Source organism: Mesocricetus auratus, unplaced genomic scaffold, assembly GCF_017639785.1.
Source record: "Mesocricetus auratus isolate SY011 unplaced genomic scaffold, BCM_Maur_2.0 Super-Scaffold_100001, whole genome shotgun sequence".
NCBI classification, from domain to species: domain Eukaryota; kingdom Metazoa; phylum Chordata; class Mammalia; order Rodentia; family Cricetidae; genus Mesocricetus; species Mesocricetus auratus.
Window position 1 is genome coordinate 13,666,212 of NW_024429187.1, and position 144,179 is coordinate 13,810,390.

The following is a 144,179-nucleotide window of genomic DNA, read 5'->3' on the forward strand; positions in this document are numbered from 1 at the left end:
CTGTGAGCTTATGTCTCTTAGGAATGTCAGAGCCTAAAACCATGAAGTCTCACCCGCATGGTTGCCTGAACAGGGCCTGAACGGGGGTGACACCAGCAGGAGGCTGATGGGGAAGCTCAAGAGCCTCATCCCTAAACAAAGAACGATTGGCATTGAGGAGTGTTGAGGGGGAGAAGGTCTTCCCCATGGAAGAGCGCATCCCTGGTTACCCAGCACCACCACCCCTGAGAACACACACGCAGTAACGTTACACAGACGGAGTGAGCAGGCTGTCCTCACGGTGTATGTAACAGCCATTTAAACAAAGCAGCCATGCATCTGAGAGAGAGACAGGGTACATGGGAGAGTTTGGACAGAGGAAAGGGAAGGGGAAATGAGGGAATGATACAAGCTCAAAAAATAAAAGAGCTTAAGGGTCTGAGAGGGGAGGGAAGGGCAGGGAGGAGGCTTTGACCTAGCACAGTGGCTCTTGCCTGAATCCCAGACAGAGCAGGCAGAGGCAGGAGGATGTCAAGGGTGAGGCCAGACTGAGCTACTTGGCAGGTGTCAGACCAGTCTGTCCTGGGCTACACAGGGAGACCTGGGCGGGGAGGGGAGGGAGGAGGGGAAGAGGATGAGGAGGAGGGCAGTAGTGATGTCGGGAGTGTAGACTTGGTTCTTCTAAGAGGTAAGGGTAAAACTCAGGAATCAAACCCAGTTCCTTGACGATGACAGAGAGCCTCAGCTCCTCACATGAGGACAGCAGTGTGTGTGTGAGTGTGTGTGAGTGTCTGTGTGTGTGTGTGTATGTGAGTGTGTCTGGTGAGTGAGTGTGTCTGTGTGTATGTGAGTGTGTGTGAATGTATATCTGTGTGAGTGTGTGTGAGAGTGTGTGAGTATGTGTTAGTGTATGAGTATGTGTGAGTGTGTACGTGAGTGTGTAAGTATGTGTATATGAGTGTGTGAGTATGTGTATGTGAGTGTGTGAGTATGTGTGTGAGTGTGTATGTATGTGAGTGTGTGTGTGAGAGTGTGTATGTGAGTATGTGTGAATGTGTATGAGTATGTGTGAGTGTGTCTGTGTGAGTATGAGTGTGTATGTGCATGCGTGAGTGTGTGAATGTGTGAGTGTGTGAATGTGTGTGAGTGTGTGAGTGTTATGAGTGTATGTGAGTGTGTGTGTGCACACGCGCTTGTGTGCATGCGTGCATACTACAGGCAGGTTCACTCGGGCTGTATCTCCCTTCCTTCTTACCCTGATAAGCTTGGGTCTGTAAACCTAGTTCACCTCCCTCCCTCCCTCCCTCCTTCCGTCCCTCCCTCCGTCCCTCCCTCCCTCTTTCTTCACACACACACACACACACACACACACACACACACACACACTGAACAAAGCAATGTCAGGAGTGTCAATGTAGCACTGTTTCCTGTGGGAAGGGCCATATTTAGGGTTATGAAACATAAATCCCGCTAAAATCTAAACAATAAGCATATAGTTAAAATTTAAAAGAAATTTACAGCAGTTTTAAGTCTGTAGTTCATTTCCTCAGAAAATTCCTGGTTTTAGGCACATCTACTTAATTTCAGTTGAAAGAGTTTGAGATGAATCTGCCGCAGTGGAGGGCACCTGGGAGACGCTGGGCCCAGCCTACTCTTTTCAAGGCCAGTGTGTCTTTGGAGAGATAACTCAGTGGATTTGCACACTTGCTGCTCTCTCAGAGACCCAGGTGCAGCTCCTCAGGCCCACACCAAGCAGCTGGTGACAGTCTAACTCCCGGTCCAGAGGAAGCTAAAGTCATCCGTCAGTCTCCAAGGGCAGGCACATGGCGCACATACACCAGGCTCGCAGGCAGGGCTCCTCCCTGACCTCAACAAGAAGCCAAGGCCACCTGAAGACAGGCCAGCCAGGCCGTTGCCAGAGGGGATCCCGGGGGTATGCATCCAGGACTTGGGGGGAACCGGTGTCAGCAACTGGTGGAACCGGCTTTGGCTTTTCTCAGCCCAGAGCTGGAGAGCTGATGGCTGGCTTTCTGCCAGAAAGCACCGGCCTGTCCCCCACCCTCAAGCCCCTCTGCTGCTAGAGTGTCCAAAGGGGAGGGAGGGCGGTGTGTCCTCAGATGACAAGGTAACCCTGCAAGTGCAGTGATGGCCTTATGTATGCTCACTGAAGGCAGGGGTGGGGCGGGGTGAGAGAGGAGGGCTAGCTGGGGGCTGGGGGCCCACAGACAGTCTCACTGTCTCCAATGTCTCTGAGGAGGCACATTTCGGGGGAAAAAGCTGCCCGGCAATCCCTGCATGGCTCCTCAGCATGTGACGTACAATGCTGACCCTGCGGGGCGGGGAGCGGGGCTGGGGGCTCTGTGCTCTCTGGAAACGCGGCTTTCCAAGTGGCAACCGCCCTGCTGCAGTTTAAGCGGCCATCAGCCAACCAGAGCTGTGGCTTCTTATACAAACACGGAGGTCTGAGTCTGCGAGGGCCTCTGAAGAGCCCGTGCCTAGACGATTCTCCGTGTTTTCTTGTGGCTCCAACATGTGCAAACGGACATGCGCAGAGACGGAGGTTTCCCTGCTGCGGATCAGCCCACAGCCAGGGAGCCAGCACGAAGGCAGGCAAGCGCTGAGAACTGCTGGACCAGGCCCCGAGGGACGCCGTGATGGCTATACAGATTTCACTGCCAGTCGTGGTCATCCGTAAGAGGTGCTCTATTGCTCATAAGAATTCCCAAAGGTTGCAGGTAATAAAGTGAAGGAAACAGACACTCCTGTGGTCACTATGGAAGGGTGGCTTCCATGAATAACTTCTATTCAGCAAATCTGTTGTATTTGTATCTTTGTCCCTTTATTGATGCACCTATTGGCCTACGGCCACACAATACTACTTTGAGGTAGTGGTAGCCACCGCCACGGTAAACTCTAGTAGACAAGCAGAGTGCGCGGATAATGAGTGTGGATAGTGAGTGTACTCCATGGACTTTAAAAAAGAGGATGGATATTGTAGTGTGCGGGTGTTTTGCCTGCATGTATGTATGTGTACCCGTACAGGTAGTGCCCGTAGAGACAGAAGGTGTCAGAAGCCTTGGAACTGGGGGCACAGACAGCTGTGAGCTGCCATGTGGGTGCTGGGAACCACACCCAGGTCCTCTGCAAGAGCAGCGAGTGCTCTAACCACTGAGCGATCCATCCAGCCCTCCCCCATTAACTTTATAAGCTGAGTACACCCCCGTGTCCAGCACACAGACAAGACCAACTGTCTGTTTCCTGTGCTGTTCCCTGGACGATAAGGGTATTTGCCTTAAGAATCAATCCAGTGTTCATTGGCTGGGTGGTGGCAGCCCAGGCCTCCCAGCACTTGGGAGGCAGAGGCAGGCGGATCCCTATGAGTTTGAGGTCAGCCTGGTCTACAGAGCGAGTCCCAGGACAGCCAGGGCAACACAGAGAAACCCTGTCTCAAAAAACCAAAGACCAAACCAAACAACAACAGAATGGTGTTGGCTGGGGTGACAGCCTCGCTGGGGAAGCTGACAGCGGAAGGTGGACACCGCAGCTCATGAAGCCATTCTTCTGCCCTTTCGCCAACGACACAGCGCTTTCCACCCCCGCCACGTGAACGAAGGCTCTGAAGGTCAAAAGCTTGCAAAGACACCTTCTGTCCCATCGGCCATCGTCAGACACCCCCTCTGCTCTGTCGTCCATCAGCAGGGACGCTGACCTGGGAGGGCCCGAGGTTTGGCAGCTCCCCTCATGTCCCACCCATGCAATCACGTCACTGATGCTGGGCTGCTCTCCCCGGAAGAGTCCACGTGTCTCCAGAGGCGCCTGAGAGATGCTGCCACGGGTCTGATGACACCCCTTTGATTACGGGTCCCCTGGGCCTGGAGATGGAGGCTTTCAGAGCTCGGTTCTCAATTATTTAAAAGCCTAGCAAGTGTGCAGAGAAATTTACAATACCGGGGAGGGAGGCCTTTAAAAGCTGCAGCTGTATCCCACTGTTTCTTTGTAACCCCTGCAGATGAGCTAAGCTACAATATGAGCTCCCAGTGTGATAGCCCATCCGAATGATGGATATGCCATTTGCTAGTCACATTTAGAACGTGGGCTGATAAAGCGAGCAACTGCGGCCACTAAGCTTGAGTAGGGCTTGTTCTGGGTGACCGCTGGGCTGGGATCAAAGTATAGGTGAAGGTCAGTCCAACGTCTGCCGAAAGAAACAAATGAGGACACAAGAGTGCTGGGATTGGACCCCTCCCAGACCCACAGTTTTCTAAATGTGTTGTGGAGACATTAGAGAGGGCAGAAGGAGCTGGGCTTCAAATAAATCATGGAACTACCCAGGAAAAACAAAACAAACAAATGGGCAGCTATCACTCTGTCATCAAGACCCCAGGTCTGGCACGTCAGTAAGAGCAAGGGTTGGGTGACGGTAGATGGGTTTTCCTGAGCAGGCCCATAAGCCAGACTAGCGGAACCTGTGAGCTCTGGATTTGACTGCAAGATCTTGTTGCTAAAGCAATAAGGTGGAGGTCAGCTGAGGAAGGTTCCCTACCTTGGGGACACACACGCACGCACACACTCACTCACACACACACACATATGCACACACACCTCCACGTCACAGATATTTGAATAGAAACCATCTCCATACCCATCTGTAGCTGGGTTTATCGTGAGGCTTCTACTGTGGGAACATGCCACACAGACCTTCTACTGTGGGAACATGCCACACAGACCTTCTACTGTGGGAACATGCCACACAGACCTTCTACTGTGGGAACATGCCACACAGACCTTCTACTGTGGGAACATGCCACACAGACCTTCTACTGTGGGAACATGCCACACAGACCTTCTACTGTGGGAACATGCCACACAGACCTTCTACTGTGGGAACATGCCACACAGACCTTCTACTGTGGGAACATGCCACACAGACCTTCTACTGTGGGAACATGCCACACAGACCTTCTACTGTGGGAACATGCCACACAGACCTTCTACTGTGGGAACATGCCACACAGACCTTCTACTGTGGGAACATGCCACACAGACCTTCTACTGTGGGAACATGCCACACAGACCTTCTACTGTGGGAACATGCCACACAGACCTTCTACTGTGGGAACATGCCACACAGACCTTCTACTGTGGGAACATGCCACACAGACCTTCTACTGTGGGAACATGCCACACAGACCTTCTACTGTGGGAACATGCCACACAGACCTTCTACTGTGGGAACATGCCACACAGACCTTCTACTGTGGGAACATGCCACACAGACCTTCTACTGTGGGAACATGCCACACAGACCTTCTACTGTGGGAACATGCCACACAGACCTTCTACTGTGGGAACATGCCACACAGACCTTCTACTGTGGGAACATGCCACACAGACCTTCTACTGTGGGAACATGCCACACAGACCTTCTACTGTGGGAACATGCCACACAGACCTTCTACTGTGGGAACATGCCACACAGACCTTCTACTGTGGGAACATGCCACACAGACCTTCTACTGTGGGAACATGCCACACAGACCTTCTACTGTGGGAACATGCCACACAGACCTTCTACTGTGGGAACATGCCACACAGACCTTCTACTGTGGGAACATGCCACACAGACCTTCTACTGTGGGAACATGCCACACAGACCTTCTACTGTGGGAACATGCCACACAGACCTTCTACTGTGGGAACATGCCACACAGACCTTCTACTGTGGGAACATGCCACACAGACCTTCTACTGTGGGAACATGCCACACAGACCTTCTACTGTGGGAACATGCCACACAGACCTTCTACTGTGGGAACATGCCACACAGACCTTCTACTGTGGGAACATGCCACACAGACCTTCTACTGTGGGAACATGCCACACAGACCTTCTACTGTGGGAACATGCCACACAGACCTTCTACTGTGGGAACATGCCACACAGACCTTCTACTGTGGGAACATGCCACACAGACCTTCTACTGTGGGAACATGCCACACAGACCTTCTACTGTGGGAACATGCCACACAGACCTTCTACTGTGGGAACATGCCACACAGACCTTCTACTGTGGGAACATGCCACACAGACCTTCTACTGTGGGAACATGCCACACAGACCTTCTACTGTGGGAACATGCCACACAGACCTTCTACTGTGGGAACATGCCACACAGACCTTCTACTGTGGGAACATGCCACACAGACCTTCTACTGTGGGAACATGCCACACAGACCTTCTACTGTGGGAACATGCCACACAGACCTTCTACTGTGGGAACATGCCACACAGACCTTCTACTGTGGGAACATGCCACACAGACCTTCTACTGTGGGAACATGCCACACAGACCTTCTACTGTGGGAACATGCCACACAGACCTTCTACTGTGGGAACATGCCACACAGACCTTCTACTGTGGGAACATGCCACACAGACCTTCTACTGTGGGAACATGCCACACAGACCTTCTACTGTGGGAACATGCCACACAGACCTTCTACTGTGGGAACATGCCACACAGACCTTCTACTGTGGGAACATGCCACACAGACCTTCTACTGTGGGAACATGCCACACAGACCTTCTACTGTGGGAACATGCCACACAGACCTTCTACTGTGGGAACATGCCACACAGACCTTCTACTGTGGGAACATGCCACACAGACCTTCTACTGTGGGAACATGCCACACAGACCTTCTACTGTGGGAACATGCCACACAGACCTTCTACTGTGGGAACATGCCACACAGACCTTCTACTGTGGGAACATGCCACACAGACCTTCTACTGTGGGAACATGCCACACAGACCTTCTACTGTGGGAACATGCCACACAGACCTTCTACTGTGGGAACATGCCACACAGACCTTCTACTGTGGAACATGCCACAGACCTTCTATGTGGAACATGCACACAGACCTTCTACTGTGGGAACATGCCACACAGACCTTCTACTGTGGGAACATGCCACACAGACCTTCTACTGTGGGAACATGCCACACAGACCTTCTACTGTGGGAACATGCCACACAGACCTTCTACTGTGGGAACATGCCACACAGACCTTCTACTGTGGGAACATGCCACACAGACCTTCTACTGTGGGAACATGCCACACAGACCTTCTACTGTGGGAACATGCCACACAGACCTTCTACTGTGGGAACATGCCACACAGACCTTCTACTGTGGGAACATGCCACACAGACCTTCTACTGTGGGAACATGCCACACAGACCTTCTACTGTGGGAACATGCCACACAGACCTTCTACTGTGGGAACATGCCACACAGACCTTCTACTGTGGGAACATGCCACACAGACCTTCTACTGTGGGAACATGCCACACAGACCTTCTACTGTGGGAACATGCCACACAGACCTTCTACTGTGGGAACATGCCACACAGACCTTCTACTGTGGGAACATGCCACACAGACCTTCTACTGTGGGAACATGCCACACAGACCTTCTACTGTGGGAACATGCCACACAGACCTTCTACTGTGGGAACATGCCACACAGACCTTCTACTGTGGGAACATGCCACACAGACCTTCTACTGTGGGAACATGCCACACAGACCTTCTACTGTGGGAACATGCCACACAGACCTTCTACTGTGGGAACATGCCACACAGACCTTCTACTGTGGGAACATGCCACACAGACCTTCTACTGTGGGAACATGCCACACAGACCTTCTACTGTGGGAACATGCCACACAGACCTTCTACTGTGGGAACATGCCACACAGACCTTCTACTGTGGGAACATGCCACACAGACCTTCTACTGTGGGAACATGCCACACAGACCTTCTACTGTGGGAACATGCCACACAGACCTTCTACTGTGGGAACATGCCACACAGACCTTCTACTGTGGGAACATGCCACACAGACCTTCTACTGTGGGAACATGCCACACAGACCTTCTACTGTGGGAACATGCCACACAGACCTTCTACTGTGGGAACATGCCACACAGACCTTCTACTGTGGGAACATGCCACACAGACCTTCTACTGTGGGAACATGCCACACAGACCTTCTACTGTGGGAACATGCCACACAGACCTTCTACTGTGGGAACATGCCACACAGACCTTCTACTGTGGGAACATGCCACACAGACCTTCTACTGTGGGAACATGCCACACAGACCTTCTACTGTGGGAACATGCCACACAGACCTTCTACTGTGGGAACATGCCACACAGACCTTCTACTGTGGGAACATGCCACACAGACCTTCTACTGTGGGAACATGCCACACAGACCTTCTACTGTGGGAACATGCCACACAGACCTTCTACTGTGGGAACATGCCACACAGACCTTCTACTGTGGGAACATGCCACACAGACCTTCTACTGTGGGAACATGCCACACAGACCTTCTACTGTGGGAACATGCCACACAGACCTTCTACTGTGGGAACATGCCACACAGACCTTCTACTGTGGGAACATGCCACACAGACCTTCTACTGTGGGAACATGCCACACAGACCTTCTACTGTGGGAACATGCCACACAGACCTTCTACTGTGGGAACATGCCACACAGACCTTCTACTGTGGGAACATGCCACACAGACCTTCTACTGTGGGAACATGCCACACAGACCTTCTACTGTGGGAACATGCCACACAGACCTTCTACTGTGGGAACATGCCACACAGACCTTCTACTGTGGGAACATGCCACACAGACCTTCTACTGTGGGAACATGCCACACAGACCTTCTACTGTGGGAACATGCCACACAGACCTTCTACTGTGGGAACATGCCACACAGACCTTCTACTGTGGGAACATGCCACACAGACCTTCTACTGTGGGAACATGCCACACAGACCTTCTACTGTGGGAACATGCCACACAGACCTTCTACTGTGGGAACATGCCACACAGACCTTCTACTGTGGGAACATGCCACACAGACCTTCTACTGTGGGAACATGCCACACAGACCTTCTACTGTGGGAACATGCCACACAGACCTTCTACTGTGGGAACATGCCACACAGACCTTCTACTGTGGGAACATGCCACACAGACCTTCTACTGTGGGAACATGCCACACAGACCTTCTACTGTGGGAACATGCCACACAGACCTTCTACTGTGGGAACATGCCACACAGACCTTCTACTGTGGGAACATGCCACACAGACCTTCTACTGTGGGAACATGCCACACAGACCTTCTACTGTGGGAACATGCCACACAGACCTTCTACTGTGGGAACATGCCACACAGACCTTCTACTGTGGGAACATGCCACACAGACCTTCTACTGTGGGAACATGCCACACAGACCTTCTACTGTGGGAACATGCCACACAGACCTTCTACTGTGGGAACATGCCACACAGACCTTCTACTGTGGGAACATGCCACACAGACCTTCTACTGTGGGAACATGCCACACAGACCTTCTACTGTGGGAACATGCCACACAGACCTTCTACTGTGGGAACATGCCACACAGACCTTCTACTGTGGGAACATGCCACACAGACCTTCTACTGTGGGAACATGCCACACAGACCTTCTACTGTGGGAACATGCCACACAGACCTTCTACTGTGGGAACATGCCACACAGACCTTCTACTGTGGGAACATGCCACACAGACCTTCTACTGTGGAACATGCCACACAGACCTTCTACTGTGGGAACATGCCACACAGACCTTCTACTGTGGGAACATGCCACACAGACCTTCTACTGTGGGAACATGCCACACAGACCTTCTACTGTGGGAACATGCCACACAGACCTTCTACTGTGGGAACATGCCACACAGACCTTCTACTGTGGGAACATGCCACACAGACCTTCTACTGTGGGAACATGCCACACAGACCTTCTACTGTGGGAACATGCCACACAGACCTTCTACTGTGGGAACATGCCACACAGACCTTCTACTGTGGGAACATGCCACACAGACCTTCTACTGTGGGAACATGCCACACAGACCTTCTACTGTGGGAACATGCCACACAGACCTTCTACTGTGGGAACATGCCACACAGACCTTCTACTGTGGGAACATGCCACACAGACCTTCTACTGTGGGAACATGCCACACAGACCTTCTACTGTGGGAACATGCCACACAGACCTTCTACTGTGGGAACATGCCACACAGACCTTCTACTGTGGGAACATGCCACACAGACCTTCTACTGTGGGAACATGCACACAGACCTTCTACTGTGGGAACATGCCACACAGACCTTCTACTGTGGGAACATGCCACACAGACCTTCTACTGTGGGAACATGCCACACAGACCTTCTACTGTGGGAACATGCCACACAGACCTTCTACTGTGGGAACATGCCACACAGACCTTCTACTGTGGGAACATGCCACACAGACCTTCTACTGTGGGAACATGCCACACAGACCTTCTACTGTGGGAACATGCCACACAGACCTTCTACTGTGGGAACATGCCACACAGACCTTCTACTGTGGGAACATGCCACACAGACCTTCTACTGTGGGAACATGCCACACAGACCTTCTACTGTGGGAACATGCCACACAGACCTTCTACTGTGGGAACATGCCACACAGACCTTCTACTGTGGGAACATGCCACACAGACCTTCTACTGTGGGAACATGCCACACAGACCTTCTACTGTGGGAACATGCCACACAGACCTTCTACTGTGGGAACATGCCACACAGACCTTCTACTGTGGGAACATGCCACACAGACCTTCTACTGTGGGAACATGCCACACAGACCTTCTACTGTGGGAACATGCCACACAGACCTTCTACTGTGGGAACATGCCACACAGACCTTCTACTGTGGGAACATGCCACACAGACCTTCTACTGTGGGAACATGCCACACAGACCTTCTACTGTGGGAACATGCCACACAGACCTTCTACTGTGGGAACATGCCACACAGACCTTCTACTGTGGGAACATGCCACACAGACCTTCTACTGTGGGAACATGCCACACAGACCTTCTACTGTGGGAACATGCCACACAGACCTTCTACTGTGGGAACATGCCACACAGACCTTCTACTGTGGGAACATGCCACACAGACCTTCTACTGTGGGAACATGCCACACAGACCTTCTACTGTGGGAACATGCCACACAGACCTTCTACTGTGGGAACATGCCACACAGACCTTCTACTGTGGGAACATGCCACACAGACCTTCTACTGTGGGAACATGCCACACAGACCTTCTACTGTGGGAACATGCCACACAGACCTTCTACTGTGGGAACATGCCACACAGACCTTCTACTGTGGGAACATGCCACACAGACCTTCTACTGTGGGAACATGCCACACAGACCTTCTACTGTGGGAACATGCCACACAGACCTTCTACTGTGGGAACATGCCACACAGACCTTCTACTGTGGGAACATGCCACACAGACCTTCTACTGTGGGAACATGCCACACAGACCTTCTACTGTGGGAACATGCCACACAGACCTTCTACTGTGGGAACATGCCACACAGACCTTCTACTGTGGGAACATGCCACACAGACCTTCTACTGTGGGAACATGCCACACAGACCTTCTACTGTGGGAACATGCCACACAGACCTTCTACTGTGGGAACATGCCACACAGACCTTCTACTGTGGGAACATGCCACACAGACCTTCTACTGTGGGAACATGCCACACAGACCTTCTACTGTGGGAACATGCCACACAGACCTTCTACTGTGGGAACATGCCACACAGACCTTCTACTGTGGGAACATGCCACACAGACCTTCTACTGTGGGAACATGCCACACAGACCTTCTACTGTGGGAACATGCCACACAGACCCTTCTACTGTGGGAACATGCCACACAGACCTTCTACTGTGGGAACATGCCACACAGACCTTCTACTGTGGGAACATGCCACACAGACCTTCTACTGTGGGAACATGCCACACAGACCTTCTACTGTGGGAACATGCCACACAGACCTTCTACTGTGGGAACATGCCACACAGACCTTCTACTGTGGGAACATGCCACACAGACCTTCTACTGTGGGAACATGCCACACAGACCTTCTACTGTGGGAACATGCCACACAGACCTTCTACTGTGGGAACATGCCACACAGACCTTCTACTGTGGGAACATGCCACACAGACCTTCTACTGTGGGAACATGCCACACAGACCTTCTACTGTGGGAACATGCCACACAGACCTTCTACTGTGGGAACATGCCACACAGACCTTCTACTGTGGGAACATGCCACACAGACCTTCTACTGTGGGAACATGCCACACAGACCTTCTACTGTGGGAACATGCCACACAGACCTTCTACTGTGGGAACATGCCACACAGACCTTCTACTGTGGGAACATGCCACACAGACCTTCTACTGTGGGAACATGCCACACAGACCTTCTACTGTGGGAACATGCCACACAGACCTTCTACTGTGGGAACATGCCACACAGACCTTCTACTGTGGGAACATGCCACACAGACCTTCTACTGTGGGAACATGCCACACAGACCTTCTACTGTGGGAACATGCCACACAGACCTTCTACTGTGGGAACATGCCACACAGACCTTCTACTGTGGGAACATGCCACACAGACCTTCTACTGTGGGAACATGCCACACAGACCTTCTACTGTGGGAACATGCCACACAGACCTTCTACTGTGGGAACATGCCACACAGACCTTCTACTGTGGGAACATGCCACACAGACCTTCTACTGTGGGAACATGCCACACAGACCTTCTACTGTGGGAACATGCCACACAGACCTTCTACTGTGGGAACATGCCACACAGACCTTCTACTGTGGGAACATGCCACACAGACCTTCTACTGTGGGAACATGCCACACAGACCTTCTACTGTGGGAACATGCCACACAGACCTTCTACTGTGGGAACATGCCACACAGACCTTCTACTGTGGGAACATGCCACACAGACCTTCTACTGTGGGAACATGCCACACAGACCTTCTACTGTGGGAACATGCCACACAGACCTTCTACTGTGGGAACATGCCACACAGACCTTCTACTGTGGGAACATGCCACACAGACCTTCTACTGTGGGAACATGCCACACAGACCTTCTACTGTGGGAACATGCCACACAGACCTTCTACTGTGGGAACATGCCACACAGACCTTCTACTGTGGGAACATGCCACACAGACCTTCTACTGTGGGAACATGCCACACAGACCTTCTACTGTGGGAACATGCCACACAGACCTTCTACTGTGGGAACATGCCACACAGACCTTCTACTGTGGGAACATGCCACACAGACCTTCTACTGTGGGAACATGCCACACAGACCTTCTACTGTGGGAACATGCCACACAGACCTTCTACTGTGGGAACATGCCACACAGACCTTCTACTGTGGGAACATGCCACACAGACCTTCTACTGTGGGAACATGCCACACAGACCTTCTACTGTGGGAACATGCCACACAGACCTTCTACTGTGGGAACATGCCACACAGACCTTCTACTGTGGGAACATGCCACACAGACCTTCTACTGTGGGAACATGCCACACAGACCTTCTACTGTGGGAACATGCCACACAGACCTTCTACTGTGGGAACATGCCACACAGACCTTCTACTGTGGGAACATGCCACACAGACCTTCTACTGTGGGAACATGCCACACAGACCTTCTACTGTGGGAACATGCCACACAGACCTTCTACTGTGGGAACATGCCACACAGACCTTCTACTGTGGGAACATGCCACACAGACCTTCTACTGTGGGAACATGCCACACAGACCTTCTACTGTGGAACATGCCACACAGACCTTCTACTGTGGGAACATGCCACACAGACCTTCTACTGTGGGAACATGCCACACAGACCTTCTACTGTGGGAACATGCCACACAGACCTTCTACTGTGGGAACATGCCACACAGACCTTCTACTGTGGGAACATGCCACACAGACCTTCTACTGTGGGAACATGCCACACAGACCTTCTACTGTGGGAACATGCCACACAGACCTTCTACTGTGGGAACATGCCACACAGACCTTCTACTGTGGGAACATGCCACACAGACCTTCTACTGTGGGAACATGCCACACAGACCTTCTACTGTGGAACATGCCACACAGACCTTCTACTGTGGAACATGCCACACAGACCTTCTACTGTGGGAACATGCCACACAGACCTTCTACTGTGGGAACATGCCACACAGACCTTCTACTGTGGGAACATGCCACACAGACCTTCTACTGTGGGAACATGCCACACAGACCTTCTACTGTGGGAACATGCCACACAGACCTTCTACTGTGGGAACATGCCACACAGACCTTCTACTGTGGGAACATGCCACACAGACCTTCTACTGTGGGAACATGCCACACAGACCTTCTACTGTGGGAACATGCCACACAGACCTTCTACTGTGGGAACATGCCACACAGACCTTCTACTGTGGGAACATGCCACACAGACCTTCTACTGTGGGAACATGCCACACAGACCTTCTACTGTGGGAACATGCCACACAGACCTTCTACTGTGGGAACATGCCACACAGACCTTCTACTGTGGGAACATGCCACACAGACCTTCTACTGTGGGAACATGCCACACAGACCTTCTACTGTGGGAACATGCCACACAGACCTTCTACTGTGGGAACATGCCACACAGACCTTCTACTGTGGGAACATGCCACACAGACCTTCTACTGTGGGAACATGCCACACAGACCTTCTACTGTGGGAACATGCCACACAGACCTTCTACTGTGGGAACATGCCACACAGACCTTCTACTGTGGGAACATGCCACACAGACCTTCTACTGTGGGAACATGCCACACAGACCTTCTACTGTGGGAACATGCCACACAGACCTTCTACTGTGGGAACATGCCACACAGACCTTCTACTGTGGGAACATGCCACACAGACCTTCTACTGTGGGAACATGCCACACAGACCTTCTACTGTGGGAACATGCCACACAGACCTTCTACTGTGGGAACATGCCACACAGACCTTCTACTGTGGGAACATGCCACACAGACCTTCTACTGTGGGAACATGCCACACAGACCTTCTACTGTGGGAACATGCCACACAGACCTTCTACTGTGGGAACATGCCACACAGACCTTCTACTGTGGGAACATGCCACACAGACCTTCTACTGTGGGAACATGCCACACAGACCTTCTACTGTGGGAACATGCCACACAGACCTTCTACTGTGGGAACATGCCACACAGACCTTCTACTGTGGGAACATGCCACACAGACCTTCTACTGTGGGAACATGCCACACAGACCTTCTACTGTGGGAACATGCCACACAGACCTTCTACTGTGGGAACATGCCACACAGACCTTCTACTGTGGGAACATGCCACACAGACCTTCTACTGTGGGAACATGCCACACAGACCTTCTACTGTGGGAACATGCCACACAGACCTTCTACTGTGGGAACATGCCACACAGACCTTCTACTGTGGGAACATGCCACACAGACCTTCTACTGTGGGAACATGCCACACAGACCTTCTACTGTGGGAACATGCCACACAGACCTTCTACTGTGGGAACATGCCACACAGACCTTCTACTGTGGGAACATGCCACACAGACCTTCTACTGTGGGAACATGCCACACAGACCTTCTACTGTGGGAACATGCCACACAGACCTTCTACTGTGGGAACATGCCACACAGACCTTCTACTGTGGGAACATGCCACACAGACCTTCTACTGTGGGAACATGCCACACAGACCTTCTACTGTGGGAACATGCCACACAGACCTTCTACTGTGGGAACATGCCACACAGACCTTCTACTGTGGGAACATGCCACACAGACCTTCTACTGTGGGAACATGCCACACAGACCTTCTACTGTGGGAACATGCCACACAGACCTTCTACTGTGGGAACATGCCACACAGACCTTCTACTGTGGGAACATGCCACACAGACCTTCTACTGTGGGAACATGCCACACAGACCTTCTACTGTGGGAACATGCCACACAGACCTTCTACTGTGGGAACATGCCACACAGACCTTCTACTGTGGGAACATGCCACACAGACCTTCTACTGTGGGAACATGCCACACAGACCTTTGGGTTTGTTTCCAATCTTTTCTATTACAAAAATGCTTATGTTCTGAAATAACATTGAACTGTATATTATTTTAAAAACTATTCAATTATTTTTTATTTAAGAAGAGCAAAGTCTTCCTTGGAACAGCCATGCTTTGGCATGACTGTTTCCTGAGATGCCAACCGGTCTCTGGCATGAGCATCCTCCACGCTCCTCTTTAGCCCTTTCTTTTCCGTTTGAGCAGTGGGAGAAACTCCAAAATGACCAGAGAGGTATGGGAAAGTATTAAGAAAATCACACTTACGGCTATGGCTCTTTTGGTTGAAAAAAGAAATTTATAATGTAGAATTCTTCATCTAATTTTAGTCTATAATTTGGTTAATGTTTCCCTCATGGGGGGTTGCGGAGAAACAAAGCTTGCCACAAATTTAAAGCCAGCCTGGGTGACATACTGTGAGTTTCAGACTGGCCAGAGTTAAATAGCGTGACCTCTATCTTAATAAAGAAAACAAAATCCTCAGACTAATTGATGTTTGCTCACTGGTCTGAAGGTTGGCTGTGCTCCATTTCTGCTTTGTCTTTATAAGGCCTTCCTTGACAGGTGGCTGTTAACGCCTGCGGGTTTCTCCCCAGAGCTTTCAAATGTGTAGGCCATTTCCACGGGAGGGGAAGTCAAGTTCTGCTTTACATTACAAAATGGCAGTATGAAACAAGACCAGAGTATCAGGTAAGCTGGGGAGGCCACCAACATTGTCAGTGTCAGAGAGTCAAGCGTTCTGTACAGGGCTTGATTTGTTTGACAGTGACTGGACTGCCAGTGTGTTCATGTCTCAAGACAGAAGCAGAAGGGGGCGATGAAGAGGGCATGCCAACCCTGTTTGGGAAGGTTTCCCCAGAGCCACATTGCTGTGTGACTTTTCCTGGAGAGTTAAGAACAAACATCTCATCTCTCAAATAGAGAGGAAGTGACAGAACGAAGAAATGATTCTGCAGCTCCAGCTTGGAGGAAGCAATGACTTTTCCGGGGCTACTTACACGGGGGCTGGTAACTGAAGGTGGCTGGCTGGCTGCGGAGCCCACCCCAGCAAATGTCTGCTCAGGAAAGCCGGAAGCCGCTGCTGAGGATAACCTGCAGGTGCTCCACAGAGGCCTCCTCTCCTGGCAATTCCTTACTGCTGTGCATACAATCATGGGGGTGGGCTCATCGAGCTTTTAAGTTGCAAGTCAGTTGCGGATGGGTGTGGAGAGGGATCTGGTTAGACACCCGCAAAGGGCAGGGGCCTGTGGGAGAACTATACCAGAGACACGCGGGCCTTGGCTCACCAGCATGGAACAGGAACACAGCTGTGCCCTACATCACGCTCGTCAAATGATGGACAGAGGGGAGGCAGGTCCTTCATTGTATCAAGCGTGTAAAGAGATGGTTTGTCTTATGTTGGCAGAAAGCCAAAGAAAATGGTAGCATCTCCTCTAGAGGCTCCCTAGGACAAGGTATGTCTGGGTAATTTGATGTTAAATGCAGCCCTTTCTGGTGAATGGAATAGAGACTTGGCAATTTAAAATGAACTCTAAGTTTAAGTGGCTCTTACTGTATTTCAAAACACAATATCTACCAAGTGGCATTATAATATTATTGGATTTTCAAATCATTTTTAAAATTTCAAGACATTTAAATATCCTTGAAAAAAATATTTATATATGTATCTCACTGTATATTCAGGAAATAATCTGTGAATTTTCTCTAATGCAACTTGCTTTTTGTATTGCTATTTCCTCAAAAAATTTACTTGTAGCAAAATGACAAATGATAAATCATGTTAGTTCAATAACTGACAAATAAGATGGACATGTAAGCCAACCACAATTTTTAAAAAATCATGGAATGCAAAATAAATTGAAAAACAAACAAAACAAAAAGCCAGGGAATTGTACCCCTTCTTCTTTGCAGTTGAGCATGGAACCTGTTTTAAAACCAAACTTCCAAACAGTCTGCCATATATTCTAGATCTGGAGCCAAAGTTGGCTGCCCCAACATTGCAGAGAGACTCTAAATGACTGTCCAGGCAGCCAGCTGTTTCTGTCATTTCTTGCACCTTTCAGAAGTCACTTACTTGTACTTCCAGCTTACTCAGGTAATATTTTCCTTCTCAGGTCTTCGATGAGATTGAAGACTAGATAGTCACAGGTGTTATCCTTTCATATCTTAGCTAAAGTATATTAGGTACAAGACTTAGATTCCTAACGATAGGACAGCTATGGAAATGATCTGTACTTTGCCAACTACCTATAGCCTGGACATTTAGTATGTGTTTCTTGCTTGTTGTTGTTGTTGTTGTTTTTTGTTTTTGTTTTTACGAGACAGGGTTTCTCTGTATTGTTTTGGAGGCTGTTGGACCAGCCCGGCCTCAAACTCACAGAGATCTGCCTGCCTCTGCCTCCCAAGTGCTGGGATTAAAGGCGTGCACCACCACCGCCCGGCTTGATGTTGTTTTTGTTGGTTGTGTATGTTATTACCCTTTCTTTCTCCACGACAATACTTGGTAATTGTTCTTATTGTATATAGTTTTGTCTTGGTTTAGAACCTTCTTATTTAGAGAAAATAGGGAAGTGTTGTGGAAATTCATTTGGCCAATAGCTTTGGAGTACTGGCCTTAGGGTGTGGCTTCTTGTCTGCAGATGTGATCTCTTAAAAGGAGAAAGGCAGAGGTCACAGACTGTCTTGGGTTGTGAAGACCAGGTCAGGTGGCATGAAGCAGCGTGTGGCTGGTTCCCAGCTTCCGTGGGCAGAAGAGAAGGACTTTGTAACTGGTTATACCTTGTCCTGTATCCATGAGTGTCTGTTTTTCTCATAGCATCCATCCTGATTCTCTCTCTCTCTCTCTCTCTCTCTCTCTCTCTCTCTCTGTATCTATCATCTATCTATCTATCTATCTATCTATCTATCTATCTATCTAATCTTTGTGGTTCTTACTATACTCCCATTGTATATTTATGGCACAAAGTACAGTTTTGAGGACAGGTATTTGCCAGTCAATATAAAATGGTAGTAATGCATTCCAGTCTAACAAAGTAGTTATGCTTATTTTGTGCCTTATTACTTTTTTAGATTTAAAAGATTCATTTTGAATGTGGCTATGTGTAGGCATTTGCACTTGAGTGCATTGAACTCAGAGGCCAGAAGAGGGCATTAGATCTCTTGGAGTTGGAGTTACAGGTGGTTGTGAGCCACCCAACATGGCTGCTGGTAACTGAACTCAAGTCTTCTTGCAGGACCCCTCCAGTCCCTCTCCAGTCCCAGATCCTTGGGGTTCTTTGTTCAGATAACCTAGCTCTAGATGTAGTGTGAGACCCACTCAAAAAAAAAAAAAAGAGGTGTTACCGAATAAGATGCTAGACTTCTAACTTCATATGTAAGTGAACACCCCTTGACATGCATACACCTGTATTTACATGTACTCACCACACACACACACACATACACACACACACACACACACACACACACACTGTTCTTTTTGTATATAACAATTCTTTATTGATTCTTTGGAAATCTCACATCATACACCCCAATCCTGCTCATACCCTAGTTCCTTCATATCCTCCCCTCACGCCTGCTGCATCCCCCCCAAATCAATTAAAAACAAAAGGACCACATTGCTCCTCTGTCTTTCCAACACCTCTTCATTCATCCTAGTGGCTTTGGGAGCTGTGGTGTGTCACATAGGAGACCCTTTTGTTCAGTCAGCCCCATTCATAAAACGGTCATTGCAATGAGCCACAGGCCGTGTTTCAGGCCTCTGGGGCACCCTCATCACTGGTGCATAACCACAGCCCTCTTAGATATCCCCCGGAGCCCCAGTCACAGGGATCTTGCGTCATCATTCCACAGGACCAGTCCCTTCATGCACTCCAGTGTCATAGATGGGGTAGATGTTAGGGTTGACCAACATAAGGCCCAGGATGCGGGTCTGGGTGGTAGCTGAGCTGGCTGGTCCAGGCCACTGAGACTACACACTCAGGCAAGGGGCAGGGCCAGCTGCTATCCAATGAGGGGCAGGGCTGGCTCAGCATGGCCTGCTCTCGGATTTCAACATGTGTGGTTCCTAAGACCCCCTGTAGTAGCACAGATCATGGATATCATCACAGATCCCAGCTGCAGCAGGATCATGGACTCAGATAAGGCCCTCAGCAGTAGCTGGTACTTGGACATCACCATGGTCTTGGTGGCATAGGCCACCCAGGTCAGTATGGCCTTGGTGGCAGCAACATACTGCCTGGGGACACCAACATGGTCTCAGGTAACTGTCCAGACCTTGGGTATCTACACAGTCCTTGGTAGTAACTGAGCCACAGACATCAGTTTAGCCCATGGCTGATGCTGGACCATGACACACGTTTTGAAGTTTTCCCCATGGTGATGGACAATGGCTGGCTACTGATGGTGAGTCTGTTTGGAAGGCAGCTCAGAAGAAGATCAGGATAAGATGGAGATGACCAAGACTCCATCCTTTGCTTTGAGTTTCAGTCTGTGAAGTTGTCTTCAGCATTTGTGTTGGGCAGTTGTGAGGTGAAGTGATGAATGGGCCGAGTTCAACTATAATTTGTAAGGGAGAGATCTTACACACCTGTAGCACTGACCATGCCCGTTTGGTACATGGGAGAAGGCAGGGGTATAAAGACCTAGGAGGATGGGGACACTCTTCTCTTGGGGTTCTGGTGGGGTCGCGGAGACGAGCGGACTGCTGACCTCAGGTTCTCGGCTTCTCATGTGACTTCTCCATAATAAAGTATCATACGAAATCCCTTCCTGTATCCCTCGTGCAGCTTAATATTTCCATGATAATAGTTCCCAGGACAGAGGGTGCTGTGACCAGATGGCGCTGTGTGTTGATGCCCAAGTTACCAGCTCCACCAGGCTTAATTTTACATTTCCCAGAAATTGTATTTTTGGCTGTTTAGATAATTATTCTTCAAGTTCTAAGACTGTCATGTTACTCTGACATTAATATTAAGAGTTAAAACAACACTGACAGCCAACCAGCGCACTGAAACTTATGTTGGTCCAGTCTGTGCCTTCCGATTTGGGTTGTCTCTCGTTTCTTTTTGGCAGAATGGGATAAATGTCAGATGCCGATGCCCGCAAATGATTCAGTAACAAAAGAGTCAGAGACAAGTCGCCCCTCCTGCTCTTCTTACAATGAAGAGACGAGAAATGGTTTTAGGCACATTTTTCATTTTCCCAAAGAGGCCCCTCCTGTCTCCAGAGCCGCCCCGGAATCTTCTCAGAGCCCCTCAGCCCCCAGGTGCAGAGCTGGTTGACTGTCTGTGTCTTCCTCCTTATTGAGAGGTACAGACCCAGGAACGGCTGCTGATGAATTAATTACCCTTTGTCAACAGTGTTCTGAGGTTGAGGCTGCTCTATGCTGCAGCCCACCTCCCTTGGCACAGTGCCCATGCCTGCTTCAGCCAAAGGCTCTGTGAAATGACCACCACACAACTCACTGGCCCTTTTCCTCTGTGTCTCAGGTGTCTGATCATCATCTCTGTAAGAGTTACGCCCCCTCTTCCCAGGTTTTGGTATGTCACTACAGATGAAGGGAAAATTATTCTGATTAGCAGAGAATGGAATGCCCATCCGGCATATCAGGGTGTCCTGAAGGAAGAATAACGGCTGTGGTGTTAGGGCTAGGGGGCAGTATAAGTTATGCACAAGAATTGCAGGTCTCTAACTCCTTGGTTAAAGCATGTCTTTCCTGACTTGCCTAGGGTGAAGGCTGGGCATGAGTCACAGACCACAGGACAGCTCCAGCCCCAATCCAGTTTTCAAGGTGGGGTCTGTTTGCATGGATCAAAATTAGGGCACAGAGAGACTTTCCCTCAAACTGGCCAGACATGTGGGCTGAGGGAGAGAGGAAGACAGAGAGGGGAGGAAGCGGGGGGGGGTTGGTAGGGGTAGGGAGTGGGATGGGTGGGGGAGTGGAGAGGAGAGCAATAGTGAGGGGGAAGGAGAGAGCACATGTGCAGGCGAGAGCTGTAAAACGCTGACCTCACTCACGCTGGGCAGAACCTCCCAGTCCCTGAGACCGTGGCGGTTTCACAGGTTTTCGCCTATCCTGGGCTTTGAACATGAGGATGAAAGTGGTTCTACGGTAGGTTACCAGCTCGCCAGACGCTTTCACCTCTCATTCCTCTTATATTGGCACCAAATCGTGTAAAGGGAAGCTTTTTCCTTGAGAGAAGCCTTCCCGCCAGCCTGGTTCTAGAGCCGCATGAGTCCCAAATAAACACACAGGAGGCTATATTAATTATGAAGCTGTTTGTCTTTCGTGTTTCTTACTGGCTAGCTCTGACTTAAGTATTTACCCCATAATTGTTAATCTAAGTATTTCTCTTACCGCAGAACTTTCCGGGCTTCCTACCCCATGGACTTACATCTTGACTCTGTGTTTCTCCTTCCCAGAGTTCTCCTGGACTCCTAGTCCCACCTATCTTGGTTCCAACAGTGCTTTATTAACATATACATAGACATCCTTGGGATGTCTAAGGTGTACCCCGGACATATAGGAACCAGGCAACACATTTAAAATGGAATTTTCCCTCCTGGGACAGGCTGAGACTCTATAATGTCCAGGCAGGAGGTCTCAGCCTGGGACTGACTGAGCTCTGGTCTGGTCTGTGGGAAAAAAAAAACAAACGAAAAAACCCTGCAGATAGTCCCTGGCATTCTGCTGTCTGTAAACCATGTAATGCCTTTAACCAGCATGACTAGAACGCAGCCTGCTGGCCTCTTCACTTTCCCCACACAATACACTGATGCCACAGGGAGAAGCTGGGCAGACAGGATCGGCGTAGTCAGCCAGCGGCAACCACTGTGGGAAACAGACAGTGGTGACATGGTGTCCAAAGAACGTTGCAGGCTGACGCATCACCTCAGGGGCTGAAGGACAGTGGTTACGATTGGTGAAGCGATGAGGAGGAATACATCACAAGGACAAGCGGCCACCAGGAAGTGCAACCACCATGGTTTCAAATGTCGGTAACACCGCGTCACAGTAAGGAACACGGGGCGTTTTCTTTTTGAGCTGTTGTGTCCCGACGTCTCACTTAGGAAGACTGAGCCCCGGAGAAACTACTGATGTCGGGGTCTGAAGGAAGACTGAGCCCAGGAGAAACTACTGATGTCGGGGTCTGAGGGAGGGTCTCTCGAGGTCGTAAGGTCACCCTGCATCTAGTGTGGGTTATTTGTACGAATAAGGACCGATGCCCACAGCTTGGTTCACAGAAGGACTTACCGCGAGTACTTCAGTAGGAGCACCTATTCCAGTGTACAAGACTGCCTGTGGAGTACCACAGCTGCTGCGGTTATGAGTTAACCATAGCCAGTGTTAGCGGTATTTGATGGTTATTAGTTAACCACAGCCAGCGTTAGCGGTACTTGGTTGTTTTGAGTTAATAATCTGCATAGTGGTATTTGGTTGGTTATGAGTTAACCATAACCATCACTAGTGGTATTTGGTTGGTTATGAGTTAACCATAACCATCACTAGCGGTATTTGGTCTAATCTACAGATCTAGTGCAGTGTCAATGCTTGACTCCAGAGGGTGATGTGTAACCAGACCCTGTTCTGCTGGGCTGTTTTGTTTGCTGTCCTAGTCTCCCAAGTGTGTCCCATGGGTCAGCAGGTTGATGACAGCTATACTATCAGACAGGAAAAGTCCCCTGGGATTCCCAGCACTCTCTAGCTTGTGACAAGTTCTTTCTGCAGGGCTCTGTGACATGTCCACCTCAGCCCTGTTACCAACACGGGAGTCACAGCCTGGTGCCCCAAGTCAGGCCCGCGACCCACACTCAATAGCCAGTAACAAATTAACAGTGGGGAGCCAAGGATGGAGGGCTGTTCCATGTGACCACACCAGGAAGAGGGACAAAGAAATACAGTGACATCCCTCAGAGTCCTTCAGGGCCGTGAAGTGAGACCAAAGTGTAAACAGAGGGCCAGGCGTGTGTGTGTGTGTGTGTGTGTGTGTGTGTGTGTGTGTGTGTGTGTATGTGTGTGTGAGAGCAGCCCTGGTCAGGGAGTGTCTGAGCTTCCATCTCACCAGAAAGGGGTCTCAAAAGTTGTCAGAACTGTGTGAAATCTCTCTCCCAGAGATAAGACTCCCCCTGGCTGATGCCTTTCCCTTCTCCCCAGTGAGATTCCTGGGAGACTCTCATTTTTCTGGGGTTCATTGTTTCAACAGTCAGATGGTCAGATGGAGAGACAAGACTCTCTTCAGGGTATCTGAATCTCTGCCAGGTGTCCTTCAGAAGAAGAGGTGATGACTGGGAGGGCTGGAGAGAGACTGGACAGCCCAGCAACCGGAGAAACCCCTGGTACACATGAGGGGAGTGAAGGGGACAGCAGCTGTGGGGAACAGAAGACTGTCAGGTCTGACACATAGGCCAGGGCACTCACAGACTGGTGTCAGGACACCGTGTTTCTGTTCTTACGTTGAGGGATGGTCTATAGCCAGAAAACGAGCACCGACACATCACTGGCTGTAGATGTGAACTTTGGAAAGACAGACCGTGCCTTGTCCTTGGCAAAGCAGAAAACTGCCTGGTCTAGATGCTTTTCTGTTGCTGTGATAAGAAACCACGGCCAAGGCAGCTTACAAAAGAAGTGTGTTTATTTGGGCTTACAGTTCCACAGGGTTAGAGTCCATGACCGTCATGGTGGGGAGCATGGCGGCAGGCAGGCAAGTGTGGCGCTGGAGCAGCAGTTGAGAGCCCACATCTTGAGACACAACCATGAGGCAGGAAGAGCTAACTGGGTCTGGTATGGGTTTTTCGCAACTTCAAAAGCTAGTGACACAACACCTACAACAGGGTCACAGCTCCTAATCCTTCCCAAATAGCTCCACCAACTCTAGATCAAGATTCAAACACTGGAGCCTACGGGGGCCATTATCCTTGACACCATCACAATGTCTTTCAATGTCATTAAAAATGTCCCAGTACGGAGCCCCACAGGCTCTTAAGCTTCCGGTATGCAACTAATGACACGTTGCTCACACAGAATGGATCATGTTGGTTTACATGTAGAGTTCTGACTCTAGATTTCAGTGACATATTACTTACCTACCAACAAAGATAAAATGAATATCTGGGGCAAATTACTTCTCATTCCCAGAAAGTATATCATGTAATAAGAAGACAAAACCTGACATATCTGAAAGCAACAGAAATGTGTGTGGGAAAATTAGAGAAGACAGGTAAGTTGCTAGGCATTGGTGGGCACAACTTTAATCTCACTGCTCAGGAGGCAGAGGCAGGTGGATCTTTGTGAGTTGGAGGCCAGCCTGGTCTACACAGCAAGTTACAGGACAGTCAGAGCTCTGTTGCTGGGTTCTGTTTTTCAAAAAAACAAAGAGAGGGAAAAAAGAAAAATCCATTTTCTGAGTATTCCAAATACCTTATTACATCAGGAGACTGAGGCAGGAAGATTGACATAAGTTTAAGGCCAGCTTCAGTCATAAAGTGAGAACCTCAATTTTCTTTTTACAATAATTTGAAATATCATTTTTCTATGGGGAAAGCAAGTTTACAATAGTTACTTACTTTCATTGATTGAATTATTTTCTGCTTTCTTATGACTTTGATTTCTTTTTCTTGGTCCCTAAAAACAAAAAAGGGCAGGAGTTCAGGTCGATGTTCCAAGTGTCCACTTTTCACAGAAAAGCCAATCTTAGCATGAGCTAACAGTATTGGGGTTTCCTTTAATTTGAAGAGATCTGTGGTTTGAAGTCAGTGTTTAATAGAGACCTAGTAACTACTTGAGAAAAGTAGTTTTCAATCACTGTGAAGTCCAAGTTATCAGTGAGCAATGAAAAGGAGACATAGTCAAAATATAATAAAAACAGAAGACTGTAACTGCGGAGCAGGAGTGTGTACAAGCCATTTACTTCCGGTGCAGCAGACTGACTGATGAGCTTATGTGCTCTGCACCGAGTTGCATCTCCAGGCCTCTATTTACTTTTATAACTTCTTGGAGACGGCACCAAGTTGAAGAGGTCACCACCATTTATCTGCACCTTTGTCAAGGGTGGGTGACGTGTGCTCTTCATGCTCAGGCACCTGTGGGCATGGTTCCTGCCCTCACTAATGCTTAAGGCTCTGGTATAAAATAGCAGACTCTGTGCTGGGCCCACACCTTCCCTCTATAGCCCACACTTTTAACCACGTCTGCAGCGCGTTTAAAATCCATATACGGTGTGAATGCCCTGCGTGGCACCGCTGTTGTGCTGTTTCTTTAAGGCACAGTGACAATGCACATGGTTAGTGTTTTCTTTCCAAGTACTTTATTCTGTGGTTGGTCAAGTTTGGTGTCGGATAAATCTGTGGGTGAACCCTCCTGAATCCAGGCGAGGCGACTGTGCCTCGGTGGAACTGAAGGCCCTGCTGTGTAAACATAAATATTCATGTATGAACCGGAGTATCACACTGAAGAGTGGTGACACCAAGCACAGAGTACTTCTGTGCCAGAGATGAGACCACATAGCTGAAAAGTAAAAACTAAGAAAAAGTAAATATTCTAAGTGCAGGCTGGTGTGGTGATTCACGCTTCAATCTCACCACAGGGGCAGAGATGAAGCCACCACAGACCAGAGTTCAAGGTTATGCTGGCCACATAGTAATTCCAGGCCTGCCTGGGTCACAGAGTAAGACTTAGTCTCAAAAAACAAACAAACAAACAAAAACCCAACACCAAACAACCAGGCAGAACGTTCTGTGACAACAGGGAAGCTCCCCAGGCATACCCGACAATTCAGGATTACCAGGTGTTGCCAGTGTTTGATTACAAAGAACAACCCCCAGGTCCTGGCTGTGAGGATGTGATAGGCGGAGCCCACCATGGCGCAGATGCATTGTCATCAGCAGTGATTTTCTCAGCCACAGACTGTAATCGGATGTTTCCTGTCTCAGTTGCCTTGTCCCAAATAACCAACTCAGAGACTTAATATGAATTGTAAATGCTCATCCAATAGCTCAGGCTTATTACTAATTAGCTCTTACATTTTAAGTTAACCCATATTCCTTATTTATGCTCTGCCACACGGCAGCACCTTTGTTAGCATGGCTCTGCATCTGCCAGAGGCTCCTGACTCTGCTCTTCTTCTTCCCAGAATTCTCTCTGTGTCAGGCTGTCTCACCCAATCTCTTCCTGCCCAGCTATTGGCCAGTCAGCTTTTTATTACCAATGAGAGCAATGCACGTTTAGTGTACAAAGATTGTCCCACAATAATGGACAGTTTCCTGAACCCAGTGAATGAGGATTCTATTTGGCACAGTCCGGTGTAAACTTCCTGGATATTCCTGGGACTGGGTTATAACTTCTGTTCTAAAGGGTTTGTCACATAGATCTAGAAGGAAGGGAGTCTTCACGGTCCATCTTCTGGGGTACTCTGTGGGCATGAAACAGGGCTGGAACATATTTCATGTATGCTCTTGCAGTCTGGCTAGCGTGAGGGTGAAGGCTTTGGACCCTGTAAGCCCCTATCTCGAGATACAAAGGGTTGCAGCTTCACAGACACTTACAGGAAACCCCATCATTCTGCTTCAGTCTTGGAGGGTGATGGCAATTTCTTGGGTAATTGAGGCTGAAATGTTTAGCCCCTTCTAAATTTAGTTGGAATGCTCTGAATTCCTGAAATTGTGTTTTTAATTGTGTAATGAAATGGATCATTGATGACATGATTCTGCATAAGTGGGGTTACAGTCTCTCCTCACTAAAGAGCGATTTATAGCACTGTACTGTGCTGAAATTTAGAGGTGAAAGATACAGTTATGTTATTGGGATTATGAAAGAATGCCTGTTTGACTATTAAAGAAACACACAGAAGGAGGGGCACACCATGCTCCCCTCACTCTTAGGTCTTTTGTTTAAAAACAAAGTCACTACAAGATCACAGTCCGAATTCTGTAAACCAGCAGGATGCTGCCATCGTCACACACGGGGGTAGCATACGCTTCTTGGCTTAAGCATTCTTAGTTTGACAAGGGACTTGAGCAGTCACGGGGTATTCTGCATGTCTTCTCAAGTCATTTCCTAACCCTTCTGACAGGAATCAGCCTTTCCATTCCATGGGAAATGCCTGCTTTTCTGTGTGTTGAAGCTTCCTGTATAAAGATTCATGCATTTTTGTCATACTGGGTCTGTCTTCACCTCCCTGGGAACCAGGGCTACCATTGTGTGCCGCCATGCTTGGCTTCACATGGGTGCCAGGGATCCGAATTCAGGTCCTCGTGTTTACACGGCAAGCACTTCACTCTCTAAGCTGTCTCCCCAGACACACACACACACACACACACACACACACACAAGACTAATACTGCAAGCCATAGATATATGAATGGAGACATTCCAAATTCTTAATATAATAAGTTTAGACCATGTAAAAATAGCAAGCAACAATGAACAGATGCTAGCTTGAACACATGAGGGAAATTCACATCACACCTGCTTTGGGAGCAGTTTCTTATGGGAAATACCTTGATCCCAAGACAGATGCCGGATCTAATGACCTGTAGTGAGTAATGACCCAGAGTTCAGCTTAAGTAAAGTCCCCTAGGCGTGATCTTGGGGTATAGACCTTATGCTGATGAGACTTTAAACATCTTACTGTTGCATGAGGCTTTGGTTTTCTTTATTTCTAACAGTGGGCTTTTGTTGTGTGGCTCTGCAACCTTCAGGGATGACAAACCGTTATTACCACAATAACATTGATGCTGAAGACGGCAGCCGCTGTACAGCACACAATTAAAATGAATTCCAACTGCAGAATACAACAGGCATCATGGCTGATGGGTCAAACGCCTTAAGCACTGTGCAACACAGGGCCTGTTCAGCAACAAACTGTGGCAGTGATTGTCATGTTAATGTACCCAATACCTGACAGGAAGCAGTTTGAGGAAGAAGGTTTAGCTATGGCTGCTGTGTGAGGCGGCTGGTCATGGTCACAGTCATGGTCATGGTCATGGTCACGGTCATATTCACAGTCAGCAGGTAGGGAGCACAGAGCACACAGGAAGCTCTCTTAAGACCCACACCGGTGATCTCACTTCTCCTGCTGGGGTCCAAGTGCTCAAAGACAGGAGTCTATGGGGACAGTTCAGTTCAAACCACAATAGCAGCACACTTGCTACCTGTCACTGACTGATGTCAGGACGAGTTCCCATTGTCAAGTCGCAGGAGGAGACTGAGAAAGTTGCCCACAGACTTATGCCATCACTGCCAAGAACACAGCACTTCTGGAAGTGGTTCTCAACCTTCCTGATGCCGCCGCACTTTAATACAGTGCCTCATGCTGTGGTGACTCCCCGCCCATAAAATGATTTCTTTGCTACTTCATAACCGTCATTTCGCTGTTATGAATTGCAAAGTAAACATCTGATATGCAGGATATCTGGTATGCAACCCCAAAGGGTTCTTGACGTACAAGTTAAGAACCACTATGCTAGAGGAACGTGGATGGGTTTGCTCAGCAAACTTTAGGCCCTCACAGTGTTCTACCAAGAATGCCTCAGCTGCTTGCTCCTGCTTCCGTTTTTCACTGCAAACTTGTTGTGAGAGAGCTGGCTCGGTGCTTAAGGGCACTTGTTGCTTTTGCTTAGGGCCTGCATTTGTATCTTAGCAACCATCTCCAGAGGCTCACAACTGCCACGGCACTGGTTAGCACATAAAGATTTCAGCATGATTTTCCCAAGAACAGCCAGGAAATATAGGCATCCATTTCATTCATATGTTGTGTGTGCATGTGTGCACATGTAGTGTGTGCCTGCGTGTGCGTACAGTTTGTATGCACATGTGCTTGTGTGTGTGCATGTGCACACACATATAGTATGTTTGTGTGAGTGTGTGTATGCATGTGTGCGTGTGTGTACATGTTTGTGTGTGCACATGCTTATATATGTGTGTGCAAGTGCTTGTGTGTATGTATGTGTGCACATGCCTTTATGTTTGTGCACGTATCTGTACATGCTTGTTTGTGTGCGCATGCTTGTGTGTATGTGTGCGTGTGTGTATGTGTGTGTGTGTGTGTGTGTGTGAGAGAGAGAGAGAGACTCCTGATGCCCACTGAGGTTAAAAGAGGATGTTAGATCACCTGGAACTAGTGTTACAGATGGTTGTGATCCTTCCATGTAGGTGTTGGGAACTGAACTGTGGTCCTGTATTTGACTGTCTTTTTTCACAGGGAGCCCACTGTCTAAAGCTAAATCTGGAGTGGCCACAGCTTTGTGTAGGTCACCTGTCTCAGGAGCAACAATCCAACCTAACAATGTCTAAGCAAGATCACCTGTGTCTCAGTCGACAGCTCTGAAGACTTGCCGATGCAAGCTGGCTCCTCCACCCTAGCACGCGGTTGTATCTAGGGCATTTCTGCCCACTCTATGACGCTATAGAGGAGTCATAGGCAAACTTGTAATCCAGAGATCTCAGGGAGATGTTGTGTCCAGGATATGTTTATATCCTGCTGTTCAGAATGTAGGTTGCTATGTGGTTCTGCTAGTTGTAGCGGAGGTGAAAACTAGTCTTACTCTCTGAAGCCTTGTGCCTGCATTTCTCTGGGTCTTGCACCGTAAAGGAACAGTGTTTTACAACACTGATTAGTCATCTGTGCCATGAGGGATGCCTGGGAGTCACTGAGCTGCAAGCTCTATTACCATTAGTTCTTGACACATCACAGTGGAATGGTCGGCTCTGCCTTACTCGAGGCCACTTTCTTCTATTCAGTAAGTCTTGCATCATTAATATTCACCGAGGTCACCGACGAGTCCTTGCGGAGTCTTCTCCATCCTTGTCGGAGCACAGCTGTCATTGCTCACTACTGCATCCGTACCTCCCTTTCCTTCTGGTCGTAAAGTTACAGGTGTGTGTGTCTGCGTATACGCGCGCATGGGTGGGCCACAGGTCAGCCTCAGGTGTCATTCCCCAGACATTGTCTATTGTTTTGAAGTCAGATCTCTCACAGCCCTGGTGCTTGCCGGGCTGACTGGGCAGCTGAACCATGAGCCTCAGGGCTCCTCCGGTCTCCACTTCTCCAGAGCTCTAAGAATAAATACCAGGTCTTAAAAAGTGGGCTCTGAGGTGCGGAACTCAGGTCTTTGTGCCTGCAAGAAAGCACTTAACTGACTGAGCTATCTGCCCAGTCCTTGTCATCACATTTAAAAAGGTAAATTTAAATACAGCAAGGTTCACAAATCATGACTGCACAGCCTGAGGGCAGTTAACATATACATATAACCACTATTCAGGCCAAGAAATGGAACCTCTCTCTCCTTACTCCACAAGTAGCTTCTGGGGATGTCCGCATACCTCTTCTGTCAGTCACGCATGACTCTTCCAATTGTTGACACAATGGTTTTGTTTTTGAGCTTTGTATGCATGGCCTCACCCGATAAATGTTCTTCGTCTGAGGCCGTCAACTCGGGAGGATGCTGGCGATATATACTGATGATACTGCCATGCTTCATTCAATGCTATTCCTTATGTCTTAAGTTTGTTCATCTATTTGGTGGATGAGGAACTGGATGCCTCTAGTGTTACGGTATTATAAATCAAGACCCAGCAGCCATTACTGTATGTGTCATAACAACCATATGCCAGCATATGGAGTTGCCAAGAAAAGAATTATGGAGCTGTGGGGTAATAGGATACAAGAATTTTCTCTTTTTCTTGAATTCTTACACTTGGGCTTCTAGTGCAGTACTGAACAAGAGTCACAGAATGAGAATTCTTGCCTTGCTCTAGACTTAGAGAAATTCGCTTTAGGATTGTAGAATACCACTTATCAAGTTGAGAAACATTCTTTAGTTCTAATATTTAATATTTTTACTCTCACGGATAGGTAATGGATTTTATAAGGTGCATATTTTACATTAATCGAGATCACTAGCTATAATTTTCTCTTAAAATTTTTACGTGATAAGTGGTTAAATATTATTATTATTTTCTTTTAAAGGTATGAGTATTTTTCAGTGTGTTTGCACCACATGCATGCCTGGAGTCCCTGGAGGACAGAAGAGTGCAACAGGTACCCAGGGCTGGAGTTACAGATGATTGTGGACAGCCATGTGGGCCCTGGGAGCTGAGCGTGGGCCCTCTGGGAGAGCAGCCAGTGCTCTTAACTGCAGGGCCATCTCCCGCGCTGTGATTGAGTTTTAAAGGTTAAAGCATTTAAGAAATAAACCCAGCTTGCCTGCAGTAGTTATTCTGGATAACCTGCACGCCAGAGAAGGACTCTCTGAGAAATACATGAGGCATGTGTGTTATGGTGTCATAGCTGTGACACTCTGTCCTTTGGTCCAGGCTAAGTTGTACCACACACTGTTAGCTAAGCTGCTACTGCCTCAACGTACTGGAGATACAAGGCACTTGAGCCTGTACTAAAGATTTAAACCCTCAGAGAAGTGTAGACAATTCATCCTGGAATGTGGAACTCATCTGTCTGTTTTGTTATGCAGGACATGCACGCACCTGAACTTTTCAGAGGAATTTCACCATGAAAGAGCGATGAGTCTGTCAACACCAACACACCAGCTTCTGTCCCTGTAGTCACAGGGAATAAGGGAAGCTCTCAAACTCTCTCTAGAGCAGTGTGGGAAATGAAAGCTGAAGCTGTATGTGCTGCACAGCTGAGCACACACACACACACACACACACACACACACACACACACACACACACACACACAAGGCTGCTGTGATAGATACAGAATGCCCATCTACATTGCTGTAGAACAAGACAGTATAAGAATAGGAAGTCATCTTATCAGACCACCATGCTTTAAGGTTACCATTCAACAACAACACAAATTGCAGAAACAAACTCATGGAAATTGAACAACGTGCAGTTGCACCATTTATGGGTCAAGGAAGAAATAAAGAAATTAAAGACTTCCTGGAATTCAATGAGAATGAAGACACAACATACCCAAACTTGTGGGACACTTTGAAAGCAGTGCTAAGAGGAAAGTTCATAGCACTAAGTTCTCACATGAAGAAACTGGAGAATAGTCAAACTAGAGAATTAGCAGCACAACTGAAAGCTCTAGAACAAAAAGAAGCAAACTCACCCTGGAGGAGTAGATGCCAGGAAATAATCAAACTGAGGGCTGAACTCAATAAAGTAGAAACAAAGAAAACAATACAAAGAATTAATAGAACAAAGAATTGGTCCCTGAAGAAAATCAACAAGATAGGCAAACTTTATCCAAACTAAAAGTCAGAGACAGAACATGCGAATTAACAAAATCAGAAATGAAAAGGGAGACATTAACAACGGTGAGGAAATCCAAAGAATCATCAGGTCATACTTTGAAAACCTATACTCCACAAAATTTGAAAATTTAAAGGAAATGGACAATTTTCTGGATATGTATCACTTAAAGCAAGAGCAGATAAGTAATTTAAACAGACCTATAACCCCTAATGAAATAGAAGCAGTCATCAAAAGTCTCCCAACCAAACAAAGCCCAAGGCCAGATGGCTTCAGTGCAGAATTCTACCAGAAATTCAAAGAAGAGCTAATACCATTTCTCCTCAAATTGTTCCACACAATAGAAGCAGAAGGTTCATTGCCAAACTCTTAATGAGGCCACAATTATCTTGGTACACAAACCACACAGACACAACTAAAAAAGAGAACTACAGACCAATATCCCTCATGAACATTGATGCAACAATACTCAATAAAATACTAGCAAATCGAATCCAAGAACACATCAGAAAAATCTCCCACCATGATCAAATAGACTTCATCCCAGAGATGCAGGGATGGTTCAACATACAAAAATCTATCAATGTAATCCACCATATAAACAAACTGCAAAAGAACACCACATGACCATCTCACTAGATACCAAAAAAGCCTTTGAAAAAATCCAGCACTCCTTCATGATAAAGGTCTTGGATAGATCAGGGATAACAGGAACATACTTAAACATAATAAAAACAATACACAGCAAACCAACAGCCAACATCAAACTAAATGGAGAGAAACTCAAAGCAATTCCACTGAAATCAGGATCAAGACAAGGCTGTCCACTCTCTCCATATCTCTTCAATATTGTACTTGAAGTTCTAGCTAGAGCAATAAGACAATAAAAGGAGATCAAAGGGATTCAAACTGGAAAGGAAGAAGTCAAACTTTCACTATTTGCAGATGATATGTTAGTTTATACAAGTGACCTGAAAAATTTTATCTGGGAACTCCTACAGCTGATAAACATCTTCAGCAAAGTGGCAGGATACAAAATTAACCAAAAAAATCAGTAGCCCTACCATATACAGACAATAAATGGGCTGAGAAAGAAATCAGAGAAAAATCATTTTTACAACAGCCACAAACAACATAAAATATCTTGGAGTAATGCTAACCAAACAAGTGAAAGACCTGTATAGCAAGAACTTTGAGTCTTTAAAGAAAGAAATTAAAGAAGACACCTGAAAATGGAAAGATCTACCATGCTCTTGGATAGGTAGGATAAATGTAGTAAAAATGGCAATCTTGCCAAAAGCAATCTACAGATTCAATGAAATCCCCCCAAAAATACCAGAACAATTCTTCACAGACCTTGAAAGAACAATAATCAACTTTATATGGAAAACCAAAAGACCCAGGATAGCCAAAACAACCATATACAATAAAGTAACTTCTGGAGGCATCACCATCCCTGACTTCAACCTCTATTATAAAGCTTTATTCCTGAAAACAGCTTGGTATTGGCACAAAAATAGACAGGTAAACCAATGGAATTAAATTGAAAGCCCTGATATCAACCCACAAACTTACGAACACTTGAATTTTGACAAAGAAGCTAAAATTATACAATGAAAAAAAAGTAACAAATGGTGCTGGCATAACTGGATATTGGCATGTGGAAGACTAGATCCATGTCTATCGCCATGTATAAAACTTAAGTTCAAATGGATCAAAGACCTTAACATAAATCCAGCCACACTGAACCTCTTAGAAGAGAAAGTGAGAAGTACCCTTGAACGAATTGGTACAGGAGACCTCTTCCTGGACATAACACCAGTAGCACAGACATGGAGATCGATAATGGGACCTCCTGAAACTGAGAAGTTTCTGTAAGGCAAAGGACACAGTCAAGAAGACAAAATGGCAGCCCACAGAATGGGAAGAGATATTCACCAACCCCACATCTGATAGAGGGCTGATCTCCAAAATTTACAAAGAACTCAAGAAGCAAGTCTCCAGAACATCAAAGGATTCGATTAAAAAGTGGGCTGCAGAACTAAATAGAGAATTTTCAATAGAGGAGTCTAAAATGGCTGAGAGGCACTTGAGAACATGCTCAACATCCCTAGCCATCAGGGAAATGCAAATCAAAACAACTCTGAGATACCATATTACTCCTGTCAGAATGGCTAAAATCAAAAACACCAAAGACAGTTTGTGCTGGAGAGGATGTGGAGAAAGAGGAACACTCCTCCACTGCTGGTGGGAGTGGCAACTCCTACAGTCACTTTGGAAATCAGTATGGAGATTCCTCAGGAAAGTGGGAATCAGTTTACCAGAAGACCCAACAATTCCACTGTAAGGCATTTACCCAAAAGATGCACATTCATACAACAAGGACATCTGTTCAACTATGTTCATAGCAGCATTATGTGTAATAGCCAGAACCTGAAAACAACCCAGATGCCCCTCAACTGAAGAGTGGATAGAGAAAATGTGGTACATTTACACAATGGAGTACTACTCATCAGAAAAAAACAATGGAATCTTGAAATTCGCAGGCAAATGGATGGAACTAGAAGAAACCATGCTGAGTGAATTAACCCTGTAGGAGGAAGCCTGTATGTTGCCATTAACCATGTGACTTACTAGAGGCGCATACAGATGAGGTAATAAAAGAGCGGTTTACCATACCGCTAACCACACCCACTTTAGGCATGACTAAAGACGTATACGGACAGACGTAAAGACGTATACATACGTAGGTGGTGAACTACATCCCTAACCAGGCCCACTTTTGGGCATGGCTAGGGGGCGTTACGGGGGAAGGCATAAAAGACTGCACAAAGGAAGTCTTGGTCTCTTTTCCCGGATTTCGGCTTCTGGTTCGGCAGAGGAAAACTCCTGGGCTCATCTGGGTTACGTCGTTTATTGTTACAGCATCATAACCCAGTCACAAAAAATACAAACATGGTATGTACTCACTTATGTATGGATTTTAGACATAGAACAAAGGATTACCAGGCTACAATCCACACTGCCAGAGAAGCTAGGAAACAAGGAGGACCCTAAGAGAGACATACATGGTCCCTGGAGAAGGGCAAAGGGACAGGATCTCCTAAGCAAATTGGGAGCATGGGTGGAGGGGAGAGGAAGCTAGGAGAAACAGAAGGGGAGAAGAAGAGGGGAGAGGAGGACATGGAGGAGCAGGAAGGTTGAGTAGGGGAAGAATAGAGGAGAGCAGGATGAGAGATACCATAATAGAGGGAGCCATTATAGGTTTAAAGAGAAATCTGGCACTAGGGAAATGTCCAGAGATCTACAAGGATGACACCAACTAAAAATCTAAGCAATAGTGGAGAGGCCACCTTAAATGTCCTTCCCTGATAATGGGATTGATGATTACCTTATATGCTACCCTAGAGCCTTCCTCCAGCAGCTGATGGAAGCAGAAGCAGACACCACAGCTAAACACTGAGCTTAACTCCTGGAATCCAGTCGTAGAGAGGGAGGAGTAATGAGCAAAGGGGTCAAGACCAATATGGTTTAACCCACAGAAACAGCTGACCTGAACAACAGGGAGCTCAAGGACCCCAAACTGATAGCCGTGAAACCAGCATAGGACTGATCTAGACCCCCTAAACGTGGGTGTCAGTGAGGAGGCCTCAGTAATCTATGGGGCCTGTGGTAATGGATCAGTATTTATCCCTAGTACACGAATGAACTTTGAGAGCCCATTCCACATAGAGGAATATTCTCTCAGTCTAGACACATGGGGCTGGGGGTGGGGGTGGGGGCTAGGCCCCGTTCCAAATGATATGACAGACTTTGAAGGGGGTTAGTGTGGGGCAGGAGAGGAGAGGAGGGAGAGGGAACTGGGATTGACATGTAAAACAAGCTTATTTCTAATTTAAATAAAAAATAGAGGGGAAAAAAGAACAGGAAGTATCTCAAAATGGAGCGATACTGCAATGAGATCAGATCTCCATGTAACACTGGAGTTAATTCCTTTGTGTGGTATGATCATGTCACAGAGAGCGGACACACTTAGTGCAGTGTCCCCTCTGGAAGGTAAAAGCAGAGTGGCCATCATGTACTGGCCTACAAATCCTTTTATGTAGTTAATGTTCGAAAAGTAAGGAGCAGAGTGTGTGGCCCAATATCAGCTCAAGCCCAGAACCATGGATATAGACTTTCAGGCTGTGGGTGTGGCAAAGTTGTCATGATAGATTTTTACACCCTACCACATATTTTCACATCTTTAACAGCTGTGGGTGGTATCATTAGGCATGGGGCCTGCCGGTGTCTCTTTAAAATTATCTTATTCTTTAGTCTCTAAGCTCCTGTACTGTATTTAAGAAACAGCTAAAGGGAAAACCACCACCATTCTCTCTGCTGAGGTGTCTTTCTTCTGCAACCCAGCCACTGCCTATTTGCTACAGCAGGACGAAGGGCAGGGCTGGGGAACCTGCGAATGTAGCTCGTCAGGCTGTTTGCCTTTCTCTTTGCTGGTAATTGTGTGCTCATGGCAGCAAACTGCCCCACAGTACAAAAGACCCCCCCACTAAAGAACTCCCCGAAGATGAACGCACGAGGTCACTTCCCCTTGAAGAATTGGTCATACATTTTTTTCAAGGACATGAGCCTGTGGCTCAGGCATTCCCCTTCCCAGTTATTCGTCAGTCATTTAGAACATGTCTGTTGGTGATTGTCTTTTGCAGTAGAAACCAAAGGAGATTCTGATGATTCTTTAGCTGTGCATATTCATAGTTTCGTGTACAGCGGTATAATGATGAGCAGGAGCGCTGAGGTGCATGGTCTCTTCCAGAATTGTTGTTGGTGCAGAGTGAGCACACACAGGGAAATATTTTCTGAATCGTAACAGAAATATTCTCCAGGAAAAGATGAAACTAAAGTTATTTGGCAAGTTGAGTGACCGAAACCATAGCAGATGTATTTCTTGAGACTCTCAGGGAGAAGCCATGGAGTCCCAAGCACCACACCTGTTCCCCTGACTGGGGATCTGTCGCTTTAAGAAAACATTGACAATTCAGATTCAAATCTTACTTCAGGGTTGAGGAGACACAGGCAGTTAATTATTAGCAATTGTTAGAACCCATTATTCCATTTCTGAAAGGTGCTAGTATGGTGGGTATTATTTCCCAAGAGGTGCCGGCAACTCTCCTTACACTGTGGCTTTTCAGTGTTTTGACGGGGAATTCTGAGGTTTGTGGAGTGGTCTGAAGGGTCACAGACAAGAGGGTTGACTCTCGAGGTTGTGGGCAGTGAGTATCCCCCCTCGTCGTGGACAGAGATGCCTGTGTTCTGTACACTGGGATTCTGCTAAGACCCGTGTTTAAATGCAACACTCAGCAAAACAAGGCTGTAAGATAACAGCTACTGTGTGAAACTGTGTCTCAGCGCTGGGATCTGGTTCCTTCTGGGTATAGTGTTCTTCAAATTCAGTTTTTCTCAAGAATCTGAGGGCATCGGATAAGAATAAAGTACTATCCCCCAGAAGAAACGACACAAACACAGCTTTGCAGCAGATCCAGAAGGCTCGTGGACTTATGAAAATCTAATCAGAGACTGGGTTTAGGATGACAACTCGGCCAGGCACAGCAGGGTATGCCTGTGCTCCTGACACTCAGGACGCCAAGGCAGGAGGCTTAAGAGTTCAAGATCGTTCTGGGACATCCTATCTCAAAATCCAAAATAAAATCAAACAGCAGCAACGATGACGAACACAACCGTCCCCTCTAAGATCCTGTCAGTACCGGACCCCGGTTGAATGAGAATAATAAACCTGGGCTCTGATGTTCGGCTGTGTTTGGAAGTGGTGGTTATCTCTTGTCACATCATAACACATGCATTGTTCACACCTTCAAGAATTATGGCAGGAGGCTGAGGCGGGAACACTGTCCCGCTGGCCACGTGGTTCCTATGGCCGATCAGTTAACTAGCTGGTATTTATGCAGAACCTTCGAAGTCAGTTACTGGGCTGCCGTGTTATGGCTTTGATGAAGGGTCCCCAAAGGCTTCGTGCATTGAAGGCTCAGTCCCCCAATGCAAACAGTGCTTAGGGGTGAGGATTCCAGGGAGTGGATTGGGAGGGAGCCGAAATCTGCATAGACTCGGCAGTTGGAACTGTGGAAGGTGCGGGCTGAGGGGAGGACGGAGCTCCTCTGTGGGTGTGTCTTACACTGGCCATTTGCAGATACTGCTCCTTTTTGTTTCACGGTTGCCACGAGGCGAACAGTGTCCCCCCCCGCCATCTCTTGTATCATGGTGAAAAGCAGGTAAGCCACACAGGCCTACCTAGCTCTCCAAGAACCAAAATAAGTATTTTCTTTGAACCATTTCTCTCAGGTATTACCACAGAGACAAAGAGCGAATGCAGCCTGGCACCCAGGCCTCACTATGTTTAGTGTTTCATGCATCCGCTCTGCCTCCCCTGTGTTTCCTCTCCCCGGCCCCTCATCTCTTCCTCTCTCCTGCAATCTCTGCGCTTTTGCTTACCTGGGGCTGACTTGGGCTTGGCTGGCTGAGACGTCAACTGTGTACCCAAACTGCTTTCAGGAATGTCTAAGTCACATGACTCAATGAGAGAACAGTAGGGATGTGGAGGGGTGTAAGGACTGCGGCACCAAGGACTCCGATTGGGTAAAACGGTTGGCTGGATTTCCTTTTCTCTGTAGCAAGAGAAAGACCAGCTTGAGATCTAAAGGCATTTTATGCAGTAGCATTTGTATTGAAAGTGCAAGTAGCGAGAAAGCTTATTTAATAAACCAAGGAAGGGGAGCTGGAGAGGTGGCTCACGAGTTACCAGCACTGGCCACCCTCCCAGAGGGCCTGGCTTCAGTCCCCAGCGCCCACGTGGTGGCTTTCAGCCGCCTGTAACTCCAGTTCCCAGATGCCCTCTTCTAACATCTGTGGGTACTGAATGCACATGGTACACACACATGCATGCAGGGAAAACACCCGTGCACATAAAATGAAAATAAGAGATAACAATATTAAAAAACAAACAAACAAATGGTATGTCTTTTCTGGATCTTGTAGGCAGACCATTTATTATGTCGCAAACATTTGCTTAAAGAGGAATGAGATTCTGCACCTCTGTCCTCAGCTAGCTTGAGGACACAATGCCTAGGCATGCATCTGCGTCCGCCTTCCCACCTCTCTGCAGTTGCCTTGCCCCAAACAGCAAGCAGTGCAAGGAAACGTGAGGGGGCCCCTGGGTCTCACGACTACCCGCCAACAGTACCACCCTGCGATGTAGGTATCTGCCTACCCGCCAACAGTACCACCCTGTGATACAGATATCTGCCTACCCGCCAACAGTACCGCCCTGTGATATAAGTATCTGCCTACCCGCCAACAGTACCGCCCTGCGATGTAGGTATCTGCCTACCCGCCAACAGTACCGCCCTGTGATGTAGGTATCTGCCTACCCGCCAACAGTACTGCCCTGTGAAAGCCCGTATATAGATATCTGCTCTCTACGCTGCATGCAGTTTGTACTGGAGCGGTGGCCAACTGATTGATGAACCACACTTCTGCTCCCAGTTCTCCCCACATGCTCAGTGACTGATGGGGAAGGATTCGAGAATTAGGCAAAATGAAGTATCGTTTACCTCGTAAGAGCAGGGTGGACCTGTTCTACCTGACATGGGGAGGTCTCTTCCTTGGTTGGCTCTTGGTTTTCCTTACTTAGGGTAGACGTGGATGCTGTTGTCCACCTAAACATATGGCTTTTCTGTGTTGGAATCACTACTGAACATCTCTCAAATTCAATATCGGTCTCTAACTTCTCCCATGCTTGCTTCCAGTGGATTGGAGTGTACCAGGCAATAGCCTAATAGAAATAAAGAGGGTTTTCAATTTAAAATATTATTGAAGTTGTATGTATGCCTTAGGCCTATTATTGCATTGCTATGTAGCTTTGGTTTCAAGATTTTGTCTGAGATGGGCTCTCACTCTGCAGTTTTAGGTTGGGTTGGCACTTGCTATGTTGCCCAAGGTATTCTATAAGTCATGGTAATCCTCCTGCTCCAAGCTTCAGAGTGCTGGGATTAAAGATGTGAGCCTTTAGACCTTATAATTGATTTCTAAAATAAATCTTATTGTTTTTAAGTTTCCAGTATTCACTATAGCATACGCATACACACACACACACACACACACACACACACACACACACACACACACATACAATCTGTGACAAGAGCTAGTGAAATTTATTTTAGAAAATCCCAGATACAAAGCCCCTTAAGTGCTTACAGCCCATGTGCTGGGCATTAGATCTCTAGACTTACGTATGCTATGCGTCATCTTTGGGTATATACCAACAGACACTTCTGGGTCGTGTGCAAATATGCGTCATCTTTGGGTATATACCAACAGAGACACTTCCGGGTCATGTGCAAATATGCGTCATCTTTGGGTATATACCAACAGACACACTTCCGGGTCGTGTGCAAATTCTGTTGTGGTTTCTTTCAAACAGCCCTTCCTGGAGCTCCCACTGTGAAGACAGGATCTTCTCCCTATCTGGATCTTAAATATGAAACAAGGGCCTGGGAAAGTACCAGAAAGTACTGCCCGCAGCTTTGTAGGCAGCTATCGTTCTGTTTGCCCCCTGAACAACATGAGGTCGCATACTGTCATCACTGATGGGTTATGAGTCTATGGATTTCCAAAACAGGGCAGGGTGTCCGTCTGTCATGTTGGAGTTATATAGGACTCATGGCCACTGCTTACGCTCACTCAGTGTCTGGTGGAACCTTAGGCCTGTCTGCTTCATTCAACATGTGGACAGGAATGAGATTTTCCAGGAAAACGAGATTTTCCTGAGATTGCAGAGTGAGGACTAGTTTCACTGAGGTAAGAATGGGAGTGATGTTTTTTAAGAACTGTGTGTTGTTTTAGGGCCTCATGTGGACACAGAATCTCCTTGCCTTCTTGTTAGGGGTGTATTTTTCAGCTGAAGAAGGCTACTGCTTTATCACAGCTGGGTGTTTCTAATGCGATGTAACCCAAGGTCAGGGCAGGAAGTTTGAAAAGAGCCCTAAAGAGGAGGCTATGGCAGACGGTGTGGTTTCACTCTGAAATGTCACCTAGTTTTGTGCTTTGGAATCGGTCCTCACTTGATGGCAAAGGTGAGGCTGTTGACACTTTGCCGAGAGCTACCTAGCTGAGCTCACCGAGGCCAGTTCACGGGCTTGCGCTACCTCAAGCCTCTTCTGGAAGTTCTGCAGGCTCTGTTACCATGGTTTTTGCCCAAGTGCAAGAGCATAAGCAACTTTTGGGCTTGATCCTCTGATACTGCGAGCGGAGATAGCCCTTTCTATCCCCGGGTCTCCGTCAGCTGTTTTGGTCATGGTAGTGCTGTTTTAGTCTGCTTTCTGTTGCTGTGGTAAACACCATGACCGAAAGCAACCTGGGGAGGACCTGGTTTATTTGGTTTAAATGATCTGATGGCAGTCGATCGTGAAGGAAAGTCAGGGCAGGAACCCGGAGGCAGGAACTAAAGTGGGGACCATGGAGGAGCACTCCTTCCTGGCTTGCTCCCCTTGGCTCAGCCTGCTTTCTTGTGTAACCTGAGCTTACCTGCCCAGTGTCAGCTCCCTGACAGGTACCTGGGCACTCCTGAGTCAACCATTAATCGAGGAAACACCCCCACAGACTTGCCTACAGGTCGATCTGAGAGGCTTCTCTACTGAAGATCCCCCCTTCCCCTGTCCCAGATGACTCCAGCTTGCATCAAGCTGGCAAAAACCACCCAGGACAAGTGCAAAATAATACAACTGCAATAGCTGGAGGGAGGAAGAGATTCTCTAGGGGACCAGGATTGTGTCTGAAGGCTGTGATGTGGTGAGATTATCCACCCTGCACACATCTGCTTCATTGACCACGCCAGTTTGGGCATGGTCACAGGTGCGGATGTGATGGGGGAAGGCTAGGTCTGGGGTCCTGGACCCCAGGTTGCTCTCTTGGTTCCTGTTGGGTCATGGAGTGAAGCCTAGGTCCAGATCCTTGGAGCTGGAACTTGCGGGTCATCAGGTTCTTATGTAAGTGACTTCTCCCCAAATGGAGTTAACCTATATTTAGCCAAGTCCTGTGTATCTTAATCTGTATCAATAGTATTTGGCTTGAAGGGACAGTCAAATGATGGTCATTTGTACCTGTAGGTAAACAAGCACTGATTCTGGCTGGTGCTTTCATGGGATTTTAGTTCCTTGTGGTGGACAAGCAATGATGGAGCAGCTCCACGGTGACAGAGGATTTGACAGAGCTCCTCACGCTGTGGGAGACCAAGATGTAGGAGGCACAAAAGGGAGAATCCACCTACAGTTACCCACTTCCTCCAGTGACGACCAAACTTCCTAAAGCTTAAGACCCCTCAAATAGTGCTCCCTGATGTGAGGCAGGTGTCCTGAATGTCATATTTCAAGCATCACTTTTTTTAAAAAAATAATTTTACATCCTGACCAAAGCCTCCCTCTTTCCTTTTCTCCCCTCCCCCAGCCTCCCTCTGACCCCTTCATTCTACTCCTCCTCAGTATTTGCTCAGAAAGGGGCAGGCATCCCATGGGCATGAGTAAAGCAAGGGAAATCAAGCACCTCCCCCTTCACTCAGCCTGGGCACGGCAATCCAGTGTGAGGAATAGGTTCCCTAGAGCCAGACAAAGCACCGCCCCCACTGCCAGGAGTCCCACAGATAGACCAAGCTACACAATTGTCACACAGATGCAGAGGGTGCCCCAATAACTTCGGGGTAGTAAACTCTAGGGCGTGGCCTTGTCTGCGAGGTGATACTGATAAGCTGGAGTGGAAGTGTGCTCTCAATCTGTGGCTCTAGCCTGTGCTTGGCATGTTGGGACATTAAGTGGTGGAGAGGCCATATGGGATCGGTGGCAGCTTCTGCTTTGCTCTGCATTCTTGAGTTTGCCTTTCCACCGTGCCCCTTAATAAGTTGGTTATCATACGTTTTGTAAATTCTTCTATCACCTGGCACCAACGTGGTGGGTTCAAACCCAGGACCCTGAGATTAAGGGTCTCACGCTGAGCTAGCCTTAGTCTTTAAGTTATACAGGTTATTAAGAAGTACAGGTTAATAGTCAGCCACGTTTATCATACTTATATTAGTTAGGTTCTCTATATGCATAGAGATGTACTCCACATAGATAGACAATCTTCAAATACTTCAAAGACCTACAGAACACGGCATTAAAATGTTTTAATACTGGAGAACTCTGTTAACGTGAGACATGACCACTCCTGGCAGCACTGGTCTATTCCTGAGGGGATGTTGGGCATTGAGGGCGCTCCATATAGAGCTTGTGTTCTTCTTGGCAAAACTGGCCTATTGAACAAAGTACTTTCCCTTGCCTCAACTGCTGACAGTAAGCGCGCTGTCCAATCTGGACAACCAGAACTCAAGGAAAAATGACTGCTGACCTTGCCAAGACAAGGTAGGGCAGTCTTTCAAGTTTTCCTGCTTCTGAAAATGGTTGGTCAGATACTCTAGGCCTGCAGTCACAGTTGGCTGCCCCAACATTGCAGAGAGACTCTGGGTGACTGTCCAGGTACCCAGGTACCCAGCTGTTTCTGTCATTTTTTGCATCTCTCGGAAGTTACTTGCTTGTACTTCCAGCTTACTCAGATAATATTATTTTCCTCCTCAGGTCTTTGATGGGGTTGAAGACTAGACAGTCACAGGTGTTATTCTCTCATATTTTAGCTAAAGTATATTAGGTACAAGACTTAGACTCCTAAGGATAGGACAGCTGTAGTGATAATCTCTGTTATTTGCCATTTACCTATAGCCTGGACATTTAGTATGGGTTTCTTGCTTGATGTTCTTGTCGGTTGTAGTTCTGTTTTTGTGTATGTTATTACCCTTTCTTACCCCTGGACAATACTTGATAATTGTTCCTATTGTATATAGTTTTGTATTAGACTTAGAACCTCCTTATTTAGACAAAAAAAGAAAGTGTTGTGGGAACTCATTCCACCAATAGCCTTGGGGCAGCAAGCTTTAGTGCATGGCCTTGTCTGCTACGTGGTCACTGATAAACTGGAGTGGAGACTCACTCTCGCTCTCTCGCTCTGTCGCTCTGGCGAGTGCTTGGCGTGGTGGGACACCAAGCAGTGGCTGGGTCAGCTCTGCTTTCTTGACTTTGTCTTTTCATTGCACCCCTTAATAAACTGGTTATTATACTTTTTATAAATTCTAGAATCAGCCTAGGACAGTCCCAGGTAGGCTCCCTGGTTGTTGGTTCAGACTCTGTGAGTTCCCATGAGCCAGGCTAGCCATTTCTGTGGGGTTTCCTCTGATGTCCCTCATTCCTGTTTCCTAAAATTCTTCCTTACTTTCCTCAGCAGGATTCTCCAATTTCAGTCCAATTTTTAGCCGTGGGTCTCCGAATCTGCTTCCATCAGTCACTGGATGAAGGTTCTCTGATGACAACCAGGGCAGTCACCAATCTGATCACAGGGGTGGCCAGATCAGGCTCTGCATCTACTGCTGCCAGGAGTCATAGCTGGGGCCATTATTGTAGACTCTGCAAGTTTCCCTTGCATCAGGGACTCCATAAATCCCCCCTTTCCAGTCATCTCTTTCAGCATTCTCCCCTTCCACCCACCCCAATCTGATCTCTCAAGTTCCCATGCCCACCCTCCCCCAGTCCACCCACTAGATCTCCTGTTTCCCCTTCCCTGCCCTTGGACTTTCTTTGTTACCTAGGCTCTCTGGGTCTGTGGATTGTAGCATGGTTATCCTTTACTTTATAGCTAATATCTACTTGTGAGTGAGCCTGTGCCACATCTGTCTTCTGGGCCTGAGTCACCTTACTTGATTTTTTTTCCTGCTCCATCCATTTTCCTTCAAATTTCCTGATGTCACTTTTTTTCAAACAGCTGAGTAATTCTTCATCCATTCTTTGGTTGCAGGGCATCCAGGTTGTTTCCAGGTTCTGGCTGTTGCAAATAAAGCTGCTACGAACATAGTTGAGCAAGTGTCCTCATGGTATGATTGGACATCCTTTGGTATGTCCCTAGGAGCTGGGTCTTGAGGTAGATTGATTCCAAATTTTCTGAGAAACTACCATATTGGTTTCCAAAGTGGTTGTACAAGTTTGCATTCCCACCAGTAATAGAGAAGTATTCCCCTTACTCCACATCCTTTCCAGCATAAGCTGTCATTTGTGGTTTTGATCTTAGCCATTCTGACAGAAGTAAGGTGAAATCTCAGAGTTGTTTTGATTTGCATTTCACTGATGGCTAAGAATGATGGACACTTGTTTTCGTGTTTCTCTGCCATTTAATATTCTTTTTATTGAGAATTCTGTTCAGGTTTGCACCCCATTTTTAATTGGATTGTTTGTTTTTTTTAATGTCTGTCTGATGTGGGGTTGATGAAGATCCTTCCCCATTCCATAGGCTGCCGTTTTGTCCTATTGACACTGTCCTTTGCCTTACAGAAGCGTTTCAGTTTCAGAAGGTCCCATTTGTTGATTGTTGTTCTTAGTGTCTATGCTACCGGTGTTCTATTCAGGAAGTGGTCCCCCATGTCAATGTGTTAAATGCTATTGCCCACTTTCTCTTCTGTCAGGTTCAGTGTATCTGGTTTGATGTAGAGGTCTTGATCCACTTGGACTTGAGTTTTCTGCAGGGTGACAGATATGGATCTATTTGCATTCTTCTACATGCCACCATTCTGTAGTGAGGTATACATCCCTACTCATACCTGTAGTACTGACCATGCCCATTTGGGTGTCATCACAGGTGAGGACATGATGGAGGAGAGGACTAGATCTGGGGTTGAGGACGCCAGAGCCATCTCTTGCTGCTGGTTGGGTCATGGGAAACAGCCTGGGAGGATCCTTGGTGCTGGAACCTGTGGTGGTCACCCACCTCTTGTGTAAGTGCATTCTCCCTGAATAAACTTTACTTAGCCTGTACTGAGTCTAGTGAATCTTGATTTCCACATGAGTTAAGCCAGCATCATTTGTTGAAGATATTTTCTTTCCTCCATTGAATAGTTTTGGCTTCTCTGTCCAAAAAAATTGTATCCATAGGCATGTGAATTTATGTCTGGGTCTTTCATTTTATTCAATTGATCAATATGTCTGTTTTCATGCCAATACCATGTTGTTTTTATTACTATAGCTCTGTAGAAGATCTTGAGATCAGGGATGATGATACCTCCACCAGTTCCTTTATTGTACAGGATTGTTTTAGCAATCCTGTTTTTGTTTTGTTTTGTTTTTTGCTTTTCCATAAGAAGCTGAGTATTGTTGCTTCAACTTTTATAAAGAATTGCCCTGGAATTTTGATGGGGATTGCATTGAATCTGTAGATTGATTTTGGTAAGATTGCCTTTTTACTATGTTAATCCTACTGATCCATGAGCATGAGACATCTTTCTATCCCCTATTATATTCTCCAATTTCTTTCTTCAGAGACTTGAAATTCTTGTCAGACAGGTCCTTCACTTACTTGGTTAGAGTTACACCAATATATTTTATATTTTTTGTGGCTATTGTGAAGGGTATTGTTTACCTGATTTATTTCTCAGCCCTTTTATCATTTGTATATGGGAGGGCTACTGATTTTTTGAGTTACTCTTATATTTTTGGTTGTGAGCCTAGCCTTTAACAGCTGAGACATCTCTCTAGCCCTGTCTGAGTTAATCTTATATCCAGTCTCTTCACTAAAGGTGTTTATCAGCTGTAGGAGTTCCCTGGTAGAATTTTTTGGGTCTCTTATGTAAACTATCATGCCGTCTGCAAATAATGAAAGTTTGACTTCTTCTTTTCCAATTTGTATCCCCATGATCTCCTTTTGTTGTCTTATTGCTCAAGCTAGAACTTCAAGTGCTACATTGAATACATATGGAGAGAGTGGACAGTCATGTCTTTTTCCTGATTTCAGTGAAATTGCTTTAAGTTTCTCTCTATTTAATTTGATATTGACTGTTGGCTTGCTGTATATTGCTTTAATTATATTTAGGTATGTTCTTTGTATCCCTGATCTAAGACTTTTATCAGAAAGAGATGTTGGATTTTTTCAAATGCTTTTTCAGAATCTAATGAGATGATCATGTGGGTTTTTTTTCTTTCAGTTTGTTTATATGGTGGATTACATCGACAGATTTTCACATATTGAACCATCCCTGCATCTCTGGGATACAGCTCACTTGATCATGCTGGATGATCTTTTTGATGCATTCTTGAATTTGGTTTGGCAGTATTTTTGCATCAATGCTCATGAAGGAAAATGTTCTGCAGTTCTCTTTCTTTGTTGTGTCTATGCGGTTTGAGTATCAGGGTGACCGGTCTCATAGAAAGAATTTGGCAATGTTTCTTATGTTTTTATATTACGGAATAATTTAGACTTTGAGTGCCCATGCCACAATATGGGAGGCTCTCTCAGCCAGGACTCTAGGGTGAGGGCCTAGGCCCTGCCCTGGATGAAATGACAGTTACTGGAGATCCACAATGTAGGGCCTCACCCTCCCTGGGGATCAGAGTGGAGATTGGGTGTGGGACTGGGGGACCTGGTGGGGAGGGCAGGGGCGGAGGGGAGGGAGAGGGAGCTGGGATTGACATGTGAAACAAGATTGTTTCTAACCTAAATTTTAAAAAAAGTATGGAAAAAATTACCAGTATTAGCTCTTCTTTGCAAGTCTGGTAGAATTTTGTGCTGAAACCATCTGGTTCCGGGAGTTATAGTTCCATTTAAATTGTTTATCTGATCTTGGTTTAATTTTGGTATGTGGTATCTCTCAAGAAATTTGTCCATTTCTTTTAGATTTTCCAATTTTGTGAAGTACAGGTTTTTGAAGTATGGTCTAATGATTCTCTGGATTTCCTCATTGTCTGTTATGTTCCCCTTTTCATTTATGATTTTGTTAATTTGGATATTCTCTCTCTGCTTTTTAGTTAGATTGGATAAGGGTTTGTCTATCTTGTTGATTTTCTCAAAGAAACAACTCTTTGTTTCATTGGTTATTTGTATTGTCCTGTTTCTATTTTATTGATTTCAGCCCTCAATTTGATTATTTCCTGCTGTCTACTCCTCCAGGGTGTGTTTGATTTTTTTGTTGTTGTTGTTGTTCTAGAGCTTTCAGGTATGCTGTCAGTATGAACTGTCTCCAAATTCTTTATGAGGGTACCTAGTGCTATGGATTTTCCTCTCAGCATTGATTTCATTGTGTCCCATAAGTTTGGGTATGCTGCGCATTCATTTTCATTGAATTCTAGGAAGTCTTTAATTTCTTTCTTTCTTGATCCAGTGGTATTTCAGCTGAGAGTTGTTTCATTTCCACAAGTTTGTAGGCTTTCTGTAGTTTGTGCTATTGTTAAATTCCAATGTTAGTCAGTGGTGATCTGATAAGATACAGGGGTGTTCCAATTTTCTGTATCTGTGGAGACTCATTTTGTTATGGAGTCAGTTTTGGAGAAGGTTCCATGAGGTGCCAAGAAGAATGTATATTCTTTTTGTGTGTTTGGGTGAGATGTTCTTAGACAATCTGTTAGTTCTGTTATTTCTCTGTTTACTTTCTGTCTGTATGACCTATCCATTGGTGAAAGTGGATGGTCGAAGTCTCCCACTATTAATATGTGGGGTTTGATATGTAATTTTAGCTTTAGCAATGCTTCTTTTACAGGTGTGGGTGTCCTTGTATTTAGGGTATAGATGTTCAGAATCGAGACATCATCTTGGTGGAGTTTTCCTTTGATGAGTGTGAAATGTACTCCATCCCCTTTGATTAATTGTAGCCTGAAGTCTATTGATAGATATTAGGGTAGCTACACCAGCTTGCTTATTCTGCCTATTTGATTGGTCAACTATCCATCTTAATTTGGGTTTTGCTGCTGATATCTCAGGAGACTGCGTAAGTCACTTGGATTACATATCCTTATTTTTACATCCAGCAAAAATTATTACAAGTATTACAAAATTCAATTTAAATCCATAAAGACATGGAAGTCTGAGTAAAAATGGGTCTAGTTAGTTCCCAATCCTAAGCACATCAATGGGCTGGAGAGATGGCTCAGCAGATTAGACTGCTGCCCCTCAAGAGGACCCAGGTTCAGTTCCCAGCATCCACACCAGGTGGCTCACAGTCACCTGGAACTTTCAACTCTAGAGAATATGACACACTCTTCATTACTCTGTGGGCACACACACACACACACACACACACACACACACAGCACACATAGAGCACATACTCATACACATACAGCTCACATACACTATAGCACTTACTCATACACTCACACAACACACACTCTCACACACAGCACACAGACTCATATACACCACACAGCACACATACACACAGAACACATACATACACATGCATCACACACTCACATACACACACAGAGCACATACATACACACGTATCACACACTTACACACACAGCACACACAGCACATACTGATACACACACAGCACACACATACACACATAGTCACATACATATACCATGCACATAGCACACACTCACATAGCACACATTCACGTACACAGCATACACTCACAAATGAAATAAAATCTTTAAAAACTCACTCCAGTACCCAGTACAGCTGTGTAATAGAGGGAGAAGAAAACGCATATTCTGGCCAGCACAGTGTGGGGTGAATAGTTCTGTGGCATAGTAAATTTGCCAGAGGATAAGAATTAAAGACAAGATCTAAAGAAAAACCTGAAGAGCATTTTGAAAAACAAATAGTGTTTGGCTCTCATAAAGAGGTTAAATCCTACTGGTATATTCTTGGGTATATAATTGTGCTAGTATCATACCAAAGAAAACATAAAAGTGCCAAGCATTGGAAAAGAATGACAGATTTTAACATATCTAGTCTTATCTGCATAAAAGACGGTCATTTCAAATTAAGAGCATAAGCCCTTCCGTTAGCTTGTGGGCCTCCTGAGCGCAGAGATCAAGCCTGTATGCTGAATTCCTGGTGCACAGTTCAGCCAAGAGAATACACAAGAACCCCAAGAAATAATCTGGACAAACAGCTGACCAGAGCGGGCCGTGTCCAGTGCCATCCTTACCCCACACTTCCAGGGTCGTGACACTGACTCTGAATCTGCGGCAGCCTGCAGGACGGCACGGCTCCTGCTGGCCAGCTGTGAGCACGGTGGGGAGGGGCAGCTGTTGTCTGCCCCAGGTGCTGCGGCCTTTCGGGGTGACTCTAGTCACGGTTTTCAGAGTGTGAGGACAGAGCAGAGCTAGATGTACACACGGCAGGCCACTGGCAACAGCCTCTGACCCTGACACTCACCTCACCGTGGGGTTTGCACAGGATGGTCGTGCAGTCCGGACTGGATCGGAACCTGTTCTGTTCCTCCCAAACGAAGTCGGTTGGTGGCTGGGACTGTGCTTCTGATGCTGCTGCCCACACCTTGGAGAAAGCAGTGTGTTGCTGACAAATGCCACTGGGGTTCCACTTAGATCCACAGATGTCACTGTCATTAATCTTTCTGCACGGATAGGGTTTTCAGTGTCATTAAAGGTGGGGAAGTCCTTGCATTTGCCTGGGCTGGGCTGGAGCTCCTTGTGCCGCAGCCTCCCAAGGCCCCGGGCTACAAAGGCTTCTGTGCTTCTAAGTTGTTTTGAAGTATAATGGAACACAGAGATGCAACGCAGGTTAGACTACTGCCCAGTCCATGGTATGGGGGCTTCCAGCAACCCAGGATTCCACAAAATGCAGCCCAACTGCACACGGTAAACTTACCGGCATATCTTTGAGGATTTTTTCCCTGTTTTTTGTATCTTGATTTTACTGTTCTCAAATGTGAATTTATAAATGACAAGGTCTTATCTCAATGTCATGCAAAACAAACATAATCTACTCTACTGTCAAGGACTGAGCACCCCAGGCTCAGAGAGACACAGTCCAAATGGAGAACTGAGTTAGCTCCTGCTCTCTGAGCCAACAGTCTCTTCGCTTGTCTTTTAAGAAAGTGCTTTCTTAGTTTAGGGACTTAGGACGTTCACTGTCATAGCTAGGGGACAAGCCTGAATAAGACTGCATCCTGACCTGAAGAGAGCTGCAGAGACTGATGTGTGGGCATTTGCCCACGTCACCATAAATCACAAAGGTCACATTCAGTAAAAAGGCCAGTGTCTAAAGGCCACTTGTGCTAAGCTATAGGCCGACTGCAGAGGGAGCTTTCCCTATTCGAGCCTGGCCCTGATATTTATTGCCAACTCACAACGTTCCCGGTTTACCGTGTTCCCAGCTCCTGGTGTCCCCAGACTCACCGTATTATCTCATGGTACTCCCTGCTCATGGAGCTCAGATCAAGGCAGCCCTGGCTCACAGTTCCTCCTATACTCCTGGCTGATAGCATCCCAATGCACAACATAGTCTCAGTTCACGGCGTCCCCAGCTCACCATGTTCTCAGACCCTGGACAGGCTGTGGCGTTCCCACCACATGGTGCTCCCGACTTGCTGCGTTTTAGCTCATGGTATTCGTGACTTGCTGCGTCCTTAGATCCTGACACCCCTGGCTCACAGTTTTCCCAGAATGCTGTATTCCCAACTCAGCTGTTCTCAGCTCCCGGCACTCCTACACTCTCAATGCACTGTGACAGTAACACATGGCACTTCTGCTTCAAGGTATCCCCAGCTCAACACATCCTCAGCTCACCGTGTTCCCAGTCTGCACTATTTCCAGCTCAAGGTATTCCCGGGACATTGTATCTTATCATGGTATCCAAATTGCTATTCACACACCATTGTGTTCTCAGCTCCTGGTATTCCCAACTCACAGTGTTCCCAGCTCGAGGTGTTCCCAGCTTGCGGTGTTCCCAGCTGATGGCACTCCTAGTTTATGGTGGTTCCAGACCATACTTACCGTCACTGTGGAGTTGGCCTGCATTGTGATGTTGGGGGGGAATCGGTACAAGGAAATGGCACGTCCATTCACGTTCTGTTGGAGAATGTGGTTCCCAATCTCCATCTCTTTGTCAGTGGAAGAATTAACGAGCCTCACAAACAAGCCCTTGACATTTACATCAACTATTTTAATGTCTTCAAGAAAACTAGAAAACAAGAAATGCAAGGTGGGTTTGGATAGAAATGTCTTTGGTACATAGTAATATGGCGCCTGCCTGTAATCTCAGCACCGAGAACACAGAGGCAGGAGTATCACAAGTACAAGTCAGTCTAGTCTATGCAGCAAGTTACGAGCTAGCTAAGGCCTCATGAGAGCCCCCTCATGAAATAGAGCCCAAATAATGAGTAGGTAAGCTATGAATGGAACCTGTAGGTTTTTGTAATAATTTAGTTTTATTTGTGTGTGTGTGTGTGTGTGTGTGTGTGTGTTTTGCTGGCATGCATGTCTGTGCACTACATATGTGTAGTACTCACAGAGGTCAGAAAAGAGCACTGGATCCCCTGGAACTCAGGTTACAGACAGTACTGAGCTGCCATGTAGGTGAGAGAAACTGAACCCAGGACCTCTGGAAGAGCAGCCGGAGTTCTTAACCACTGAGCCATCTCTCCAGCCCCAAGAACTTCTGCATTTTGCAACCTAAGGAAAATGGCTTGCACTATTGGTTCTGACCATTATCAGAACAGTAGTTAGTATTGACCATTTTACATAAAACAAAGGAAACCTAAAATGTGCTTATGTGCCCGGGCATAAGTGTTACGGGAAAATGTGATCATGGTTTTCTCTATGTCCTACTCTCAATAGAAGCCACTGTGACATCAAACACCCAAAAGGAGATCAAGGGGCTGGGGCTGGCTCACTGGCTAAGAGCATTTGCTGCTCTTTCAGAGAACCAGGCTTTGGTTTCCAGAACACACACAACAACTCACAACCTCCAATGACTCCAGTTCCAGAGGATCTGACGCCCTCTCCTGGCCTCCAAGGATACCACATGCACATGGTACACAGTCATATATGCAGACACCCACGCATGCACATAAAAAATAGTAAATCTTAAACCACAGACATCAAAAGTCAAAGCACATGGTTCTTTCTTGAAAAAGTGACCATGATGATAAATAGCCACAGTGAGCTCAAAATAATTCTGAATGGTGACATTATGTACACATACAATGATGTTTTTGCTTCTCAATGGTATTGTAGTATGCTACAATACGTGCTAGTCAGTTACACATCTGCATGTCATAGAGTGTCACCTGCAACACACCAGAAGGTCATGACTTCCCTGTGTTGGTTAGAAACAGCAGCGATGTGTCTCAGTTGATTGCAATAACTCATCCTGCTTGCATGCGAGCTACTTGACAAAAACACACCTGCAATGCTTAGTCCCTATTTCCCCACAATTTTTTTTTTCGAGACAGGGTTTCTCTGTATTGTTTTGGAGGCTGTCCTGGAACTTGCTCTGTAGACTAGGCTGGCCTCAAACTCACAGAGATCCGCCTACCTTTGCCTCCCGAGTGCTGGGATTAAAGGCATGCGACACCCACGCCCAGCCTCCTCACAATCTCTTATCTATACCAACAAATTGAAAAAGTTATGGGAATCTGAAAAATAATTTCTTTGTGTACACACATGTCTATGGCGTGTGTGTGTATGAGTTTGTGTACACACATGTCTATGGCGTGCGTGTGTATGAGTTTGCATGCTCATGTGTGGGAGGCACGTGTATTTGCATGCAGAGGCCTGAGGTTGATGTTGGCTGTCTCCATTGATCATGCTTCACCTTATCCACTGAGGCAGGAGCTCTTGCTGGATGAAGAACTTGCTGGTTTGGCTGGTCTGGCTGGCCTCACCTGGGAGGCCCCAGACTGCAGGTGGTCACGGAGTAACTCTTACAGACCCTACAGGAACAGCTGCCTGCACGTCCCTGGTGGTAGCTCTGACCAGTTGTGAACTGAACCGTGCCACTGCCGAGAGCTGGCATGGCATTCCTGTCCTCTTCACCTCCAGACTTCCCGCGACCACACTCCGCCAGCCAGCTTCCTCCATCCATGCCCTTCTGCTTGTCTGTGTGACCGCCTCTGTAGCAGGCTCTTATCTCTGTGTGACGCTGTCACAGCACCCTAACTGGTTTCTCCAGTCTCCCCCCCACTCCCTCGCTTTGAATTGCTCTCCCTTTAGCTCCCAGAACAATCTCTGTGCGCACCCAGCCTGACACTGCCACGTTTCCGCCGGAAACTGTGACTTCCTCCCAGAGACTGAACCAACTTCCCAGCATGGCAGCATCCTGCCTAGTCTCTCAGTTTCTTACATTCCGTATCCACGCTTCTTACCTCAGGCTTGAGCTGTTACCAGGCAGAATTCCTTGAGAGAGCACGTGACTGCACACACCTCTCAGGGCCAACACAAATGCTGTCCCTGCTGCCCACATGCTTGCCAACCCTTCCATTTGAGACAAGTCAGCTTTTTTAGCACCAAGAGTACAAAACGTCTCATTATTTCCGTTTGGTCCCCTGATTTGGCCACTTAGTTTTCCTTTTTGGTGAACTGCTATTCCATACCATTTAACTCACTTTTCTACAGGCTGCTTTGCATTCTCATTACTGATTGATGGCATAATGTTTAACATGTGCACATACATCCCAAAAGGAGAGGCTACAACTCCCTTTCTTTTAGTACATGCTATGGTTTGGATATGAACTGTCCCCCACTGGCTTGCGTGTTAGGACATGTGTCCTCCAGCGGGTGGCGCTGTTTGGTGAGGTTGTGGAACCTTTACAGTGTGGGCCTCGCTGGAGGAAGTGGGCCACTGCGGGTGGCCGTGGGGTTTGTAGCCCGGCTACACTATGTCCTCCTTGCTTCTAGTTCCACCTGGCTGTGAGGAGGTGAAGGTCCCAGCAGCACTCCAGCTCTGTGCAGCACCTGCCAACATGCTTTCCTGTCACGACAGTCCGTATCTCCCGAAACTGTCTGAGCACTTCCTGCCCTGAGCTACTGATGTCACTTACTCTGTGACAGCGAGAAATGGCTAATACAGTAGACTTGAATTTTTCTCCCCACAGCTGCTGCTTTTATGTCCTGAATAAGAGCGGATTTTCCTATTCTTTAAATGCTTTATGTGCACGGGTATTTTGTCTGCATGTATAGAATGTGTGTGCACCACTCGGGGGTCTCATGTCATGGAGACCAGAGGGTGAGGGGGATCTACTGGAGTTCCGTACAGTTGTGAGCACTGAGACCTCTGTGGTAGCCTAGATGTACCACCCACCCTTCACCCCTGGGACCCATGAATATGCTAATGAAAACCAGGAAAGGTTTTGCAGCTACAGCTGAAGCAGGTTTTAAGAGAGAGACTAGCCTAGGCTATTCAATAGGCCCTTAGTCCAAGGAGTCCTTAAAGTTAGGGACTGACTCCAGGTGAGCAGAAGGGATGAACTAAGTAAGGCACACTGCTGCTGGTGAGTACAGGGACCCACGCACAAACCCTCAGGAGAGGACGCCACGACGACACCCAGCCAGGAAGTGCTGGCCTCAATCCCAAAGTCAGAGGAACTGCCTTTGGCTAACAACCTCGAAGAGCGTGGCCCTGAGCCTTAGATTGGAGCTCAGGTGTCTGACACTTGTCTATGACTTTGTGAAACTCTAAGAAGAAAAATCAGACAAACCAATCCAGGATTATGACCCACACAACTGTAGCAAGGCCCAGACGCTGAGACTCAGATGCTGAGACTCAGCAGGCAAAGGCGCTGGCTGCCAAGCCTGAGAACCCCAGTCTGATCCTTGGACTCCACATGGTAGAAGGAGAGAGGGGAATCCCACAGCTTGTTCTGCAGTCTCTACATGCGTGCTCTCTCTCCCCCTCTTCTGTCTCCTCCTCTCCCCCTCTCTCTCACAACACAGATGTTTAACAAATAAACTGTATTCTAAGAGAGGTGCTAATTTGCTTATTTTAAGTCACGAAGTTGGTGGCAACTTGCTATGGCAGCAGAATAAAACTAATACGCACAACACTGCCCATCTGGCCTGCAAGTTTGGTTCCAATGTTCTTTTTGAAGACTTATTTCAGTGTCCCTTGTCATCATCTCCCTCCTCCTCCTCCTCCTTCTCCTCATTCTCCTTCTTCCTCTCCTCCTCCTCCTTCTCCTCTTCTTCTACAATCAACTCTGAGGCAATGCTTTTTGTCTGGTCTTTGAAGATATCTTTAAATTTTTAAGCATTCTCTTTTAGAAGCCTTTAGAATATACCTGTGTTGGTTGGCCTGTTTCTTTAATGTCCTGTGAGCTGGCAATGTTCGTTGAATCTTTGGCTTGTTGTCTTCAGTGGTTTGGGAAAGACTATTTCCTGGCAAAATAGTTCACCCACATAGTCATTCTTGGTCACCCTCATTCTTCAGTAGCTACAATTATATTTTTAAGTTTCATTTTTAACTACATTTACTCATGTGTGTGTGCATACGTGTGTGTTTGTGCGCACGCATGTGTTCATACCTGCATATGTGTGGAAGTCAGAGAACAGTTTATGGGAGTTGGTTTCCCCCCCATCACAGGCATACCAGGGATCAAACTCAGGTCTTTCACACTTGGTGGCAAGTGCCATTCCCTCCTGAGCCATCTTGCCGGCCCTTGATTTCTTTCTAGTCTCATCTGTATGTTGTTCTAATCCCCTTAGTCTCTATAATTCAGGCTGGATATTTTCATCAACAATTTCTTCTCCTAACCCAAAGCACTGTTAAACCTGTGGATGGGAATGTCAGGCTCTGCTGCTGGATATTTCTTGTAGAGCCCACCTTTGGTTCTTTGACTTCTAGTGTGGAGATCTAGGCTGACATTTTCATCTTGTCCCAAAGTTCTCAGAACTGTTCAATCACTGCTTGTTTGAATCCTTAGAGGCCTACACCATCTCATTTTCTATGCCTGCTTCTGGAATCTGTTTTGTGATTGACCTTTCCTTCCTGTACATGTTGTTGGTTTCACTTAGTTTCTGGTATCAAATATTTAAACTCTGCAGAGAGATCACTTAAGGCTCTGCATAACGTTTTGTTAAAACATTGCTTCTGGCAGCCATCTAAGTTTTATGACAAACAAGCTCACATTAGTGTTGCTGAATCAGCGCGAAGTGGCTGGGGACTAGGCTTGCTCAACGCAGTTTGTTTAACCTCCGGATGTACCCTCTGACATTCTCATTGGAAACCTGAGGTTTATCCTTGTCCTCGACACCTCCTAAATGCCGATTCTACTTTAAAAATCAATCACGACAGAGTCTCTCACTGCTCAGGCCCTTGCCTGTTACTTTCAAAGGGTAACTGTTGAGTGTCTCCAGACCCTGGGCAGTCCCTCTAGTCCCAGCCCCTGACAGAGGCGGCATGAGCGTGCTCTTCTGTGCACTCTCTTCCAGACAGCTGCCTCTCTTCACGCGGCCGCTGCCGGCGTGTGAGCAGCTGCTTCACAGAGACTCCCCTCTGAACTTCCGTGACCCCATCCCCTCAACTCTTTTGTCCTGTTGGGTTAGGATTTACGGCTCTGACTGATTTGTGGCTGCATCTTTTTTCTCTTCTTTCAAATCCCAGGGTCCTGTGACACCATTCTCATCTTACTGGTACTGAGCTCTCTCGGTGGGATGGCTTTATTTTTCAAGTTTTATTTATTTGCTGTATTTACGTGTGTAAATGGTTGCCTGTGTCCGATGATGTGCGCCACGTGAGTGCAGGAGCCCGCAGAGGCCACAAGAGGGCACCGGATCACCTGGGGCTGGAGCCATGGGCGGTTGTGAAGGGCCACGTGGGTTCTGGGGGAGCCAAACTCGGACCCTCTACAGGAGCAGCCAGGGCTCTTAGCCACGGGGCCCATTTTTAATTTTCTTATAGTACACATGTTTGCTTCTCGGACTACCTTTGCCTCGCCTCACTAAATGGTCTCCATTTGAGATTTGTTTTTAAGTAGGTGAATAAGTTGGCCATAGCATATATAATCAAATATTTGTAGTTGCTTCTTTAAAAAAAATCTTGTATGGCCAGGTGAAGTTTTTTTTTATTATCCTAGCTTTGTCTTTATGCACACCTATAAGACTCTTGGGCTGTCTGGAAGAGGGCTGTTTGCGTTCAGGGAACTTGACTCACCTTCTAATGTGATACCAAATGCTACAGCAGATGCTTCACATGGCACATGGAAATTCCAAGGCTGCTGCTAATCTGATGTCACAGCCTTCAGTCCTTGTCCTTTCTCTTCCCTGAGAGCTTTGCATGCGTCCTAACTAGGATAGGTGCCTTGAGGCTTCTGCTTGCAATCCTGGTTGGCTGAGTGGGGGCTTCTGCTTGTAATCCTGGTGGGCCGAAGGTGGAGGCTGATGTGCCCATCTTCCTGTCTGCAGCTCTGGCATGCATTTAATTTGTAAGGACATGGGGAAGACACAAGGCTGTACCACCAGGAAACGAACGTCACATCCCTTTCCTTTAGCGGGAACCTGTGGAGTGTTGGCTTCCTGACCGTGCCATGCTGCTTTTTGGCTTTCAAGTTTCTGTCACTCTGTGATTTGTGGTCAGTTCCTGACTGTCTGTAACAGTCTCAGTAATGCTACAAGTGACGTTTGAGTGTGTAATTGGGTGTGTATGGGGTGGCAGTGGTGTCTAGTGGGGACAGTCTTCCACCAGGAAGGGTGATGCGCTTAGTCTGAACCAGAGGCCTCTGGGGACAGGAGGAGTTTTGCAGCCTCACCCGTTGTATGGGAGAATAGATGTCCATGCAGGAATCATGGCCGGAGCCCGTCTCAGTCCCAAGCTCACCCCTTCTGACTCTGGACCTAAAGAATCAGGAAGCCTCTTGGGAGCACTACTCAGCTTTGGTTGTCAATTTGATGCAGGGTAGGGTCATCAGAGAGTGGAGCCTTGATGGAGATCAGATTGCCTCCGGGTGTGTCTGGGGGGTGTTTTCTTGATTGTTAATGGGTGTAGGAGGGCTCAGCCCACTGTGGGCAGCACCAATCCTTGGGGAAATGGTCCGGGGCTGTCTAGGAGAGTCAGGTGAGCGTGAGCCAGAGTGAACCATCAAGCAGAGTTCCACCATGGTTCCCGCTTTCCTTCCTGCTCCGAGAGCCGTCGAGGATGGATTCTGACCTGGAGTATAAGTCAGATGAACCCTTTCCTCCCCTGGTCTGCTTGGTCAGAGTGTTTTATCGCAGCAGCAGACAGCAAACTATGCTCAGGTAGAGGTGGAGGGTAGATGGGCAGGCTGCCCTCTTAGAGACGTCTGCTCACGGGAGCTAAGCTCAGCAGGGCTCAGATACAGGCAGTGCTCACATGCGTGACTGGTGGGAGCTCTAACACCCTCTCTACTTCATGTCCCGTTTGCCTACAAACCTTTGTGTTTTTCTTTCCAGTTGGCAAATATTAAAGCGATCCCCAGAGACGGTGGGTGGTGGTGGGAAAGAAACAACAGCTTTGACTGAAAACACCCAACTGTGACAAGAGGAGGGAGTGGAGTTTCTACCCCACGCCAGACAGCCGAGAACACGGTAAACAACAGCTTTGACTGAAAACACCCAACTGTGACAAGAGGAGGGAGTGGAGTTTCTACCCCACGCCAGACAGCCGAGAACACGGTAAACAACAGCTTTGACTGAAAACACCCAACTGTGACAAGAGGAGGGAGTGGAGTTTCTACCCCACGCCAGACAGCCGAGAACACGGTAAACAACAGCTTTGACTGAAAACACCCAACTGTGACAAGAGGAGGGAGTGGAGTTTCTACCCCACGCCAGACAGCCGAGAACACGATAAACACAAATGTTTCTGAAGATATCGATCCATGGCAGGTGGCGATGCCTAACAGATGGGAGCACAATGGGCTGAGCTTATATACACTCTCCCCAAAGAGAGGGAACCACACAGAACCAGCGGGTTCTCTGATGGGGCTAGGGCTAGGATCTAGGGAGGCGATAGTGTACCTGAGTGTGTGTGCACGTGTACGTATGCACACGCACACACTTGTATTTAGAAGTATTAAAAAGTCTTTCTACACCTTTGTCTTAATCACCACTTCTACTATGATAGACACTGATTTTGATAGAGTATCCTCAAATGGTTCCCTCCATTATCAGTACAACGGCGCACAGGGCTTGAGTGACTGGAAATATGGCGGAAGGGGAACTGGCACCCTGCTCTCCTGCTCCCCTCTCCCCTGCTCCCCTCTCCCGTGCTCCCCTGTCTGCATGCCTTTGTGTCATCAACTCTTTTCATAGACTGAGGGCTAAGAAACAGGCCAACCATGCTCCTTTTAGTCCCAATCATGACTTTCTTCTTGGTCACTCCTGTTCATAGAGACTGACAACCGTAAAGAGGGATCACTGGTGTAAAATATCACCTTGTTCTTTTTTTTTTTTTTTTTTTTTTTTGTTTTACGAGACAGGGTTTCTCTGTATTGTTTTGTTTTGGAGGCTGTTGGTCCAGCCTGGCCTCGAACTCACAGAGATCCGCCTGCCTCTGCCTCCCGAGTGCTGGGATTAAAGGCTTCCGTCACCACCGCCCGGCTTCACCTTGTTCTTGTATTGAACTGAAGACTGATAGAAGAAAGAACCCTGGATCTACTGGCCAGCAGTAAACGGCCTCAGTGTGAGCAAGCGGCTGACACGCTATGAACTGGAATCTTTGGGAAATTCATATCCCTTGGTTGGTCCCCTAGAAACTTCTATCGGTTGTTTCTGACAGCTCGGAACACAGGTGGCTGCAGTTCAAGGACTTCTTTAGGGTTTTGGTGACTAAAAGGATCTACTAACAGCTCAGAGCTCTGCTTTTTCCTGATCTATGACCTCGGCCCTCGGCAGGAGATGGGAAGTGATTCAAATGTGTACCTGGATGTGAACTGGCCAACTTCTTCAAGGATCACAGAGAGGTGCTTGGTCACATCCTCAGTCTGGGACGAATGCACAGTGAGTTTCCTCGAGTCTCCAAACAAAGAAAGGAAGTAATCCTCTCCTTCCCCCAACACAAGCGTATCTGAGTCAAGGCTCGGTAGGGGCTGTTTCTTTGGAATCGTGATGCTTGTGCCTTTCAAAGAAATTGGACAAGCAAGTGAGACAGACATATAAGTCGACATCAAGAGAATCCAAGGGCATTATCTTTGCTCCCTTGTTTACAGAAGTACGCTTCTTTATAGGCTTCACTGCCACCGTCAGACTCAGTGAGAAGAATTACAAGCACAGGTTGAGTCTCTACAGCAGTTGGAAGTGGCTATTTTCAAATCTCCTCACTGGCTACAGACTGTCTAGTCATCTTAAATGTCCAGGTGTTGAGTGGCTCTTGCATGGACTGTGCAGCCATCTTGGCTCTGGCCTCCTGTGGAGCTCACCTTCCTTCTTTGTTCCCTGTTGTGAGCACGCTGGGTGCTTAGCTGACTTTCTAGCTGTACTAGGGACCGTCTGTATTCCTGAGTAAATACTGAATCTACCAAATTTGGGTATTACATTTACAAACACAGTCTTACTCTAAATTTAATGCTTGCTCTACTGCCCAGATTAAAACTCCCCCTTGAGTGCAACAATACCTTCTGCAGGGGAAAATGGGGACTAGAGGTAAATCAGGTGTCTGGTCTTTAGCTGGCACTGGGAAAATGAGAGCTACCATACGGTAAGGGTCTTCCTTATGTGATCCTGGGCCCAGAATCATCAAAGCATAAAAGCAAAGAAAGCCAACTTGTGTGAGGGAATAAATATTTTTGTTGTTGTAGTGATAAGGCTGTGCCGAGGGCCTCAGGTACACTGAGAACATCTTGAGTCACCAAACTGTATCAACAGCCCTGATGACTAAAGAGGGGTCCTCAAAGGATTTTGTTCAGAAGGAACACTAGAATTTAGCACCAGCAGCCCAGTGAGCAATAAATCTTTCTGTTCCTTCAGAGAGAGTAACCCACAGTATCTCACTCCACATCACTCTCTCTCCACAGCATCTCTCTCCACAGCGTCTCTCCACAGCATCTCTCTCCACAGCATCTCTCTCCACAGCATCTCTCTCCACAGCGTCTCTCCACAGCATCTCTCTCCACAGCATCTCTCTCCACAGCATCTCTCTCCACAGCGTCTCTCTCCACAGCATCTCTCTCCACAGCATCTCTCCACAGCAACCTCTATCCACAGCATCTCTCCACAGCGTCTCTCTCCACAGCGTCTCTCCACAGTGTCTCTCCACAGCATCTCTCCACAGCATCTCTCTCCACAACGTCTCTCTCCACAGCGTCTCTCTCCACAGCATATCTCTCCACAGCATATCTCTCCACAGCATCTCTCTCCACAGCATCTCTCCACAGCATCTCTCTCCACAGCATCTCTCTCCACAGCGTCTCTCTCCACAGCGTCTCTCTCCACAGCATCTCTCCACAGCATCTCTCTCCACAGCATCTCTCTCCACAGCATCTCTCTCCACAGCGTCTCTCCACAGTGTCTCTCCACAGCGTCTCTCTCCACAGCGTCTCTCTCCACAGCATCTCTCCACAGCGTCTCTCTCCACAGCAACCTCTATCCACAGCATCTCTCTCCACAGCATCTCTCCACAGCGTCTCTCTCCACAGCATCTCTCTCCACAGCGTCTCTCTCCACAGCATCTCTCTCCACAGCATCTCTCCACAGCATCTCTCTCCACAGCATCTCTCCACAGCATCTACGCATCTCTCCACAGCATCTCTCTCCACAGCATCTCTCCACAGCGTCTCTCTCCACAGCATCTCTCCACAGCATCTCTCTCCACAGCATCTCTCCACAGCGTCTCTCTCCACAGCATCTCTCTCCACAGCATCTCTCCACAGCATCTCTCTCCACAGCGTCTCTCCACAGCGTCTCTCTCCACAGCATCTCTCTCCACAGCGTCTCTCTCCACAGCGTCTCTCTCCACAGCATCTCTCCACAGCATCTCTCTCCACAGCATCTCTCTCCACAGCATCTCTCCACAGCGTCTCTCTCCACAGCATCTCTCCACAGCATCTCTCCACAGCATCTCTCTCCACAGCGTCTCTCTCCACAGCGTCTCCCTCCACAGCGTCTCTCTCCACAGCATCTCTCCACAGCATCTCTCCACAGCGTCTCTCTCCACAGCATCTCTCCACAGCGTCTCTCTCCACAGCATCTCTCCACAGCATCTCTCTCCACAGCATCTCTCCACAGCATCTCTCTCCACAGCATCTCTCTCCACAGCATCTCTCCACAGCGTCTCTCTCCACAGCATCTCTCTCCACAGCATCTCTCCACAGCATCTCTCTCCACAGCGTCTCTCTCCACAGCATCTCTCCACAGCGTCTCTCTCCACAGCATCTCTCCACAGCATCTCTCTCCACAGCGTCTCTCTCCACAGCGTCTCTCTCCACAGCATCTCTCTCCACAGCGTCTCTCTCCACAGCATCTCCTCCACAGCGTCTCTCTCCACAGCATCTCTCCACAGCGTCTCTCTCCACAGCATCTCTCCACAGCATCTCTCCACAGCGTCTCTCTCACAGCATCTCTCCACAGCATCTCTCCACAGCAACCTCTATCCACAGCGTCTCTCTCCACAGCGTCTCTCTCCACAGCATCTCCCTCCACAGCGTCTCTCTCCACAGCATCTCTCTCCACAGCATCTCTCTCCACAGCATCTCTCCACAGCATCTCTCCACAGCATCTCTCCACAGCATCTCTCCACAGCATCTCTCCACAGCGTCTCTCTCCACAGCATCTCTCTCCACAGCATCTCTCCACAGCATCTCTCTCCACAGCATCTCTCTCCACAGCATCTCTCCACAGCATCTCTCCACAGCATCTCTCCACAGCGTCTCTCTCCACAGCGTCTCTCCACAGTGTCTCTCCACAGCATCTCTCCACAGCATCTCTCTCCACAGCGTCTCTCTCCACAGCGTCTCTCTCCACAGCATCTCTCTCCACAGCGTCTCTCTCCACAGCGTCTCTCTCCACAGCATCTCTCTCCACAGCGTCTCTCTCCACAGCATCTCTCCACAGCGTCTCTCTCCACAGCATCTCTCCACAGCGTCTCTCTCCACAGCATCTCTCCACAGCATCTCTCTCCACAGCGTCTCTCCACAGCGTCTCTCTCCACAGCATCTCTCTCCACAGCGTCTCTCTCCACAGCGTCTCTCTCCACAGCATCTCTCCACAGCATCTCTCCACAGCAACCTCTATCCACAGCGTCTCTCTCCACAGCGTCTCTCTCCACAGCGTCTCTCTCCACAGCGTCTCTCTCCACAGCATCTCTCCACAGCGTCTCTCTCCACAGCGTCTCTCTCCACAGTGTCTCTCCACAGCGTCTCTCTCCACAGCATCTCTCCACAGCGTCTGTCTCCACAGCGTCTCTCTCCACAGCGTCTCTCCACAGCGTCTCTCTCCACAGCATCTCTCCACAGCGTCTCTCTCCACAGCATCTCTCCACAGCATCTCTCCACAGCAACCTCTATCCACAGCATCTCTCTCCACAGCGTCTCTCTCCACAGCGTCTCTCTCCACAGCGTCTCTCCACAGTGTCTCTCCACAGCGTCTCTCTCCACAGCGTCTCTCCACAGTGTCTCTCCACAGCGTCTCTCTCCACAGCATCTCTCCACAGCGTCTCTCTCCACAGCGTCTCTCCACAGCGTCTCTCTCCACAGCGTCTCTCCACAGCATCTCTCCACAGCATCTCTCCACAGCGTCTCTCTCCACAGCATCTCTCCACAGCATCTCTCTCCACAGCATCTCTCTCCACAGCATCTCTCCACAGTGTCTCTCCACAGCATCTCTCCACAGCATCTCTCTCCACAGCATCTCTCCACAGCGTCTCTCTCCACAGCGTCTCTCTCCACAGCATCTCTCTCCACAGCGTCTCTCTCCACAGCGTCTCTCTCCACAGCGTCTCTCTCCACAGCGTCTCTCTCCACAGCGTCTCTCTCCACAGCGTCTCTCCACAGCGTCTCTCTCCACAGCGTCTCTCTCCACAGCATCTCTCCACAGCGTCTCTCTCCACAGCATCTCTCCACAGCGTCTCTCTCCACAGCATCTCTCCACAGCATCTCTCCACAGCATCTCTCCACAGCATCTCTCCACAGCGTCTCTCTCCACAGCATCTCTCCACAGCGTCTCTCTCCACAGCATCTCTCCACAGCATCTCTCCACAGCATCTCTCTCCACAGCATCTCTCCACAGCATCTCTCCACAGCATCTCTCCACAGCATCTCTCCACAGCATCTCTCCACAGCATCTCTCTCCACAGCATCTCTCCACAGCATCTCTCCACAGCATCTCTCCACAGCATCTCTCCACAGCGTCTCTCTCCACAGCATCTCTCTCCACAGCATCTCTCCACAGCGTCTCTCTCCACAGCATCTCTCTCCACAGCATCTCCCTCCTGAGGAATGAATGCTTGTGTTCTCAAAGGAGAGCAGGCATTAACCAAGCTCTTGCTTTTAGTTCCTTGAGGACCACAGATGGCAGTGAACGGGTGCAGCATGTCCAGTGTATAGGCCTAAATCTGCAGCAGAGGATTCTGTGGCAGTTCTGGGAGAAGACTGCATGCCATCCTAACTCTTGCCCTGCAGAGTGAAGCCACTATGCTTTGTTCCCATTATCAGGGGGTTTCGTGGTTTAATCCCAACACAGAGCAAACACAATGGTCTGCATAGCACCATAGATGCAACTTTTCCTTCTTAGATCTAAAGCTTGTATTTGCGTATGTAACACTCCGCATGTTGGTCAAGGGTTAAGGTCAGCAAGAATTTAACAGGTGTCTTTGGATGATCCATCTTAGTCACGAAAACAATGGCGAATAATGCTGTGACCATCATGAGAGCCACACACAAATGTACAGAACATCATGTTGAAGCCTAGGAAAATACCAGAAATAAATAGAAATAACACAGATGAGAACTGGCCAGACTATAAACGTCCACAGAGCAGAGGGAGTGAAGCATTTGGAAGCCATGGGCCCACAGGTCAAATGTAGATTGTTCTAGAAGGAGCTTACAGGTAGGCTAAGGGTTGCACATGTTGGCTATGCGCTGGGTTCCTACACACGTGTCAAGCTTAGCAGACCCTGTGAAGCTGGCGTTTCAATCTCCGCTCTGCAGGTGTGGAGCATCAGAGACAAGGCTGCCAAGTATCTTCCCTCCTCACTCTGTAGAGGACCAAAAAGAGCTGGCTCTGCCTTTGCCAGGACAGCGCCACCCAGCAGTAAACTCCACAGCCCACCTGGCTCAGTGCCCTGCTGGCGCCAGAGTCGACCACACAGTTTCTGCTCCTTCCTGTTCTCTTTGTGCCCCCTTCTCGCTGCTAGACAGTGCTAAAGCCCACAGCAGTACTTGCTCATCAGAAGGATCCTGGGAACTGTACACTGGGAACTTGAGTTCGCAATCAGTCAGAGAACATGCTAACAACTGACCCGCTGACCATCATGGTAGCTCTAGGCAGCATCTTGATCTTTCTAGCATCCAGGGGAAGGTCCTTAGGAATCTACATGGCAAATGTCAGTCCTCTAACAATTCTAGACCACGCTAACGGTAGACCCATCAGCCATCATCACGGCGGCTGCAGATTAGACCCACAAGCCGCCACGGCAGCTGTGGACTCCTTCCTTGCGGGGACTGAGAAACAGACATCACTAGGAACAAATGGTAGCACAACTCTCAGGCAAGGACGTAAATAAAGAGCCAGTCAGAACATGCCGTGGGGACAGTCTCAGACGCTCGGTACCTACTCTGCTTTGTCAGGCTGGTGTCTCTTCGGGTGATGCTCAGGATGGTAGACTTGGAAGTCAGCAGTCCTGCCGATGAGAAGCTTAGACCGCTATTCTGAACACTAGGGGCATGGTAGAAGCCGAGCGGCATTTCGTGGGAAAATGACTGTGACGACTGTATTGGCACGGTGTCCAAATCTATCATCTTCGGGAAGAAGTGGACCGAAGATGGTTGTTTTGCTGGAATCAGGTTTCCAGGTTTCTCTTCTCCTCTGTGTACCAGACAACGATGAACAAAGTAAGAAAATTAAAATGCCTGCGTACAGAAAGCGCGGGGTATTACTCAGAATTCTGCTTGCTAACTATCACACATCTACCAGGAGAAGCCGGCATTCCCAAACTCTAGTGCTGGCTATGTGAATGGATGTTATTAGCCTTGTCTCGTTGTGTATTCTATCTTACATTAAAGACCAACAGATTCTCTTGTGGATGGTTTTGAAAGTTAAAATTTTATAATAATCAGTATAATGCCTGCAGTCAGGGACTTTAGGGTTTCCTTCTTAGCTTTTTAAATACATTTCTTTCAGGAGTATTTGTCTTTCTGCAAAATACCTTAATGCCTATTCACTGATATGGCCACTTCCTTGAATTCCTGCAGCTGCTAAACTAACTTTCCAATAGTGACAAAATTATGTGTGCAAAAATCCCCCATCTGTGTCTTATGGAAACCATAAATGAGGGAAGGACAATGATTTTCAAGTCCCACTGTGATGAGTGACTTCTAGGAACGTGCATCTCCTTTTGGTTTTTAAAAGAAAAGTGTTCATTAAGTCTCACACAATGATTTGAACAAAGTCCCAAAACTATAGCATAATTGCTCCACAAGCTAAATAGTATTGTCATGATTGATCTCAGGACAAGACTTATGATGGACTCTACATCAGTCCCCTTCTAGTGGTCTCAGAGAAACTGGTGGTTGTATGTGTGCGTGTGCGTGTGCGTGTGTGTGTGTGTGTGTGTGTGTGTGTATGCACACATGTGCGTGGGTTTGCTCATGTGTGCCCGTGCTTGTGAAGATTAAACAGGAACAAAAGTCCATGTGTCCTTTCATCGTTCTATAAAGCAGGGCCTGTTCAGCCATCCCATGCCATGGCTGTGTCTACAGTATTTGCTGGGAATCGGGAACTGACTTCCTTGCTTCCCAGATTACTTCTCTTTGGTCCACTCCTCAGAGCACTTACTTCATGGCTAATCTTGAGTGTAACAGGATTGGCATGGGAGAGGCCGAGGAGATCAGTGGAGCTCACACCTCTGCATGTGTCTATGAGTTTCAAGAGATGGCGAGGCGAGATGGGTCCGTCCCAGTGAATGGGGTCATCAGCTGATGGATTCATAAGGAGGGGAACTTGGGCAGGTGGGGCATGCTGGAGGAAGTGGGTCATGGGACCAGGCCCTGGGGTTTACACCCTGCTCTGACCTCCTCCCATCTCTGCTTTCCTCAGATACACCCTTCCTCCATGCCGTCATCCAGTCATGGACCCTCGAGAGCTGAGACAGCGTCCAGTCATGGACCCTCGAGAGCCGAGGCAGCGTCCAGTCATGGACCCTCGAGAGCCGAAAGGAAACCACTGCCAGTGCTTCTGCTGAGGAAATGGTTTACAGCTGTGGCAGAGCCGTGAAAATTTTATATGCTGTCCCCACAAACATTTCCGAGACTGAATTCTAGGAGTGTTTTAATGCTCATCGCGTACGTTTTGTTGTTGTTGGTGGCTGTGCTACAGTTTCGGTGTTTTGAGAATCTCACACTATAGCCCAGGGTTCCTTCCTCAGCCTCCAGTGTGCTGGGAACACACCAAACCTCCACACCTGCTACAGTCAAGCTGTTAAGATCACGGCCTTGGCCCATTCGATGGGAGCTGTGAAATCTCACCCAGGATTTCATGGCCGAGTTCTGTCCTGGAGACTTTGTACTGCTCAGGGGCCAGGGACTTAGAGAACACAATAGCTAATGCTGTGATCGCCTGCTGTATTTAGGAAACTCATGCAATTTCTAGTTCTAAACACTTCCTAAATTGTTTAATTTACTCATTGGAGGGAGGGAAGGGGAGAGAGGGGGTAGGAAGAGAGAGGGAGTGGAGGGTGGGAAAAGGAGGAAGAGGGAGGGAGGGAGATGGAGGGAGGAGGAGGGAGAGAAAGAGGTGCCGTGCATGTGTGCCTCTTATTTATGCATCTGGAGGTCAGACAGAATTTTTTTTTGTTTTTTTTCCAGACAGGGTTTCTCTGTGGCTTTGGAGGCTGTCTTGGAACTAGCTCTTGTAAACCAGGCTGGCCTCTAACTCACAGAGATCCACCTGCCTCTGCCTCCCCAGTGCTGAGATTAAAGGAATGAGCCACCAACGCCCTGCTTTGTTCCCTGGTTCTGCAGTGTAGGTTCTGGGGTCAAACCCAAGTCCCCAGGCTTGAAAGACAAACACTCTCGCCTTCTGAGCCGTCTCACACCCTCTCCCCGGTAGTTTGTAAACCCTGAGGTCTGCGTTTCGCCAGTATCCCTCTAAAGCAGACCCTGCTTGCCCCATTCATGCCAGCCTTACATCTCTTCCTTCTGCATTTCAGGCTCCTGCTTAATGATTTCGGTGTCGCCGGTCAGGGCCTCCAGAGAGTCCTTCACCTCAGTCAGCAGGGACATCTGTTTTCTTTCCTAGGTAACAGACCATGGTGTCAGGCAGTGACCACAGCTGACCTTCAAGGAAGACTTTCTTTTTAAAGTGACCTCACCTGCTAATCCAACTATCTTCGTTCGGTTCATCAAATTTAATGATTTCTTTGCCACACTGTCATTAAAAAGAAATTTCTTCTGCAAAATGTAAGTGTCAGCATTGCCAATGTTTATATTGGCTAAGAATCTGAGACAAACTCACATTGGGACCATAGAGGGCAGTTCAGAGGGTGGGGTGCCTGTAACCCAGGAAAGCAGCCTTTATGACAACAACCTCACATCTGGACATCACTGCCTCTTAGAACCATGAGCAAATGTCTCCATGGTGGCAGAGCCTCCAGCTCTTCACACCTGCCCTGAAACACCTGCCCTGAAGTTTGTGGACCTTAAATAGTCCACAAACTAAGAGTCATGTCTCCCCGAGACACTGAAATGCGTAATGTCCTGCTGTGGGGTTCTGAGGACCTAGGTCTGTGTATGAATGTTGAAGAGAATCTATTACAACTCTTGTTTCTTCTGCTATCCTCTTCTCTTCTTTCTCCCTCTCTCTGACAAAGACTTTGACCGACAAAAACCATCTGGGACAGGAATAGAAAACACGTACATTTTAATACACAAAGCAGTCTCTTGGTGGGGGATAAGCATGGCCAGGTAACAACCAGCATCCTTCTCGTTACACCAAGATCACGCGTGAAGAAAATCCCACCTAGTTTCATGTCTACTCTGTGTTGGACATCCATACTTTGTGCTCCATGACAGACAATGGTGGCAGGAGAATATGATGACCATATGAAGTTACAAGGCTTCTATACATTAGTATGATATATGAGTGAAGGGATGGGTGAATTCACTCAGAAATAATGGGCATCTACCATGTGACTGTGTCGAGGTGCTACTAAAGAGTAATACTTAGTTCCCTCGGATGATCACACATCCTGCAATTTAGACTTGAATATGCTCCTCATCTGTGATGTGATGAGGCAATATTTAATGCAAAACGTAATTGGTAAAATAATTGTAAGTAAGTTGAAGAAGGAAGCTAGAGGGCAGTAACATTTAGTTACATTTTCTCCATCTCAAAGATGCACAAAAAAATGAAAGACCTAGAGACTGATATTGGGGTTCAAGCTTCAGGTTGAAGATCAGAAAAGCAAAGCAGCCAGGCACTAGCTCTTACTCTACCTCAGACTGAATGCGATCCTGGCTCCACCAAACCTCAGACTGTAACCTCTCCTTGGCATGGCTGGAGAATGCTGAGACTTCAGTGTCTTCCTATCCTCAGTGTGGCTGGAGAATGCTGAGACTTCAGTGTCTTCCTATCCTCAGTGTGGCTGGAGAATGAATGCCCGATACTGACCACTGAAGACCCTGCTCCTGTCTTTTATGCCCCTCTAGTGCTGGGGTTAAAGGCGTGTGATCCCAGGTGCTGAGGTCAACTTTGTGTGAGCTGTTTCTCTTTAGGACTGGATCACTCTGTGTAGATCTGGGTGACCTTGGACTCACAGAGATCTGTCTACCTCTTAATCCTGAGTCCTGGGATTAATGGTGTGTACCACCACTGCCCGATCTCTACAGCTTGAGGCTGACTTTGCCTTCTGAATCCTAAGGCGAGTTTTAATAAGTCACAAGTAATATATCATCACAACACTTCCCCGTAAACACCATGGGCCTATTATGTAGCCATCTTCTTGGGAGGTTCTTGGGAGGAGTTGGAAGCGACCTTGTCATTTCCTTGTTTCTGACCTCCCCCAGTACGTGTGATTTCTCAGCTGTCACATGCCCTCATGGGGTCACTGCAGCTTCATTTATCCTATCAGTGGTTCTGTTCATGTTTCCACAGTTCTAGGGAAGATTTTATCAGCTGAGACGAGCTTCTGAAAGCTTGAAATGGTTCCTCATCTGCTCCAATGCAGTGGACTTGCCTTACCCCCTTGCCTAAGTTACGGCAACAAAAACCCACTTCCTCCTTTGCTGCTGGGTGGGTGAACCCAGTGTTTTAAACCAAGGACAAAGTGGGCCACAAAGAGCATTTTGTATGAGAGATGAGAAAGCACGGGTATAGGGGCTAAGATTCACGTGTGTGTGTGTGTGTGTGTGTGTGTGTGTGTGTGTGTGTGTGTGTGTGTGTGTAGGGGGTGGCTTTTACTGGACAGTAGCCAGAAATACTAGACCCATTTTAACCTGACATAATCTATCTTGGCAAAGGATTTGCCTACACACCACCTGTTATGCCAGATTGTCATACTTGTGGAAAATAAACGATTATTGCTTGAGTTTGGACTCTGGCTCCACACTACATATCTAGTTTTCCATACCTTTCATGCACACCCAATCCCATGGGAAATAACCCTCGGCTATCGAGAGGGTTTCTCACTGCTTTGCAACAGGGAGGACTCATCAGTTGTGGAGACTCCCAAGTCTCGCCATTGCCACCGTCTCTATCTCATGAAGGACAGGACCAAGAAGGATCTGGGAAGACGATACCCTGCCGTGCGCCCAGGTGATCATCTGAGCCTGGGCTTGTCCCCATAGCTCTGCAAGGTGGGAGCATCCCTTCTCCAAGTGAGGACACAGACAGTGACCTAGGTGAACCTTGTGCAAAGGCACTGGCCAGTGGGTGAAATCGGAGTTGGTCTTCCGTTTGCTCTGAAGTTTCGTCACTGCTCTCATTCCCCATCTGGCTCTTGTCTGACGCATCCCTGGATCCTTGGGTGGTGATGGGTGCAAACTCTGCCCACTCCCGAGCCATTCCTACCCTGCCGCTTTCTTCCCTGCTCTGTCATTCTTTCCTCACGGCTTTCGGTTATCTGAGGACAGCCCCATGGTGAAAGATTCCAGAACTTGGTACGGGGAATTGAAGCCCTGTAGAGTATATGCTGAATAAAATAGATGAAAGCTGAGTTTCACTTGTAATACTAGAATTTGGGATGCAGAGGCAGGAGGATCACCATGAGTTCAAGGTCCGCTTGGTCTGTACGGAGAGTACTAGGCAAGGTCTAAACAGAGAGGCCTTGAGTCAAAACCGAAAGAATGTTTCCTGCCTTATGTTTTTTATCCTAATGAAGCAAAAATTAAATGTGGCAAAATTCCATTTCTATTTAAATACTAAGCAAACATTTACATATGCACAATTGTGAAAGCACTGACAAGAACAAGGATCTGGTTTCATATGTTAAAGTCCTCAGTTGCCACATGTGGAGAGTGTTTGCACAGGGTGGGGGCGGGGCTTATTAAACTGTTGATATAAATAAGATGTCTTGTGTGGAGGAGGGCTTTCCCTTCCCTCTCCAGCTGTGGGCAACAGGAAATTGAGGACTGTGACATAAAGTACTATGGCGTGTGCCGTTACCTCAGACTCACTCAGAGTTTGGCGTGTAGTTTACTGTCTGCACATGCACATTATGGACCCCCATTGGGAAGTGTGTTACCGGTCAGGGGTGTACAGGGCCCCTTCATTCCTTCGCTGCCCACATGGGACTCAGCCTCAAGTGCGGGTGCTATTGCGTCTCAGTCAACAGCAAATGAGGTGCTGTCTGAGGTGGTTACGGGGGGCCATGGAGCCATCTGCTGGGAGCGTGAGGTTTCAGGCGGTTTGTGCAAACCTTGTTCACAGACCCTGGACTGGAGGAGTCGGGAGGTTATCAGAAGCCTGTATTCAAGGCTCCGGGTACAGATTTAGGAGTGGATGGAGCCCAGGTAAGCCCCAGTGGAGGCACTGGCAGGCAGTGAGTGAGGCTTAGCGTGCCCTGCAATGGAGAGACTAGGACAAACGATGACGACACTGAAGAGCCCCGCCCTTCACAAGAAAAGCACACTTCTACGCTTCACGGTCACAGGAAGGAGACAGGGCTGGGCGACAGCTGGCAGTGCACTTACGAGGACCTGAGTCGGACCCTCAGAACCTACGCGAACCCCAGCTTCTTGTTTGGTTGCAGCGACGGGGAAGTAACCCAGCAAACCTGTTTTGTTCTCTCCCCTGCGGAGCCCGTGCTGCTCCATCACACCCGTCTGTAACTGCCTTCGACCTTTCCATGCTCCCACCCAACGAACCTGCGCGGTTTCAGCAGACGCCTCTGGCTTCCCCACCTGTGTCTCAACACTGCCGGTTCCCACCGGTGCAAACACCCTTCTCTGCTTATTCCTACCTTAGAAATGGGTAGACAAAACCAAGTCTTCATTAAATCCCAGCCCAGCTTCCACATCACAGAGCCGAGCGACTGCCCACTTTACAGAGGGCTAAATAATGTGAGCAGTGACTTGGCATGGCGGTTCCTGTTTAATTATTAATATCAGTACCAGCATCGCCTGTCTTCCCCACACACTGCTGGTTCTCCCAAAGCAGACAGGACTCACTCCAGTTTCCCACCCCGGGCGGCACCAGCTTCGGTGGTCCACACAACTTGTTTACACGCCCTTCACCCCGTCATGGTGATCCTAAGCTCGCACAACACCTTGGGATGTGTTCCTTCCCATGCCTGGAGCAGACACACTGTATTTGCTGAAGGAAAACCATGCTCTGCCCGGTAGTAATTATAGCTTTATCACAATCCCACTCACAAATTGTATCTTGGCGGAGTTACAAGTTAGGAAATCCTATGATGACAGAGTGAGCCGCTGTCTGGAGTATCACCTGCCCCTTCCCAAGAGCGGCCGGCAGAGGCTTGGAGGGGGCAACAGGTGGCTCAGAAGCAAGGCAGAAGGGCTGGTCTCCTGGCAACGGCATCAGTTCTGTGGAGAATTTCTTGCATAGCTTTGGCCATGTGTTGTGCTAGCGTGTGTGTGTGCGTGTGTGTGTGTGTGTGTGTGTTTAGGGTGCCATACTTGTCCACACAACTGTATATGCCCACATGTGTGTGCATGTGTGTATGTGTGTGTGTGCATGTGTGTGCATGTGTGTATGTGTGTGTGTGTGTGTGCAGGTTCAGGGTGGCATACTTGTCCACAGAACTGCATATGCGCATGTGTGCTTTCCTATGTGGAGGTCCGGGACCAATCTCAAGGGTCATACCTCAGGTACCACACACATCTTTACTTTCGATAACCCAGTGGTCCCTGGCATTACAAGTGTGTGTTAACACACCCAGCTTTTCTCCTTGCGTTCTGGGGATCTGACTTGTGTCTCCTGCTTGCACAACAGGTACTTGACTGAACCATGCCCCCGCTCTGTGAGTACTTCATTGACTGAACCATCCCCATCTACATGGGAAAAGAGGGTCTCAAACGGGAGGTTGGCAGAGGATCGTGACATAAAGCTAGGAACCTCGACTCTCCTCAAGAGACTGCATTTGTCAGTGTAGCTCTAGGAGAGAGAAAAGACATGCCACCTCCCCCACATGAACCCCCTAATCCTTACCCCCCCACCTCGGGCCATTGTTCAGATAGGCATGGACCCTAAACACACCAGGAATGTGATGGATGAGAGGTCCCAGGGAGAGAACTGAGTTGAAAAGCCTTCCTTTACTGCAGCATCCAGCCCAGACCGGCAGTGACATCACGAGATGGCGCTGTCCACCTCAGAGTGGACACAGTATGCCATTCCCATCAAGCAGACAGGCCTTTGAGCAGCCTAGTGGAGAGGACAGGAACTAAAACCAAGCTTCCCCGTCATTGAAACCCAACTAGGACATAACCCAGAGTCTGGGCTGGTGCCACTGTCCTGTCCCATTCGTTCAGGGTGGAGCACTTGGGGACGGAAATGGTGAATGTGGCGACGTGAGAAACAACTTGTCTCCAGTGCCTGGGACTCAGCCCTCGACCTGCTGATGCCCAGGCTTCCTGCCTCGTCCGTCTCCTGGTGTCCATGCTTAGCTGTCCTCCTGTTGCTGTCTCTCAAAGGACAACAGGCAGTGGCTCATTCGTACTCGAAGACATTTTACACTGAGGAACATGCATGTGCACACACACATGTGCACACACACATGTACACATACATGTGCACACACACACAGGAAGACTGACAAAGTGGGTTGAGATGACTGTGAACAAACCTACACGTGTTTTTTTGCCCTAGAATGAAGAGTGACACCAGAGTTGAGGACACGGTGATGCGGGTGTGGTTGGGCAGTCAGCAGGAGAGCCTACAGGACAGGAAAACAGCGACACGGGGAGGTTAGCGCGTGACCCAGCCAGCTGATGGGTGATGCGGTCCTCTCCAGGCTCCAGGGATCCTGGTCAGGAAGAGGCAACCAAGTAAAAACAGAAGGTGTGCTTAGTGCGCCTGCAGACATGGGTCCTGAGCTATCACACACCAATGCAGAACAACGTAAACGTGGATGCCATGGTGTCCGTCTCTGTGTGAAGATCCCATACCGCAGGGTGAGACCGCACTGGTTCACTCTGACAGACTGTTTGGGACAATTGTCTGCCATTGCCGGTATCCGAGTCAGTGTTGGAGTTGTGTACCTGTGTGCACATGAATGCGGACTGTCACATAACCATCGCATGACCACAGACTCCACGACTGCAAGCTAACTCTGCAGAGACATGCCAGGGCCACTCTCATCTTTACCAGTACAATGGAGTCCACACATGACAACTGCAGTCTTTCAATACATTTTATTACCTGTCAGATACGTGTGACCTATAGATTCAGCTGGGCATATAATTCCATTGATACCAAGTGGGAAGATGATGTGGGAAGTCCTGTGTGTATGTCAATAAAGCACTGTTGGCCAATAGGAATCTAGATAGGTGGGACTAGGAGTCCAGGAGGACTCTGGGAAGGAGAAACACAGAGAGTCAAGATGTAATGCCATGGGGTAGGAAGCCTAGAACTATTCTCCAGTAAGAGAAATACTTAGATTAACAATTATGGGGTAAATACTTAAGTCAGAGCTAGCTAGTAAGAAACAAGCAAGGCCAACAGCTTCATAATTAATATAGTCTCCTGTGTGTTTATTTGGGGACTACAACGTGGCAGAGCCCAGGCGAATGGCAGGTGATAAACCAAAGCGGCTACCAAGGAAAAGCTTCCCTTTACAGGAAGATCTGCCTGGCACCCTCCTTCTGTTCTCAGGGCAAATGAGAACCCGATGAGGAAGAGTCTCGGACCCATACAAGCCACCCACCCAGACCCTCATCCTCATCCTCATTGCAGAGATGTTCTCTACTTAGGCTGTGGATTTCCTGTCAAGTGTGCACGCACATGTACACACACACACACACACACACACACACTCCCGCATGTGCGCGATATCCAGAGCTCTCACTACACGGGCCAACTTCTCTTAGTCATCTTAAACATCTCCACTGGCCTGTCTGACTTCTCCATCTGGGTGTTCTGCATGATGCATTGCGCCTCAGCCCAAGCTCATTATCTCACTTCCCAAACATCCCGAGGATGCTGTCTCCATCTGTTAAGACTCTCAGTAAAAACCAACCAGGTTTCAAGCCAAGAGCTCTGGACTCTGATTCTTCTCCTTGATGGCTGCGGCCAGCTGTGTGTGCAGTCCAAACAGTCCTGTGGTGCCCTGTGCAATAGTGCCCTTGCTGACGCTTACCACGCCTTTCCTGGCCCTGCAGTGAAACGCCTCACACGGTTTCCTTCTCCAGGGCGTGTGTCCCAGTACAGCCACACACAGACAGGAGCTCTCTGATGCCCAGAGAGTGGAGGATAACTGCCCGGTGTGTCTTCCATGCTTTCTGACCTGGCGGGAGGGGCTCTGTCATCATGTCAAGCTGTTACTCTGCAGAGCCCCGTGCTCTGACCACAGAAGGTGTGCCGCCTAGTTTTAAGTCAGCTTGACACAGGCAAAAATCATCTGAGGGGATTCAGTCTCAGCTGAGAAAACGCCTCCTTAAGATGGGGCTGTAGGCAAGCCTGTAGGGAATTTTATTAATTAGTGACTGACGGGGAGGTGCCCAGCCCATGGTGGGTGGTGCCATCCCTGCTTTGGTGGTCCTGGGTTCTATAAGAAGGCAGGCTTGCACTCTGGCCATACAAGTGTGTACAGTCAGGGTTCGTTTTGATTGTTTGGTACAGTACTAAATATTTTGAATCCCATTTCTGACTATAACTATTGTTTCAAATCTATTTCTACCTACCATAATATTGTGAAATCAAGGGTATGAACTTTGTGTATCTTCATGGCTCTGGGGCCCAGAAAAATATCTGCATTCATGTGTGGCCCTTATTTGCTAAGATAGACATAATGTAAATAATCAGTTTTGTAAAAAAAGATTATACATACATACATACATTTTGTTTTTTGAAACAGGGCTTCTCTGTGTAACCGTGGCTGTCCTGGAACGGACTCCATAGATCAGGCTGACCTCAGACTTTCAGAGATCCACCTGCCTCTGCCTCCTGAGTGCTGGTATTAAAAAGATTACTTTTGTAACTGAAATATTTACCTTATAAAACTGGCCTGGTCTATGCCAAAGTCATTATTTGATGAATGAAGTTGTACCATAGATTTGGTAAGTGTAACAGGTGACTTAGGAAGGTGATTTGAGTCACTTCCTGACTTTGTTTGAAATTGGGTGGGGCGACTCTAGTCTTGGGTATCAGAAACACCGTGTAATTAAGCAGAGAGCCCTCAAACTCCTGGCTCTGGGAAGCTGTTCCCCTCCCTGAGATCTTTCTTTCTCTCTAAAGGGGGAAATGGAGGTTTAGTTTTCAGAGTTGATGTGACTGTGTGTTTAGGGGACAGCGTACCATATCCCAGAACACCACCTGCTGGCTACTGGAAGCCATCTTAAGCTGTCTGTGGCCTTTCCCATGAGAAAATCTATGGAAAGGAGGACAGGAGCTCATGCCTTGCAGCTTGGTGGAAATGCCACCATGAAGTCACTGCAGAGACTCCGTGCCCGCTAGGGTGAGCTGACCCTGTGCTGCAGACACACCCTGTGTCTAGCAGAGATTCACACGTGAACACAGAAACTCCCGTGTTTGCTCTGACACTGCCCCTGTTAAAATGCCTGGAACCCTCCTTCACCTGAGGCCCCGTCTCTCTTGCTGATGAGCTATAAAAAGCAAATGGAAAATGAATGCTGGAGATCAGGGTGAGCTACGGTCTCACAGCCCTTTCTCTGACTTTGTGAACCAGTTAGGAATAGCAACGCGGGCTTCTGGACACATTAAGGCCCCTAAATTGTAAAAATTACTAGGCCAGAAATAAATGTTCTAAGGTCTAAATATATCATTCAGCTGTATAAAAATGTAGTTTCAAGTTCAAACTCAGAATGCTATTTCAGTGGGAATAAGTTGAATTATAAAGAATTAATTAGGTTAAAACAAGAATTTAGTTTTTAATTTTCACGTGTGTGTGTGTGTGTGTGGTTGGTGTGTGTGGTGTGTGGTTGGTGTGTGTGCATGTGTTATGTGTATGTGTGTGTGCATGTGTATGCGTGTGTGTGTGTGTGTGTGTGTGTGTGTGTGTGTGTGTGTGCATGTGTACCTGGACATGCTTGCCCATAGAGGCACTGTGGAGGCCAACACTGGATGTCTTGCTCATTCACTTTCTGCCTTAGGTTTTGAGACGTCTCTCACTTAGCCTGGACCTTGCCATGTTAACTAGACAGGCTGACCAGGCTGGCCGTTTCTGTTTCTGCTTGCCTCTAAGTTCCAGGGCCTTAGCAAGGAGCCACAGCTCCAACCTTTATGTTTTATGTGGGTGCTGGGTATCCAAACTCAGGTCCTCATGCATCCATGACTGGCACCTTATCCACTGGGCCGACTCCCCTGCCTGAGCCTCCATTAGCCCCAAGTGACTCTGTCTTCTGTCTGGTCAGTTTCCATGTAAAACGACAAATGCCTGGCACAGCGGGTCCACAGACGGATGACACATTTCCTTACTGAGGATCAGGAGGGCTCGCTGCTAACCCCATTGGAACCTAACTAGGATGCCTGCCACATGCAGATCCCAGGCAAGACCTTGCTGTGGTCCCGCCTTTCCTTCCCAAGTCAGTTCGTCTGCTCCGCATTCCCTGCGGACCTGTGCAGCCCACTCTGCTGTGGGCGTCAACAGACCATGGTCAACCCAAGGTGCGAGGTTGACCTCGGGCTCACTCTGAGGTCTAGCGATGAACTCAACTGTACTGTTCAGACCTGTTCACCCACACAAAGAAAATCAACTGGAAGGGAGGATCTTTCTCAGAAGTCATTAAAGAACCAATAAGGCACTTGGACTCTGTAGCAAAGAATACTTTGCCAACTACAAGGAAATAGGTATGAACCAAAGAGATGTGTCCATGGTCCTGACGATCTGGGATCTCCCAGGGTGCACCTTTACTCTTGCCTGCGCTGGTTCTAAGCACACCTCAGGAAGTGTCTCATAAAGTACAGCACCCTACGTGTGGTTTTTCAGTGGTCCCCCTTGTCAGCGTGCTGCGAGCAGTTGTATGGGAAACAGCTGTATTTACATAATTATACCCATAGTACCTGTATTTATATCATTTAGAATGAGATCCAGTATTAAATGCTGACTTTTTAAGGGATTTACTTTACTAATTGTGTGTGCACATTGAGTGTATGTGCCTGTGGTGTTCAGAACCACTGGATCTGTTGGAGCTGGAGTAACAGGCAGCTGTGAACTATCTAAGGCATGTCCTGGGAATTGAACTTGGGACACTGCAAGAGCAGTAATCACTCTTAACAGCCAAGTAATATCTCTAGCCCTAGAATGCTAACTTTAAATGCACACCGATCTAAGACAATTCTTTCACCTAGTAAGTTAATTAAATGGTATAAGAAAATATATTTTAATCTTTAGCTCCTATGGGGACACAGATTTTATTTTTTCCTTCTTAATTTCCTTGCTTCACCAGCACTAAGTCCTACCTCATTGTTGAATATGCTATAGAGTCATCATCTCATTGTGGAATATGCTATAGAGTCATCATCTCATTGTGGAATATGCTATAGAGTCATCATCTTTTTCGTTTCCACTGACTGTCCTTACTAACTCACACCGGGTTGGCACTTTGGCCTCTGCTGGCAGAGAGAACGTCACACTGTCACACTGAGGTTCCAGGCAGGTCTGATGAAGAGGGTGGCGATGCTGGGCCCTGGTGGGGGAGTCAGTGACACTGAGAGATGAGTGGGAGCTGACTCCAGGCCCCATCAGTCCACAGGAGACCTCACCTGCGCTCTGAAGTGAGGCAGATAAGCAGGGGTGTGTCTGGGTGTGTCTGAGGAGTGATGAACCCTGCTTTCTGCTTAAGAGGGCCACTTGGGCATTGTATTGAAAACAGCCTGGAAGAGCTAGGAGCAGCGAAACACAGAGGCGGGGATGTTTGCTGCTGCAGAGAAAGAGCCACCTGGTGGTAAAGAAGGTGCCGAGACGGGGTTGGTGTCCGGGTAGACTCTCGGAGGTGCTGAGATGGGGTTGGTGTCGGGGTAGACTCTTGGAGGTGCTGAGATGGGGTTGGTCTCCGGGTAGACTCTTGGAGGTGCTGAGATGGGGTTGGTCTCCGGGTAGACTCTTGGAGGTGCTGAGATGGGGTTGGTCTCCGGGTAGACTCTTGGAGGTGCTGAGATGGGGTTGGTCTCCGGGTAGACTCCTGGAGGTGCTGAGATGGGGTTGGTCTCCGGGTAGACTCTCGGAGGTGCTGAGATGGGGTTGGTGTCGGGGTAGACTCTTGGAGGTGCTGAGATGGGGTTGGTCTCCGGGTAGACTCTTGGAGGTGCTGAGATGGGGTTGGTCTCCGGGTAGACTCTTGGAGGTGCTGAGATGGGGTTGGTCTCCGGGTAGACTCTTGGAGGTGCTGAGATGGGGTTGGTCTCCGGGTAGACTCCTGGAGGTGCTGAGATGGGGTTGGTCTCCGGGTAGACTCTCGGAGGTGCTGAGATGGGGTTGGTGTCGGGGTAGACTCTTGGAGGTGCTGAGATGGGGTTGGTCTCCGGGTAGACTCTTGGAGGTGCTGAGATGGGGTTGGTCTCCGGGTAGACTCTTGGAGGTGCTGAGATGGGGTTGGTCTCCGGGTAGACTCTTGGAGGTGCTGAGATGGGGTTGGTCTCCGGGTAGACTCCTGGAGGTGCTGAGATGGGGTTGGCCTCCGGGTAGACTCTTGGAGGTGCTGAGATGGGGTTGGTCTCCGGGTAGACTCTTGGAGGTGCTGAGATGGGGTTGGTGTCGGGGTAGACTCTCAGAGGTGCTGAGATGGGGTTGGTCTCCGGGTAGACTCTCGGAGGTGCTGAGACGGGGTTGGTCTCCGGGTAGACTATGCCAAGACGGGGTTGGTGTCCGGGTAGACTCTCGGAGGTGCTGAGACAGGGTTGGTCTCCGGGTAGACTCTCAGAGGACAGCTGCAGAATATGCTGGTAGACAGATCAAAGTGGACTTCGAGAGAAAGAGAAGCAATGATTCCAGGGATTGACTTCTAAGCAGCTGAGGAACAGAACTGCAGTTTACACACACACACACACACACACACACACACACACACACACACAGCCATTATATCTCATTCAGCTCCATTCAACCATGTAAACTGTTTTCTGTGGAACAGCACTTTTGCCTGCTCAGCCATCTTGGACTTTTGGTAAGCAAGAGTATGATATTTTGACTTTTGAGAAGTCACTTCTAATTTATACATTCCATGGACTTGGGAGTATTTTGTAAACTTAATCTGGTTTTCAACATTTGATAGCAGCTGCAATTGAAAATTCCAGGTCCCACACCCTGCCTAAGTGTAACGCTTTGGCAACGAATACAGACATTTGCACTTTGAAATGTGGTCTATCATCTGCCAAGACTGTGGCATTTAAAACCACACCCGACAGGGCTGGGGATCTCTTAGGGGTTTGAGAAACATGTAACTGTGGCTTCAAAGTTAACCTTACCATCATTATTTATGTTTCTGTCTGGACACCTGGAGCATGTATATTTCTACCATAAGCCTGGGATCTAATACTTATTCAACAAGGAGTATTTTCCTTGGCTGAAAAATGAAAATCTTGCGTTAGCTATCGACGCTAAAATATTATATCAGATTCCTAAACTTTCTTTTTAACCCAAGGAGATACTGGCTTGAACCCTTTCCAAGGGAAATGGGCTGTGTCTGTTGAAGACACTGTTGGCTCTCAGTTGAGCTGCTGGGTTTTAAAGAGTTGGACCTCGATGACCACTACAAGTTGGCAGAGACGATGGGACATGGGATGACTTGACCCCAAACACACACTCTGCCAGTTGTCCCTGGATGCTATGACTGTACGAGGCATTTGGTATCTTGGGGTCAAATGGTCTTCCCAAAAGACCGGCCCTCAGCAGACTGCCTGTCTGCTATGGGAGACGCCTTGGCAGGCTCTAAGGCCTGGCAGCACCCTTGGTCCCGCTCTGACTTGTGAGACCCCAGCCTCAGCCTGTGACCTGCAGCTGCATTCAGATGCAGGAGACGAGCCATCCCTTCCTCCCACCAAATTAAACCTTGTAAGGTAATTCTGGAATGCAGCTGGCAAAGCTAGCTCTACTGTGGTAAAGTACTTTGTAAATTTGCCAAAGTTTAATACCACCAGACCACCTAAAGTAGATTTCCAGCAGACGAGGGAGACAGCTGTGGAGCAGTTAGATGGATTGGGTTTACTTGAATGTGAAGATCTTGCCTCGATTGTATTTCTTCCATTGCCAGGGTATGCCAGCCTGGGAAGCACAGGTTGACTGGCGCAAGCCCGGGGTCTGCCCAGTGATCCCAGTTGGACCCCAGGTCAGTTGGCTCAGCGCTCTAGGTTCACACACGGAGAGGCTGAGTCCCAGACGGTGAGCTCAGTGGCCACCACCACTTGGGTATTAGAATCACACTTTATGTCTGTGTGTGACAGACAGAATATTTGGAAGAAACCCCAGTGAGTGAAGTTTCTAAGTTTCTGTTTATTTATACCTACGCTGTGTGTGCACACGCCTGCACATGCATGCAGAGAAGGCAATTCCTTGTCTCATTAGAAAGACACCTGGTGAGTGGGCTCCATTCCCTTCTACTTCTCTCTCCTTAGTCTCGCTGCCGAGTGTGCGGATTTACCTCTCTATAGACATCCGGTTGGAACAACACATGAGGACAATGACTCAGGAAGCTGAGTCAGTGACATCACGGAGGCTCAGAGGCTCTGATGAACTGGGGTATTTGAATTCACTCAAAAGCACTGTTATTTTGGGCTACTGTTACTAAATCCACCCTAATGGTTAATGTACACCTCGGGGCTGGAGAGACAGCTGGTGTTTACGAGCACTTTCTGCTCTTGGGAGGATCTGAGTTCGGTTCCCAGCCACCCACAAGGCAGCTCACACCCTCCTGTGACCAGCTCCAGGGGTCTGATATTCTCTTGTAGCCTTCTCGGCACGTGCAGACTTGCGCACACAGACAATCCTCCTAATAGCATGAATGAACGATCCTAAATGAAACAGATCTGACCGTCTAAACATCACTCTGTGTTGGAGGCTTCCTTTCTAAAGCCCAGGTTCGGGATGTCCCCACTGTTTAATGGCTCCACACTGCTCACCCTCCACAGAGAGATGCCCCTGTGGAGCGTGAGCTTCATCAGTCTGGCTTCCAACCCTCTCAGTCCTTCCGCTGCTTGGCCTGTGTGAGCTCCAGCACCACTGGACCACGTGGAATTCATGGACTCTGCTTTGTCCATTCTGCTTCTCTTTTTAAAGCATCATGCATGCCTCCTCCCCCTTTGATATCTTTCCTTCACACCGTGACCTCTGATCTCTCTGTGTGACCTGGCCCCTGCACTCTGTCTGTGTCTGGGGGGGCTCTCAGAAGCTGTCAAGTTAATTCAAACAGAACACAGGCTGCTTTGGGAGAAAGGGCCAGAGAACAAGAAAACTTGGTGAATACCAGTAAAGATATAAAAAATAGATTTGCTTTGGGGTTGAAGCGAGAGCTCAGTGGGTTAGCGGAACTCACTGCGCTTGGAGAGGACCTGGGTTCACTTTCCAACACCCACACGGTGCCTCACAACAGCCTGTAATTCCAGTTCCTGGGGATCTGACTCCCCCCATGAGCTCTTGGATGCACACACCTAACACCCAAGGCACACACACATACACATAAATAGATAATTTCTAAAAATTTGTTTACCTCTATCTAATTGGAAACATCCCTGGGTTCTTAATTGCTTTTGTCAAGCACTGTGGTCCTGGGACACTGCATCTGTGGTATTAAAACCTAAAGCTAAATTGTACCCAAAATTCCAAAAGTTCTTCTAAGGTACATATTTGGGTTCTAAATACTGAGGAGGAAAAATAATGAAAAGAGTTGAGTGACCATCACTAGGTGGGTTAGATGGGAAGCGTGGGTATATTGACGCTGACTAAACCACAGATGAATGTTCAGAAATAAGGCAGCGATGAAAAGGGGCTAAGACTGAAGCCAGACAGCAGCGGGCGGTGAGCCAAGAGCCCTCCCAATCTAGGGTTAATATCGAGGTCTGCAAACTGGGTAAAATGGGAGATGCACGTGAACGTAAATGGCTGTTATTTTGCTTTAGGTAACTCAGGTAATCCAGTGTGGATTTGGGGGACATGCAACGTTGCAGGAACAAAATAAGACAGGACACCCCAACCCTTGCCTCTGACAGCAAATCCTGGACCCTTTCACGAACTACAGAAATGATCCCTGAAAGTATAGTCTTGAATCCAGGACCCTTTATGGCAGAGTTAGTGATCAGGTTACAGAACATCAAATAAGGTGGACCAAAAAAATTAAAGTCCCCTTGCCACATAATAATCAAAACACTGATTAATTTAATACAGATTAAAGAAAGAATTTTAAGAGCTCCAAAGGAAAAAGGTCAAGCAGCATAAAAGACAGACCTATCAGAACTACACCTGACTTCTCAATGGAAACGCTAAAAGCCAGAAAGTCCCGGACAGAGATTTTATAGATACTAAAAGACCATGGATGCCAGCCCAGACTACTATAACCAATAAAACTGTCAATGGCCATAGGAGAAAACAAGATATTTCATGACAAAACCAGATTTAAACAATACCTATGCACAAATCCAGCACTACAGAAAAGTACTAGAAGGAAAAGTTCAACCCAAGGAACTCGGTTATATCCATGAAAACACAGGCAATAGATAATCTCAAAAAAGCAAAACCCAAAGAAGGGAAACACACCACCATCACCACTACCAAAACCAAAACACAACAAGAATTAACAATCACTGGTGAATAACATCTCTTAATATCAATGGACTCAATTCACGAATAAAAAGATATGAGATAACAAAATGGATACAAAACCAGGACCCATCCTTCTGCTGCATACAAGAAACACACCTCAACTTCAAAGACAGACATTACATCAGAGTATAGGCTTGGGAAAAGATTTTCCAATCAAATGGTCCTAAGAAGTAAGCAGGTGTTGCTATCCTAAAATCTAACAATATATTCAAACTAAAATTAATCAAAAGACATAGAAAAGGGCATTTCTTATTCATCACAGGAAAAATCTATCAAGATGAAGTCTCAATATTTGTAAAAGAAACATTACTTACACATGAATCACACACAAAACTCAACACATTACTAGTGGGAGACTTCAACACCCCACCCTCACCAGTGGACAGGGCTGCTGGACAGAAACTTAACAGAGAAGCAAGGGAACTAACAGAAGTTATGACTCAAATGGACTTAATAGACATCTACAGAACATTTCACCAAACACAAAAAATAATTCTCAGCACCTCATGGAACCTTAGCTAAAGTTGACCATATACTCAGCCATAAAGCAAATCTCAACAGATTTAAAAAATGGAATAACTCCTTGTATCTTATTGGATCACCAAGGATTAAAGTTAGAGTTCAACAACTACACAAACTAATGAAAGCTTACAAACTCATGGAAACTGAACAACTCTCAACTGAACCACCACTGGGTCAAGGAAGAAATAAAGAAATTAAAGACTTCCTAGAATTCAAAGAAAATGAATGCACAACGTGCCAAAACTTAAGGGACACAATGAGAGCAGTGCTAAGAGGAAAGTTCATAGCACTGAATGCCTATGTAAAGAATATGGAGAAATCTCACACAAGTGACTCAAGAGCATACCTGAAAGCTCTAGACAAAAAAAGCAAACTCACCCAGGAGGAGTAGATGGCAGGGAATAATCAAATTCTGGGCTGAAATCAGTAAAATTGAAACAAAGAGAACAATACAAAGAATCAGTGAAATAAAGAGTTAGTTCTTTGAGAAAATTGACAAGACAGACAGACAGACCCTTATCCAAACTATAACCAAAAGGCAGAGAGAGAATATCCAAATTAACAAATTCAGAAATGAAAAGCAGAGCTTAACAACAGTCACTGAGGAAATCCAGACAATCATTTGATCATACTTCAAAAACCTGTACTCCACAAAATTGGAAAATCTAAAAGAAATGCACAACTTTCTTGATATTAAAATTAAATCAAGATCGCACACACACCTTCACACACACACACCTTCACACACACTTTCACACACACACACACCTTCACACACACACACCTTCACACACACTTTCACACACACACACCTTCACACACACACACCTTCACACACACTTTCACACACACACACCTTCACACACACACCTTCACACACACACCTTCACACACCTTCACACACACTTTCACACACACACACCTTCACACACACACCTTCACACACACACTTTCACACACACACACTTTCACACACACACCTTCACACACACACCTTCACACACACACCTTCACACACACACACTTTCACACACACACACACTTCACACACACACCTTCACACACACACCTTCACACACACTTTCACACACACACACTTCACACACACACTTCACACACACACACCTTCACACACACCTTCACACACACACACCTTCACACACACACCTTCACACACACACACCTTCACACACACTTTCACACACACACCTTCACACACACCTTCACACACACACACCTTCACACACACCTTCACACACACTTTCACACACACACACACCTTCACACACACACCTTCACACACACACCTTCACACACACCTTCACACACACACACCTTCACACACACACCTTCACACACACCTTCACACACACACACACTTACACACACACACACCTTCACACACACCTTCACACACACCTTCACACACACACACCTTCACACACACACACTTCACACACACACACACCTTCACACACACCTTCACACACACACACTTTCACACACACACACACCTTCACACACACACACTTTCACACACACACACCTTCACACACACACACTTTCACACACACACACACCTTCACACACACACTTTCACACACACACACCTTCACACACACACTTTCACACACACACACCTTCACACACACTTTCACACACACCTTCACACACACACACACCTTCACACACACACCTTCACACACACACACACTTTCACACAGACACACACCTTCACACACACACCTTCACACACACACACCTTCACACACACACCTTCACACACACACACCTTCACACACACTTTCACACACACACACACCTTCACACACACCTTCACACACACACCTTCACACACACACACTTTCACACACACACACACACACTTTCACACACACACACCTTCACACACACACACCTTCACACACACTTTCACACACACACACACCTTCACACACACACCTTCACACACACACACCTTCACACACACTTTCACACACACACACACCTTCACACACACCTTCACACACACACACCTTCACACAGACACACACTTTCACACACACACACACCTTCACACACACACACACTTTCACACACACACACCTTCACACACACACTTTCACACACACACACACCTTCACACACACACCTTCACACACACACACACCAAAGCTGAACCTGCAGTAGCAGTACCTGCACACCAGCATACACATGGTGGTGATTCAGCACCTTGTGGATATGAAATTCAAGAAGATTCAATTGTCTCATAAAGCAAAGCTAATGCCTTTCATTCCAAGATATCAGCTCATGAGAAAAGAAAATTAATACTTAATTTTTGGTCTTCTTGCTTCACTTTTGCTAAAAACCAGTTAACTCTTTTATAATGGCCCTGCAGCTCTTAACACCTACTTTATATTTAGATAACAAAATGTCAGATTCCACTCCACCCATCTTCCTCTATGTGGAAACTTACCTTATTTAGTAAGTTAATAAAACTAGCACGGTTCTGGAATACACTGAGTTTCATGTCTGTGTGCTTAGTTCTGTCAGAAGACTCATACCTCACGGCTGTCAGTCTCATCACCGAGCAGCAAGGGGCTGCCCCTCAGGGGCTCACCTGAGCCTCTCAGGGGTGCACCCAACTAAAAGAGGCCCCATCCTCCTGCAAGCTGTTCTCACTCGAGGCCATGCTAACCATCCCTTCTCCTAGAGAGGGGCACGGGGACACCGCTGATTTTGTTAAGTCCCCAGGTGCTGACAGGGTGGGGGCTCTGGGAGCTGCCCCTGACAACTGCACATCATCACCCTCGGGATGGAAGCCTTCTTGTCTTCTCTTCTTTTTGTAAGATTTACTTCACTTTTAGGGGTGTGTGTGTGTGCGTGTGCATGTGTGTGCACGTGTGTGTGCGCACGTCAGTGTGTGTGTGTGCATGTGTGTGTGCTTGCTGGGTGGTCGTGAGCTACCCCAGTGTGGGTGCTACTCTTCCCTCTTTGACTCCTCTCTCCAGCCCCTCTCCTCACTCTTCCTAAGAGGCTTTTAATTGCTGATGGTTGAACGTCTATTCTTTAAGGCTTGGTCACACTGCATGGTAGACTCCAGACGTCTGGATACTTTCCGAGGCCACAGCCATGTGTTTCAACTCGGAACCTGGCTTTATTCCTACTGACTGGAATCACTCAGGAGCTGAATGCAGACTTGAAGAAGAAAACGGGAAGCAGCGGGGAGCCAGGAACCCAAACCAGCCTCAGGCTCCTCCCTCAGGGCCAAGCGCTCAGTTTCCCTTTTTGATCCATAGCTATTGACGACCCTTCTCTGAACTTGACAGCACAAGCATTCACCCTCTCATGCTGAGAAACATCTGGGCTCTTGGCTGCGCTTCACCCAACAGAACCCCACCCCACGCCAGGGGGACGCACAGAGCAGGGGAAGGGGCTGGCGGGCGTGGGCTGGCAGGCGGGCTCTGGCTCACACAGAGACCGTTTCCTCTCCCATCCTGCCAGAGCTCCTTGCTTTCCTTTTTGATACTCTCAATTAGACAACCTTTAACATTTGTGGAGAACTGATTTAATGTCACTTAATTTCATAAAAACAAAACAGATGTGTAATTCTTTTAACGCTCAAAATTCTATAAGGAACACATGTTGGATAGCTCACAAAGGAATGTTGCAAGTGTGTTTGAAAAATGAATCAGAGTTTAAAAATTTCCTTGTGAAACCGGTCAGGCACTAGCTAGCGTGCCCAGTGACTTGCACTCATGACAGGGACATTGTTTGCACACTCATGACTAAATAACACCTAGAACCAGATTAACATATTTTATATTCACATATTTATATTTGCATGTGTGTTCACATGTGTGCAACGCACACGTGTGCGTTATGTATGTAGAGGGCAGAAGACAGCCTCGAGTGCCGTTCTTCGCCGCTGCCTGCGGTCTAGGTGAGCTGGGGTCTCTCACCGACCTGAAACTTGCCCAGTAAACCTATTGGCTTCCCAGGGCCCAGAGGCTCTCGGTGACCTGAAGCTTGGCAGCCGGAAAGTCTAGTTCCCAAGCCACTACCCAGGGTAAACTCAGAGAAGACTTCTCAGGAGTGAGGATTGAAAGATTTCTCCAATAGCCTCGCACACAATCTGAGGGTCGTTTTCTTGCTTTATCCCAGGGCTCCGATTCCCTTGCTCTGTCTCTAATTCTCTTTGGTTTCAATTCTCTGCTCCAGCTCTCCCTTGCTTCTTTATTCACCCAGCTTACACACATTTTTTTTTACAGCAGGCTTGAGGAGATAAGAAAAAAAAAGTTACAAGAATTACATCTCATTTGTTACAGCACATTACTTGGGTAAATGATAAGTAGCCAAGCCATTCACCGTGGCAATGCAAGGTTCCAAGGTTTCTGATGCAAGATCGTGACCGGAGGCTGGAGGCGCAGTGCCCAGCGAGACAAGCTGCGAGACATAGGTCCTTATCAGCCGGACTTGGCAAGTGAAGAATTGGCAATAATTTTTAGGTAGCTTTGTGTTAATATCCTTGGTTAGACACCGACAACTCTGACCTTGTGTATACCTGTAGAGATGTTAACTTACAATCTACTTACAGAAACATTCAGTCTAGTTTGAGCTTGATCTGATGTAAATGAGCTAATTATGTGTGATATGAGTAAAAGGAATAAAACAGGCCTTTAAGTGTCTTACAGTCCTTGTGGGACAATAGATCTAGTTATGAAGCATATCCTCATGCACATGTATGATATCAATTATATATTATATCAAAATTATACAGCTTAATGAGATTTTATCTTCCTGACCATCCTTATGTGCCCACAAGATTGAGATGCAAACATGAGATTACATATACATACATACATACATACATATACATATGTATATGTGTGCATATGTATATACACATCCCATGAGTTTACACACTACAATGCAGGTATTGGGGCAACACCATAGCTTCTTTTGCACATGTGAAATTACAGACAGGAGCAACAGTTTCCAGAGTCAGTGGTTCCACAGGCTTTCCCCAGGTGGGATTCTCCTCCATCAGAGAATCATTCCTCTGGTGGGTTGACATCAGAACGCTATTTGTCACCTGCTGCAATCCCCACGGCCTTCGACACTGATGCGTACCAACTAAGTTAGGCTGGCTTGGCAGTGAGACCCAGGGGTCTGCCTATCTCTGTCTCTTCTCCTTGCTGGGTTACAAAAGTATTCCATCTACCTAGCTCTCTGTGTTGCTCCTTGGGTGGTTGCTGGCGTCTCCCTGACTCTTACCTTCTTCTTCTGTATCTCTGCCTGGATTTCCCACCTGGCTCCATCCTGCCTTGCCGTAGGCCAAAGCAGCTTTATTTATCAATCAATGAGAGCAACACATATTCACAGCATACAGAAAAATGTCCCACATCAGAGGAGGGATCAGGATGAGAAAACATGTTCGTACACACGGAATGCTTGACTAGGCAGGTGAGCTCATACAACCTATAGTCTTATTTTACTTTAAAATTACCTACTTCATGGTGTGTGTGTGTGTGTGTGTGTGTTGGGGAGGGTGTACACCTGTGGAGGTCAGGGGACAGCTTGAGGGACTCAGCACTCTCCTTCTACCATGTGGGTAGCAGGCTTCAGCCATTATCTGCTGAGTCATCAAGAAGCCTGTCACTGAGAGACCTACTTGTGTGATGTGTCAGCATTAGCAGTCAAGTGTTGTGCTTTAGAACTCTTACAGACATTACCTTAATGAACAAAAACTCACTGTTGAAAAGGTTCCCAGTATACGTTAGAAGAAAAAGGAATTCCATCTTGCACATGCTTACACGCGCGCCTGCACACACACACTCACACACACACCTGCACATACACACCCCTGCACAAAGCCACAGCTGTGGATAAAGCAGTTTTCATTCCATTTTCCCAAGCAAATGGTCTTGGAAAGTAAACAATTTCCTTAGCATTAAGGATTTTTTCTCTCACAAACTATGTTAAAATGCAATCTATCTCCCACAGGCCAGTTTTAATGTTTTTTCATAGTTAGTTTCCTTATTCACGGTCTCTGCCCCTAACATTACCTCTCCATGCTTTCTCTCCATTATGAGGGGTGGAACTTTAAAGTGAACATCTGACAGCAAGGGTTTCTCCTTGAAACAGCAAACTTTTGTGTGGAGACACTGGCTGTAAGTTGCTTCCCCACTGTAACCCTGACAGAACCACACACTAATGCAGAGCTCCCTCCCCTGCTCACTGCAGAGCAAAGAAAACACTGCAGCTTCTGATGTGGAGACAGCAGATTAGAACTTTTCAGTGACTGCAAAGCTTATTGTGAAAACGTGAAAACCTGCTTGAATAAAAGTTCATCCTCTTCTTAAGTGGACCAGCTTTGAAGGTTATTCTCAGGTCACACACACACCACACACACACACACACACACACCACATACACACACCACATACACACACACCACAGACACCACACACACACACACCACATACACACACACATACACACCATATACACACACACACACCACACACACCACAGACACACACAAACCACACACACACCACAGACACACACACCACACATACACACCACACATACACACCACAGACACCACACACACACACCCAACAGACACACACCACAGACACACACCACACATACACACCACAGACACCACACACACATACACACACCCAACAGACACCACACACACACAAATACACACCACAGACACCACAGACACACACACACACACACCACAGACACACACACCGCACATACACACCACAGACACCACACACACACACACACCACATACACACACCACAGACAGCACACACCACACATACACACCACAGACACCACACACACACACACATACCACATACACACACCACAGACAGCACACACCACACATACACACCACAGACACCACACACACACACATACCACATACACACACCACAGACAGCACACACACCACACATACCACACACACACACCACAGACACACACACCACACATACACACCACAGACACCACACACACACACACCCAACAGACACACACCACACATACACACCACAGACACCACACACACATACACACACCCAACAGACACCACACACACACAAATACACACCACAGACACCACAGACACACACACACACACCACAGACACACACACCACACATACACACCACAGACACCACACACACACACACACACCACATACACACACCACAGACAGCACACACACCACACATACCACACACACACACACCACATACACACACCACAGACAGCACACACACCACACATACACACCACAGACAGCACACATACCACACATACACACACCACACAGACATACACGCACCCAACAGACAACACACACACACAAATACACACCACAGACACACACACACCAGACACACACACCACACATACACACCACAGACACCACACACACACACACACCACATACACACACCACAGACAGCACACACACCACACATACACACCACAGACACCACACACACACACACACCACATACACACACCACAGACAGCACACACACCACACATACACACCACAGACAGCACACACACCACAGACACCACAGACACACCACAGACAGCACACACACCACACATACACACCACAGACAGCACCCACACCACAGACACCACAGACACACACCACAGACAGCACACACACCACACATACACACCACAGACACCACAGACACACACACACACCACATACACACACCCAACAGACAACACACACCACACATACACACCACAGACACCACACACACACACACACCACAGACACACACACCACACATACATACCACATACACACACCACAGACACACACACACACACCACATACACACACCACAGACAGCACACACACCACACATACACACCACAGACAGCACCCACACCACAGACACCACAGACACACACCACAGACAGCACACACACCACACATACACACCACAGACACCACAGACAGCACCCACACCACAGACACCACAGACACACACCACAGACAACACACACACACAAATACACACCACAGACACCACAGACACACACACACCACAGACACACACACCACACATACACACCACATACACACACCACAGACAGCACACACACCACACATACACACCACAGACACCACACACACACACACACCACATACACACACCACAGACAGCACACACACCACACATACACACCACACACACACACCACAGACACCACAGACACACACACACACACCACATACACACATCACAGACAGCACACACACCACACATACCACACACACACCACATACACACACCACAGACAGCACACACACACCACATACACACCACAGACACCACACACACACACACCATATACACACACCACAGATACCACACACACACACCACAGATACCACACACACACACCACACATACCACACACACACCACACATACACACCACAGACACCACACACACACAAATATATACCACAGACACACACACACCACAGACACACACACCACACATACACACCACAGACACCACAAACACACACACACCACATACACACACCACAGACAGCACACACCACACATACACACCACAGACACCACAGACACACACACACACACACCACATACACACACCACAGACAGCACATACCACACATACACACCACATACACACCACAGACAGCACACACACCACACATACACACCAGACACCACACACACACACACACACACCACATACACACACCACAGACAGCACACACACCACACATACACACCACAGACAGCACACACACCACAGACACCACAGACACACCACAGACAGCACACACACCACACATACACACCACAGACACCACAGACACACACACCACAGACACCACAGACACACACCACAGACAGCACACACACCACACATACACACCACAGACACCACAGACACACACACACACCACATACACACACCCAACAGACAACACACACACACAAATACACACCACAGACACCACAGACACACACACACCACAGACACACACACCACACATACACACCACATACACACACCACAGACACCACACACACACACCACATACACACACCACAGACAGCACACACACCACACATACACACCACAGACACCACACACACACACACCACATACACACCACAGACACCACACACACACACACACCACATACACACACCACAGACAGCACACACACCACACATACACACCACACACACACATCACAGACACCACACACACACACACCACATACACACACCACAGACAGCACACACACCACACACACACACCACATACACACCACAGACACCACACACACACACACCCAACAGACACCACACACACAAATACACACCACAGACACACACACATACACCACAGACACACACACCACACATACACACCACAGATACCACAAACACACACACACACACCACATACACACACCACAGACAGCACACACCACACATACACACCATAGACACCACACACACATACACTCACCACATACACACACCCAACAGACAACACACACACACAAATACACACCACAGACACCACAGACACACACACCACACATACACACCACAGACACCACAGACACACACACACACATCACATACACACACCACAGACAGCACACACACCACACATACACACCACAGACACCACACACACATACACACACCCAACAGACACCACACACACACAAATACACACCACAGACACCACACATACACCACACACACCACACACACATACACAGACATTCACACATGTACACATACACACACATGTACACATATGTGCACACACACATATACACACACCACACACCATACACACACAAATACATACCACAGACACCACACACACACTATACCACACAGGTGTACACACACACACACACACTATACCACACACGTGTACACACACACACACACACACACACACACACGAGGGGTTTTGAATAAAGGGCTAAGGCTCTTGCATGGAAACATTCTGGCTAGTCCCATGATGTGACAGGTGTTCATGTGAGAGGACAGAGGAAGATTAAAGATTGGCAGGAGAGTAGGAGGGATGGTGGGAGCTGTGACAATGACATCAGCTTGTCTAGGTTTGGAATCACCTGGGGGGGCTGACAGGGCACACCCCTGAGGGCATCTATAAGGACACTTCCAGGGATAAAAACGGAAATATCTTTAAAAGCCACGTTTGCCCCGGACACCAGAGGAGTCAATCATGAAAGAAGGCTAAGGCTAGAGAATTTCTTCCACCTGTGCTGTGAGTGTGTCCTGTAAACTTGGAACCCACTTACGTGGGTGTGGCACGTTACAGCTAAGCTAACATTCAGAACCCAGACTAGAACAAGGGGTTGGGGGAGAAAAACCAAGCAGGGGTCTCTCTAGTGCCTAGAGACCACTTGGAAAGGACTTGGCAGTTTGAGTTTGGAAAGGCTTCACCATCACAGCATCACACACCAGGGGGCTACACAGCTCTCTGCAGGCTCCAAGACCAGACATCATCAGGGTCGGTTTCTCCCATGCGCCTGTCCTCTGGCTTCTCCTTCTGTCTGTGCCCGGCTTTGCTCCTCTTCAAGGACATGGGTCACACTGCTGAGGCCCACACGGATGTCTTCATCTGACGGTAAACCACCACTGCCAAGGTCCTGTCTCTGCGGTCATATTCTGAGGAGCTGAATTTGGAACCCAGCATGAGGATCAGGAGGTGAGAGTGCCTTAGCCCAGAGAGTCCGCTGGGTTAGGCAGAAGCCTCCAGAGGAGCACACCATGTTACAAAACGGAACTTTCTGGATTGGCTCACACGATGAGTGGTTATCCAGCCATGGCCATCTGCAAGCTGGGGAGGCAGGGACCAGGCATCCACCCCAGAGCAGGGCAACTCAGCAGTGCCAGGCAGACCTGAAGACCGAGGAACCCCTGGAGAGGGGCGGTGCTGACTCTATCCTGAAAGGCTGAAGACGCATGCACGCCGCGGTTGGGTGCAGGTGGGGAGACGTGGAGAGCCACCCAGGAAACATCAGGCCTTGTGGACGCACTCCGGCTTCTCCCCACTGGGCTTTGTCACCTGTGCTGCACGCCCATTCCAGGTGCCATTTGGTCCCCACCCGGGGTAGGTCCTCCCCCCAGTCACCGCCCCACAACATCCGCCCCTCTGGAAATAAGCGCAGAGAGCGGGTGCAGGCCTCAGTGCAGGCCTCTTTAATCGTTGACAAGAGAGCACCAGAGAGGGATGAGGAGGGAGAGGGTGAGTCCTCCACCGCCAGACACAGAGAGAAAAAGTTCCCGAGGTCACTGGGGAGATGTGCTGGCCACAGTCCGGTGGTGTGATTCTGTCAAACCCGTGAACACGATACCTGGTACATAAATAGGGCCGAGCCCGTGAGTTAGGAGTCACTGGAAGAAACTCCTTCCAGTCCTGGAATCAGAGCCAACAAAAGCTGCAAAGATTCTGGGCAAGGTCAGGAGAGAACCCTGGAGAATCACAGGCCTTGCAGCTGTTAGAAAGAGGATTCTGTGGTCTCTGCCCGGGGGTGGAGGGGTGGGGGCGAACACGCCAAGAATCTCTCTCAAAATGCTCACTCAAACTACAGTGATCAGACATTCTGCAATCTGCAAATCAGAGAGGTTAAAAAAAAAGACTCTTAGAATTGCCAAACCATTTCTGAATGCTAGAGGTTTAGTTAAGAAAATGTTTTACAACAACATGAGTCTTTAACAACTAAAGTCGTCAGTGTGGGCTTTAAAAATTAGGTGAATTTTATCTCAAATTATTTTAACACAGACCACCTCAAGTTAGCAAGATATAGAATGCAGTCAATTATTTAACAAATTAGAAACTTTAAAACATCATTTATCTACTCTGTGTGTGTGCACACTTGGGCCACAGAGCACATGTGGAGGTCAGAAGACAACTGTCAGGAGTTGATCCTCTTCTTCTGTCACGTGGGTTCAGGGGTGGGGCTCAGGCTTGGTGCCTTTCCTTGCTGAGCCATCTCTCCAGCAAACAGTATTTATTTAAGTGGTGTGTACCACACACTAGGCACCTCTCCATATCTAGCACAGTCCCTCTCCTCACAAAGGTTCCTTTAGTAGGGGAGAGAGACCACACACATACACACACACACACACACACACACACACACACGTATACACGCACACACGCACGTGAAATGGTGACAAATTCTACACAGTAAATACACGAATCAGGAAAGGGGAAATCAGGACCAATGCCATACTGTCATATGTCATATGTCAACAGAGGGCTCTCTGTGTCATATCTATACAATAATGCACAAGAACATGTAATCTTCACGAGGCCAGACCTGAGCTCAGTCCTGCTTCATCGCACCCTAATAACACACCAGGGGGAAACTGAGGCCCGAAGAGGCGAAGTCGCTCGCACAGGAGCTGGTGTGTGAGCCTTGATTCCTCCTGCCGCTATTAATATCCACTTCAATAATTCAAGTGGAGACTCTGCTGGGCAGACGCTTGCTGCTTATTCATTTTTAATGAACAGAGCGGGGCGGTGGGTGAATTCAGCAGAACTCCGAGCTCCTATGCCTTCGATCCCATCTGCCTCTTGGTTCTGAGGCGCTACACAAACCAGGGGTTTAGCTGACATGAGCCAACCTCAGAGGGCAGGTGTCTGTCCACAGAGCAGACCAGGGGCGCATGAGATCTCGTGGCTAGCGCACGGTCTGTCTGCTACTAGAAGGGACGGCACGGGGTGGTAAGAGGGAGGAGCTCCCTGACACAGGCGCAGACTTCTCAAGCCCTTTTCTAGATTCAAGAGTGGGAACTGGGAATCGGGGAGTGACGCAGTGAGCCAGTAAGAACTGGGCAGCACTGTGGGCTATCCTAGCTGGGAGAGGACGACACCAGGGAAGGCTGCTTCTCCTCTCTTACTAAAGGGGCTTTCAGAGCTAGCAAATGCCAAGCAGCACTAGAGTGACGCAAATAAAATGGCTACAGGTCCACACACTGTACATGTATAACGGCCCACAGCACGCGGCCCACAGTTGATATACACAATAGCACACGGCCCACAGTTGATGTCACAACAGCACACAGCACACGGCCCACAGTTGATGTCACAACAGCACATAGCACACGGCCAACAGTGGACATGCACAGTGGCCCCAACAGCTGTGGGTGTGGTGACTGCCCCCATGTGACAGGCTCAAAGGACACACACTAAACCCTTCCCACTTGAGTTGCTCTTTCCGTCCTACCATTACCACAGTTTAAAAGTTGTCTTCAATAGCCCTGCTTGTCAGGGACGCACCCAAGTCAGACATTTTCATTGATTTCAGCTGAGCCTGTCTATTAGAGGCACCAGGGGAGCATTTAATAACTCTAAGTGAACCCTTGGGGATCCCGACTGAGTGGTCTTGACTGAAGTGGGCACCAGTGTTCACACAGCCACTCCCCCAGGTGATCAGATGCACGGCTGTAGGTGGGAATCCCTGGCATAGCGAAGAGAAGCGTGATGGTCAAACTGGGGAGTCTTACACGCTCAGCACCATCGATAATACGTGCACTCCTACAGTTTCAAGAACTTTCTCCCTTAAAATGCACACTGCTCTTTGGGTGGGCACAACTTCAACTCCTCATTATCCCAAGCTAAGGCCGTAGGGAGGGGCCAGCACCAGAGCCCTGGGCTGGAGAGAGAGGCCATATGGGAATCCAAGAGGCCAGGCTTGAAGATGAAGCCAAGAATCTGTTCTTTAATGGGGTAAAAATCACTTGATATCAATCCAATCATTTATCTTTGTGATTCAATAATCATCTTTAAGATGAAGCCAACTGCTGAAATGGAGTGACGGTGCCCCGGGTAAATGTCAAGGTCCCACTTTACGCCTTATCGTGGGACACTATCCTCCAGGCAGGACTCGGCTGTCATCTCCTTGAATTCCAGCAACAGTGATGGCCTACTTGAGGGCCACACGAGATTGGGCCCAGCTAGCTTCCGTCAGGGATGGGGGTGGGGCTTGTGAAGCTCTGCCCCTCCCTAAGTGGCTAACTGACATAAAGGCTCATAAGCTGCCATGCTCCCGGAAGTAACCCTAATTAAACCACTGTTTCTCCAAGGTGGAATTGCTTCTGCCGTTTGTTCTCGGGGCCCAGCTGAGGTGGAGCAGACATCTGTTCACTCACCCCACCCAGGAAAAGTTCAAACAGGGGCTGGGAAGCAGAAAGACAGAGATCATGTTTGGGTAAAGCAACAATTCTATGTTGATGCAGCCACAGCAACCAAGTCCAGTACCTAAAACCTGGTCATCACTTTACAAATGAGGAAAATTCACCAGTCAACTTCAGTATCATGAAATGATGTGTCCCAAATAGAAAACAAGCTTGTGATTGATCAAGTCTGTGGTACAAGTCTGGGAACCTTCAGAGTGGCTACACTGTGTTTGCTGAGCCAGTAGAATTTATGTTAATTCCTAATTCTTTTGTTATTAAACACAAAACATGCTTGCAATGTGAGCACCAGATCTCCAGCACCCACACCAATCTAGCACAGCACTCTATGCCTGTAACCAGGATGGCGGTGGGAGAAAGGGATATGGGGAATGGGGTGGGCAGGAGGAACCTAGGTTTGTTGGCTAGCCAGCCTGGCCTAATAGGTTAGCTTTAGGTTCACTGAGAGACCTTGCCCTCAAAACAGAAAGTAAGGAATGCTACAGGAAGACACCAACATTGACTTACAGTCTTCCCACATGTGCACATGGGCAAGCGTGTGAACACACACACACACACACACACACACACACACACACACACACACACACACACGCCAACCTTCCAACATCTTACTCCAAAGGCCCATGGTCTAATGAGAGAGGTGCATTCTGAGACCCGAATCACTTGTAATTTTGTCCTTGTAAGACTAGGCCAGTTGCTGCAATGGCCTCTTGATGTAATCAGGAACTGCACTCCTAATGAGGGAGTGGCGTGTGACTGTCTCGCAGAGGTGGCCTTTTCATAAGCAGGGTGAGAATGGGAACAGCACAGATGTGTAGACACTGACAACACCGTTTGCCATCGTCACCGGGTATCACACACTGTACGCGGCCACACCCAGGAGAACACCCTCAACACACACCGTGATTCTCACAGCTGCTTCTTTGCTAGAAGGAGGTGGATGTCTATTTCCGAAGTAAAAGCTTCATTTATTTGGTGTTTGATGGTGTGGAGGAAATGCTCCGTTTCCTGGCGCCACCAAGCAACCCCCTTGAGCCGCTGCAGAGCCTGGCCCTCTGCCGGCCTCGGGGGACACAAGCCAGGCTCTCTCATTTCTTTAGAACGATGTCTTTTCTTTGTGCTGAAGCCTGGCGCAGCACCTTCAGGGGCCCTGGACTGTAGTGCGTGTGCCAAGGACACACGGGGTGGTATATTGAAGCCAAACGGTGAAGGCTGCAGGTCTCCTCCCTCACTGTACAGTTTACATGAACTTTATATATGTTACACACACACACACACGTGTGTACATATGTTCATCCGCATTGTGTCATCACTACACACACGTATGTGTACATCGTGAGTCTTACTATCTCCTCCCAGTAGTATATATATTACATACACACACGTGTGTACATATGTTCATCCGCATTGTGTCATCGCTACACACACACGTATGTGTGCATCGTGAGTCTTAGTAACTCCTCCCAGTAGACCCATCTCCCCAGCTACAGATGGACGGAAGCTGGGCTTCTACAGCTTGAGTAACTAACTCTGGCCAGCTGGGAGGTTCAAGGTCAGGAGAGCTGACTTCAGAGGCCAGGTTCTGAGATGCTGTCTGCCACTGCCCCTCATCTGCTCGTCAGCCACAGCTCTGTAAGGCATGACAGCAAATGCACAGTGTTGGATGACACCCACGACCCCGTAGCACCCCAAACGCTCAGGGTTAGCACCTCTGAATCTGCTGTGATGTCTCAACCAACAACACAGAAACCCACAGCCTGCCTCTGCGAGGTTCAGGCAGCGACCTCGGGGTCCGGGTACAGCGCCAGCCCTCTAGGACTCCTTTCCTTACAGAGCCCGTGAGTTTAGCAACAGTGAGCATCTGGTCATAATGAAGGCGGCAGGAGAAGAGGAAGAGGATGGATGCTGAAAGAGAAAGCATTGCTCATTGGGAGAGCAAACCTTGCATCAAAAAAACCTATTGCTTTTGGTTTGTGTGCTCGTTTGCCTGTCACAATCTATGGAGATGTCACTGACTCCAGTATGGAAACTGGGTTAGAACCCAGTAAGCCTGGAGGTGTCACTGTTGTTAAGCACAGCAGTGTGGGAAACATTGGAAACATCCAGACAGTCTAATGAAAACGTTGGACAGCCAGACCACAGACTCGGCTCCGAGTGGACAGAGCCTAGAATTGGTCCCTTGTCTTTGTGACTTTTCTGTTGGTGTTATAAAAGTGACCCGAGAGAAGTAACTTAAGGAGGGCTCACTGTGGCTCATGGCTCACAGCACCGCCTGTCACTGCGGGGAGAAAGTCGGCAGAAGCCCGAGGCAGCTGGTGGCACTGTGTCCTCAGTCAGGAACGAGTAAGTACACTCACCTCATACCCTCCTGTGTACACTGCAGAGCCCCACCCAGGGAATGACGCCAGCGTACAGAGGGCGGGTCTTCCCACTTTAACTAATTTCATCTAAATAATTCAGATGGGGGCAACCAGAGGCTAATCCATCCTAGAGAGCCCCATATGTGTGTCCAGAAGCATGCCTTCTAGGGAATTCTAGATTTTAACATTCACTAAAAAAAAAAAAAAAAAATCCTGAACTGGAAAGACAAAACATCACACCACCAGTGGGGTTTGTCCTAGCTGGGGCCCCCATTGCCGTGATGATAGCCTGCTGTGGGAACTCATTCAGCAAACAGTCTTTGCATACACATCCCTTTGGGGCAGAGTCTCAGGTACTACAGATGGACTGGGTGGAGGCACTGGCTTTCTCGGGTGGCGGTCAGAGCAGTACCCAGCACGTCCAGGGGCAGGAGACCAGGGCGGCCTTTTACCTTCACGAGTGTTCCCCAAATAAACATCTGGCATTCTTTTATCCAGGCATTTGTGAACTCCTTTGCAACTTGGAAGGAAAGGGTTTTTTTCAGCTTTTACTTCCAGATGGCAGGGAAGTCAGAACAGGAACTCAAGATAAGAGCCCGGAGCCAGGAACTGATGCAGGGGCCATAGAGGGGAGGGGCAATAGAGGGGAGGGGCGATAGAGGGGAGGGGCGATAGAGGGGAGGGGCGATAGAGGGGAGGGGCGATAGAGGGGAGGGGCCGTAGAGGGGAGGGGCGATAGAGGGGAGGGGCCATAGAGGGGAGGGGCCATAGAGGGAGCTGCTCACTGCTTGCTTCCCATGGCTTACTCAGCCTGCTTTCTTACAGACCCAGGACAACTTGCCCAGGGGTGGGCCCTCCCTGCCTCCCTGCCTCCCACATCAATCACTCATTAAGAAAATACCCTACAGTTCTTCCCACAGGCCAATCTTAGGGAGGCATTTTCTCAACTGTGGTTCCTACTTCTCAGATGACTCCAGCTTGTGTCAGGGTGACATAAAATCAGCCAGCGCAGGGTCCCTGGTTATCTTTTCAGAACGGATGAACTCATTACATCATTAATTTTAGAGCTAATAGAATCCTTTGAGTTTGCCATCAGTCTGTCCACACAGATATCCAATACTCTGAATGCTCCTTGGTTGCCTTTATCTTCAGAAATTCATTTATAAAGTCACCAGTGCGCCCACAGTTGTGATAGGCACCATTTTTAAAGGGTTAATTCGAGGATCAAATCAACCGCCCTTCTCCCTTATGAGAAGCAGTTAACCCGCCAAGCCTGACAGCAGACTGTTAAGTGGTCCTGGTCCAGCGTACTACTTTCCTTTCAGGAAATGAGGCCTCCGTGTGGAGTATGCGGAGTTTGGACACTATTTCTTATTATGCTGCCAGTGAGAGTCACTGCTAACCAATGATTTTCACTGACTATAGAGATGTTTCCTGTGATTATTTGGGGGCACTCTTGAATCCCACCACGTGAGCAGTGTCTTATGTCTTTGTGCTTTTCACAGAGGTCAGTGCTTACACAAGGTACACTCTGCAGTAACAAAGATCTCTACCACAGAACTACATTTAGGGGTCTGCAAATACCCCACACTGACTCCTTTCTCTGAGCTGATACAGGGAAAGTCTTACATGCTAACAGGGTCACCAGAGCTGGACTTCTTGGCCGTGTAATGTGACTTTCGAAAGCCATCTTTCCCTGTAACTAGTGCTCACCGATGACTCAGGCAGCACGTTGCTCAACTTCTCATTCGCATGCTGGCAAGAGGCATCCGTGGGGGAGGCTCTCCCTCCTTCCCTCTCTTCTTTTCCCTCTCCCCTCCCTCTCTGATGAGCTCTAAGTTAAAAAGAGCGTTTGCTGCTCCCAGGACAACCTTCCCCAGAGCTCTGTGTACAATCTGTGTTCTTTTCACAGGTCATTTTATGTAAAGATAAATGTCACCCTGCCCAGATTGTCCTTCATGAGTTGGAAGCAGAACAACCATCAAGCCAGGCCCTGGGGAAGAGTGTGCTATATGAACATGAATACGAATCAGCGAAAATATTCTTTGGAAAGACATCCTCCCGTATTACACACGGCTCATTCAATTAACTTTTCTTGGTTCCTTCTGAAGTCAGAGATGAGTTTGCTCATCCTAAGAGAACATTATTCATGAATTTCCTAAATGGGCATGTTTATTCCACAGCAATATGGTAATAACTGTTTTATTGTATATATTCATGACTATGAATTAAATGAACTTAGAAACAGCATCTTGCTTTAGTAAGTCCTTTTCTTTAAGAAAACAAGGGTATTAAAGATAAAATTTTAATGCAGTGACCAAGTTGCCTATTATTACTTTAAGTTGATCAGATATTCTTGATAAAAAAACAGTTTTCACCTATATTTCTAGCTTAGGAACAAATAGCATGGATATCATATTTCATTTAATAATTTACACTATAAATTTCAAAGAGGACTTGAGAGGCCTGGCCTTCAGTATGCTTGTAACTAACCCAAGCTACACTCCCATCTTTGAAGACTGAAGCTCCTTTTGTACATTAAAATCATTCCATTCCTGTTATCATCCTTTAATGACTCACTAGATCTTGGGTCTGGAAATAATTACTCATATGGCTTAGAGAGAAATTTCAGAAGTGATCAAGTTAAGCAGTTTGATATGGGAGATTATCCTTGATGGCACAGGTGTGTGGAGTTTATGAACTCAGAAAAGCATGAGGGACAGTTAGCAAAGGAAGATACTGAATAATTGAAACAAGACCTGAGCGGTGGAGCCCACAGTTAGGAACATTGACGACCTTCTCCAGAAGCAGAACAAGGCAAGCACAGGTTTTCTCTATGTCCGGAAGGATCCTTCCTGTTGACTTTATGCTGGTTACTTTTCTATTGCTGTGCTAAAGTGATCAAGGCGACTTAGAAAACAAAGTGTTTAGCTTGGCATATGACTTCAAAGGGTTAAACTCTACCATGGCAACACAAACAGCTGAGACATCCTGATGAGCAAGTGGGATGCAGAGAGAGCTCACTGGGAATGACACGCCTCCTCCAACAGGACCACACCTCCTAATCCTTCCAAAGCAGTTCACCGCCTGGGGACCAGGTACTCAAATACATGAGCCTATGGTGGTCAATGTCATTCAAAACACCACACATGGTTATACTGATTAGAATGCTGTGTCAAAAAAGCAAAATAAGCCAGGCGTTGGTGGTGCACTAGCACTCAGGAGGCAGAGGCAGGCAGATCTCTGTGAGTTCGAGGCCAGCCTCCAAAACAATACAGAGAAACCTTGTATTGAAGAACCAAAAAAAAAAAAAAAAAGCAAAATACTTGCATAATTTTAGGCACTGAGTTTGTAGTAATTTGCAATAAATTCACCATTGGGGGAGTTAGGCAAGGTGGCACAGGCCTACAGATCAATACTTGGGAGGGAAAGGGAGAAGGCTTGGAGTTTAAGGACAGTTTCAGCTACAGAGAAAGTTTGAGACCAGCTTGACAAATTTATGTTTTAAGAATCCCAAATACATACATACCTACATACATAAATGTACACATACATGGCATTATGCTGAAGTCTGTCTGAGTGGTGGATGAGGGGTATGGCCAGCTCTTCCCCCAGTAAAACAGCTTCAATTAATAAAAATTATGGCACAACCACCTCAGGACATACCAAAGGCAGGCAAACACATACATCAGAAAATCTCCTCTCACAAATAGCACTGGCTGTCTGGCCTTTGAAGCACTACTTACTCCCCATTGCTGTTCAGCATGGTAGAGCTCGCCTCTGAGTAGATGTGGCCAAGAATAGTTCTTGGTTTCTCCAGTCTCCTGTAGGGATGTTTTCTTTCCCCCAGGCAGGGCAGGGCACCAACGTTTCCTTATTTCCTCCCAGATCCTTGCAGAAACCCCAGACGAGTATAACTGAAAAGTGAGCAGCACCTTCCTGACACAGCCCTACACTTGTAGGATGTAACTTCTGCATCAGAACAACGGGGCAAAGTTACTGTGTCTTTGTCGGTTTCTTTCCAAACTGTTGTTAGGGTGGAGATTTCATGACAAGAGAGGCAAGAGACCCAGATCTGTCACCCCCCCACTAAGTGTCCTGTGCTTAGAGGATGCTGCCCCCATCCTCATCAGCCCTGGTCATGAGTCACGCTATGCCCCCATCAGCAGCATTGGCTGTCAGTCATGCTATGCCCCCATCAGCAGCATTGGCTGTCAGTCATGCTATGCCCCCATCATCAGCATTGGCTGTCAATCATGCTATGCCCCCATCATCAGCATTGGCTGTCAATCATGCTATGCCCCTCATCATCAGCACTGGCTGTCAATCATGCTATGCCCCTCATCATCAGCACTGGCTGTCAATCATGCTATGTCCCCATCATCAGCACTGGCTGTCAATCATGCTATGTCCCCATCAGCAGCAGCACTGGCTGCCAGTCATGCTACCACCCCCATATTCATTAGCATTGCCTGTCAATCATTTTTCTTGATAGTAGTTATTCTAGCTGGAGTGGACTCTGAAAAACAGTTTTAATTTGAATTTCTCAGATGGCTAAAGATGTATTCATTGGCTGTACTTCTTTTGAGAACTGTCTGTTCAGCTAATTATCACATTTGTTGACTGGATAATTTGTTTTCTTTGTGTTTACATTTTTAATAGTCCTTTATTTTGCTAGGATCTAGGAGAGGAGGAAGGGAGAAGAAAAGTTGGGGAAGGGATGAATAAAAACAAAATATAATGGTGTATTTGTATGGAAATGTCATAATGAAGCCCAGCACACTGTATTGCTATCAAAAAAAAAAAAAAAAAGGAGCGCCAGGTGTCAATCAAAGAGAAAGGTGATGCTGCTCCCCTCCCCCCAGTTCTAGTGTAGAGACACAAAGGTCCTGCCTCTTGAGAAAAAGATGGTAACAACAGAGAGCCTGGCATGAGTGTGTGTGTGTGTGTGTGTGTGTGTGTGTGTGTGTGCAAGTTAGCACACAATGACTCAGCAACTGCCATGTGCCAACCCCTGCTCTAGACACTGGAGATGCAGTCATCCTCAGTGCCATGGTCCCTGTAATGACACAGTGGATGCAGGGTTAGCAGTGTTTGCTGGTGCATGAAGGCTGGAGACTAGCTGGGTAAGGACTTGCACAGAGAGGCCGAAGAATCCAGTGTTTTCAAGGACATGGCTTTAATAACTAACGGGGCATGCGTTAGGCTGGGTGAACACAGAAGCCAGGGCAGGGAAGCTGAGGAAATGCAGAGTGTGGCAACGTCATGCACAGGAGCTCCAGTCAATGACGGTGTCATTGCGGGAGAGTGCTGGGCAGGAAGAAACTAGCAGCAGCCACCACGACAACAATGCTCGCTACACCTTATGACTTCCCGTGCCCTTCAGCCGTCTCAGACAGATCAAAGTGCTTGCTAATAGAGTGCAATTAAGAGTCCTAGGATGCAGCCAAACAGCTAGGGGATTATTAACGTGCTAATTGAACAATGACATGGGGCAGAGCATCTGAGCAACAGGACAATGTCAGAAGCTAGTGAAAGGAAGCTGGGTTTTGGGCTAGAACAAGCTGCTCCTAACATGGATAAGTGTCTTCGGGTTTCCTCTACTGTTGCACCTCCAAGACTCTCTGTTTCGGCTGGGATGCAGCTCCCTGCTTCACGGGGCTGTTACGCACATAAAAAGGATAATGTATGCAAACTGACTGTAAATAATAGATCATCAGTAAATATTAATCACTGCTAATTAAGGATCCAATCCCCACTGCTGCAGGGAGTTCTGATTTCACTGTGGGAAGCTTTAGTGAAGGTGTTGTAGGGACACACCATCCAGAAGGGCAAAGAATTTTCTCAGTTGGGCTTTCCTAGCTTGGGGCCACTGTTTGGTTTCATTCTGCCTTACATCTATGAGTTTGAGGTCAGAGGTCAGGTTGTTGGTTTGGTTATATGTTTCCAATAGCTACGTAAGACTGTGACTCCAAAAGAGGTGGCAAAGGTCAGTGTGACGTTGGAAGGAAGACCTGCCCTACCCGTAAGAACTGTTGTTCACACGCTGTAAGTGTTTGCAAATGAATTCTGAGGCTACTCCCTTACTCTCCATGTCTCCCACCACCCCTTAGGATCCTCTAACCTCCCGCCTGCCCCTGAGTTGTCATCTGATTATTCTGTCTACAGAGTCTGATCTTTCCTTCCAAGGTTTGCTTCTCTCTTGATGGACAGCGAATCAGGATCCATTTCTCCTTGTGGTTTTCTCAAAGCCGTTAATTCAGCAGGGCTGGGAGTTGGGGGAGGGTGTCTTCCATGCATGAGACTGGCTGTGACAACGTTTTTTGGTTTTCAGACACCCTGACTGTGACTATCAAAGGAGCCGAGGCGGACTGACTGAATGCAAAGCAAAGAACCAGGCATGTTTCAGGGAGAGGTCACTGTCAGCTGAACTGGAGACAACGTCCAATGTGGCTTCAGATACTGGGGCCCTGGGAGGTTCTGCGGTGAGAGGCATGCCTGCATTGTAGCTCAGGAACGCCAACTGCAAATGTGCTTTGCCCCAAAAACTTTCTTTCCAGAGTATCTGCACCGCAATCTTTCTTTTTCCTTAATGAATTAGTTCCTTTTATTGCACTTTAGTCTCCAAATGTTCTAATTCAAATAATCCAAGAAATTCTTTATGACCCAGTTTCTTCCATGGTGGTTGTATAACTGATTGTGGGGGTTGTGGGGAAGGCTTGGCAACAGTTAGAGACTGAGAACACAGTCTAACTCAAAAACAAACATGTAGCAAGCCTGGAGTGTTTCCGATGGTGCTCCCTGGTGCTGTGCCTGCAATGCAGCTGTGGTTCCGAGCACACATGCATGCTTTACACTGTGCATGCTGTCATGGCATGCAATGCAGCAAACACTGCAGCAGATACCTGGGCTCAGATCAAGAACTGTTGTGTGTTATGAACTGTGGTGTTGTTACTGTACTACACACAGAGTCTTCTGCTCCTACAGGAACATAACGGTTTGATCATGGGAAAGAAAGCCGTTCATATTTTTCTACCATAATTCTCAGCATTTTAAGTCCCAAATGAATGTCTCTCTGGATTGTTACAATATTTTATGATAAAAATTTTGCTTATTTGAGTTGCTGATTTGAGATTCATTTAAATAATCATTAAATGAATTGGGGTTTGGGATTAGGTCAGTATTTCCAAAAATTTTAGAAATGACCGTAAACATACTTTTTGCCATTTTGAATGGTATATTTCTCTAAAGGGGTGTTCTAGGCATTTTTAATAATTATGTATCACTATAGTGATCAGCTTTGACCAGTGGCCTCTGATATAGGCATTTGCATTATAAAACAATATGTGCTACTGTTGACTAACACATCAATGCCTGGTGTATACTTAGGGCTTACTAATGACAGTTGACACAAGCCCACATCTTTAAAAAAATCCTTTGATAATTTGAATGTCAACTGCTTGTCATACCTAATTAGATCATCATTGTCTTAATTGCACACATGTAGCTGAAAGAGAGCTCTGCTTTAGAACAAGTGTCTGCCGGGCAATTATCTTGTTCTTCCCCCATCTGTGGGTTACTGGGATCCACTCCTCCTTTGTAAGCTTCCATTTTAGCCACTGCCAGCTTTGTGAGGGTTAAGCCCAGGTAACGACAGCTAGCATCATTTGAGAGTCCAATTACACAGACCTGGGTCACAATGTTTAAATAACGGCCTTTTGCAAAGAACCAGCCCTCAGAGTGGCCGCCTCACTCCTTAATGTCCTAATGTGGTCCGCATCAGGGTTTGGTTGTCAGGGTGCATACCGAGTATTAGGAAGTTTGGTTTTGTTTGCTTCATTTTATAAATAAGATGTGAATATTCGTGGTCTGTTAATGTGTGGCAGCATGCTAAGTGAGGGACTTTTATACGGGATGTGTGTCCCACCTCCTCGTCCCCTTCCTCACTTGAAATACTAACCCTAACAAGACAATCCACACAGGGTTAAACTGTGTTTTCCGATCTCTCTGGCTCAGTTCATGGCAAACCAGACCATGAGTCCAGCTTTATCAAACCGCAAGGGTATTTTCTTTAGGACAAGGTAAGGATAAACAACATTGTTTTTTAATGGAGTCCCACACTGCCGGCCATGCAGTCCTTCAAGAACGAAATCCAGTGGTGTTTATTTCCTGGGTCTGGTGTGCTGAAGTGTAGGAGAAACTGCTGGCCAGCCTGCCCAACCGCAGTTGCCCTGCCCAAACATGACCACACGAGCATGCAGGGCAGGCGCTTCCTCCCTGAGCCAGCCTAAGGCCTGCCTCTCTGCCCAGAGACTGCTGACGAAGAGACACCTGCTGGAGACACCAATGAGGAAAGGACACACAGCAGAGTCAGCGCCTGAGCCAATGGGACCCTGAGAAGGGGTATAAATGCAGGCCTGACTTCCCGAATAAACGAGTCTGCAGCCTGCTCTGCCACTCACTGACTCCCGGTGCCTGAGTCCTTGGTGCTGCCTCTTCTCAACCTCTCCCCTGCAATACTGATGCACTATAAACTAGGGCCAGAGAGATGTTGGGTTCCTAGCCCACACATCAGGCGGCTCCCAACAGTCTCCAACTCTAGTTCTAGGGCATCTGAGGGCCCCTGCACTCATTCACATACATGTGCAACCTATAATAGAGGTCATGCGTGAAACATCTTCCATCATGCCTTGCTACAGCGATTTTCCATACAACGTGTTTCCCTGGCCCTCCACTAGGTCACTCTTCTATAGGGCAACTGCTTTCTGTGATCTCTGTGGTCTCAACGTCTTACACATGCACACTTCTCGTTTACTGATGTTTCTAACAGATGCTGGTGGTCACGATGGGTTAGACGGAGAGGTCAAGCCCTATGCAGAAAGACGAGGCCACTGAGCAGAGATCGCATAGTGCAAGGCCAGCATATCTAAACAGTTCTAAATCCAGTGTCTCTCTTCCCACAGCCCCTCATCTCTGGGGACCCTCTCCAGCTGTTTGTGATTTGCTGTTTGGCTGTCCTGACATCTTGACTCAGAGCATCCAATCTCCCTCTCACAGCCCCCCAACCCTCCCCCTGCTTTTCTCTTATCGAGCTGCTAGGACCTTTTTTCTCAGAGTCCCCTGATGTGCTGCTGGGTCTCGGGATGTCTGCAGAGCATGTCTGGTGTGGAAATGTCTGTTTTTCAGTATTTCCTGGCTCTCACAGGAGAAGGATGAGACCACAGATAGACAGGCAGAGAACGCTGTGTTTCAGAGACAGAAACCATCACAGTGCGGTCCTCCGGGTTTCATCGAATGAACGCTGTAGGCCCACAACTCATACCAATACATGTGCAAAGTTCAAAGTGAGGAGTCTGTATTTGTTATCAATAATCGCTGATCACGGAGAGTCTGTATTTGTTATCAATAATTGCTGATCGCAGAAGGACGTGAAGGGATATCTCAGACAATGTTAGGATAGATCTGTGCAGTTTGTGGTCAGCAGAGCTCGCAGCCCACCTTAGCGTGGCCGCATTGCAGCATCTGGCTATCCCCCACTGACCAATAAGAGGCCAACCCTTGTTAAACACTTTGATGTATCAAATTTATGTCATACACCTCTTTCCTGTCATTGTAACTAGTTAAATCCTGGAATTGTAAAACCCTGAATGAAAAATTATTGGCTAGCCCATTCACAAAAATGAAACATGACCGTGAGCACAAACTCTATTTAGAAAAGAAGGCTGCAGCGTTCAGATGTGTGGACGGAGAGATGGCTCAGGGATTCGGAGTCTTGCTGTGATTCCAGACAGCCCGTGTTGGACAGCTCACAACTGCCTGGAATTCCAGATCCCAGGGATCCGACACCCTCTTCTGACCTCCATGGGTACCCATATACGTGTGCTGTACACACGGGAACATATAAATGAATAAATAAAAGAAAATCAGCTAATGGGGATAAAGTGTTCCAGGCTATTTGTTTTTTTTTTTCTGTTTTGTTTTGCTGCATTAAGGTGAGGTGACTCTTTAGCTGTCCATGGATCCCTCACAGATGTGCCTGTGCCTCCTTGTCTCACGGTCTCTCAGAAGCGGCTCTTTTCCTTGCTCAGCCTCTCACTGGCAGCGGGAATCAGGCTTCAGCAAGTCACTTTTTCTGTCTCTGGCTTTCTGTCTGACACAGGGAGTGGATACCCTTCCTTACTTCCTCCCTTCCCCTTCAGATCCCGTGACTAGAGAAGCAATTTTAACTGAGCAAGTTGCCCTTTTATGGACGGTTATTCTTAAGCCAGAAGATGCTTGCCCATTCTCAACTGGCCAACAAGTAACTATGCCTTTGGATGTAAAAAAAAATCCACAAGAAGGGTGTGCTGGCGTCTTTGTAAATCACACACTTGTTTCTAAATAAGGTCCCTCAACTTACACCAGGGTGTTCAGTGTGAGAACAAAGGGTATATTCAGAGAATGTCCACGGCTCATCCTACATAAGTGAACTATTTCAAGGCAACAGCCTACCTGCTGCTCACCTCCACAGACCAGCCAATGTGCACGGTTACGAAGCGCTTACAGCATACTAGACTGGTTTCATCTTAAAGCACATATCTTGAAAATGGAAATTGCACTTTAGTTGTACGATGAATTTACAAGGCAGTGTGCCAGAGTGAGCAACACCCCCCTCCCCCTCCCCCTGCGCTGACTGGGCCAGGTGCCCCAGACAAAGCAGCAACCAGGTCATTAGTTCCAAGAGGGTGATTAGATAGAAGGACTGTATTACCAGTCCCGTAAGGCATGGATCGTTGAGAAGGGACCGGTCACAGTGACATGTGATCCAAAGGGGCACTGGCACTAACAGGTGGAAGTCCCCTCCTTGTGGGAGCACTACTGTTACTGTTTTGAAACAGGATCTTGATTGACCTGGAACTCCCAGTGCAGCCCAGGCAGGTCTCAAACTTGTACTGCCCCCACCCCCTACTTCAGCCTCCTGAGTGCTGGGATGACAGCTGTGAGCCTGTCGCTGTAGGATGCTTACTGAGGAACTGACATCCAAGTTTCAAACTTTTTGTTTTTATTTTTATTCATGTGTGAGTGTGTGTGTCGCCTGCCACATGTCTGGTCCCCTGAATCTGAACTGCAGGAGACTGGGAGCTGTCTGATGTGCGTGCCAGGATCTGAACTCTGGCTCCTGCAAGAGCAAGTGGTCTTCGTCACAGAGCCATCACTCAGGGTCGCAAAATAGTATTTTTACTGATGATAAAAACATAAGATGACGTACACTCGCACCCTATTTGCTTCTGCCCCCTTGTTCTTTAGATGTTGTGATATTTTGTTTTTGGTCTAACAAATAAAGCTTGACTGAAGATCAGAGAAGCAAAGTAGCCAGCCACTAGAGAGTTCCCACCTCTACCAATGCTCAGACCAAAAGGGACGATCTCTCTTTCTAAATATAACCCATCTAGCCCAATTTGTGCTCAGCCATGGCTCTGGCCTCCCATAAAGTGTTTGACAGCCCGTATGGACAAGAACTCCTAGAAAATACAGACCCACAAAGCCCGATTGGCTGGTTAACACTGTGGTGGTGGGAAGAGGTTGGGATGTCACGGGTCCAGAGCTAATTACTGTGTCTCAAGCCACGCTTTGCCCACATCTGTGTCAGAACTAATATCCTGAAAGGAACAGGTGAAGACCCTCAGGGTCTAGTCATTTAGCAGACCACAGGCCTCGACCGACCCAAGGCCGAGGGTGTTGTCAGACAGCATCTGTGGACAGCATCTCAGGCCCATAGAAATGCTCCCCCCATTGCTGTCACCACCTCCCTGCTTTATTTTAAATCTTCCTTGATTCATGACTGTCTTTGTTTCATATAACTTCATGAAACTGTCTCCACATTAGAATATGGAATTTGGGATAATCTCGATGGGTGCTCCTACACTATGGTCACTTAAAATGGCTCCAGGATAAACCACTGTTTATTCCCTTTAAGGTGAAAATTATGTTTCTTTTCTAGTTGACACCCACAAACACAGTTCAAAATAGTGTCTTCAAATCAAGGTTGAGTCAATCCTGGACACGTAAAGAGATCCAAAGCTTAGGAGGGCAATGTTCCAGGCAGTGAGATGCCTGGCCCCCTCGGGAAAGGCAGTTTTGTGGGCCACCTGATCCCTATGATTAATGACTCCAGGCAAGGCGCCAAGCTGAGCCAACTCAGGAGGAAGGGTTCAGGCCCAACATGCCAACACACACACAGACACGTGAGCTATCCTACCAGAGTGCCACGCGCTGGAGGCTTAAACAGCAGAGATTCGTTTCCTCATAGTTTTACACTAGGGGTCCAAGTTCAAGATGGCAGGAAGTGTTTTCAGGGAAGGCATCTCTCCTTGCCTAGCAAGCAGCCACCCTTTGTTATGCCATCATAACCCTCCCCTGAAAGCTCTTCTCTTTCTCTCCTTGTAAGGGTGTGTGGTACTGAGGGTTCTCCAGAGGGACAGAACTTACAGAAGAATCTCCTTCTAGACAAGAAAGAGGATTTATTAGAATGACTCACAGGCTGTGGTCCTACTAATCCAACAATGGCTACCCACGATGGAAAGTACAAGAATCCAGTAGCTGACCCATCCAGGAGGCTGGGTGTCTCAGCTGGTCTTTAGTATACTCTGGAATCCCCAGGAAGTGGGCTCCAACGAGAGTGAAGGAACGGAGAGTCAAGGGAGGCCGCGAGCAAAAGCTTCGCCCTTCCAAGTCCCTACACGGCCTTCCAGCAGGAGGTGCAGTCAGGGTTAAAGGTCTCTTCCCACCTCAGAGATCTAGGTTAGAAGTGGATCTTAGCAGAGGTCCCTGACAGGTGTGCCTTTCCCGTTTACTTACACCCTCGTTCAGCCTCAACGCCCCCATTTGAGGTCCTGGCTTTGCGTGCAGCCCTGGGCTAAGGACTCTCAAGTGAGCCACTGGCGGGGAGAGCCACCATGTGGCCCACAGTGGTGGGAAGACACTTGAGAGAATTGGCGTGTTCAGCACGAGTCTGAGGCATGGGCGCCGTGACACAGAAGGGGCTGGACAGCACGAGACTGCAGGGGGACTAATCCCAGACCTCAGCATCTCCCTTTTCTGTCTGCAAGACGAATTCCAAACTCCTGAAGGCTGCAGTGAGGAGGGAAGGGGTCAGTCAACCCTGTAGTTTCTCTCTGTTTGCTCTGGGCAGGGGGAGGGGCAGGGGAGGTGGAGGGCCCTGGCAGAGCATGCTAACCGGAACCACCCTGCATTCCCATTCCGCACCCCAGCCCTCACGGGGCCTGCTGAGTGCGCTTTACCACACACATCTGTGGCTGCAGAAGGTGCAGGCTGTAGAGTGCAGGGCTGGATGGAGGCAAATAGTTTCTTCTGGGGCTGAGGTGGGTCAGTGAGGACAATCGCCCTCAGGCAGACCCTGAGTGAGCCTGTGTACCCAGAGCACAGCTGGGCCCTGGGTAAGTGAAGACTTCCTTAGCTCGGGGCCAAGCAGGTGTGGGAAAGGCCAGGAAAGGTGAGTAGCTGGGATGCCTGGGACAGGGGTCACCTTTCATGGTGACCCTCTGAGGGCCTAGGGGGAAGAAACCAAAGTAGAGAGGACAACACTGGGACCCCGGTTCATCGGCTGAGCGGTGGTCCCTGCAGAGCAGGCTGAGCAAGCCCAGCCTGTGTTTCCACAGCAACCCACACTGGAGCTGACTAAGAGCTGGTTAGCATGCTTCCCTGCTGCCCGATACCTGCTCAGGAAGTGTTGGAACTAAGTGAAACATTGCTCTTTACACTTCTTTCCCTTAGAAACCCACACCAAAAGCACTATGGCGCAGAAGGAAGAGGTCGTTAACTAACTAACCTTCGCATGCTCTCCCTCTGCTAAATGCCTCCACGGAAAGCGCATGCCCTCCGTCCCCCAGTCCTACCCAGCAGCAGTTAGACAGATCCCAATCCCTGCGAGCCAGGAACGGGAGGGCAAGGCTGTCCATGGCAGCGCCCACACCTTACACACAGTGCTCCCAAAGGAGATCATCCTTTACAGGCTTCCACGGGGCAAAGGTATCCAAAACAGGCCTCACCCCTTCTTTCTTCCCAGCTGTATCGTCTGTCTCTCTTTGTATGTGCTAACACTAAGGAGACGCCCAGCTCTGGTATCTGCGCAGGGCAAGGACGGGGACTCTGCCTTCCTTTGGCATGTTTAAAATGGCCTGGTTGAGCACTGGGAGTCCAGGTGCCCTATGGGAGGCAGCCCGCCAGCCTGGATGGACAGGGAGAGCCTGCCCTGGTCACCTGCACACAGGCTTGGTCAATAGAACTCCGTCCACACAGCCCTTTTCTCTGCTTGCTTAGCTTTTTCTCTCTGCCCCAGATGGAACAGACTCCTGGGAAGATTTGTTTTTTAATTAACTGCTTTTGAAATCCTAAGACCTAGAGGGAGGAGGCTAGACATGATTAGGGCTTTGCCGTATCAAATTTGTTTCCAAAAATCTGTTAACCTCCTTTATTGTGTCATGCCTAGACTCTGGATGTGAAATTAAACTCAGGTTGACTTGGGCGGCAGTCTCCCGGGGTCCTTCTGATTTCTGAGGAAATCCCCATGGGAGATTGCCCCTCTCCATCATTACAGAGCTCCTGGGGTGGGGGTGGGGGGGCCGGTTATTTCTGTCCCTCCTTGGATGGGGGAGGCTGTTGCTGTTACAGACAGGAGGGTTTCTGCCCCAGCAGCCGCTCTCTCCCAGCAGCCTTCAGTGCCCGTGGCTGCATGTTTTCCACGTGTGAGGCCAGTGACACTTAACCGCTTATGTCTAACGGAACAGAGCCGCAGGGAGGACGGGAGGAAACACGCCAGACAGGCCACAGAGTGTCACGGAGACCTGAACAGAACCACACCCACAGTACAGTGCTGAAGACGATGGGTGCGTCAGGGCCGGAGTGTGGGCTTCTCTGCAGAATAAATGGCATCTCAGGAAAATAACCTCGCCCGAGTAGAACGGAGAAGCAGACAGAAGGAGCCTGCAGGCCCTCTCTACTGGGGACTGGAAATTCAGAGGAAGCCAGCGAAGCTGAGGAGGCAGGGCAGGTTGTGAGGCAACCGCGAGGGGGGCTTTGGACTCCACAGTCTCTGCACTGCAGTGAGAAGACCCCAAAGAGCCTTGTTGGTCTTCAAAAGGTGCAGCCAATTAGCACAGTAAGGAAGAGAAGACTGTTAAATTAGTGACTAGAAACCTGCAGCCCCAGCTCTTGGCAGGGAGAGGCAGGAAGACCAGGAGTTCAAGCCATCCTCAGTTACAGCGAGATTGAGGCCAGCCTGGGCTACATGAGACCCTGCTTCAAACAACCAAAAGAAACGCCCTCGGTTGCTAGTTAGAAAAAAAATTGCTTGCTAACTCCACCCCCCCTTTACACTTCAGCTACGAACAGAAATCCTTGAGAGAGGGCATATCATACCCAATGAGCACACTGAGCTCTGTCTCTAAGGAGGTGTATAGGGTTAAAGGGCCAAAGAAACCAACCGATCCCTGAGCCAGTGAAAGAAACCCACCCTGAATCTGAAACTGCAGACACTGAAAGAACCCAAAACTAAGAAACGCACCCTGACTCTGAAACCAGAGCCAAAGAAACACACTTTGGCCCTGGACCCAGAATTAGTGAAAGAAATATGTTCTGGCCCCAAAACTAGAGCCAGAAGAAAAAAAGCCATCGAAAGAAACACCCAACACAAAACCAACCAGTCCCTGAGGAGGAAAACCAACCAATTCCTGAGCATCCCGACCCTGAAACCAGAGCCAATGAAACACACTTTTCCCTGGAACCAGAATCAGTGAAAGAAATACACCGTAGCCCTGAAAATAGAGCAAAAAAAGTTAAAAAGGGCCAGTGAAAGAAACACAGTTTGACCCTGAAACCAGAGCCATCACTGCCCCTAACCAACTAGACCTGAAACCAACCAATCCCTGAGCAGGAAAACTAACCAATCTCTGAGCAGAAAAGCCTCTCCTGGGAAAATTCCACCCCTAAGAAGCCATGTATAAACCCGTCTAAGCCTGTCTGCCTGTTCAGTTGCTGACTGCCTTTCCCACCCTGGCAGAGCCAGCCACTCTCTCTCCCAAATACATTCTATTTAAGAGAGTTTTGGGTGAAGATCTTTCACCAGCACAGAAAAGATCCTTTGCTGAGAGGTTCCCTTAGGGGCGGCTGGACAGAAAAAGGAAACTCCCTGGAGAGTTGAGGAGAAGGTAACTTCTCACCTCAGCTGCAGGACGGCGCTTCACAGCAGAGCGAAGCAGAAGGAGCACCATCTGGGGTCCCAGCAGCAGAAGTGGACAGCTCTGCCAGGGTAGACGGACGGACGGACGGACGGTCCCTTAGGGGAACTGAGCAGAGCTCGGCTGTAGTGGCTCTCTAGGAGAGGAGCAGGATTGCTATGTCCGTCCTGTGGGGACACCATCCCCCACCTCGCCCAGGCTCCAGTTATGGCCTGATTCCCCAACAAGTCAGGGTACCTCTCCCTCCAGAGCTGTCCTATGGCAGCGCCAGAGCTGTAGTACTTACAAGGTGAGCTACAATCTTCCAGCACAATGCTGGGGGCTTGGTGCATGGGCTGGTGTCAGGTGAAATGGGCTGACACCAGGCGTTTGCACCCCAAGGACTCTGGCTAACCACTGGAGAACCCATGGCCAAGGCATATGAACTGGAAGACATCAAAACACTTCAGTGAAAAGAGAAGAAACAAAGTGCATGAAGGACCTGAGCAGAAAACGATCTGGATTGGGGTGGGGTCAGGACGATTAGGGGGAGGGATCTACACTAGTTTATTCTCTGTGTGATGGGGAAATATGGTTTTCTTAACGGTTTAATAAAACGCCAAGTGGCCAGTAGCCAGGCAGGGAGTATAGGCGGGGCTACCAGACAAGGAGAATTCTGGCAAGAGGAAGGCAGTGAGTGAGTTGCCAGGCAGATGCCATGCAGCTACCAAGAAGAAAGGACACCAGGCATGGGGGGGGGCAAAACCACATGGAGGTACACAGATTAATAGAAATGGCTTAATTATTAGGAGAGAGCAGCTAGTCACTAAGAAGCCTGAGCCACTGGCCAAACAGCTTCGGAGGAACAGAAACCCCATCTGCATCTATGTTTGTTTCTGTTTGGCCAGAACAGTGGTCTCATTTTTGTCACCTGTTTATTGTGATGAGGTCCTGGGGCCCCTGAGACATTAAATTCCAGCTAGGTATAAATCAATTCAGTAAGCAACAAGGAATAAACCTAGCAGCTCCAGGATTAACATATACTTAAAACTGAATGACACAAAAACAGTAGTAAATTTTAAAACTTTACAGGAGAGCTAGAGTGTGTAGCTCTTAGAAATTAAACTATGAATTCTCTGGACTTGAATGTTCTAGGCTTTATTCAACTGAAGCAATTTTTAAAACCAGCATCTTATAACAAAGAACCTTGGAAACATATGCAAATATGCAAACTTCAAATGAAGCAAGTCACTGAATTACAATCACAGTTGTAACACACACACACACACACACACACACTTGCACGCACGCACAGGCTGCAGGAGCAAGCATGCTTTGCTGCAGTCTTAACAACTACTTCAGGCAACACAAAAACACAATGTCAACAGAAACTTTCTGCCTAATGAAATCGACAAGTATGTGCCAAGCTCTTCACAAGACCAGAATGAGCAAGTACAGTCTGGAAGGGGCAGCGCCGCCATGTGGGTGGTCCCAAGCATGCGCAGCTCAGTCATCTGCTGCCAGGACAGTCTTGGCTGGGAAGGGGAGGCCTGTGAGGCCTTTGCCTGGTTTTCTCAATCCCAGGCAGGGCCTCTGTTTTGCAGGTTCCTTTACATAGACCAATTCCAGACCTTTGACCTTCTCAGTTGTTGGAAGGGCTTGCCATTTGAAATACATAGATGGATTCCTCCCAACCCCATCTGTATATTTTGTCACTACCCTGAGGACACGAGCTTCACAGAGGAAGGAACTTGGTCTGGGAGACTAAGCCAGAGAGTAAAAATTTCCACGGTCTTAGTCAACTGTCTATTGCTAATTTAAAACTGAGATGATGAGGAAAGGCTTACTTGGCTCCAGCCTTGAAGGTTTAGCGCACAGCCTGGTGGACCCCTTGCTTTGGCTGGGTAGTAGAGCAGTGTAGTTGGGAGAGGCTCACACGGCAGAGCTGTGTGAAGAGGGGGAGCTGGATCCTATCACCCCTTCAGGAGCACGCCACGGTGACCATGTCTCCCCACTCGGTCTCATCTTTCACACCTCCATGTTGAGGACTGAGCCTGACGCCTGAGCATCTGGGGGTTGCTGCAGATCCCACCATAGTAACCTCCCATCCATGGGGAAACTATACTACAACTTCAAAATACGTTTTTCTGTCTACCGTTATGTAAACAGTCTGGAGACAATGAAAGGGAGGTATAAAATTCACTCTTGATTTTATTGGCATCATTAAAGTCTGTGCACTTTCAGCTCTAGACCTGGGGAAGTGACTCCTGTCACTTGCTAATGAGCCCTCTACCTGGGACGAGGTCTGCAGATTTCTTTAGTTGGTGGAGTAGTTGCCTAACAGGCCCAGAGCTCTGGATTCATTCCCCAGCACCATGTAAACTGGCCCAGTGGTATAAATCTGTCATCCTAGAGCTCAGGAGGTAGTTAATATGGTCTGTCTGCAGGCTAGCCTGGGCTACACAAGAGCCTTTCTGATGTGAGGAGGGGAGGGGAGGGGAGGGAAAGAGGGGGAAGGAAAGGATAGGGGAGGGGAGGGAGTAGGAGGGGAGGGAGTAGGAGGAGAGGGAAGGGAGGGGGAGAAAGGAGCAGAGCTGAGCTGAGCCGGGTTACAAGTCAAACTATTATGACTTTCTTAAAGTCTTTTATAGTTGGATAATTTTATACCTGCAAATAATTGTTTTGATTGAATCCACCTCCCAACTCCTCCCAATCTTTTCTTTTCCAGCATCATGTGCTCCGCTTTAAAACTCACCAAGTCTACTAATCCTGCCTGGACACGCACATCTGCATACACAGACGCGCACATGTGCATACACAGACGCGCACATGTGCATACACAGACGCGCACATCTGCATACACAGACGCGCACATGTGCATACACAGACACGCACATCTGCATACACAGACGCGCACATCTGCATACACAGACGCGCACATCTGCATACACAGACGCGCACATCTGCATACACAGACGCGCACATCTGCATACACAGAGGCGCACATCTGCATACACAGACGCGCACATCTGCATACACAGACGCGCACATCTGCATACACAGACGCGCACATCTGCATACACAGAGGTGCACATCTGCATACACAGAGGCGCACATCTGCATACACAGACGCGCACATCTGCATACACAGACACATCTGCATACAGACGCGCACATCTGCATACACAGACACGCACATCTGCATACACAGACACACACACTCACATCTGCATATACAGACACACACATCTGCACACACAGACACGCACATCTTCATACACGGATGCACACATCTGCATACACAGACACATCTGCATACACAGACGCGCACATCTGCATACACAGATACGTACATCTGCATACACAGACACGCACATCTGCATACACAGACACGCACATCTGCATACACAGACACGCACATCTGCATACACAGACACGCACATCTGCATACACAGACACGCACATCTGCATACACAGACACTCACATCTGCATACACAGACACGCACATCTGCATACACAGACACGCACATCTGTATATCTGCATACACAGAGCTTCTGCTGGAGAGTGGGAGGCATCTCAGGGGCCACTTCCCTGGAGAAAAACGGTTCTTTTTCTCAGCAGGCTTCAGTTAGCTCTTCAACCAGGAGCAGTACTTCTCTCTTTGAGACAGGGTTTCTCTGTGTATCCCCAGCAGTCTGTGTAGACCAGGCTGGCTGTGAACCCACAGAGACCTGCCTGCCTCAGCCTCCTGAGCCCTGGCATTAAAGGTGTGTGCCACCACTGCCCAGCTGGCGGCTGCGTTTGTATGTGGGTCTCTTACAGGAATTTTGTCTGTGTTGTGGTCCCTCCGATTGTGCTATGGAATAGAGCATTTGGCTTGAGAGGAGAGGCTCACATTCAGCTGGCCAGAGTAGAGTGCACTCAGAACAAAGCAGAGAAGGGCCCTGGGAAGAGAATGAGCCGGGGCCAAGGGGTTGGTCTGGCCTGTCAAGCCCAGATGTGGGTGATGACGATGTGTGTCGTGGTCGCTTCGATCATCTCGGGATTCTATCTTTAATATTTATCCCCAAGTTCTTAATTTATAATAAAGGGTAAAAGAAATCACAATACCTGCCTTCTGCATGCAGTCCAGCCACTGTGCGTGCCCACTACAGAAGCTCTGTCATGTCCTGCAAAGGATGCTTGCTATGGACACACAGAACTCAACCCGTAGACACACATCACTCAACTCCTAGCTTGGGCCCTTTCTTCCATGACCCCGAGCCTGGGGGAGGAGGTGACACACATGCCTCATTCTGAGACCAGGATTCCACCGTCTGTTGTCACACACTGACCAGCTGTGAATCTTTGGGTTAATTCTCATCTAGCTCTAAAGGAGGCTTCTCTGATAAGGTTGAAAGAGACACTAATCTATAGGTAAAAAGAGAAGGACCAAGAGGACAATTTAATACTTAGCAGAATACACTTAGAAGAATAATGGTATTAAGTATTATATATATAATAATATAGTATAACTAGTATTACATAAAAGTGGAAAAATAGTACTAACATGGGGATTATGACCTACTCAGCCACCAATTTTGGCCTATTTACCAGTACTAGAAATGAGTTCCATCTTGTATAGTGACGCTTAAATCCAACCAGAAAGTAGCCCAAAATATTCATGTCACTATTGCACCAGTGGGCATATCTTGCCAGGTCAGTCATTATTATAGCTTGCAGGATTCACAGACGGTCATCTTTTTGCAAATCTATCATTACCCTGACACCAAAACCAGGTAAAGCCCCAACAAAAGCAGAAAATTGCAGGCCAATCTCCCTGATGGGCACAGATGCAAAGATTCTCAATAAAGTATTTGCAGACCAAATTCAATAATATATGCAAATCCAAAAGATCATCCATCGCAATCAAGTTGGCTTAATCCCAGAGATGTTGGGATGGTTCAATGTATATAAATTAGTAAATGCTACCCACCACAAAAACAGACTCAAGGACAGAAGTCATTAAATGTAGAAAAGGTCTTTGACAAAACCCAATATCTCTTAAATGCTAAAAGTCCTCAGGAATGCAGTGATACTGGGGACACATTTCAACATATTAAGGGCAATATACAGCAAACCCAAGGCCAGCATCATGTAAAGTGGAACAAAACACAAAGTGTTTTCCATCAAAATCAGGAACAAAGCAAGAATGTCTACCCTTTCCACAACTTTTCAATTCTGAAGGCGAGAGGAGATAAGGGATAAAAGTAGGAAAGGCATAAAAGTATCCATGTTTGCAGATGATGATGATCCACATATTAAAGACCTTCAAGAGTCCACCAGAAAAATTCTACAGCTGATAAACAGAGCAGCCGGATACAAAATCCACACATAAATCAGGAGTTTTCCTATATACCAATGGCAGACACACACAGAGATAAATTAGGGAAACAGTGCCTTTATTAACAGCCTCAAGAAGATCTTGGAATAAACCTAACCAATGAAGCGAAGGATGTGTACAATCAACACATCAAGGTTCTAGAGAAAGAAACTGAAAACCAAAAGATGGAAAGACTTACTTTGCTCATGGATTGGCAAGATTAACACTACGAAAAGCTGTTTTAGCAAGAGCAATCTACAGATGCAGTGAAGTCCCTATAGAGATCCCAATGTAATTCACAGGAATTGAAAACTAATCTCAAAAGACTTAGGATATCCAAAATAACCCTGAACAGTAAAAACAATTATCAAAAGCCCAGATTTCAAGTTAAATAACAGAGCTACAGTAATAAAAACACAGCGGAACTGGTATAAAAACAGGTACAGTGATCAACAGCAGAAAACTGAGACCCAGATAGAAGTCTACACTCTTATACATGCCTGATTTTTGACAAGTTATGCCAAAAACACACATGAAAGAAAAGACAACATCATGAGTTTTGTTTTGTTTTTCTGTTGTTTTTTGGGCTTTTTTTGAGACAGGGTTTCTCTGTGTAGCTTTGGAGCCTGTCCTGGAACTCGCTCTGTAGACCAGGCTGGTCTTGAACTCACAGACATCCACCTGCCTCTGCCTCCCGAGTGCTGGGACTAAAGGCGTGCACCACCACTGCCTGCCCAACTGCAGTGAAGTTTCATTCTCTAAACAAATCCCCTAAACTATCTTACATGAATTTGCTTTTTCAAAGCAGCAACCAGAGTCAGCACCATGCTTTGGTCTGTCTGTCCGTTTTGTTTTTTGTGGGAATCCAGTCTGCGACAGGTCTGGTAGTCTGTGTGAGCCGGGTGTGCCGGTGCCTGATGTCCATCGTGCACTTGGTAAACCCTTGCTGACTGCTGAATGAGCTCTAGTCCACATGCTGTCATGTGCTGTCCTCACCAGCCCAGCATTTCCCACCTCAGAAACGAACAGAAAATGGAGGGCGGCCCTCCAAGGGAAGAGATGCCTGTCCCATGGCTGCTGCAAGGTCAGCAGGTCCTTTGATAGATCCCCTAACTAATTTACATCCCTCCAGGAGCTTAAAAATATGGATTTGGAAAATAACTAAACAAAGGCAGCAACAGCATGTTCAGCCAGGCCGGAGAAACCCCAGTGTTACCACCCCCCAGAAGCTGTTACCATAGTAGCAGTAACAAATCTGACTTCTTAGGTGGGGAGCCAGAGCTTTTATTAATCTATGGAGAGAACGGTTTCTCTGTCTCCTTCAAAATCTGTACATTTTGTACAGAAGAAAAGACTGTATTACTCTTAAAATACCTGGCTGATTGGGCTAGCTGTGCTTTGCAGTGGGAAGCACTAGAAAGAAGTGTTTCAAGGATCGGCCTAGGCTGCACTCTCAGAGTTTCCGGTCCATGACTGCTCTGTTTCTGGGCTTGCACCAGGACAGAACAAATTATGGTGGAAGCGCTCAGCAGAGGAAACCTCATAGCAGGCAGGAAATGGGAGGGGGGACAGGAAAGGCCGGGACAACATCCCCCCCTCAAAGTGCTCCTAAGGAGTGACTTCCTTCAACCTCACTTTCAAAAGATTGCAACAAACTAGCCGGGGCCTGTGGTGGCACACTCCTTTAATCACACTCTGGAGGCAGAGGCAGGCTGATCCCTGTGAGTTCGAAGCCAGCCTGGTCTACAGAGCTAGTTCCAGGACAGCTTCCAAAGCCACAGAGAAACCCTGTCTCGAAAAACAAACAAACAAACCCAAACAACAACAAAAAGATTGCAACAAACTACCTGGCACCCAATGACCATCGAGGGACCCAGGCTTCAACATTAGAGCCAGTGAGCAGTGAGCAGCGAGCAGCGAGCAGCGAGCAGCGAGCAGTGAGCAGTGAGCGAGATTTCCTGCCCAAACCACGGGAGTTTCCCACCAGCATGTGCCTTGTGCTTGGTTTCCCAGAGAGCACTTTTTAATCAGTGAGTCACAGAGAGAGGCTTGCTCAGGATCTAAGTCTCTAAGTCCTTGAAGGAGAGATGAAACCAGCCTGCCTTCCACTCTACAGTTAGGCAAAGGGAAATATCTGATTATGGCTGATCTAGTTCAGCCCCAGATGAAAATGGCTGACTCAAATGGTCAGGACTGGGGCCAGAGGGCTTTCGGTTAGAATCCAAAACATATCCTACAGGAGTGTAGGTGTGATGCAAACGGGATGCTTTAGACTAAATGTTGTTTAAAAAAAAACTGTTTATAGGGCTGGAGAGGTGGCTCAGTGGTTAAGGTCACTGGCTGCTCCTGCAGAGGCCCAGAGTTCAGTTCCCTGCACCCACGTGGCAGCTCACAGCCTTCTGTGACTTCACAGATCTGGTGGTGGGAGCTTCTGCACCATGCAGCTGTCTGGGGATACCTAGTAATATTATGTTGGCATGAGGGTGGCATCACAGCAGGTGCTTGATCAGGATGGTGGCGATTAGGCTTAGTTCTTTCCCCTCTCTCCTCTCACAGACCCATGTCTTGTTACTCTGCTCCTCTGGCCTCTGTAGGCACAAAACTGCATATGGTGTGCAGACATTAGTGCAGATATTTTTTTAAGTTATAAAAGGAGAAAACTGTGTGAGTCTACTAGGGAGAAGTACAGAGTATGAGTCAGACAGGTTCTGACAATCAGCGATGCTCAGCCCCATACATGTGTGTATGTGTGTACATATATGCACATATGTACATGAGACTGCGGGGTTCAAAAGAATACTGAAGGGGATTCATGAGTAAAATTCCTAACAGTGGCTTTTAGAACTGCAAGTTGAGGCGCCCTAGCCTTCTGTCTTTTCCAGACTTACTCTCCCTTCCCTACTCTGCCCACTAGAGGAGGGGTTCTGACTCACGAAGGATGGAGCTGTCTGTCGCCCAGCGGCCAAGTGCCTGCCTAGCATACACATCTCCATCTCTGCAGGACAAACGTCCCGTGCAGTGATTCCTTTCTCTAATAGATGCCAAAACTAACCGGCGCTTCACTCTCCTGGGAAAGGAAATGTCTGGTGAGTTATTATTGCTAATAATCTATTAAGTCAAACTGACAAATTATTATTTCTCCTTTAGAAATAATGTGTATTTGTTTTAGAGAGATGGGAAATAAGCAAAAAGAAAATTTCCAATACAGCATGACTCACACCAGTTACATTTAGAAGCTTTATTTGCTCGGTGCTTCAAAGATTTAAAAACAGACATAAAGGCCATGTTGATTTTTACCTAGCATCTCTCATTTGGCAAAATCTGCAGTTTGCACTCCCATATTGCAGCACAATAGAACAGCAAGAAATGAAAACAGAACACCTTATTAATCAGGAACATGTGCAATGCTTTCTAAAAATGACTCAGCAATTAGTGAAATCTAAGGCAAACATAGCCTGAAGTCCTGCTTCTAAGTACAAAATGAGGCGAGTTTCAGTCCGTCTTAGGGTTCTGTTCCCCTCATCTTTCCACTTCAGCTGGGGACTGGCTGTCTGTCGAGGAAGCCCAGCACAGTGACAGGGTACTGTACACAGACGTTTCTGTCCTCCTCGTCTCAAAGCCATTTAGCCCCAAATAAACACACAGAGGCTTATATTAATTACAAACGGTTAGACCAATGGCTCAGTCTTCTTATTGGCTACCCCTCTTTTCATAATTAACCCTTTTCTATTAATCTGTGTATCTCCACGTGGTCTTGGCTTACCAGAGAAGGCCCAGACGTCCTACCTTCCCACAAGCTACAAGGCATCTCCTTCATGACTCACTCCCCGTGTTCCTCTTCCCAGCCTTCTCCTAGTCTGTAGTCCCACCTATCCCTCCTGCCTGGCTACACCCTGCCTCTCCACTGGCTGAAACAGCTTTATTCATCAACCAATAAGAGAAACATATATTCACAGCACACAGAAGGACCTCCCCCATCAGGACACAAGTTATTCATCACACCCCACATTACAGCACTGTATCATCATCTCACACATTACAGTACTGCATCATCTCACACATTACAGCACTGCATTATCATCTCACACGTTACAGCACTGCATCATCTCACACGTTACAGCACTGCATCATCATCTCACACGTTACAGCACTGCATTATCATCTCACACGTTACAGCACTGCATCATCATCTCACACATTACAGTACTGCATCATCTCACACATTACAGCACTGCATTATCATCTCACACGTTACAGCACTGCATCATCTCACACGTTACAGCACTGCATCATCATCTCACACGTTACAGCACTGCATCATCATCTCACACGTTACAGCACTGCATCATCATCTCACACGTTACAGCACTGCATCATCATCTCACACGTTACAGCACTGCATCATCATCTCACACGTTACAGCACTGCATCATCATCTCACACGTTACAGCACTGCATCATCATCTCACACGTTACAGCACTGCATGTTCCTTGAGAGTTTTCTGTGAAAGATCAAATGTGGAGGGGGGTACATGTGACACACAGAAGACAACATGTGGAAGGCAGGAAATAAAACACGCAGGCTGATCTCTGTGAGTCCCAGGCCAGCCCTGTCTACATGGTCGTGTCAGGAAATCCAGGGCTACACAGGGTACCGTGTCTGGAAAATCTAAAGTGAGGCACCACCATCCCCTTTTTCAGTCCACATGAGTGGGTCACAACTTTGTGCTCTCTGGTGACACAGGGTAACTTCCTTGCCTGGAGTTAAATTTCCCTGTACATTGAAAACAGGCATCACATTTGTATCCTGACCAAAATATTCCACTTCAGTTTAGATTCACTCAGTAGAGACAACCATGAATTCCAACACAGCTCTCAGTTTGAGTCATGACACACCTAACTACTGCTGGATTAGATTTTATTGTTAGAAAAATATTTTGTGGTTAAAACATCGTCACCCAGAGAGACTTGGGATTTGTTCTGTCTTGCTGAGCCATGATTTTAATAGCTGGTTATCAAAGCTAGAAGATTGTCAGGGTATCACTTTGAAGAGATGGCTTTAAGAACTTTCCAGACTGGCACCCTCGGTAACAAGACACTGCCGATTTTCTTGCTTTGTAAGTACTGTGAAACAATTGTATTGCTTCATATGGCTTTTGAGAGTCTACATTTCCTCTGTAATTTCACTTATAGATATATAGTGTATACACACACTTACACACATACATACACACATATATACACACACATATACACATATGTAATGTAACATACCAAGTCAAAAATATCACGTGGTCTCTCAGCTAACACTCCTTTCTTATATTTTATGTTTTCATTTTTCATGGATTATTATTAGCATGTTATTCATATGAAACATGAGGCTTGTTATGACAGTCTACATGCATATAAAGCTCTTTGATCATCACCCCACCTTCCCTCCCACTACTCCCCCTGACTCCTGTGTCTTCTCTAAAACCCCCCCTCTAATTTTTCATGCTTTCTAGATTCCATACGTGGGTAAACACAAGTCATCGTCTTGCTGAATGTGGCTTTATTTCACTTAGCATGACGATCTCAGGTTCCATCCATGCTCCCGAGGTGAAAGGAGTTGGTTCTTCTTACTGGGTGAATAATGCTGTTATGAGTCTAAACCGTTTTCTTCGTCTGTTCATTGGGTGATGAGCACCTGAGTGGATGACAATGCTTGGCCATTGTGGGTGGTGCCGCAGTAGACACAGGTGCGCTGGAATCACTGTGGAGTGCCAGTCTTGATTCTGGTGTCTACTGATGAGAACTACAGCTTGCTCAGATTCAACTTCAGTTGCAGGTGTTTGGAGCCCCTGCAAGTTGTTTTTTGTAGTGACTGTGTTAGCTCACACCTCCCCCCCCACACACACAGTAAGATTCCTTTCTTGTGTCTCACTAACACGTGCTGTTTGTTTCCTTTATTATGGCCATTTGGACTGTGGTGGGAGTGAAGTTCGGAGCAGGTTTGATTTGCATTTCCCTTTATTGGCCATTTGTACTTATTTAAAAAAAGTCTGTCTGGTCAGTGTGTCCACTGGTTGGTTGGCTACTTGTCTTACGAGGTTCAAGTTCTTGAATTCTTTATACATTCTGGACATCAGACCCTCGGTGGATAGCTGGGAAGGACTTTCTGCCATGCTTCAGGCCATCTCTTCACCCCAGCAATGGCTTCCGTGGCTGTGTAGAGGTCCTTTAGTTTGTTGTGATCTCATTTGTCAACTCTGGCTGTTACTTCCTGAGCTGTAGGAGTCCTATTCAGACAGTTATTTCTTACATGTATATCATGCGTGTTTTGAAGGATTACCACTATGTTTTCTAAGGTACTTACACATTAAGGAAGGGCTTGATCCATTTTGAGTCATTAAAATTTATTAATGTCATTCTTTCATTGTGTGTGTGTGTAGTGTGTCTACCGTGTGTGCACATGAGTGCAGGTGCCTGTGGAGGCCCGCAGAGGGCATCAGATCCCCAGAACTAGAGTTGCAGGAGGTTGTGAGCACCGTGTGAGCTCTGCAAGAGCAGCAGGCACTCTCAACCACTAAGTCAGTCGCCAGCCCTTGGGTTGATTTTTGTACTATGTGATGGGCAAGGGTCTAGTTTCATTCTATAGTTTCTCAAGCAGTACCTGCTAAGTGGCTGTATTTCTCTTATATGAATTTTAGGACTTTTTCCTATTTCTGTGAAGAATAGCACAGGTTTGTTGATTGGCTCTGAACTGGTTCTGTACACCACTCTCAGCAACACGGTCATTTCACACCATTAGTTCTGCTGATCCTTGCCACAGGAGAGAGACCCTTCCATCTTCCACTGTCTTCAGTTCCACCAAGGCCTTGTACTTTTGACTTAGAGGCTGTTCATCTCCTCTACAGTACTTAGGTGTGTTCCCAAGTCACTCCTGCTCAATCTAGTCTGTTGCTGAGGCTCCAAACTCTGTAAGTATTTCATGGGTTGAGTTACTCTGCTCCATGATTTCTGATTGGTCCTTTCTTAGTGTCTTCTGAGTCTCTTTGTCCTGGTTAAGATCTGTCTTTTGAATTGCTTGTCTATGCGATGTTGCATTTCTTGGGCTTCTTTAAAACATTTAAAGCCCTGGATAGATGGCTGAGCCAGTGAGGCACCTGCTATTTAAGCACGATGACCCAAGTTTGGGTCCTACTACCCATGAAAGGCTGGGTATAGCAGTATACACATATCACCCCACAACTGTTGGTAGTGGGCAGAGTTAGGTAGATCCTTGGAGCTCATTGGCCAAACAGTCAGCCAGCTAGCTAGCCTAGCCAAATTGATGTGCTACAATTTCAGTGAGAAACCCTGCCTCCAAAACTGAGGTGGTGCATGACCAAGGAAGACACCAGCATTGAGCCCGGCCCTCCATGTGTACATGTGTACACAGCACACACACCCATTTGAATACTTTTAAGGTCATTTTTAATTTTTGAGATATAACTTCGTTTTGTAGCCCAGGCTAGCCTGGACTCATCACTGGTCACTGACCTTGTGGTACTACCTTTGCCTCGGGCTTCCAGATGCTGAGATTACAGCTGTGAGCTGACACACTGGGCTCTCACCTACTGTGTAGTACATAGGTTCTGTCACTGGAGTTCTTGCTTTCTTCTGGAACTGGGATGTTACCTGCCTGTTCATCTTCTGCACTTCCTGTGCTGACATCTGCACGTCTGGCAAGAAGCTTCCCTCTTCTGGTGGTGGTGGGATTGTCCATATTCTGTGAACTTTCACTCTTTAGTTCACTTGCTGTATGTCTGAAGTACAATGTCAACACAGGCACATAGTTTTTTAGAGTGCTCTCTGGCTTTACTTCCTTGATGCTCCCTATCATCTCACAGGAGAGATCAAAAGATAACACAGACAACTGACATCCTGAACTCGGCAGGGGGCAGACGAGCAAAGCTGCTGCTGTTCAAGAAGGGTGGGATGATGAGAAATAGCGAGATGGAGGGAATGGTTTTAAGCGTGGCAGAAATACTCAAAAAGACTTCTAGAGGGAAAATGGAGACAGCCACTTCAGGAAGAAGCAAGGGAGTCGTCAAGAACAAGTCAGTGTGATGGGGACACACAGCACAACCAGAAGGAAATAACCATGGAAAGGTTAATGCGATGGGTTGAAGGAAACCCTGAAATACAGTCAAACAAGGCCCCACATGACACGGGGTCCAGGAGGATCCGAGAGGAGGAAGAGGCTCAGAAGGGCACCAGCTGTCCTCATTAAACTCTTCCGACTTTGGCCTTACCAGCCCTCATGTCTCCAAAATAGTTGTCCCCAAGCCTTCCCCTTAAATAGTTCACCATGTGACATGATGAAGCTTGAAAATGCACAAAGCAGGCAGAAAGCCACAGCTCTCATTTCTGCAGCACTTAGGTTTGGGTGGGGGTGGTGGTCCAGAAACGCCATTGACACTGTGGAGTGAAGAAATTACCTTGTCACTCTGGTTACCATCCCCTCATCTCTAAAGCTGGGTACTTACCAAATTAGCCCTCTTGGTTACTGTGAGGTTTACATGTGATACATGCAAGTTACTTAACAAGGTTCCTGCTAACTATGAGTCCATGTCGTGCTCCAACCCTTTTCTCTGGCGCTCTAAATGCCTGGCTCCTCTGACCTCTGCCTTTAAATACTGCTTCCTGTTCTCCATCACATTTGACACACTGGTTAAGCATCTTTCTCTGCCATCAGGGGCAGGCCAGGAAAGGAGAGTATGTGCAAAGGGTTTCTAGATGAAGAGTATCACAAACAGACCATCTTACACCACTGGATTGGGCTGAGGAGTCAATGGGTGGCTGAGAAATCATGGTTACCTTTGCAGTTAAACATAAGAAAGCCATCAGTGGGGGAAGCTCACGTGCAGAGGAGCTGTGGTTGAGGGGAAGGCAGCCTTCCCAGAGCTGCAGAAGTCAGAAGGAAGGATGGGTGTGTGCAAGAGTCTCCTAACCTCTGACCTCTCATTGGCTGACCCTAACTGGAAGCAAACTAACAAACAAGTCAGATATAATCTGTGGGGGGCTGGGCTCTAGGGCAGAGGTGAGAGGCATGGACAGTGACAGGCACCTCCAAACTCACCGCTGCTGCCGCCGCACTCCACTGTCATGCTGGACGGTTTGGATTCTACTGCCACACAAACTTTGCTGAAAAGAAATCATCTCACAGGCCCCAGGGGCTCCCCACCTAACACACCCCTCATTCACCCTGCTTCTGCGCCAGAGATGGGACCCACACAGCTCTCCCTAGAGCTCCACTCAGGACTTTACTGAGTGGCGTATCTGGGGCCACGAGGAAGGCCCCTCCCCCGCACACCCATCTCCCTCCAACACTGACGTGCACACAAGCCTCTCTGGCCACACATCTTCATGTGAGCTCAGTTTTGCCCTCAACAGTCTGTGACCTCATGGAGCGCCCTCCTTGCAGCTGTAAAACTCCTCCGTGTTTCTCCGTGTTTCTGCATAAGGCCTCCTCCGCTTGCTGGGGTTGACAGCGTCAGGCTGTCTTTGAGAAACCGCTTCTTCCGTTCCATCTCCCAAGCCACACACACTGTCCATTCCCCGCACACCCCTTTCCATGCCACTCCCACACTGGGGCCTCTGGCTCTCAGCTGAGTCTCCTGGGGCCCAGTCACGGCACAGAGGAGATGGCAGAGAGGACCAAGGGACGGGGACAGTAACTGGGACCCTCACACCGGCTGAGGCTTGTTCCTCATTCCACTCTCGGATCTGGATTTTACTGAACTTGAGTGAAAGCTACTTCATCTTACGAATCCTGTGAGATCAGTAGCAGACACGGTCTTCACCACACACAGAGAGACATTCTCCCCTCCTCCATGGATGGCCAGGCTACCAAGGCTCCAGCTAGGCTAAGCTTTATCTGTCTTCAATCTGAGGCGTCCTCTTCCCTATTCCCCCTCCCCTAACAGCTGCCCTTTCAGTCAGTCTGCACGTTCTCTGTGACTTGGTCCTCTGAGGTCTGTCCTTAACCTTTTCTCTCTTACTTTATGCCTCCCCAGATGTGGCCTGGGTTAATCTCCACACTGTGGTGACCTGCTGGCCTTCCCGCCTCTGTCAGCCCAGCCATAGCAATCCACATTGTCTGCTGTCTGAAATTCCAGATTTCTCAATGTGGAATGTCATTTCCTGACACCTGACTCACTTCCCATCTCCCCTTACTCCAGCTCCCATTTCTACCCAGCATTCATTTCATCCCTGGCCCCTCCTCCTCCCTGGCCCCTCCTCCTCCCTGGCCCCTCCTCTTCCCTGCCCCTCCTCCCTGGCTCCTCCTCCTCCCTGATCCTTCTTCCTCCCTAGCCCCTCCTCCTCCCTGTCCCTACCTTGGTAGCTGCAGTTCAGCGGGTTGTAATGGTGAGCAGCATCCCAACCAATCTCCTTACCTTGGCTTCTCCAACTCTTTGGCTTCACAACCATCAAACTGAGTTAAGATAATCATGTGCAGAGATGTGAGATCATAGGCATTCATACAGAACTGAGTCTGAGAGCAATGTCTTGTTCAAAATAATAGGGCTGTAAAAGTCAATCAACAACCTCACTGATTCAGGAACTTCCTTAAATACAACTTATTTGGACAAGTGCATGGTCGTTTGGATAAACAGCCCCTTTTTTAAGAACACTTAGGTCATCCTGAAATGAATGGCTCCACTAACTAGTCACAGACTCGCTTAAAAACCTTCCTTCTGCTTCTGTCCCTGCAGAACCTTTTCTCGGAAACTTCACGCAGTCTCAGCCACACCCCTCACTGAAAGCACTGTGAGACTCATCTGTAAACATGCATTCTGGCCCTGCTCTCTGGCACTGTGGAACCTCAGCGTGCCCCAATGGGTGCACTTGGCTCCTAGACCATCCTGGGGCCTGGGGGCCACCCCACTGCCTGCATTGTCCCACGGTTCTATGAGCTGCTCCTTTCCCTTGAACGAAATGTTTGCTTTTCTGTACCTAGCTCCTTCACTTGGGATGTTCTGCCTTGTTATTGTTCATTCATTTCTATTTGTTCTTTTCTGTTTGAGACAGGGTCGCATGTAGCCTGGGATGGCCTCCAACTCTCAAGGTCTCTAGAAGGACCTTGAGATCCTGATCCTCCTGCCTCTGTCACCTGAGTTCTGAGATTTTTAGGTCAAATTATTCCTTAACACTAGACTAAAATGCCAATTTCCCTCTTCTTTGGGAGGCTCTAAATGGGAATGATGGTGTCTTCTTCTGAATGTGTTTGGACAATGGGTGGGCGAAGCCTTACCATGTCAAGGCCTGCTACCAAGCTCATCATCTGGACTTGTGACCCATGGGGAGCCAGCTCTGTCTGTCCTGGCTTACCCAGTGCTGCTCAGAGCGCATAACAGACAGAGAAAGTAACAAGATTTGGATATTGTAGCTCAGGAGTAATTAGTCTGTTGCTTTAGTCCACAACACAGACAAGTCTTGGTAGCTGATGCTGAAGATTCCTAGGTTCCAGCATCTTTCTGGAACAAGATGATGCTCTTTAAATAAGAAATAAAGGTATAGGAAGGAAACCACGAGTTTCAGTGGGAGGCTGTCACAGACCCTACAGCAGGTGAAAGAAACCAAGCTCAGAGAGATAGTGACTCACCAAACTAGAATGGGGAGGACCCAGGATTAGATCCTCCCAAAAGAGTTCTCCAGAGCCACACTGCTTCCTGCTGCCTGGCTCTGCTCACAGTAGCGGTGGCAGTGAACCCGGCCTCACCTAGGCTGAGCCTCTGCATTGAGACAAGCCGTGGTATAAGGGCTCCTCTGAGTTTTGTTCCCCGCTCAGTTTCCTAGAATAAGTCTGTAGTCATATCACCTCACACATTCCCTAGGGTAAAAGAGAAGGTAGTCTCGTGACTGGGGACGTCGAGGTCCTCAGTCACCGCCGCACGAGGCTTGGGCAGCACTGCTGGGGCTGAGCTACATCTCCAGGTCCGGTAACCAGCTTCCCTTTGCACACTGGTCCTAGTGCTGCCCCTAGAAAGGGCAAGGGTATTCCTTAAAATCTTTACAAAGGGGCTACCTTTTGAAAGAGAAGAATTTATAAAAATAAAACCTAAGGGAACTGATTTTTAAGCACGACATTTTACTTGGAAAGAAAAAAGAAAGAACAGAAGGAAGAAGGAAGGTGTCTTTTTAAAAAGAAGAAAAATCACAGAGTTATAGGGTGACAACGATGTGCATTCTTATGGGAGAGTCTGCAGATGGCTTAGGACAAAGTTCAACAAACTCTAGACCCTTCCCACCATGCTCTTCTACTGACCCAATGTCTGATAGGAGTCTCAGGCCAACACAGGAAGGTTTCTTAACCTCGGTCTATGTTGTTGTACCTTTCACCCAAGGAGAAAACATCGTGTACTGTTCCCTTGTTATATTTAGATATAATAAAAACCAGTGGAGTGGCTCAGAGAAAAAAGGCACCTGTAGCCATGACTGACAATCTGAGTTCAATTCCAAGAACCCACATGGTAGAAGGAGAGAACAGCTCCTCCAGGTTGTACATACACACACACACACACACACACACACACACACACACACACACACACACACCCTGGGGAGGCACCGCTCACCAGCAGGGGGGGAGCCCACCTAGAGAGGTGCAGACTCATGGAGATGACTAACACCCACAGATGAGGCACAGGAACAGTGTGGAAACTTCAGTATCTCCAGATGTCAGCGATGGCAAAGCCAGGATGGAGGTGGGGTTGATCCATGTGAAAGGCATCAGAATGTGTGTTAAGTGGAGACATGAACAGAAGAGGAAGGGGGGTGTGATTAAGTTCATGCTGTAAGCTTACATAAGAGGAAGGGGTGTGATTAAGTTCATGCTGTACACTTACAAAGAGGTATTTTGTGGCATCCTGGGGAACAAATTGGAGCAGAGCCAGAATGGTGGCAGGGAGACCACACTGAACATTGCTTCAGGAATCTCCAGGAGACTGTATGGGGACTGAACTATAGTAACCATAGTAACACAAAAGGGATGGAGGAAGGGCGTGGACTGATCAATGCTTCAAAAGTAGATCTGGCAGAGCTTTGAGGATGATCGGCTGATGGACAAGGAAGAGGGCTGGAGGCTGGTACCCGAGCTTCAGGCTTGACCAAAGGATGCTGGATGGGACCACTCACCAAGACAGAGACAGCAGCAGGAGGAGGGCTGACGTCCTGTGACTGCTGATAGCCGAGAAGTGAGGTTCCCGAGGCATCCAGGCATCTTTAGAGCTGCAGTGGTGATGGGGCCCGGGATACCAATGACGTCGCCATGGGTGTGCCGAGGGAGAAGGAAAAACAACGCATGCAGGACACGTATCCTAGAAGGCCGGGAAAGGAGAGGCTCGAGAGTAGCAAGCGGTCTGGGGGCTGAGGAGGACTCACAGGAAGAAGGGGAGAGTTGTCGCAAGTGGAGGGCTGGCTGGTCTGCAGGTCGGGCTCCAGAGTCAAAGCCATGTGTGGGATGCTGTCCTTCAGGCATGGCCTAGCCATTGCCCCCCCGACCTCTCAGCAGCTATGATTACATCATGGGACATGTAACATGTAACCACCAACGCTGGGCCCATTGCTGGTTCCTCACGGCAGGAACAGAGTTTGAGAGCATGCAGCCATTGCTGAGGATTTAAAGGTAGTTCATGGCTTAGACAGACTCAGTCGTGACAGAGAGTTGCTTTTCTCGGTGGCGTGGTTGTTCCTAAGTTGCCCACATTCCTGGTCAATCCTAATTAAACTAAAAACTTATTGACTCGCCAAATCACATTTGCACAGAATCATATTTTTCGCTTTTGTTGATGCCGTATCTGGGGTGAGCAGATGTTTCCTTGTTGCCCTGGAAAATCTCATGCAGCAAGCCGAGGCATGGATATTAAATGTAGCACTAAGCAAGACTGGGAGTGTAGCTCAGTGGTGAGTCACTCGCCTAGCGTGCACAAAGCCCTGGGTTAGATCCCCAGTGCCAAGGGAAACGGCACCAGGGAGGAATTTACAGCCTCCCGGAAAACTGCCCTGGGAGAGCCTAGGCTGAGAAGTGACCAGAAAGTAACATGAACATGTGAACACAGTGCGTGTAGATCCCAAGGGGCATGTTCCTTTACATGCACCAGATCCGTTAAACATTCTCTATTCATCCAAAGAGATATTGGCAATGCTATGGTGGGCTGAGGAAGAGCAGAGCTGACCCCAGAACTATCCCTCGGAGATAGGGCACTGAGAGAGAGAGAGAGAGAGAGGGAGGGAGGGAGGGAGGGAGGGAGGGAGGGAGGGGGAGGGAGGGAGGGAGGGGGAGGGAGGGAGGGAGGGGGAGGGAGGGAGGGGAGGGGGAGGGAGGGAGGGAGGGAGGGAGGAGGGAGAGACAAAGGGAGGCTTCCATGGAAGCTGATTTAAAAGTGTGTCTCAGGGATACACACGAAGGCCACTGAAAAGGGAGGAACAGAGCCGGCAGATGCCCTCTGACTGGAATGGGTCTTCAAAGAGGCCTGTGATGAGTGGCAGTTGGGAGTCAGTGGGTCTAAGACTTTTCAGGAAAGGGCATGAAACATAAGCAGACTAGGGACACTGCTGGGGTTGGCAGGAAATGTTGCCACAGACTCACGTGTAAGGACACTGGGTCCCCAGCTAGTGGGACTGTTGTGAAAGGTTGGAAATCTTTAGGACGTGGTCACTAGGAATAGGTTTTGAGGCTCATAGCTTAACGCCGCTTTGTCATTCTTTTGGCTTCCTGATGTATCGAGGGGCCAAAAGTCACACTCACACTGTTCTGCACCAACATTTAGACCTTTACCACATTATCTTGAGTATATAGAAAATTCTGAATTTCTGATTACTAAAGACAAATGAGCATTCCGTCCCCCCACCACCCCAGAGAAAATGACATTATGACTTGGAATCTACCCAGGCAAATTTACTTCAGCGCTCTCAGCATTTTCTGTAGGATTGAATTTCTACGAGCAATGAGCTTCTCGCGGTGAGTTAAGTGTGCACAAGAACGGGGGGGGGGGACGCAGGATGCAAATAGAGAGAGTTCACTGGCTGTTCTCTGAAAGAATCCTGGAAGGCACAGCTCTTGGAAGACACGAGAGAACCCAGAGTACTGTGTGAAGAGCAAGCGGCGGGTAAGGGGCAGGTGGGGTGGCTGTCGGGACTCTCTGGACAGTAGCTTCCCCCTGAAGGCCATGGCCAGGGGAGGGACTGTGGAGTAACATGAGTCATGACTCCTCGATAGTGAGCTAAGAAAAGTTAGTTCACCAAGTGGAGAAATGATGGCAGGAGTCTAAGGGACAGACCAAAGCATGCTCACTATCTGGAGGGGAAGAGAAGCTAAAGCCAAAGTTGTCTCAGAAAGTCACAAACTGGACCTGTCAGTCAGATCACTTGTAAAAGCTTTTCAAGGTGTGACTAAAAATGACAGTACTTCTGCTGGTTACTACGTTTTAGTTGGAGAAACATGGCACTATAGTTTGATTTCTAGTTTTGATATGTGTGTGTGTGTGTATGTGCATGCGAGTGCGTGCATGCGTGCGTGTGTGTGTGCACGCGTGAATGTGTGTGTGCACGTGAGTGTGTGTGTGTGTTAAAAAACAGACCAAAGCCAACACAGGAAGAAAGGTTTTATACGCCGCCCATGCTGTTACCGAATGTAGGACTGGAGCCTGGAGCGGGGACTGGGCAGAGGCTATGGAGGAGCGCTACTCACTGGCTGGCTCCCTGGGGCTTGCTCAGCCTGCTTTCTATCCACCCCAGGATCACCTGCCCACAATACGCTGGGCCCTCCCTCCCACACTGACCATTAGTCACGACAGTGACCACAGACTTGCCTATGGCAATTCTTCAGCTGAGGGTCCCTCTTCTTAGGTGGCTCTAGTTTGCATGAAGTTGACAAAAGACAAGCAGCACACACGGTGACGCGCACATCCATCATACGAGAGTAACCAGGCCTCTTTGATCAGTGTCCAGCTAGAGCTCTGCACTGTTCTTCCTGCGTAAGCTCCAGCTATGGTTCTGTTTCTACATGTGTACAATGGTGCAAATCTTCAAAACATTTGTACAGCTTTTCCGTTGTGGCTAATTCCTCCCATTATCTACTCGAGTTACAACACCCTTCAACCACTCACTCTCACACCTTTCCGAGACGCTGAGCTGAATTTTCACAGGCCCGGGTCTCTCTCATGTTCACACCCGCTGGAGGACAGAAGAATTAAGCGTTTGCAGGAAATGCAGGGTGCAAAGTCCCCCTGATGTCTAAACAACTGGGTCAAGATGACTAACCCTGGATGTCCATAGTGACACAAAATGACTGACACCGGATGTCTGGGGAAGCAAAAAGTAAACAGTGATGTAATCTGTTAAGTAACTATTTCTAGCAGACTGCCACTTTTGTGGGTCTCTAAAAATATGGCCTTGGGGTCAGAGCTGAGTGCCTTTGCCAGTCTGCCAACGTGTCTGCAGACCTGTGCTTACCTTCATGTGCCTGGGTGCCAGTCTGTGCCCCCAGGTGTTTGCCTAGGCACCTGCTGGCAGCTGCCTGCATGATGGTCCCTGTGGTGGTCTTTGCCTGGAGTGAATGAAGAATGCCTTGTCTGTCCACAGCTCTCCTAATCTCTATGACATCCTGACCACAGGTGACCCGGTTCTTGGAGTCAAAACTTGGACCTCACGGTACTGAAACAATGGCGAAGCAGTAAGAACAACAGCGGCAGAGCCCGCACTCTGAACCAGGGACAAGTCATTGTTGATAAACAAAAAACACGACCAAGAGCAAACAGAGGAGGAAAGAGTCTATTTGATTTGTGCGTCCTCATCACAGCAGTTAGGGGAGGCCGAATCAGGAACTCGAGCAAGGCAGGAACCTGGAGGCAGGAACTGAAGTGGAGGCCGGGGGTGGGGGGACACAGGAGACACTGCTTACTCAACCCGTCAAGGGGTGGCGTTGCCAGCAGTAGGCTGGGCCCTTTATTCCAATCATCAATCAACAAGATGATCTTGGTAATGGAGCACTGGGTAACAGATCTTTCTAGAAGACCTAAGCTATAAGAACAGTGGTAAAAAAAAAAAAAACAGAAAATGGGCTGGTACTATCTTTGGAAATAATAGCCCAAAGGCTGGATTCAAAGGCTAACTTCAACCCCTCAGGTGTAGCACACAATAATACACTGTGTGGTTCAAGGAGTCATTGAGACCATGAGCCTCACCATAAGGCAACACTCCTGATACACTCATATGATATAAAATAAGTACCACTGGGGCTTTAATTGAAGAAAAAATGAAGAAAGATGACTTTTCGTGGCTAGGGGGACTAAAAAGATAATGCCATGAAAAATAAGAAACAGGAAGAGAGGAAAGAAACAGGTTTGAGAGAAAGTAGAATAAATCTAGTTTGAGATGTGGTGAGTTTCCTGGTGTGATATCCAAGTTGAGATTTCAAGAAACAGTTGGAAATGTCGTTCTGGGTTCACTGAGAAGTTGTGATTAGCAGAATCGATGGGAACCACACAAAGAGGATGCAGCTATGAAAAGGATAGGATGGTGCCCAGACACCGGAGAGGGGAGGGGAGGGCTAAGGAGGGGAGGGGGAGAGAAGGATGAGTGGAGGAGGGAGGGAGAGAGAGGGACAGGGAGGGAGAAGATGCTGGAAAGCACAGGACACTACTGCGCATGGCAAAACCGAAGCATGCCTAGAAGAGTAAGTGCCTAAGAAGCACCCCCACCCTCGGTAGTCTGGGGGTGCCTTTTGTAATAGAGGCCTCAACAGGTCAGGCCTTTACAGAAAGCTCTGTTGTCCAGGGCCCAGTAAGCCAAAGCATCCCATTAACCTCACTGCAGCTCGCAGAACTGCCTGGTGGGGCAGTGTCCTCTTTAGGTTCCTATGACTGTGAAAAAGGCCACGACCATAAACACGACACCTGGCCTTAGCACATTCATTGTAACTATCTTTTTATGCCTTGTTAACTTTTATTAACAAATTCATTTTCATAAAGACATGTGACCATTTCACCCTCCAAGCTCTTCGTTTCCCTTCCCATGAGTCTCCTTTCCTGTCACAGACAACTCCGCTCCTACTTACTGTTCTGTCATATATTTTATTCTAGGATATACTGTATAATCTGTCATCCATATACGAGTGGTACCATGGAGTATCTATGTGTCTGAGTCTGGCTTGTTTCTGTTAACATAATACTCTTTAGTTACTCTCAGCATCTTTCTTCAAACCCAGCATCATCTTTTTCCCAGACACTTGGTCCTCTGATTTTTCCCGACACCTGTTTCTGCTGACTCAGTTCCATTCATGGCACTATAGTTGGAATGACTTAAAAAACACACAGAAGAAGGAGGCCTTCTCCTTCCTCCACAAGAGCAAACAGAGGAGGACTGGTGGGGAGCACTCTATCATACACTCAGCTACTTGGGGCATCCAAAGGGGGAAGCTTGTTGAGATCAGGAGGGAGCAAAGACATGAGAATAAGCTCTGGTGTGCCTGCTACGCTTGGGAACAAAGAGAAGCAAGACAGACAGTGTGGAAAGTGCAGCGATTCAAGAGCGACTGTTGACAGACAGTCAAACCCACTGA

At 47.8% G+C, this 144,179-nt stretch overlaps 1 protein-coding gene across 1 annotated transcript; it reads right to left on the reverse strand.

Annotated features, from left to right (window-relative positions):
- Nucleotides 1-24,786: 24,786 nt before the first annotated feature.
- Lmntd1 (lamin tail domain containing 1) lies at nucleotides 24,787-70,917 on the reverse strand. The gene is made up of 9 exons (XM_040743599.1): nucleotides 70,749-70,917; nucleotides 70,565-70,671; nucleotides 67,995-68,245; nucleotides 62,150-62,345; nucleotides 53,270-53,456; nucleotides 51,690-51,809; nucleotides 41,015-41,235; nucleotides 39,897-40,069; nucleotides 24,787-25,793 (listed from the first exon to the last, which is right to left on the reverse strand). Exons 2-9 carry the CDS (start codon nucleotides 70,657-70,659, stop codon nucleotides 25,765-25,767), a joined length of 1,272 nt encoding a protein of 423 aa, XP_040599533.1. The 5' UTR covers nucleotides 70,660-70,671; nucleotides 70,749-70,917; the 3' UTR covers nucleotides 24,787-25,764.
- Nucleotides 70,918-144,179: the final 73,262 nt, after the last annotated feature.

Coding starts and splice junctions, on each gene's coding strand:
- Lmntd1 (XM_040743599.1), bottom strand. CDS start 70,659: ATGTCCCTGCTGACTGAGGTGAAGGACTCTCTGGAGGCCCTGACCGGC. Junction 62,346..67,994: donor CACCAGCCTGACAAAGCAGA/GTAGGTACCGAG, acceptor TTTCTTTGAAAG/GCACAAGCATCACGATTCCA. Junction 51,810..53,269: donor AGGCCAACTCCACAGTGACG/GTAAGTATGGTC, acceptor GCTTTCTCCAAG/GTGTGGGCAGCAGCATCAGA.